General features: G+C 47.6%; 2 protein-coding genes across 5 annotated transcripts; one reads left to right on the forward strand and one right to left on the reverse strand.

The window, feature by feature from the left end:
- Positions 1-16,657: 16,657 nt before the first annotated feature.
- SLC22A15 (solute carrier family 22 member 15) lies at positions 16,658-101,937 on the forward strand. Of its 4 annotated transcripts, none has more exons than XM_075559820.1 (12): positions 16,658-16,925; positions 35,719-35,931; positions 61,658-61,790; positions 62,488-62,683; positions 68,051-68,180; positions 74,870-75,048; positions 81,106-81,246; positions 83,146-83,231; positions 94,435-94,555; positions 95,806-95,878; positions 99,111-99,299; positions 99,598-101,937. In XM_075559820.1, exons 1-12 carry the CDS (start codon positions 16,839-16,841, stop codon positions 99,685-99,687), a joined length of 1,638 nt encoding a protein of 545 aa, XP_075415935.1. In that variant the 5' UTR covers positions 16,658-16,838; the 3' UTR covers positions 99,688-101,937. The 4 variants fall into 4 exon arrangements, with proteins under 4 accessions (XP_075415935.1, XP_075415944.1, XP_075415951.1 ...); XM_075559829.1 differs by having other exon boundaries at positions 62,488-62,652; positions 74,833-75,048; positions 95,806-95,882; XM_075559811.1 differs by having other exon boundaries at positions 16,659-16,925; positions 62,488-62,652; positions 74,833-75,048.
- Positions 38,367-41,244, reverse strand: LOC142458880 (pyruvate dehydrogenase E1 component subunit alpha, somatic form, mitochondrial-like). Its single transcript, XM_075559847.1, has one exon. The coding sequence runs from the start codon at positions 41,142-41,144 to the stop codon at positions 39,981-39,983; it is 1,164 nt and encodes a 387-aa protein (XP_075415962.1). The 5' UTR covers positions 41,145-41,244; the 3' UTR covers positions 38,367-39,980.
- Positions 101,938-129,433: the final 27,496 nt, after the last annotated feature.

Here is a 129,433-nt window from a genome sequence, read left to right on the forward strand (position 1 = left end):
TCCTTTGCTAACACTTCTGAACTCTGTCCTTGAGTAAATGTTTCCCTTGTGATCTCAAATGATTGAGTATACTAAGATGTCTACGCCTCACTGGTATTATTATTCCCTTTACAGACCTGTTTATTATTCGGTGAAAATTGAGTAATGGGGGTGAGTTCAGTTCCATACCTACATGGTAACTAAGGGCCACAAGTGTTGGGGTCTCATCAGTGTCTACTTGAAGAGTAAGCCTGGTCTACCACTCTCTTACACACAATGTCGTGCATTCAATAAAAATCACAAAATATATCAAGAGATGCCAAATATAACATCAAGGCATCAAAAACCAAAGAACTTAATTTAGAAGTAACCCAGATGTTTGAATGATCAGAAATAGGCTTTGAATGCCAATGACTAATGACTAGCTGTGATGAAGAATCTAGTGGTGAGATAGTTTATTATGCCAGCCTGGCCAATAAACACATGTGGGATTAATTGAAGGGTAGAGAGATAAATGGCTCGGTGAGCCTCGCCTTTCTTGTCTCTTGCTCTTTGATCATTGGACCAGTGTGTGGCTGCCTTGCTTGTTCTGTGCCTCAACTTGCAAGCTACACTACCTGTGGAACACCTAACCTGTGAACTATGTCACTGTAATTTGAGGTCCCTTTAAGACTTGCCTCACCAGAGAATTGGAATGTACATCTCTGGACCTGGGGACTGATGGTTGGTGACCTGGCTGACAGTTGGTGACCTACCTTGCTGCTTGCTACCTGTGCTGGGATAGCCTAGCTCTCTCTACAGAGGACCACCTGGCGGCAATCAAGACTTGAAGGACTGCCAGTGTCTCACAACTCTTTCACGGGAGTGAGTCACACTGAGCCATTTGTACTGCTTTATAATTTAACTGTTCATTTCTTGTATTATCTCTATCTATCTGTATATAATTTAACAGTTCATTTCTGTGTTATCTATCTATCTTTATATATATGTATAGATATATAAAATTATCAGCAATCGGGTTTTATCCCTCTAGAGAACCCTGTCTAATACAAGTGGCAGAGGACAAGAAGTGTGGGACATTCCAACAGAGCTAGAAGCCATCAAGAAGAGTCGCATTTAATGGCTCTTTAGTAGAAATCCACACATTCCATTTGTATTCTGATGCTTCCCAGAATTAGTCTTCACTCATGTTTCGCTTTTTCTCTTGGTTTTTGTTTGGTTTAGTAACTGGACAGACTCATCAACCTCTTTTTCATTCTGCGGCTCTTTTTCATTTGTCCATAGGGCTGCAGCTCAGGGGGTGGGCAGACCTTGCCACTTTTCGGGAATGGGAAATTTCCTCCCAGATCTTAGCTGTGATCTGAAGCAGTGAAGGCTTAAGGAAGTGGTCTTCAGTAGAATTGCGAAGAAATTACCACAGGTCCAAGTTCAATGCTGGGTTTCTCTGGTTCTATGAAAATCATTAACAGTTTTTCAAGTAGAATACCTCGTTCTCGGCTAGCGCTATAAAATGAACCATATGGCCAAATTTTACAATGGGGTATTATCTGGCAGTTCGATTTTAAGTTTTGCTGATTGAATGAGTTCATCATTTAATAATTATACTACTTGCCCTACAATGACTGTTTTGATTGTTTGTCATTATTACCAGGGGCAAACGTTACTTATCATCTTGATTGCCACATCCACTGAAGCACCCAGGTTCAGGACCGATTTTAAAATATTTATTAGGTTTGGGTTCAATTGTAATGGTCCCAGGGTTCATATTTCCTCCCATTCATTCACGCATGGTCCAGACATCCTAGTCACAAGACTGAAAGTATTTGAGGCTTTGGAAGAGATGGAAAGGGTAATGAAGGATTCCCTAATCCCCACCCCACCCCCACCCCCACCCCCACCCCCACCCCAAACCTCCCTGCCGCCATCAGTCAGTTCTGGCCCCTCATGTTTTGTGACTGGGTTTATGGAGACCTTACCTTCAGACACTCCTTCCAGAGCTGTTTATCCAGCATGTAAGGGCTTCCAAAAATCTTCCACATCTGAAAAAAATTGTCGCTAAAATATTACACGAGAAGTATGTGTTTGATAGGACTTCATGGAGAGAATATTATTCCAGGGCTCAGAAAGACTTACAAAACCAGGGGATGAAACTATTTTATCTTGCCTTAAGTACACGGGTGTCATCCCACTGGTACCACCTAAGAGACAGGTGTTCCCAGTAAAGAAAGTAAAATCAAAGACTAACACCTTGTGGTAGTTACATAATCGGCTGTCATTTTAGCCTGTCAATCAGGCCACAGCTCGATGTCCTCATTTGCAGGCACAAATAGCTCTCTGGGGGCGGGACACGTGCTCACTCCCTTAGAAACTCTCTACTGACAAGGTGGACTCCCGGCAAGACAGCCCTGTTGAGAAGACACATGGAGAGGCCCCGATGAAGCCAGAGCTCTGGAGCAGGAGAAACCCACGTGGAGAGTCCTGCCAGCGCTGAGATGCTTACAGTGCCACTGGATCCACAAGACTTTCCACCCTCTGGCCTGCGATCTTCCTGCAGTCAGCATCATTTCGTGTGTTTTGTGAGTGTGAAGAGGACTTTATAGACTGGTGTCAGACATATGGACTAATACCAGACTTATGGACTTGATCTGGACTGGGCTGAGATGTCGTCTCAATATTCAACTGACAAGCAAAATAGACAACAAAGGCAGGGCATATATAAAGTATTAAATATATATATATCTATAAGGACAGAATAATCACTATCAAACAAGTACTTCCTCTGGGTAAAAGGGGACTGGGTCAGCAAAATCCAGAACCACATTGAAACATGTTTGTCTCAGCATTTTGCCAAACAGAAAGCTTATCGATGTTTTATTTTCGGATATCTTTAAAATGAAACTTTAATCAGATAAAAATTTAGTTTCACGGGAAAGATCTTTAAAGAGATGCTTGGCATAAAACACAAAGCCTTATTAACTTCCAATAAAATCCCCTCTCTTGTAAACATAGTGCTAACCACAAATTCAGCAGTTCAAAACCATCAGCCACGCCATGGGAGAAAGATGAGGATTTCTACTTCTGTAAAGAGTTACAGTCTTGGAAAACCATAGGGAAGTTCTCCCTTGTATGAAAGGGCCACTATGAATCAGAACTGCCTTGATGGCATTAATGGGTTGGCTATAAAAACCGAATACTTGGAGTATAGGAGAAATGAGGGTTACTAAGTGGTGGTTTGGTTACATGCCAGGCTGCTAACCAGAAGGTTACCAGTTCAAGCCCACTGGCCACACTTTGGGAGAAAAATGCAGCTATCATCCCATAAAGATTTTACAGTCTTGGAAATTCAAAAGGGTAGTTCTTCCCTATCTATAAGGTTGTTACAAGTTGGACTCAATGGCAGTGAGTTATGCAGTACTTGGGAAACTTGACTTACATTGAAAATGGCGACAGCTGTGAAAATGAAATACAAACTTTCAATATTTTTCAGCAGCACCGAAATAATATTGCATCATAGTTCCTGCATCCTTCCTAATTCATTGTCTAACTTTCACATGCTTCTGAGGGGACTGAAAATACCATGACTTGGATCCGGCACACCTCCTTCCTCAAAATAACATCCTAGCTCTCCACCTTTTCTAAAGAGGTACAGCCTAGGAAACCTGGCGGGGCAGTTCTGCCTTGTTCTATAGGGTCATTATGAGTCAGAATCGACTTGATGCCAATGAGATGAGAGATGGCTTGACTTAATTATCTAAGAAGTCAGGGCCTGCAGCTATTATCTTTAAAAACCAAACCAAACCAAACTCACTACCAGCAAGTTAATTCTGACTCATAAAGACCCTGTGGGACACAGTAGAACTGTTCCTGTGGGTTTCCGAGACTGTAACTCTTGATGGGAGTGGAAAGCCTCTTCTTTCTCCCACAAGTGGCTGGTGGTTTTGAACTGCTGACCTCGTAGTTAGCACCAATCACCACACTACCAGGGCTCATCCTGTGTCTGTGACCCTTGGTTCACAGACAGGGTCTACATGAGCACAGTGAAGCATTCGGCAATTCTCATTCTTCGCTAGGCCAGCCATAGTATGTTATACTCCACACGATTGGAAACACACATTTTTTTGGCATTTTGTGCCTTCAGTCGAGCTCTTGTTTGATAAAAGTAGTAAGTTAGAAATGACAATTTTAAATGAAGCCACAGTTGGCCTAATAATAGCCCTTAAAGATATGCTAAGGATCCCCGGTGGCACTGTCAGTTAAGTGTTGGACTGCCATGTTAATCTGGGTAGACTAGAGAAACAAATACATAGACACTCATATGTGTATTAGAAAGGGCTTTCTAGACAAGAGCATTTGAATATTGAGAACACATTCCAGCCCGGTCCAGATCAAGTCCATAAGTCTGATACTAGCCCATATGGCTGATACCAATCTATAAAGTCCTCTTCAGACTCACAAAACACAAGAAATGACACCGAATGCAGGACAATCACAGGCCAGTGGGTGCAAAGTTCTGTGAGTCCAGTGGTGATAGAAGCATCTCAGCACTGGTCTCCCCTGGCTCCTCCAGTTCCCAGGCCACACAGGGTCTGTCAGTGTAGTGCCTTGTGTCTTGTCAGTAGAGTGTCACAAGGGAGTGAGCTGAGAGAGAGAGAAGAGTGTCTCCCACCTCCAAGAAGAAAATACCGGAGTTCCCAGAATTCCATGCCTTCTCCTGAGTCCAGAGGCCTCATTGGCTCTGACCCAGTGGACAGACTAGACTCCACCCCTTCACTCTTAATCCTTTCAAGTCCCACATTGACACCAGATTACGTAACTACCACAACTGCTAACTGAATGGCCAGTGGTTTAAATCCGCAAGTTGCTCTGAGGGAGAAAGTAGAGGCTCTTTGTTCAGGTAAGGTTTACATCCTCAGACACCTACATAGGGTCACTATGGTTCATGAGTGCCATCAAGTAAACGCTGACTCACAGAGGCCTCTGGGAGCACCCCACACAGGGAAGGGATAAATTTTAGATTTTGACGGGTGCTGGCAAGTAGGGAGGTGGGTATGATTGTGATAGATTTTCATAGGTATTTCTGCTGTGAATCTACCTAGTGGGTGGAAAGTATGCGGTTTCTTCCTGGCCTCGAGCACAAAGCGACTGGCTGGCATTGAGGAGATGCACCAGGTTGCATGTTTTCCAGAAGGCTGGACACTCAGGTCCACCTTCCTAATTAGCCCATCTGAACCTGAGGTCTAACCGTCTTGAGACTCATTAGGGAAGAACTCTCCTAGTGGCTGGCCATATTTTCTTTCACTTTTGCTCCTTTTAACCATTCCTTGGGAGCTTTAAGGGAATTTTTCTTAGCTCCCTTTAAAATGAAAATACTCATTACAGAGAGATCATTAAAGTTCAAGAGCCCTTTTGAAATATGTGTGAGTCTTTCTCACAGCCAAGTCAGAAAGTTCAGGATTCAAAGAGAGGGTCAGATCTTTTCACACAGGTCTGGACTCCCATCAGGAAGGTTAAGGGCTTCCCGGGAGGTATTTTCACAAATTGGAGATTTCTCACATTATCAGCTTTTGCACATTTGCTCATGTAGTAGAAAACTCATGGGGTCCATAGGTCACTTTAGTTCTTAAAACATGAAAATTCTTGGTGGTGGTGGTGGTGGTGGAGGTATTATTTGTCCTCAAGTCAACTCCCGCTCACGGTGATTGTGCTAGTTAAGGTTTATTGTGCCAACCTGGCCGATAAACACATGTGGGAATAATTGAAGGGCAGGGAGGTAAATGGCTCGGTAAGGTCGCCTTTCTGGTTTTCTGTTCTCTGATGGTCGGAGCACTGTGTGGCTGCTTCAGCTGGCAAGGCTTACTTCCTGTGAGACATCCCTAAGGAGAAGCCACATGAACCTACCCTGTTGCAGCCCTGGGTGCTGGAACATCCCTGTGGAGACCCCTGCCTGCCAGCGCTGAGATGCTGACACCCTCACTGTTTCGACTTCCCTCCTACACTCAGTGTCATTGCATGTGTTTTGTGAGATTGAGGAGGACTTTGTGGATTGGTGTTGGACATATGGGCTAATGTTGGACTTAGGGACTTGGACAGCACTGGGTTGGGATGCTTTCTTAATGTACACTTACCCTTTATATAAAACTCTCGCTTATATACATATGAGTTTCTGTGGACTTCTTTCTCTAGTCTATACAGACTAACTCAGTGGCCCCACGTGGGCAGACAAGATTGCCGGGCCTCCTCTCTGAGTAGATTTGAACCCCCAGCATTTCTAATAATAAAGTAACGCTTAATCATGTGTGCCAGCCAGGGACTCCACAAGATGCTATTGCCAAACTGAATATTGGATAGATTTCTATTGAGAGTCTTTCACTGAAAACTCAGCTATGTCTACACTGCCTGGTGCCAATGAGAGAATGAGAGCTCTCGTGTTTCTGTATTCCCTGGATGGAGAAAACAGCAACGTGGGCCTCTGTTGAGTGTACCAAGCTGTCGTGCTCAGAGCGGATGCCAGCTGCTCGCTTGTTGGCAGGCTGGTAGAGTGCCCTAGGACCGGATCCATGCCGGCTTTCAATAGCCCCTCTCCCTCAGAACATTTACTCTCAGTGCAAAAGCACTTCATTAAACAGAAAACTTCTCTCCTTAAGTGCCGGCTAGTTACGCGCTTACATTTTAATGTCCCACAAATTAAAAACAAAATCAACTTTGAGGCAATATCTTTCCATTACGGGGTTGTTTTAATGAACACCCATCTCCAGGCTCATTTTAATCTCCCAAACATATGCAGCCGAGAAGGGCGAGGGCGAAGATAAAAAACAAAACAAAAGCCACTCCCTTCACCTATCTTTATTCATTACATTCATATTTAATCATTTTATGCCGCAGGCATTCTGTTCCTAAAGTCTGATCTTGCCACCATTTTCCTTCGCTTACCTTGATTCTTCATTTTGCCTTGAGTGGATAGGGCGAAAGGGGAGAGAGCTGGAGAGGACAGGGGGGCTGGTGGCCAGGATACTATAAGTGGCAAATGGCCCATCACTGGGAACACAGTCATGTAACAGGGAATGCATCACTAATAGCCCAGACAGGAGATCATCTTCCATCAGCGTTTGGAGATAAAAAGTACCTCCGAAGGAACACTTTACTGCTTTGTCAGCAAAAAGTGCTACCGACAGTAAACTAAAGAGACAAGCAGCCTTGGGTGGCTTGCTGGGGCACTTCAGGAGGTGTAAATCGCAATTAGCCATATGCTAGACATTCGCAGCCAGTAAGAAATATGCCTGATGATGCAGGCTCTCAGGGGCCCCGGTTTTCAGGTCAAATCAGAGTGGCCGTGGGGTAAGGAACAACCCACTGAGGAAAGCTACTATGCTGCTCCATCCTCTGGATGCAGATAGAAGAGAGGAAGAGACTTTATGCGTGTGTGGGCAATGGAGGTCACGTGGCTGAGTAGTTCTCTATTCCCAACTCCAGTTTAAGACTTGTGAAGTGGGGATGGCCCCACCTAGCTACAACTCCATTCCTATAACCCTAGAAGATCTGGGGGCACATTCAATCTGTTAAAAAGGCATCATGGGGCCAAATGAAGGCACCCTGGGGCATAGTGGTTACCACGGTGATCTGCGTAGGCCAGCAGTTCGAAACCATCTGTGGCTCCTCCAGAGAGAGACAGGGCTTTCTACGCCTGTAAAGAGTGACAGTCTCGGACACCCACGGGGCCAATTTCTACTCACTTAGGGGGGTGCATCGACTCAATGGCAGTGAGTGAATGAGAGGGGGCAAATGCATCGCACAGACAACGTTGCTTTATATAAAGATCTCCAGAGAAGACATGATGGCCCAGCTGTCCCTGAACGTGGCCTCAGGAAGTAACAAGGACACCGACTTTCAACATGGCCCTGGTAGTAACAGACACACATAAACAAAGGCAACAACTTTTGCATGTACAATTCAGCGACGCTTTGTCCGTTCACCGGGTTTTGCAGCCATCACCATAGCCCTACTCCAAAGGATTCCACCACCGATGACAAGAAGTCAGTGGCCCCTAAGCAACGACACCTCCTCGACCTCACCCCAAAGAAACCTTGCTCTCTAGCTGGTTCTCGCAGTGTGCCATGAAATCTAGTTCAACCCAGAGCAACCCGACAGGGTGGTCGGGTTTCCCAGGTTGTCAGTCTCTACCGGAGATGGTCACATCTTCCTCCAAAGCACTGGCAAGGGTGTTTGCACGGTGCATCTTGTGATAAGCTGCTTGCCACCCTAATGAGTGCCAGGGCTCTGCCAGCCTCCCGTCGCTGTATTGTTTTATTTTTATAGGCTGGAGGTGGGACTCAGTGAAGTCGAAAGATGGTACTAAAACATATCTGTGTGTAGACGCACTCACGTATTCTTATTTTTCTGACAAAAGGGCTAACTTTCATTAGGTTTGTAAAGGCTCCTGAGACTGGCAGCAATGGGAACCGAGGCAGAGTATTTAAAACCTTGTGCAGATAATTTATGGGAGGATTTGGCTGGCTCTGTTTGGTTGAGAATAAGACATTCTTCTCATGCAAATGAAGACAGATAAAGAAGTTGGGGCTGTATTGTTTAAAATGCAATGCGGTCTTTTGGCCCCAGTAGTTGTGTGCCAGTCAATGAGGGATTAGCGTGATTCAGAAATTCATGAAAATTCTGTTTTGTGAATTTGTGCATTAATGTAACTTTCTACTGAGTGACTCTTACCAGAGGGAGAGCAAAGATTCCGCTCCAGTCTTCTCAAGGGAGACAGAGGAACAAGAACTGGTAAACTAAAGAGGACCTGATAAAAACCCTCCTACATTTGAATCTACCTGGGTCACATCGTAACACTTTGATTTTAAGTTGACTTCAGAGTTGATAATAGAGTGCGTGTGCATTCCCACAACCAACAGCTCCCTCTTCCTTCTCAGTGCTTTGTCTCGCCCATCCCATCTAAGATTGTGACCAAAGAGGAACGGCTTCATTGACACGCGAGTGTTTCAGGTTCTGGCAAATGAAGAGCACGCCAATGTCCAAGTCAAATTATGTGAAGTCTTTATTAGATCAGGCTAGCCCGGACTGCAGAGGGAATGTTAAAATGCTACGCCCCCCTCACAACCCAGGCAGTGTGGAACAAGGTCACAGGCAATCCCAGTCATCCAGAGTAGTTCCCGTAGATCCATGTTTGGCTGAGTCTAGTCCAGAGCCCTGCAAAGTGGCTAAAGAAATGTGAGCACCAGTCTGACCTGGCGGTCATGCTGTCTGCTCCTGCAACAACCTCTGGTCAGAAACGGGGGTGGCCTAGACAGGTATCTTTGCTCCCTATTCCTGAGGACACAGAGTTACCCTCTCTCTACAGTGGCCCTCCCAGCCACAATCTGGGAACTCAGACTGAGGCGGAGCCCTACTCTCTCCCTGAGAAACTCAGAGTGGGGCCCCACTTGGGGGTCCTGCTATTTTGCTCTTGACAGGGGCCCAGGTGGCCAGCCCTTTATGCTTTATGCCACTTCTTCTCTAGTGACTTGAATAACTGGAAGAGTCAGCATCCCCTTCTCAGAAAAGCCCCAGGCGATGATCGAGCTGCTCCAGTCTGTCTCCCAGCCTCACATGGGAAGATGGTCCGCAAGTTTGGGTTAGTTTGTTTGGGATGATTGTCCTAAAGTTTGGGTTATTTTGTTTACTGCGGCGGTCCTTCCTCTGTTTTGACTGCCAGTTTTCTGAAAGCAATGGAAAATGCTGGTTTTCACTTAGGAAGAAGCCACTTAGGGTGAGAATCTTGATATGCAAGTTATCGTCCTCTTTGTGCGATCCACCAACTAACGGGATTCCGGCAGTTCTAGCAGCGTCCTGGTGCTCATCAATGATGGGCTCTTAGGAATAAATTTGTTGAATTAAGTGAATGCTCTGTGTTTTTAGCTCAGGGACTCTCTGGACAACATTCGAAACTCTGCTCCCAGCATGTCAAACACCACGCATTTTAAACAAAGTGGTGGTGAGACTCCCTTGTCATAACATTCCATACATCAATTGTATCAAGCATATTTGTACATGTATTGCCACCATCATGCTAAAAACATTTGCTTTCTAATTGAACCCTTGCCTCCTGGATTTTAGACCAAATTTTATTCTGCATCCTTGGCTTGATTCCTACAATTGAGAAATGAAAAATGGGAAACATTCTCTGTGTAACATTTATGTGTAATTTAATAGCTACTTTTCACCCAGTGAGTAGAAGTCCCTGTGTGATGCAAATAGTTAAGAACTTGACACTTAGAGTAAAGGTGGGAGTTTGAACCCACTCAGATAGACGGAGGGGCACGTCCCACTGGCAGTGTAGGTTCTTTACTGGGCTGCTAGTCTCAAGGTTTAAACCCACCCACTGTCTCGAGGGAAAAAGATGAGTCTTTCTGATACCATGACAATTTACAGCCAGGAAACCCACAGGGCCACTTCTGCTCTGCCCTCTAGACTTGTTGTGGGTCAGAATCGACTCCGGTCCAGTAAGAGGTTCCAGGAACTCAAAACGACAGGCCTGGGGATCTGTTTCCAAAAGGCCACCTGGAAAACCGTAGCTTGCCATCGAGTCTGTCTACATGGGATTGCCGTGAGTTGGAAATGGTCTGGGTGGTACTTGACATCACGAAGCTCTGAATGGCAGATGATGGAAACCTGCCCACCTCACTGCTAATTCCACTTCCTCTCTCCTGCTCTCCCTTTGTGTTTGTTTGCTCGTTCCGAGTGGCGGCACCCACCTGCAAACCTCCCTGTTCCAGTATGATCTGCTCATGCCCGTCATGCCTGGGGTATTTGCACCCATCTGACGCCCGTGGGAGCTCTTCCAGTCTCTATTCCAGTACGTCTCTGCGGCATCCTTGTGTGAAAGGGGCACCTCAGCAGGCCGTTCGCCCAGAGAAACAAATATTCTGCAGGTTTATTTCCTAAACTGGTCACTCTCAGGATTTTAGGTTGGTAGTCAACAACACATTCCTAAGATCGGCAGCGCATTCTATAGAGGCAGCCTGTCAATCAACTCACACACTCAGTTCAGTGGCCACCTGGCACAAGCCACAGTACAAGGTCTGGGTGCACATGTTTGGCTGAAAAAGAAGATGATGATGACGACAATGGAGTGCATTCCCTTTGTTTCTGAGAGTCGTGTCATTTACAACAAAAAGTTAGTCGACCCCCCCCAAAGAGTGTGCTTTCTAGACACCCTACAGCAGACATTAATTTTTGATTTTAAAAAATCTCCAGATGGGTGTCATCCATGTGTGTGACAAGAAAGATCGAAGTACTGTAAAACTATAGTAGGAAAGGGCTCATGAGGAAGAACGCTAACAAAAACATGGGGTGCGGGTGGGGGAGGGGATGTTTCCAGAATGGAACACTTTGCTAAGAGTCACAGATGCAGTACCTTGAACCTCAGGAGAGTTTTAATTAGTGAGGCTCTTTCAGAGCATGCTCAGAAGCTCTCAGCTCATACTAAATTAGGGCAAAGAAATCCAGCAGGGGCCTGGCCTCCTGGGTTAAGGGGGAAGGGCGGTATCTTAAAGGGGCAATAGCTCTTTAAAAGAGCAATGCCCGTTGTTTTTCCTCCAGATAGTTCATCCAGCCTGTCCTATTCAGACAGACCTGTGGAGACACTAACATGCACGAAAACAAGACAGAGGAAAACAAAGCAACAGTATACAACCAGACAACAAAACAACAAAAACAAACCACTGACAAAGAACAAAACAAAACACTTCACAAGAGAAAAGCTTGTAGTTAGTTCAGGGATCGTTTGCTGGCCCTTAGGAGCGTTTTCCAGTCCAGTCTGTTGGGGTACCACGCCCTGGTCCCAAAGTCCAGTCCACTTTCTAAAAAAAATATGTATATGTATATATATATATATATATATATATATATATATATATATATATATATATATATACCATATTGAATGAAGGGGGAAGTGCAGAGTGGAGACCCAAGGCCCAAGTGTGGGCCAATGGAGATCCCCTCATAGAGGGGTTTAGGAGAGGAGATGGGTTAATTAGGGTGCGAGGTAGTACCGATGAAGAACACAGCTTTCCCCCAGATCCTGGATGCTTACTCCCCCCAACTACCATGATCCAAACTCTACCTTGCAGGGCTGGATAGGGCAGAGGTTGTACACTGGTACATATGAGGGCTGGAGGCACAGGGAATCCAGGGTGGATGATACCTTCAGGACCAAGGGTGTGAGGGGCGATGCTGGGAGAGTGGAGGGTGAGTGGGTTGGAAAGGGGGAACTGATTACAAGGATCCACATGTGACCTCCTCCCTGGGAGAGGGACGGCAGAGAAGGGGGTGAAGGGAGACTCCGGATAGGGCAAGATATGACAAAATAACGATGTATAAATTACCAAGGGTACATGAGGGAGGGGGGAGCGGGAGGGAGGGGAAAAAAAGAGGACCTGATGCAAAGGGCTTAAATGGAGAGCAAATGCTTTGAGAATGATTGGGGCAGGGAATGTATGGATGTGCTTTATACAATTGATGTATGTATATGTATGGATTGTGATAAGAGTTGTATGAGCCCCTAATAAATTGTTTTAAAAAAAAGAGCAATGCCCATTGGTCCCACAATTCCTCTGCCTACGAACAGAAACCTCCTCCATCTTCCGTGCTCCCAGCACCACTATTTTCCCAGCTACTGAAACCTGGAACTTGGAAGCCTCCCTAATTTTTTTTTCCTTTTCTGTCTCTACAAAACGCAATCTCGATCACATTTGTAGATTTTACTTACTAAATGGTTTTTAAATATTGACTGCACTTTCTTTCCTTAGCCCTATGAGCCTCGTCGCTGGTGCAAATCCTCAAGTTGATTATTGGATCCTGCCTGGTCCATTACAATAATGTAACTGGTGCTGTGCATATCTGCTGCGTCATCTTTTAAAACACACCGGTAGTTTCCCATCACCTGTAGGGAAATGTGGAAGCTCCTTAGCAATGCACGCCAGGCCTCTACTGACCTAGCTACCCTCCATACCCAACTGCTCCCAGCAAAGATGTTCTGACACAAGGAGAGTTAGCACTGAATGCACCAAAGTTTTGGGTTCACTTAGACTGTATAGACATTTAGGAAGTAAGCTGAAACAACCTGATTTCTATGTAACAGTTAATGGATCCATTTAGCTATGTCTCATATCAAAAATTAATTTGTACATATTTTTTCATGTTCATACAGCATGATGTCAAATAAAAACTTCCAAAAATTATAAATGCACATAAAGATCAATGTCCAGGAGTTGAATCCTCACACCATAGTTATTCAATCTATATGTTGAGCAAATCATCAGAAAAGCCTGATTATATGAAGAAGGTGGAATGAAGATTGACAGGATTACAGATAAAAGGGTCCACGGCTTGTAATATGCAGATGACACAACCTTTTTTTTGCTGACAGTGAGGAGGAATTGAAGCACTTGCTGAAGATGTTAAAGGCTTGCAGCCTTCAGGATGGATTATAACTTAATATAAAAGCAAAATCCTCCCAACTTGGCCTATAGGTGACATCATAAGTGGAGAAAAGTTTGAAGTTGTGAAGGATTTCTTCTTCCTTGTATCTACAATTAATACTCATGGAAGCAGCAGTCAAGAGGTCAAAAGACAAGTTGTATCAGATCAGTTTGCTGCACAAGACCTCATTGAAGAGTCGAAAAGTATGGATGTTACTTTGAAGACTGAGGTGGGCCTGAGCCAAGCCATAGACTTTCCCAGTGCTTCCTATGTGTGTGAAAGCTGGCCTTTGAATCAGGAAGACCAAGGAAGGGCGAGTGCATTTGAGTGGCGGTGCGGGAAGACTACTGAAAGGGCCACGGCTTGCCAAGAGAACAAACTGAGAAGCAAGGATGGAACACTTAGCTCCCATCCTCTGGACGTGTTGGGAGAGACCGTCCTGGAAAAGAACACATGCTCCGTAAGGCAGAGGAGCAGTGAAAAGCAGGACGACCCCTCCAAATGGACCGACACGTCTGAGCCACACTGGGCTCTGACTGAGAGGGAGGGGCAAGTCTGAACTGTGTTTCACTCTGTTGTACGTAGGGTCACGATGAGTCAGGACTAGCCCAAAGGCTTCTAACAATAACACGTCTGCAGTTGGTGATCGCACCCCAACTCACTGCTATTGAGCGACCCCACCCCGTAACAATGCTGCAGGACAGAGTAACACTGCCCTTGTGGGTTTCTTAGACTAAAACTTTAAAGAAGTAGAAGACCTCCTATTTTCCCCTCGGACCAACTGGTGCTTTTGAACTGTTGACCTTGTAGTTAGCAGCCCAACATGTAACCCAAGCTACCATCAAGGCTCCTGTGTTCCACCCAAGCATCTATGAATTACAGAAACTTCATAATTAGCAGTGCTTTTGTAGAAGTGCAGTAATGATGAGGAAGAGACAAGGTTGCCCAGTGCCACTGCTTCCATTCAATACTGTGCTGAGTCTCAGGGAGTGGGCAACGGGATACTGTGTAGCTGTTATTACAAAGCACAATGCCCCTCAGAAGGTGGGGAAACAGGAGACTAAGATAGGCAACTGGCATCCCTCCATCTGGCCATGTCTTACTTCACGTTTCCTTCCTGGCAAGCCACCATCCACTCTTTAAATCCCTTGGCAGCATGACCTCCTGCTCCACGGAATTCTCCTTTGCATTTCTTTCCGCTGCATACTTTCATAAGCAAATGTGCTTCTGGTTTTGCAATAATTTGTTTTCCTATCTGTGGACTTAGCACAGCACGAGCCCAGAATGTTGCAGTGGTTAGGTGCCGGCCCTGGCTTCCTAGCACTCCCGTGCAGAACTGAACCAAGCACTACCTGCCCCGGTGCCATTCTCACTATGGTTTCTGTGTCGGCCCCTTGTTATGCCACCGTCAGTCAATCTTGTGGGAGTTCTTCCTCTTTTTCAGTGACCCTGCCCTTTACCAAGCCTGATGTCCTCCTCCAAGGACTGGTCTCTCCTGAGAAAACGTCCTAAGTACATGACACGCTGCAAAGCACGTTAGCCATATCTAAAGGCCACTCTGGCTGTAATTCTTCCCGGCCAGCTTTGGTCATTCTCTGACAGTAGGGGGTATTTGGGAGTGCCCAGCAACACCATAATTCAAAAGTACCGCTACTTTCTCTGGCTACAGTCGTCCTTGGCCAGCTTTCACATGGCCCAGAAGAGGGTTGGGAACAAAATTATTGAGCAAGATTCTTCTCTGCAGGCACCCCTCTGCACTGGACACACCTTACAGATCCACACAAAAAGATAGAAAATGCTGAACAGCGAACAAGTCACTACGTAGTTTCCACTCACCCACCCACACAGAAGCAGGGGCCAAGGATTGCACGTGGGAATTGCCGTTCCCGTGTCTTTCCAGCAGAACAGTACCCCTCAGATCTCAGCGGACCTCTTCTTTCCTCTCACTTCAGGCACTGCCACAAACCACCTCCTTCCTGCCACATTTGTTAATCAATATTAAACAGAGAGAGGGCACAGGGCGTCCAGCCAGTGGTGTCATCAGGGCTGTGTGGAGTGTACCAGGTGATGCTGTCAGAGGCGTGACCCAGAATTGACTATCAATTGTTCTGTGTGTCAGCAGAAATTTGTTATTTTTAATAAAAATATAGCTGTAGTTAATCATAGCAGCAAACACATCTGTCCTAATTTGCATGTATCAACATACCCACAAGGCTAAAGTTTTATGCCAATGTGGTTTCTAACCTTTTAGTTGTTATTATGGAGCCCTGGTGATAGAGTGGGTTACACCTTGGGCTGCTGGCTGCAAGGTCAAAAGTTCGAAACCACCAGCAGCTGGGGAAAGATGAGGCTTTCTATTAACACAGAGTTACAGTCTCAAAAATCCACAGGGGCACTTCTACTCCATCCTATAGGGTCACGGTAAGAATCGAGCAGTTGGCAGTGAGGTTTTCTTTGTTTTGTTTTTGTTTTAAACTTTCCTTCTATCCAGTTACAAGGCGACTTCGAATCGCATTCCCATGCACAACATGCATGTACAGATTTTAGTGATGTTTTGATAGTCACTGCTTTGGTCAAAATTTTTGGTGCTTAACAACAATATTGTGTTAAGTATTATTTGTGAACTTGTGTCACTACGTTTGTTTTTGTTATTGTTGTTGTTGAAATAAAGTAATAATTAAGGGAGAAGACAAAGAACAATCAAAAGAGAGTTTCACCCAGTTACTAATAAAGCAATTCCCTGTAGAAAGATTTCTCATGTTATTGTTAGTATGCAGGTGAAACTAAGGAATGCACATCTACGCAATTTCCAACTGATCAAACCAAACCCAAACCGACTGCCATGAGTTGATACTGATTCATAGTGGCCCTGTGTAGCGTTCAGAGACTGTAAATCATTTCACAGCCTCATCCTTCTCCCGTGAAGCCTCTGATGGGTTTGAACCACCACCCTTACAAGGCCAGCAGTCCAATGCTTATTCATGAGAAAACGGATCATAATCCTTACTATGGATTCTATGCGGCCTCATGAGAGGAAGTCCCTAGGTAGGGTGGGCGTTGACACCAACCCCAGGGACGCCCAGTCAGTGTGCAACCCTGCAGCGCTGGCTCCCGCCGCGCCGGGCCCCGTGTGCGCACGCGCGCCCCTGTCCCCGCCCCCGCCCGCGAAGCGCCCCGCCCCGGGCCCGTCGCCCCGCCCCCGACCGCGGCCGCGCCGCTGCCTCCGCGCCACCTCCCGAGCGCCCATCGCCTCCCGGCCTCCCACCGGTCCCTGGGCGCCGCGGGGCCCGCTCGCCGCTGCAGGCCAGCAGGGCCGGGTCGGAGGGGCCGGCGTCGGGGCCGGGCTGCTGTCCCCGGTAGGGCCGGCACCGCGGAGCGCGGCCATGGAGGTGGAGGAGGCGTTCAAGGCCGTGGGGGAGATGGGCATCTATCAGATGTACTTGTGCTTCCTGCTGGCCGTGCTGCTGCAGGTGAGTCGGCCCTTCTCCCGCGCTGGTCCTCCCGTAGCCCCCGCCGTCCCTCGGCGCGCCCGGCCCGGTGCCGAGGCTCTGCCAACGCCGAGGTGTGGCGAGCCTGCCCTGCGCACACCGCGCGGGCAGGGTGCGGCGCCGAGCTGTGGTTTGGGCCGGCTCCGTGACCAGGTGGCAGGGGACGGGCCCAGCTTTCTGCTGGCCCAGCCCAGCCCGCCTCTCCCCAGGGTCCGGCCGTGCGGGATCCCGCGCCCCCGAGGAGGAGGAAGGACGGTTTCGAGAGGGCACGTCGGTGGATGAGCTGGTTCCCGAGGGGTGCAGAATTGCGTGGTTGGCTGTATTACACCACCAACACGGAAGGGGATCGTTGTTAGCCGCGGTCTGCTGTCACCTTGGAATCTAGAACAGAGGCAGCCCTAACGTCTCACAGACAAAAGGTGGATCTAGTTGGGCCTCCTTCAGGTCCGAGAATCCATTCGCCTTCCTTACTCCAGCTGCTTCCAGTGCATCGGAGTTATTTCTCTTTGCTTTAACTTCCGCTTGGTCATTCTGTCCTGGAGGTGGTGAGTCCAATGGTACCATCTGTAATAGATGGTTTCAAAATGAATGCTTTAAAAGGAATTCTTCCGTGGACAGCCATCGGATTTAAAGATAAGTGCCTAGATTCATAGTGCTGAAGGTCACGGCAGAGCATCTTGGGGTTGCCCCTCCCCTGGTCACCTTAAGTGGCCGGTGCACTTGACAACGCTTCCTTGGCCCGTGTTCTTGCTGCGTTTCATTCACAAATCCCTTTTGCAGTTCCTTTCTGCTGTGAGCTCCCCATGAGTCCGAGTAGACTCCACTGTGGGTGTGGGTGAGGGTGTGGGCGTGGACATTGGCTTGGGTTTGGGTTTAGGGTTGGGGGCATGGACCAGGCCTTTCCTCGTCCTTTAGTTGAGCCTATGTTGAATGAGTGCCTACTATGTGGTGGGTTTCCATAGTGGGCACATGGGATTCCTTACTCTCACGAAGCTTAGTCCAGTAGTGCTGCTAATGTGAAATGATAGTTACCCCGAGGGACGTCCAGGGTACTCACGGATAGAACTCGCAGCTGCTTAAAACTTGCCCAAGTACTGTAAGTGCCGCAACAGGAAGATGGTGGTGGTGGGTGTTAACATAATGATTCTCTTTTCATTCACACGTTGGGCGTTTCAGTTGATTTCATTACCAGGAAGAATAGACGGGCAGATACATGGGATCAGTTCCTTCTCTAGCAGAACAGGTTCTCGGTTCACAAATAGAAAGTCTTGTTAAGTTCATTGAAGCTCGTGGTTTTAGCTTTAACATCACTTTCTCTATGAGGAAGACTCTGTGGGCTAAATAGCCAGAGTCTTTCAACCACCGGGTTTACTTACAATACAGAGAGTAACCATCATGCCTGAGCCTCATTTATAACCTGAAAAGAACTCTTCTCTCCTTGTCTCCACGAATTCCAGGAACACAACCCCCTCTGAGCATTCCCATCTCTTCTTCCCTACCTTCCATCCCCTACCTTCTCATCTTCTCACCAGCTGAGCCAGCTGTACGCTGACTTGGAGTAAGTCTGTCTTGAGTGAAGTGTGGTGTTACAGTGGCATGTGCCCTGGGCTTATGACCTGTTAAGCTCGCTGTACCACCTTTCCCTGCCGGTTGCCCCAGTTGTGTAATGTTTGGTGACGGAGAGACTCAAGCCTTGCTCTTTCCCAAGACCATGGCCTGTTCATCCCTCTCTGACTGTCGTGTGGCCAGTATTTGTCCTGGAAAAGCCAGGTCGGAGTGTTAGGTACGAGCGCCTGTTTATCTTGTAGGTGTGGGCTGGGGAGGTACTCTGTAACCTATATGTCTGGAGGAAACCTGTCCACACCTGAGCAAATCACTCACAACTGCTAGAGACTTATGGAGCTCCACCCAGCCCACTGAGATACCTGGTCCAAGTGCCCTGAGGTGGCTTGGATGCGAGCGTGGAGTTCTTCAAAGAACTGCCACGTCTGTTGTTGGAGGTGGTTTGGGCCAGTAGAGCTGGGTTGGTGAGTAGGAAAATAGGGAAGTTCCATTCATTGCATACTTACATCAAAGCTACTTTCATGAGTCTTCTTGTGAGTTCCTTCCCCAACAAAAAACAAACAAACATGAAGCCATTTTGAAGGATTGAGTAATAAGCTAATGGAAGGAACGCAACGTTTTCTGATGTTCAAACCAAAGCACTTGTCTACTATTGCCAAGAACTGTACAGATCAGTGAGCTCTTGTCCCCAGGGCCTTCTTTGTCTTCCATTTTCAAAGGGCCACCTTAGCTGTGGGGCAGGGACCTGCAGCGGCAGAGATGGACACTTTATAGAACCTTTTGTATTTTCCTCCTTTTCGAACTATCGTGTTTTGCTTAAAATGCCTTTTTCCGTTATTTCAAGCACATCCTGTTCAAACACAGAGAATACAACTCTTCTTTTTCAAATCCAGTTCCAGAGCCTCCCCCTGCCATCAAGTCCATTCTGACGCATAGTGACCCCAACTAGGGTTCCTGAGGCAGCACATCTTCATGGAAGCAGACAGCCTCATCTTTCTCCCACGAGGCAGCTGGTGGGTATGAACTGCTGACTTTTTGGTTTAGCAGCCTAAGTTGATCCCACAGCAGACCTTTAGGTTAACTATTTTCTTTAGCTATTGATTTCATCCTGTAGATCAGTAGTGGAGAACGTCCATCCTGAGGGTCACATAGGGCCCCCTTTAAAAAAAAATCATTTTATAGGGGGCACGTACAATTCTTATCACAATCCATACATACATCCATTGTGTCAAGCACACATGTACATTTGTTGCCATCATCATTCTCAAAATATTTGCCTTCTGCTTGATCCCTTAATATCAGCTCCTCATTTTCTCCCTCCCTCCCCACTCCCCCCTCCCTCATGAACCCTTCATAATTCATAAATTATTTTGTCATATCTTACACTGTCCGATGTCTCCCCGTGCCCACTTCTCTGTTGTCCATCCCCCAGGGAGGACGTTATGCATAGATTCTTGTAATTGGTCCCCTCCCCACATTCCCTCCACCCTCCAGGCATCGCCACTCTTACCACTGGTCCTGAAGGGGTCATGTGCCATGGATTCCCTGTGTTTCCAGTTGCTATCTGTACCAATGCGCATCCTCTGGTCTAGCCAGATTTGTAAGGTAGAACTGGGATCATGATAGTGGAGGGGGAGGAAACATTTAAGAACTAGAACTGACTTGCTCATCTCCTCCACACAATCCTTCAGTAAGGGGGTATCCAGTTGCCTACCGATGGGCTTTGAGTCTCCACTCTGCATTCATCCTCATTTACAAGGATATGATTTTTTGTTCTTTGACACCTCGTGGTCAGACAGGCTGGTGTGTTCTTCCATGTGGGCTTTGTTGCTTCTGAGCTGGATGGCCGCTTGTTTATCTTCAAACCTTTAAGACCCCAGACGCTATATTTTTTGATAACTGGGCACCATCAGCTTTCTTCACCACATTTGCTAGGCAAATATTTGTCTTCAGCTATCGTTTTGGGAGGGTGTGCGTCATGGAATGCCAATTTAATAGAACAGCGTGTTCTTACGTTGAGTAAGTACTTGAGTGGAAGCCCAATGTCCATCTGCTGCCTTAATACAAATATATGCACATAGACCTATTTCCCTATCGCCATATATAAATATATTTACATATGTACATGCCTGTTTTTAGACCTCTCTAAATATATTTACATATGTACATGCCTGTTTTTAGACCTCTATAAAACCCTTTGTCACCTAGTTCTTTCCTCTCTTTCCTTTTACTTTACTCTTGTCTCACTATCATGCTCAGCCTTCATTTGGGTTTCAGTAATTTCTCTCGGTTACCTTGCCCTTGCTGAATCCCTACCAGGCCTCTCACACCCTCCTTGTCACCAATTTTGGATCACTTGTTGCTCCCCTGTCCCTGGGTTGGTCAATACCACCTCCTTACCCCCGCCTCCCCTCTCCCATGTCTCCCTGGAACCATCGATCCCATTATTTTCTCTTCCAGACTGTACATCCAGCCTATCATATTTAGATAGGTCTGTAGAGATAATAATATGCACCAAAAAAATCAAGTCATAGCAAGACAGGCGATGAATGAGAACACAGCAATGACAACAAAAAAGAAAACCAATGACCCATAAAAAAGTAAATTAATTAAAAGAAAAAGAAAAACTCCCTGTTGCTCTGCTGCATGCCTTTAGTGTTTTGCCTCCGTGTCTCGGGATCAGTCCGGGCCGGTCCTGACACTGAGTCTCCAGTGTTGTCCCCCACAGGGCCCTGGGCCAGCAAAGGACGTCGTGTCTCAGTGGGATCAGCCATATGGCCACTCTGTGCATTGGCTGTTCAGAGCAGGGATATCGTCCTCCAGACCTGGTGGGCCAGGATGTGCTCCACTCTCTTCCTCCCCCTTCATTTGCTCCATGTGCTCTGATCAGACATGCCCCTCTCCCCTAGCTGCAGCTTCAGTGCTGTCCTCTCAAGTAAATTCTTCTGGGGGAGGGGCAGTTGTCCACATAGCTGGTATCGGGGTTGAGCCCTCAGACCCCTCCCCTGTCTCCCCACTCCATGGCAGCATGCTGCATTCACATCCCGGAACACTAGATTTAAGTCTGGTCCCTCTTTCCCTGTGGAGACACAAACAATACCCTCCCCTTGGGTGGGTCAGTGCCCTATCCCCCACCACACATCCCTTTTTATTTCCCCCTCCCCCCCTTTTTAGTTAGGGCCCTTTGACATCATCAATACCAGCTAACATCAGATGTTACACCAGAGAGAAGCAGTTTCAGCCATCACATTAGGGATGAGTTCATTCAACTTTGACTGGGGGGCAGAGGAGGGAATAAATGGGGAGCTGATATCAGGGGCTCAAGTGGGAAGAGAATGCTTTGAAAATGATGAGGGCGGCATGTGTGCAAATGTGCTTGACACACTGGATGAATGTATGGATTGAGAAAGAGATGTAAGAGCCCCCAGTAAAAGTAGTCAAACAAACAAACAAACAAACAAACACTTTGACCAATGTGGCCTGTGAGTGATGTTATAAATACTCAAATCGCCCTTGGCAAAAAATAAGCTACCTCGCTCCTGAGGTAGTTCATCAAAGTTACCTTCAGATCTAGTTTCACTTGGCTAGGAAGCAACTTTCTCACTCATTACAAGCACAGTCCTTGCAATGTGCCTTCCCAGTCAACTTTCAGCTTCACGAAGGGCAGATGTGGACGTTTGTAGATCCCAGCATTCACCATGTTGGGATGCAAATGGCTTGGTAACAGTAGTTTGCAGAGTGAAAGAACGGAAGCAAGACACCAAAGGGGAAAGCAAACCACCCTTGCCTATGGAATGGTGATGGTCTTGCGAACACGCAGCGCTAAACAGACGAACAGACTGAAAACAGTTACTGTGGGGCGGATTTCAGTTTTGGTGACTCCATGCATGCCAGGGCAGAGCTGTGCTCTGCGGGGCTTCCAGGGGCCCTGTGGGGTTTCAGAAGCAATTGCCAGACCTTACTTCCAAGGCACCTAGGGGCAGAGTCCTTGGTGGTATTTAAATATGGATGATTCTGCTTATTTAGAACTGTGTCTACTTTCCAGTGAGCTTTTGTGATTGCACGTGTGTGTGTGATTGTTAGGAAGATCAGAACACAATTCTTTTTTTAAAATCATTTTATCAGGGGCCCATACAACTCTTTTTACAATCTGTACATACATCATTTGTGTCCAGCACATTCGTACCTATGTTGCCATCATCATTCTCAAAACACCTGCTTTCTATTTGAACCCTTGGTATCAGCTCCTCATTTTCCCCTCCCTCCCTGTTCGTCCGTCCCCCTGAACCCTTAAGATGGTAATTTATCAATAATTATTATTTTATCATATCTTTCACCATCCGATGTCTCCCTCACCCAGTTCTCCACTGTCCGTCCTCCAGGGAGCAGGTTATATGTAGACCTTGTCATCTCAGAACACAGTTCTGTGTGTTATTAAATGTAAAATGAAAGTGGACCCTGCTTTTTCCTTCGAAGCGTCGAGGCTCCATCTCCTTCATCCTCTTATGTCCAGGAAGCACAGGGTGTAGTATAGTTTGCCCAGGGTTTTCAAAACGCCACTCAACAACAGAAGCACGTAGACGGCACCCAACATTGGCCGCAGCAGTGAAATCGCCAGGCTACTGTGATCCTCAGCCTGGGTGCGGTAGTTTGATATGCTCTGGGGTGTTATTTTTTGGTAAACTCTTAATAACGTCAACATTATTTTTCAGATTTCAGCGTTACCAGTGCATTCTTATCATCCCTGCAACGAATGCCTTTTCACGGTGCTTTAGAAAGTGGGGTTGCTGAGCAGGTATTTCGCAGCAGAGGAAGCTGTTAGAGTCAACACACGAAAAGACGTTGAACTCCAGGAGCCAGCAGGGACAGGCACCTTAAAATGACTATGAACTATCACTTCACACTTTGTAGTTTAGCACCCATCAGAAGCCCTAACAGCCTGTGACTGTGGAAACCGATGAAGCAGTCCCACATAGAGAACAACTTGACACTGTCAGTAAATTAAAGCCCGACGTGTGCTTCTAGGTTTAGGCCTGCAGTGTCTCCACATGTGCCTAGAGCTTCTACAGGGGAAGCGTATTAAGGCATTGTTTATAATTTAGAGAATCTACAAATCACCTAAAACATGTAAGTCACCCCAACAACAAAAAACAAAACTCACTACCATTGAGTCGATGCCAACTCACAGCCACCCCGTAGGATGGGGTCGAACTGCCCCAGTGAGTTTCTGAGACTAACTCATGATGGGATTCAAATGCCCCATCTTTCTCCCTCAGAGTGCCTGGTGGTTTCGAACTGCTGACCCTGCATTTAGCTGCACAACATGTAACCATACGCCACCAGGGCTTCTTGAATCACCAGATGACTCCTTAAAACGGACCAGATCACTGAATTGTATTGTAAATTTAAGAATATATAACAGGGTGAATGAAGTAGACCAATATACACCTACATAGATCTCCAAAAGTACTGTTAAGGGAAAATCATCATCCGTGATACAGACAATGTGACTCAGCACACATAGAATGCAAATGTTAAAACCACATGAAACAGTACATACCTGGTTTATAAATTTGTAAAAAAAAATCCGAACCAAACCTCTCTGTCATCAAGTTGCTTCCAACTCGCATTGACGCTATATTGGGGTTTATGAGGTTGCAGATCTTTACAGGAGCAGACAGGTGCACCTTTTTCCTGTGGCAGTGGCTGGTGGATTTGAACCCCTGATCTTGAGGTTAGTTGTCCAATGCTTCCCTGACAGTGCCTCAGAGTTCCTTTTATGATGGTATAGGAACAAAATGGTCGTTCGCAGAAGTGTAAACACCTGCGTCCACGCCCAGTCTGTGAGATTGGTTGCCTCTTGGGAAGGAAGGGGGTGGGGTGGGCCTGTGTGCAAAGGGGATTAAAAAATATTGAAAGCAAATCAGGCCAATATCGCCATTTATTAGCAGTCACGCTTGCCCAGGGTCACCCTGGACCCTGGATTGCTCCAGGGCTAGCTGGAGGACTGCTGACTGAAGGGAGCGCCACGTGTTCTTGTGGCAGCTGCTCATGTGTTTTGTTCCGTTTTGCTTCTCTGTGTTGAAGTCGGTGCTTGTTGTTTTTTAAGGTCTAAATAATAATGGTCAAGGAAAGTTTGGCACACTTAAGATGACGGTATGGAGGCAGTGGGTCCCCTATTTAAGTGGACATTCAGTCCTCAGTTGTGGCCGTGAGCTTAGTGAGTCAGTACTTAGGCGGGTGGGGCAGCGTGAGTTTTTTGTTCAGGACGCTTTATGTGACTTGGTGCGGACTGTAAGCTGTCACAGGGTAGGATGATTACCTGCCCCCTCGCCTCTTAAGCCCCCCCCCCCCCCGCCTTAGGGAGACCGTCTTCTTATAATCATAAGCACTCTTCTCATTCCTATCCTCAGAAAAAATTGAAGTGCGTTTCACCTCATACACATCGGTGTAGACCAGACTGTGTTCTGGACAGTAATCCCAGCCCTCGGGCGCCAGGTGGGTCTCCCCACGCCCCCACGTGGGGGGCTCAGCCTTGCTGAGGACCTGCCGCAAGTGCCACCGCATCTCCCAAACGTGCCCGCCTACCGTGACGTCCTCTGATGGTGTGAACAAGTGTTGGGGCTGCCTGAACCCTCAACTGACTTCTGTTTCGTAGGGCCACCGAGGGCTCCCGAGAGGATTTGGATGTGGGCGGCAGGGCCAGTGTGGGAGGGTGGCGTGCGGCGGGGTGGGGAGCCACTGCTGGGTGTGGAGCAGCACCACAGGTCGAGGACTGGACCAACACCTGGTTGCCCTTGGAAAGCCGTGTGTGTCCGCAGACGGATGCTGCCCCCTGGTGTGAAGCCGACCAAGGTGCCAATCTTACCAAAATGTCGGTTTCCATAGGGGAAGTTGTGGGTTTAACACGAGGACATAAAAATGTCGGGGGACTCTAGTCTTCCAGTCTGGAGCGTCTCCAGAACTGGGACATGCCCTCTGAAGCCTTAGGCCAGCGCAGCATCCCGAGCCCCAGCTGCATGCCCGGCGAAGGGCTGCCCTGCTGCTGGACCCATACCAGGACAGGGGACGTGACTGCCAAGGCAGCACGAGGGTGTCCTTGGGAACAGGAAGGCAGCAAGGCGAGGTGGCAGGGTGGCAGGGAGAACGCTGCGATGCGGGACGCCTCCCCTGCGGGCTGGCCGAGCACGCCTAGCCTAGCCCATACCCCGCCTTTTGGAAATGACTGGACCACAGAAGCTTCATTCATTTCTCTTGCAAGCCCCAGAATAATTACAGTTGCCAGTGCCCAGCGAGGAATTGGCATTTTGGTAGTGTTGACCCTGAGGATTTCAGAATACCAACTGAGCTCATCACCATAGTTAGCTGGTTGCCTGGTGGGAAGAGGCCATCCAGTCCAAAGATGTACACAGTGCAGGCATCGCCGACTTCTTTGACCAAACTGCTTAACCGAAGCTCACGTCCCCGGTTATGGGACGCCCGTAGTATTCACGAAATAGTACATGACAGTTGTAGACCAAGTGGGAAGTCTGAGAACAAAAGTGAAGGTCTACCGGGCAGAAATAAGGGATGGTCACATTTTGGTGTGGAATCATCCAGGTTTCTTATTATGAAAATATGTACAGGTATTTTTTTGTTGATATGTGAATGGCTTATAAACTGATTTTGCTTGTCCGCAAACTTGTGACGGCCCTCCTGGTCTCACTGGTGAATGAGTACACATTTGTAATGGTCGTGGCGTGTAATCCGTCGTGTAAATAGATCACAGTTTGCTTCTGCGCAATTCTCTTGTTGGAAATGCGGGCATTTTCTAACGCCCATTCAGAGCCAGACCCAGGACCATCAAGTTGATTCTGACTCACAGGCCCTGTGGGACTGAGTGAACTGCCCCCAAGAGCTTCTGAGACCGAATCTCCCCAGGGAGCAAGCGCTGTGTACGGGAGCAAGCAGGCTTTTATGTGCACCGGGCGTGATGGGTTTCTCAGAGGGCTGTAGAGGTGTAAGGTAAGGTTGCTTCCCCCCAGAAAACGACCCATTGTCAGGAAATGAGACGACGTACAGTTGTAGAATGTGACAAAGCAGTAACATTTGTTAGTAACAGCCATAAAATGCCTCTGGAATTCAAGAAAGGGCGAGATCAGCGTGGTCCAGAGCTTGAAGTGAGCTGGCTGTGAACTGAACGCCGAAGCTTAGATTTAGGGGGAACTAGGGGGATTATTTCCAGTAGAGGAACGAAATTGGAGCAAAAACAGTGCAGAAGAGGAACTTGCTATCAAAATATAGCTAGCAGCATTAGCTTCAGCAGGGAGCTTCTTAGAAAGGCCGGATCTCAGGCCTGTCTTACGGAATCAGACGGTTACACATTACCATTTTACTCTGTGTAGGCTACAGGAGCTACCAAACTCCGTGGAGAATTGAATGGAAAGACCATGCCGTTTCCCCACCAGCCCTGTGAAGCCCTCTTGTCTCAGTGTAGCACTTGACAGCTTGCTTGTGGCCATGGACGCCTTCTCATTGGACCCTGAGAACAACCCTGCGAGCTAGATGGGTTCAGATGTACTTCACTAGCGTCCGTCTTTCTGAAAGGGACACCTGGCGTTTAAAGAAGCAACCTGTTTGGCCCACGTTCACTAGAGCTGAGATTCTGAATCTCAGGTGGACACATCCCATATGTGTGCCACGCCCCACATCTTGCCTCCGGAGTTAGTTCATTGTGCCCACCTGGTCGATAAACACTTGTGGGATTCATTGAAGGGCAGAGGGATAACTGGCTCGGTGAGCCTCACCTTTCGAGTCCTCAGGTCTCTTGCTTTGTGATGGTCGGGCCAGGGTGCAGCTGCTTTAGCTAGTTCCCTGCTTCAGCTGGCAAGGCTCACTTCCTGCAAGACATCCCCAAGGAGAAGCCGCATGGACCTACCCCGATTCAGCCCTGGGTGCTGGAGCACCCATGTGGAGACCCCTGCCAGCACTGAGATGCGTACACGCTCACTGACTCGACTTTCTTCCTGCAGTTGGCATCGTTGTGTCTGCTCTGGGCATTACACCCATGTGGTCCCTATGCCCATGATCATGGTCCAGCCCATGTACTAAACGCATGAGAGACTGAACGTATTGTCACAAATTCAGCCATCTTTATCCTCTGACAGCAAGCTCTGACCTCAGACTTCGGTGGCTTCCATTCTCCTGGTTTTGCTGGGAATGGTATACGTCACCCTCAACATCCACCGACTTGCTCTGTGTCCTGTTTCATGAAGTAAACATCCGCCTTCCCATGACTTCATGCCCAAGGTACTGTGATGAGATCATTTATGGACGACCTTCTTGGTTTCCTGAGATGTATTGTAAAAGCTCATAATGGTGTTAATATAAAATTACTTTTAAAACCCTTGCTGCTGGAAACTTGGTGTTTTAATTCCCTAGTGTACTGCCGTCATTTTTCTAATTATAATTACATTGAAAAGGGAGGGGGGAGATCCAGCCATCTGTGGCCCTCGTTCTCCTCCCTGGGGGTCGAGCTGGAGAAGATAATGATTTATTTGAGATGTTGTTAGCCCTACTCCGGAGGAGAATGCATAGTGGTTTCTTATTGTGGCTCTGAGGCCCATCTGCTGATGGGTGTGAATTCATTAGATTAAAATACGTGGGTGAGTGTGTATGTGTGCACTGTAGTCGCCGAGACAGAGAAGAATGAGGGTAAAGGCCCCCCCAGGGGAGAGGGGTAGGATGTGACCTGTATGAAATGGTCATGAAGGCCACTAGAAGAAAGCACTCCACAGCCCGGGGTAGGGGCGGCCATCTGTGCCCTCAGAGGACAGCGCTGTGGTTGAGGGCCATGGAGCGGACTCTGCCCCAGAGAGGAGATGTGCTCCTGAGGGCTCTCCTGGCTGTTTATTTGTTGGGGTCGGGGCGTGCCACCTTCAGGGAAGCAGAGCCCCAGGCATCTAGTGTTTCTCCTGCAGAGCTCCTGGGTGGGTTCAAACAGCAAGCCTCTTGGTTAGCATCGGAGTGCTCAGCTGTCCACTGGCCACTTGTGCGCCTTCCCTGTGACCGGTGGCCTGTGCAAATGTGGCTGTGGTTAGAGCAGGTTACGCACGAACCCTCAAGTAGATTTTAGGCGCATGTATCACACGTAACTGCACCTAAGAACAACATCAGTGTGCCTGCCAACTCCGCTTCCCTTGCTGCTTAGTAAGCTGAGAGTGACAGTGCGTGTCAGAGAAGACCATGTCATTGAACCGCCTTCGCCTAGGAGAGCTACCTTTCTCTGCCCCTTTGGGGGTAAAAACCTGAAGCTGCATTCGTCCAGCACACACATTCGGTTGAGGACCTGGTTGCCCGTGGGTGTGCATGCGCGGGAGGCGTGGTGAGGGATGGCGGAAGGCAGAGACGATTGGCTCATACCAGTTAACCAAGTTGTCCTGTCCCTCACATGATGAGTAGAAGATATACCAATACTAGCCCCTTTGTTTGCAGTTGTTTTCCTCGGAGAAGAGTTTTTTTTCTGAGACGAGTGGCCTGAGATGTTTCTGCTTAGCGCTGTCTGATTGGAGCTATGGCTCAGCTTTCTCGTTTTCTGAGCTTGATGCCTTCCTTAGAACAAGCCAGGTGGCAAACTGTTGTGTCAGTGTGAATGCAGTGAGTAGGCACCTAGACAGTGTACGTGCAGCGGCGGGCACAGAGGCCGCACCATGTAAGTGTTTACGATAATACGACCATTCTGCTCGTGTGTCTGCTCATTTGTTGGGTATGTGATGTCCTATATGAAGGCCCTGGACTCTCTGCTTGGAGAGCCCAAACGTGGAGCACACGTAGAACTGTGAGGATGGAGAGGATATTTCAATAGGAAAGAAATCAGCAAATGGCTCTCTAAGTGCAGGGAGAGGGTGGTAACTGCTTTCAGGAAGTCCAAGGTAGATCCAGCAGGAGCAGGAGAGGATGTCCTGGTGGGTTGAAGCGGAAGGTAAGACGGTAGGTAAGACTTTACTGATTAGGCGACTTCTGAGCTGCGTTTTGGAGCATGAAAATGATTCAGTCCTTCCCAGTAGGAGAAAGTCTTTTCCAAGCGAAATAAATGGTATGAGCGAAAGCATAAAGAGCTCATTTAGGGAGAAAATGTGACTCATTCATTTTGCCTCGATGGAGGACTATCCCCTAGAACATGCCTTTTGAGCCATCTGTTTCTGAGTTCCTTCAACCCACATATCGTTCGGCCCATCAGTTAAATGTCAGTAGATTATAATCAGGAGGGGGCAATTCTACAATAGGTACAAGTGGCTTTGTGATTATGGTGTTGTTGTGGGTGCTGTTGAGGGGACCCTGACTCATAGCTACCTATGCGCAGCAGAGCGAAACACTGCTCGGCCCTGCACGGCCATCCCACAGCCACTGATGTGTCTGCACCCCACAGTTCATCTCGTCGAGAGTCCCCCACTGCCACCCCCTTTCACTCACGCTCTGACTTACCAAGCATGACTTGCTTCTCCAGTGCGGGATCCTTCCTGAGAACATGCCCAGAGTGCGTGCGGTAGGCGGGGTTGACTAGAGAGACAAATGCAGTGCCACTCATCTATCTGTCAAGAAGTCATCATATATGAAGAAGGCGTCCCAGTTCAGTCCAACTGAAGGCCGTAAGTCCCAACTAGTCTCTAAGCCACTCTTCAGCCGCACGTGGTCATAAGCAAGGACGCAGAGTGAACAAAAATCGCAGGCCAGTGGGTGCAGCCGTGTGCATCCAAGGTCAGTGGGAACAAGGCAGGATCTCGGGCTCAGCGCCAGTTCCAGCAAACAGAAAAGCAAAGGGCCAGAGAGACGGGGGGTTCCCAGATTATTAGAGGGCCACACCCCAAAGAAGCCCCAGTCGGGCTGCGCCCTGATCGACAGGTTGGATGCCACCTGTCCACCTTCCTAAAACTTCCAGGTGATATAAAATCATCTACCGCTGTACGGGAGACCAAGTCTCACCAGCCTCACTTCTCGAGACTGAGCAGACGGCCCTGTGTTGCTTCGGGCTGGTCGTCCATGGGAAGCATTCAGAGCTTTGCAGTCTGCGTCCGTCTTTCGCATTCATTAGCCAGCTTTTGCGTGTATTTGAGGTGATTGAAAACACCCTGCCTCGAGTCACTTTAGATTGGTCTTGGGCACCAGATTTTCTCAGTACAATCCTTCCTTTAATTTCTTGAGTCCTGCTCCCCATGGGCCTCGATTAGGGATCCAGACAAAACGAGACCTTGACGATTTCAGTATATTCTTCATTTACCAGGGTGCTGCTTATCAGTCCACTCGGGAGGGTTTTGTCTTCTTTATGCTACCGTGTAATTCATACTTTGAACTTCATCAGTAACGTCAGACGTCTGCCCTTTCAGTGAACAAGATTTGTCAACTGCATATTGTATTTTATTAAAGAATCTTCTAATCCCGAAGCTCGGTTATTTTTTATATAGTCTAATTTCTCAGATTATTCAGATAAGTTTGGTGTAATAATGCAACCCCGATACACACCTTTCATGACTTTAAACCATGCAGTACCCCTGGCTGTGTTCAAACAACTGCCTCTTGGTTTATGGGCAGGTTCGACATGAGCACAATGAAAGGTTCTGGAATTCCCATTCTTCATAATGCTGGCCTTGTTTTTATGATCTGTACTGTCGAGTGCCTTTGCAGTTAGTCAAACACAAGCATCTTTCTGGTCTTCTCTGCTTTTAACCAAGATCCCTGTGACATCACAAGTAATGGTCCTCGTTCTACATCCCTCTCTGAATCCAGTTTGCATTTTTGGCAACATTGCCGCGGCCCCTTTTTAATTATCAGCAGCCTAATTTGACTTGCATGTAGTATTAATGATACTGCTTGATAATTTCTGCAGTCCATTGGACCACCTTTCTGCGGAGTAGGCCCATACATGGATCTCTTCCAATCGATGGACCAGGTAGTTGTGCCTTCCCAATGTCTTGGCATAGACAAATGGATGCGTCCAGGTTTCATCTCCGGGTTGAAACATCCCAGTTGACATCCTACCAATTTCTGGAGTCTTGTTTTTCATCAACGCCTTCAGTACAACTTGCGCTTCTTCCTCCAATGGCGTGGCCCTTCTCGTCTGCCACCTCTTGAATGCTCCCCTTTGGCGCAGGGACTGTGCGCATTTCTTTCGGCTTCCCTTGGTTCTTCTTTCCTTGCTCGACATTTTGCTGTTCCAGTGTGTTGAGCTGGCTCTGACTCACGGTGACCCCATGTCCAAAACACGGCCCTGTCCCGAGCCCTCGTCACCAAGTCTAGGGTCGAGCCCATTTTACCGAGAGAATCCTTTACTATTACAACTCCGTCTGTATCTCTCTTCCATTCTCTCCACGTGAGAAATGCCGAGTATGCTCCTCCCTGTTGGTGTCTGACCTCCAGTCTTGGCACATTTCCTTATAATGGCTTGTATGCTCTAGCTGCCCTTTGAAACCTCCTGTTCAGCTCTCATTAAAAGAGCATGTTTCCCCCTACTTGTTTTAGGTACTCCGTGTTCATGAACACGTTTCAGAGACTTTTCTGGCATCCACTTTAATCTTTTCTCCCCCTCCTCCCCTCCCCTCTTTTTAATGACCGTTTGCTTTCTTCCTACATGGTGCTTTGGAAACGGTCCGTGCTGTCGACCCCATCTTGGTGTCGACTTCTCCAGGCTTGGGCCCTCAGTGTTCCGTGCTTTACATTTATTCAGGAGATGGTCTCTGAATCCAGTAGGATATACCCAAGGTCATTGTTGGGCTCTTATGGACTTGCTTTCATTTCCTTCTGTTAAATCCTGAACTTGTATGTCAAAAATTGGTCATCTGTTCAGCATTCAGCCCTGGCCTGGTTCTGACCAGTGACGCTACAGTTTTCCATTGTCTCTTCACTCAGATGCAGCTGATTCGATTCCTGTGTATGGGCACTATTTATATCGTTGAAAAGGTATTTGCAATGAGATGTTGTTGGCCTTGCAAAATTCTATTATACCAGCTCCATCTTCCTTTCTTTCACCAAGGCCACTTATTTCAACTACTGATCCTTTGTTTCCTACTTTCACATTCCAAACCAAACCAAACCAAACCAAACCAAACCAAACCAAACCAAACCAAACCAAACCAAACCAAACCAAACCAAAACTCATTCCCATGGAGTCAATGCTGACTCATAGCTACCCTATGCTGGGTTTCTGAGGCCTTCTACCTCTTCACAAAGATGTCCGAAGTGAGTAGCCTCATCTCGCTCCTAAAAAGCAGGCGGTAGGTTTGAACCACTTACCTTATGGTTGGCAGTACAACTATCACCTGATAACGCCCCCAGGATTCACAGTCCAGCTACCAGGCATTATCAAGGCGTCTTGATTGCATATTTCATAAATGTCCTTGTATGTCTACGGGCATGATCCCATCGCTGACAGTATTGCACTTCAGGATCTTACGCATTTTTTGTTGATGAATGTGATGACATTCCTCTTCCGTTCGTCATTCCTGGCACAGTAGACCAGATGACTGTCCAATTCAGAATAGCAGCTACTACGTCTTTTGAGCTCACTAATGCCCAAGATATCAGTCTTCAGACACTCCGTTTCATTTGGACAACTTCAAATTTCCCTTGATTCATCTGTTCCACATTCCAGTCACCGGTAGATGTTTGAGCCCGCCCGTACGTATCAGCAAGTGAAGACTTTGCCAGCTGCGCTCCGTCTAGGTCATTGAGATCGCCTCTGCTTTGAGGAGGCGGCTCTTCTTGAGTTGTATTTTGGTGCCTTTCAGCCCGAGGGGCTCGTCTGCCAGCACCCCCTTGCACAGTGCTCCATTGCGATCTGTTCGCTCTCACTGGTCATTTCCCCCCAGAAGTAGTTTTCCACGCCCTTCTTCCGATTTTGTTTGAGGTTCGTCTGGAGGTTTCTGCACTAGCACGTGTCCACCGTGGGTGCCTCGGCTGATGTTTGAAATGCCGGTGGCATAGCTTGTACACCACGACAACCACCTGTCGGCCACCGCAGTGGCACAGACCGATGGAGGAGGGGTGGCCTGAGTCACGTCAGCCATTGCTCAGTGTGTAACCTACTGGTGGTACTGAGGAGTAGTTTTTAACGACTTGTGAGGTGTTTGCCCCTGCTCCAAAATTTCTTTTTTCAGCATGCAAACGGGTCAGGAAGTCATAGACATCTTGGAACAGGTTTGCTTTGTCTTGCAAGCAGATCCCTTGCACGTCTGAATCTCTCGCAACTTGGCACATCTCCAGAGAGACCCACAGCCAGGGGACTCCCGATAGACGTGGGCGCCTGTGTCCTCTCAGCCTGAGACGACAAGTCACTCCATCCTGGGGTCTGTTCAGCTTCTGCTATGACAGACTCAGTGTCGTGTGGCTGCTTTTCTCTTTCCTTGTGACGTCATCATCTGCCAGTGCTAAGGTGGGACCCCTGGTGGTGTGACGGCTCTGTGATGAGCTGCTAACAGCAAAGTCAGCAGTTCGATACTACCAGCCTCTCTGTGGGAGAAAGACAAAGGCTTCCGCTCCTGTAAAGAGCGTCTCAGACACCCCAGGGGCAGTTCTACCCTGTCCTATAGAGTCCATGAATCAGAGTCACTTGATGGACGTGAGTGAGTGAGTGAGTGAGGACAAACTGCTGTAGGTGGAATAGATCTGACAGCAAGGGGTGACGGTCTGTTTTTCTTTCACTTTGCTTCTGGCTCTTTAGTTTGTTGCCCCACATGACAGCGGCATAGGCCCCTCCAGCATGGCCTGGGGCCCTCTGGCTGCCAATTTGGATTTGTTATGACTGGAGAACAAGCAGTGAGCAAGTTCCTCCCCCTCTCTTCGCCCCAGTGGATTCAGTCATGTATGCTGTCAGGAAACCACACATCCTTGTGGTGTTTTGAGGGCAGTTTGTCGCACTGTGGTGGCGTGTGTGTTGCTGTGATACTGGCAGCTATGTCACTGGGATTTTCCACACCAACAGGGTCCCCCAAAGTGAACAGGAATTAGCGGAGCTTCCAGACAGATCAATGAACAATTCTGTCCCCACTTCAGAGGAGGGAGCCCCTGAAAACCGTATGCATGCATAGCTTCGAAACTTGGTCCCACACTGAAGGCCTACTGGATGAAAGCAGAACATTGGTAGCAAGCATGGGACCGATTGTGAGGACAGCGCAGGACCAGGCGGTGTTTTGCTCTGTCGCGCACAGGGTGCTTGGGCCGGGCCCACGCGATGCCACGTAACAACACAGTCACTTACAACTTTCAGATCTCAGCTTCTCAAATAACGTTGTCCCACTAGGGAGCAAGCGAGAGCTGTGTTTCCCAACAAACTTTAGGCGTGAAATAATCATTCAATAATGAGAGCTAATATAATTGGAAATTTGTGTCCAGGAAAGACTGCATAAGGCCTGGCATCTGAGAAACTCGGGGTGAATGGCTGTAAAGCCCAGAACCATTAATGAATAGTTCCTTATTTTCCTTTTTTAAAAATGCATCCATCCGTCCATTGTGTCAAGCACATTTGTACATTTGTTGCCATCATCCTTCTCAAAACATTTTCTTTCTACTTGAGCCCCTGGTATCAGCTCCTCCTTTTTTAACGAATATATCTTGAATCACTGAGTGAAGTACTGTTTCTTTGGGGCTGAGCTCAGAGAATGATGAAGTACATCCTTAAACAATGATGAAGTACAGCTGAAGGGCTGGGTGTGAGGATCATCGGTTCCAGGGATTTTAAGTTTCTTGAAGTCTTATACTGAGTCGTAGATCATATTTTAAAATAATACTTAGTCCAGTCCTATTACGTTTTCCCTGCTTTAATGAGGCATTCTGCTTTTGTGCACATATGCATGTTGTTCTCTGAGATGCTCAACTGTGAATTTACAAGCTGCCTAGAGCAGGGCTTGGAGGCTGAGGTACTTCTGGCCCCCTGGTGATGGCTTACTTAAATTGCAGGTAAAGTGCTGAGGAAGAAATAACTGGAATACGAGGCTCTTAAATCAGGGACCCCGCAAAGTTCTCGGTGTCAGCCTCAACTGAAATGTAGGCGCAGACCTACATAACATTTGAAAAAGTTATCACCTGTTCGGCAAGTGGACTTGCTAATGACCGGCGTCATAACCGTTGTCTCCTTCGTTTGAATGTCCTAGTTTCTGAAACCCAGGAAAACACAGTAACAGGAGAGTCCTCCACTTAGAGAGCGAATGAGTGCCACGCTTCATTCTGTCCTTTGCCCTTGCAGCTCTACGTGGCCACGGAAGCCATCCTCATCGCGCTGGTTGGGGCCACGCCATCGTACCACTGGGACCTGGCCGGGCTCCTGCCAAACCAGAGCCACCGCAACCAGTCAGCGCGAGGAGACGGAGCCTTCGGCACCTGGCTCCTGACGGCCAACGGCAGTGAGATCCACAAGCACGTGCACTTCAGCAACAGCTTTACCTCCATCGCCTCAGAGGTAACGAACGATTGTTGTCGTTGTCAGCTGTCCCAACCCGCAGCAGCTCTGTACACAGCAGGTCCCGGCCGCCCAGCCCTGCGCCATCCTCACGATTGTTCTTGTGTCTGAGCCCATTGGTGCAGCCACTGTTGCCGATCCATACTGTGCTGCCCCCCACTTTACCAAGTGTGACGTCCTTCTCCAGGGACTGCTCTCTCCTGTCGACATGTCCAACATACAGGAGACGAAGCCCCACCGTCCTTGCTTCGAAGGAGCATCCCGGTTGTGCTTCTTCTCAGGTAGATTTGTTTGTTGCCTTGACGGACCTGGGACTTTGAGCCTTCTTTCGGCCAGCACTGTCTTTCAAATGCACGGGTGCTGCTGCCGTCTTCCTTAGGCAACTGACGCTAGGAATGATGAAAAGTGACCACTAGAGAATTTCCCCTGGTCCAGGTGGAACCACTGTTTCATCTTGTCAGTTTAAAGTTCAGCCCCGTCTTCAAAAGCTTTCGAGTAAACTTGAGAGTTGGGTGTAATGTGTTGCAAGAAAATAATCTTAGGAAAACAAATGTTTTTTCCCATCTTGCTACCTAAATGGGAGAAGGGAAAGACAGTTTTTCCAAACTAGTTCTTTGAAATCTCTCCAAGATAGTCCCGTGCGATGAGATGGGGAGTCGGGAGTTGTGCTGTGGCCCTGGTGCTGTTGCTCAGTGCAGTGTCTCCTAGGCCACAAGTGTCCATGTACACGGAATGAGATGGAACCCGATGCGGAGTGGCCCTGTGTAACGGAGCAGAGCTGCCCACCAGCACTTCCGCGACTGAACGCTCGATGGAGATGGCCAAGCCTCTTCTCCTGGTCAAAGCGACTGGTGGGTTAGAACCACGGTGGGTTAACAACCGCGTGCTTAACCACTGTGCCACCAGTATAGCACCCCTTTAAAAGGGGACTCAAACGTTCACCTCTCTTTATTATGCACACCAGCACTAACTCGAGAGGAAGGTAATGACCCATTTATAATACCCCAGCACAGTCCTAGATGTGGACCACAGAGGGAACCTTGACTGTGCGGTTTACCGTACCAGCAGTACCACCTGTGTGCTCAGGAAGCCTTAGGTGGAAGGGCCCTTTTCTGGCGAAGAAGGCCCTGGTAAGGGCAGTGCCATTAGCCAGCCAGACCACACCAGCTGAAGGGTAGCCAGTGTGGAGAGAAGCCGTGAGTGGGAGGGGCAGCACTTGCATGCAAGAAAGCAGCTCCTGTGGTTATTAAAACAGTGCCACGCTTCTATGGCCTCTGTCCACCCAACCCCAGCTCCCATGTGCCCCCATGGCCCTGACTCTGGTGGAGCCTGGGACCTGACCTAGCCAGGTTAATGCCGGTTATAGCATGGGGTTCCCGGGACTCTGTTGCAGTTCTTAGTTCTGATTGTTGCCAGCCAACTTCCTCTAAATCCCTTTGGCTGCATGTCCCCGCCAGATGCCCTGCTTGCAGCATCTTCAGCGTGGGCCAGTAGACCACTCTGCCACGTGTGCGTGCCCCTACATGGGTATCATGGCACCAGTCAGCTTTCTGGTTGTTGAAAACAGAGATTTGCCCGCCTTTCCTTAGGAGGTAGGTAGCTTTCCTGTGACAACGATCTGGTTGTGTGGCCCCATTGCTTTCTGTGATCCTCCCTTTGCACACTGATACAGTAGAAATCCTCCGTGCGCTCGCAGGCTGCTCACGCTTCACAGCTTGGCTACCAGTGTGCTTTTCCAGCCTCCTTCACCATGCTTGCCACATGATCTGCCAGCCACACAGGGCCTGCAGAGGTTGTAGAGGGAAGAAATTTGACTAACTGGGTTGCCACAGACTCAAACCAAACCAAATCCACTGCCCTTGACTCCCAGTGACCCCTCTGTGGGTCTCCAAGACTGTAACTGTTTACAGGAGTAGAAAGCCATCTTTCTCTGGGGGGGCTGGCTCACCATGTGCATCACAGCCCAACGTGAAAATGCTATACCACCAGGGCTCTAGGGTTGCCTCAGGGCCTGGTAAAAAAATGCCTTGCTGGGGAGGAGTGGAGTTCTTAGAAGCTGCTAGTGCTCGCTCATAGGGATCCAATAGGACAGAGTAGAAAGCCTCATCTTTCTCCCACAAATGGCTGACCTTGCTGTTAGGAGTCCAACTCATAACCCTCCACCTCACCAGGGAGCTCCCTTGTATGGTTAGAATTTTTCCCATTTTATTTAATAAAGATTATTCAAATCTGATTCGTCATCAGTACCCCTTCTACAATTTGGCATTAATTTATGGTTCTTGCCAGAACCATTCTAGGCTATGATTGTCCCAAATGATGATTCCTTAACTCCAGCAATTTCTCCACTTACCACGAAGCATTCTGATTCTTACTGTAAACAAGGGCCCATTCAGTCAGTTCATCTGTCCATCAGCATGCACTCATGGTTTCCTATTAATTTCAATCATTATAATTCATGGCAGTCCTTTATTTTTTATTAGCATATACTTCACAAATCACACAATTCAATAGCTCAATCATATTAAGTAGTGTTGTACAATCATCACCAGTCTTTAGAACATTTTCCTCTTTCTTGTACTCATAGTTATCAGCTCATGTCCTCCCCAAACTTTCCTGCCACCCCCTCAAGGAACCATTAATCCAGTTACTGTAGATTTGCCTATCATGGATTCCTTATACAAAAAAATTCAAAAACAAAAAAAAAAACAACTTAAGTAAACAGAGAAAAACCAGAATCAAAAGGAGAAAATATTGAAAAGTACAATTTAAAATGGGTCAAAAGGGAGATCAAGTGATAAGGTGTTAAATTTTAACCTAACATATTTATTATATATTTAACCTAATGCATATATATTAACCTAACTGCATCTGCAACAATCTACTTCCGAAGGCATTCTACTAAATAGCAAGGCTTATTCACATCCCTGGTCTACAGAGGGAATTCACCAGAGGCTTAACCCATATATATTTCCCCTTCACCTTTTTTTCTTTTTTAAACTGAAAACAACTTTAAAACAAAGGAGGGGAGATCAAATGATGAGATCTTACATTTTATGTCTGCCACAATCTACACTGCAATGCTGCCTGATAACAAATCCTTAATTATTTTGGTGCTAAAATTATCCCCCATTTACCAGTGGGAACCTCTTCAAGCTTGCTCCCTTGTCGTTTCTTGTCTTAATTAAAATATTTTGAGCAAATTATCGATTTGTATGTAGCTGCAAGAAGTAGCACAAGGCAATCACGTGTACCCCATAACCAGTGTCTCCCAATGCAACCAGGGCCTTGGCAGGAATGGTAAAGCCAGACTATCCCAGGCCATCACCACAGGCTCCTTCGGCAGCCACCTCCACTCCCCGACCGCTCCCTACTACACTTGGGACCCCAGGTCTCCACTGCTCTCTATGCACTATAATCTCCTGTGGTACCATTTTATCATTTCAAGACTTTCAAAAATCAGAATCATAGTCTGAAGGGATTGGCTTTTCCACTCAGCATAATTGCTTACAGATGCTTGTAGGTTGCTGTATATCAGTAGTATGTATTTTTATTTTCAGGCGTCCAAATATCCCTTTAATGTGGATCGTATGTAGTATTGTGTGTGTGTTATTGTTTGAAGTGAACTTGTTTGTCACAAGACTCCAAGTCCACATCAGTTTCACTTTCCTCCTTTTTTCTTTAAGCCCCTCAGACCACTGTTTAGGTTTGAGGGCTAAGGAATCTGGAGGGATTTTTATTTATTTATTTAGAAAAGAGACTGTTTACATAGCCTATCTTAAGAAATGGAATCAACAGTATCCTAGTCAACCCTTTATATCTGTGGTTCTCCCTCTCCCCTTCCTCAGTAGCCTTTCCCTCCCTGTCCGTTCCCATCCAATCCCTGGTTATCAAAGCCTTATCTTTTATTAATATAAACTACGTTCCTTTTTCTATCGTATGGCGTGTTACTGAAAGCCTTATCTTTAAAACAAACACACAAAATTTCTCTTTGAAAAACACAAAGTTGGTGGTGACAATCTGGTAAGAGATTATTTGCACGTGGTTTCCCGTTAACTGACTGACTTGAATTTAATCCACTGGTTTGCACCACGCACTTCAAAAGGCGGGTCGTTGCTGTAGATGTGGTATCCCAGTTCTTCCAGAGGCGGTTCCGGATCTGCTGTAGCAAACTGGGCTGCATCCTCGATTTCCTTCCTCACTTCCACGTCGATTTCCTTGAGTTCTTCCACGCTGGCGAGGTCGTTGTTCACCATCCTGTCCTTGAGCAGCATAATGGGGTCGCTCTTACTTCTGACTTCCTGGATTTCTTCCCGGGTACGGTAACTGACTCCGGGATCGCTCATGCTGTGTCCGTGGTAGCGGTAGGTCTGCAGCTCCATCAGGATGGGCCCCTTCCCAGCTCTGCAGTGGGCGGCTGCAAACTTTGTAGCCTCGCGGACGCACAGGACATCCATCCCGTCTACCCGGAGCCCCGGAATAAAGTCCCCTCGCTTGTAGTAGTCGGTGCTGGCGGCTGCTCTCTCCACAGACGTTCCCATTCCATAGCGGTTGTTTTCACAGATGAAAATACACGGTAGTTTCCACAAAGCTGCCATATTGTAAGCTTCGAATATCTGGCCCTGGTTGGCAGCACCGTCCCCGTAGAGGGTCAGGCAGACTTCATCTTTGCCGTTGTACTTGCAGGCCAGAGCGATTCCAGCCCCCAAGGGCACCTGAGCGCCCACAATGCCGTTGCCCCCGTAGAAGTTCTTGGCATACATGTGCATCGAGCCCCCTTTCCCCTTCGCACAACCTCCTCTGCGTCCAGTTAGCTCGGCCAGGATCTCTCGGACGGTGAGCCCCCGGGTGAAGGTGAAGCCGTGAGCCCGGTAGGCAGTGATGAGATGATCCGTGGGGTTGATGCCGGCCTCGAGCCCCACACAGCACGCCTCCTGCCCATCGCACAGGTGGCAGAAGCCGCGGATGATCTTCTGCTTGTACAGCTGGTCGGCCTTCAGCTCCAGGCGGCGCACGGTCTGCATCATCTTGTAGTAGCGGAGCCCGTCCTCCCTGGTGAGCACGGCGGTCTCGGGCGGGCCCTCCTCCAGCCGGTGAAGATCGCATTTCTTAATCTCGAAGGTCGCGTCACTGGCAAAGCTGCGGGATGCCACCAGCACTCTGCGAGCTGGCTTCAGGGCGGCGCCCGCCAGCACGCGGGAGACGGCGGCGAGCATCTTCGGGCGGCGGGCGGCGGGCGGCGGCAGCAGTCGAAAAGGCCCAAAGCGCGCAGCCCCGAGTGTTCTCTCCACGTCTCCGTCAGGCCGAGCGTCTAGAGCGCCTGCGCGGCGCGCTGCAGATGACGTCACGCGCTGCGTCGGCCGCCGACCAACCAGCACGGCTTCTCGGTCGGGCCACGCCCCCGTAGTTCCGCTCCAAACACGGAGCCTGTGAGTGGATTGCGACTCCTGGCAAACTGACCCGGCGGGCGTCCGGGGCGTGCCGAGACGGCCTGCCGGAGTACCAGGCCTCATCTTCCCGCCGAGTGGCTGGTGGTTTCGAACTGCGGTTCCTGCGATCCAGACCGACGCTTAACCGCTGCGCTACCAGGGCTCCATGCCGATTTCTAACGACTCGAAGGGCAGGGTAGAACTACCCCTGTGAGTTCCTGATGTAACTCTTAACGGAAGCAGCACGTTCTTTATTCCACCGCGCAGCTGGTGCTTTCGAACTGCTGACCTTGCAGTTAGCAGCCTAACGCCAGAGGCCTGCTAGTGTGTGATTTTTTTTTTTATTGTTAAGACATAGTCGATGGCATGGGAGAAACCCCAGGAGCTGTCTGCTGTTTCTAGAGGTTGGCTATTTTGAGTCCAGCTGCTACCGACACGCATATGCATGTTATTGTGTGCGCCTGGACTTCGTTGCTCGGCCAATTCCCAGGAGTGCAGTGGCTAGGTTGAAGGGGAGTTGCATGTCCAAGTTTTAAAGGAACTTCCCAATTGTTTTCTACACGGGTCGCGTGCTGTTTGCATTTCAGCTATGTGGTCTCCCTGTCTTTCCTAGCATTGATGTCGTCACTATCTACTTTAACTATGAAGAAATTCTGGAGAAATTCCATTTTTACCTGTTTCTCCATGAGCTTTCTGAAGCCCTCTCTTATTACAGCAAAACACCCACCAATTCAACAATTTCTGCATATTCCATACAGTGACGTTGATTAGGTTCTTCAGGTGATCCAGTCATCTCATCCTCCTTTTCTGTTTCTCCTCCATCGACGTAAACTCATTTTCCCCTAAGCTTCCCATCCAAATGCTAAACTTGCTGTCAGCAATTTGACCTCACATAATACACCTTTTTAAAAGAGCACAAAGATTGCAGTGTGTGTAGACTGTTGTCCGGTTTAAAGAAGACTTCAGGGGACATTTTTAGCTAAGGCTTCAGGATTAAAAATTATTTTAAGGCAGTACTTCAGGGGTTTCATCCAGTTCCAATAGATCCAGAAAGTCTGGATTCCATGAAAATTGGAATTTGACATCCCCTTCCCCTCCTTTTGAGCAGGGTTCTTGTACAGACTCTGAGTACTTTTTATTTCCGTTCCTTTGACAGGTGTGTGGTGATACCTCATTGGGGAATTAATTTACATTTCCTATTGGCCAATGACATTTAACCTTCTCCCCGCCCCATGTCCTATTTGCCATCTGTATATCCTTTTTTGTGAAGTGCCTCTTCATGTGCCTTGCCTTCCTTTTATGTGACTATTTCTTCTTGTGATTGTTGAGCTTTGAGAGTTCTTTTTTCATTTTCAGTATTTGTCTATTGTCAGATACGTAGTTTGCAAATATTTTTCACCATTCTGTAGCTTCTCTTTTCATCTGTTAGGATCTTTCACAGAACAAAAGATCTTTGTTTTAATAAAGCCCAGTTTACCTCTAAATATTTTGCTCTTGAGGATTGTGCTTTAGGTGTAAAGTCCAAGAATGCTTTTCTTAACCCCCAACTTCAGAGAGTGTCTCTTATGTTTTCTTAAATATTTTATAGGGTTTCATTTTATGTGTAAGTCTGGGAATTCAGTTCTGATTTGTTTTTCCTTTTGCTCCAGTGTTTGTTGGAAAGGTTGTCCTTCTTTCATTGGATGGCTCTGGAAATTTTGACAAAACTCAGTTGGATTTATCTGTGGGTCTGTTTCCAGATTATAAGAGTGCTGGTAGTATAGTGAGTTATGTGTTACACTACTAACCACCAGGTCTTTGGTTCAATCCCACCAGCCACTCTCTTGGAGAAAGATGAGGCTTTCTGCTCCTGTAAAGAGGAATTATCTCAGAAACCTACAGGGGCAGTCTACTCTGTTCTGTAGGGGGCACTATGAGTCAGAATCAACTCAGTGCCATGGAGTGAATTTCTGGATTAAATGCTGTGATCCACTGATTTAGGGTCTACCCCTCTACCAATAACACAGCCTTGCCTTTTGTAGTTAATAATAGACTGGTTCCTTCCATTGCATTCATCTTCGCAAGCTTGTTTTAGCTATTCTAATTCTTTTGCTTTTCTATATAAATTTTAAGGTAATTTTGTCTGTGGCTATCAGATATTTTTAGGAGTTTGGTAAGAGTTGTGTATATCAATTTGGGGATAATTGATGACTTCATTATATTGAATCTAATACATGAACACTATACGTGTTATTTAGATCTTCTTTATTTCATTATTTTGTGACTTTTGTCATGCATGTCCTGTACATATTTTTAAAATTTACATCTAAGTTTTTCATCTTTTTGGAGCATTTGTAACAGGTATTCATTTTTCATTTCATGATCCGCATGTTGTTCTTTGCTAGTCAGTAGAGGGAAGATAACTTTTTTGCATGTTTTTCTTATGTCATGTGACTTTGCTTAACTCGCTTATTAATTATCGTTGTGGGTTTTTTAAATTTTAAGACTTCTTGAGATTTTTCTGGGGCTCATGTAAAAAATAGGGATATTTTAATTTTTTATTTCATCTTCTGCCTTTTATTCCTTGTGCTCTGACTAGAGCTGCCAGCACTAAGTGGGAGGAATAAAGTAGTAAGAGTCTTTGTCTCCTTCCTAATCGAATAGGAAGAGCATGCAGTCTTTCACCAGTGGAGATGTAGGGGGGCTGTGGATTAGGCGCTGCTAGCTGCAAGGTGGATGGTTCAAACCCAGCAGCTGCCCTCGGGAGAGTGTTCATATTACCTGCTCTGATAAAGATTTATAGTCTCTGAAACCCTGTTTTGGGTCACTGTTAATCAACTCAGTGGCATTAAGTTTGGTTTTGACTTGGGTACGATTTTGTAGATGTTCCTTTGTTTGTTTTTTAATAAGTTCAAATTTTGTTCATTGCATATCTGCATCCATACCTGTAATCATGTGATTTCCTCCCCTTCACCTCTGAACTTGATAACTACAGTTTAATTATCTAATAGTGAACCATCTCTGGAAGAAACCTTATTTGGTCATGGCATTTAAGTCCTTTATAAATTGCTCCATTCTATTTACTAATATTTTTGTTAAGGATTTTCTCTTTCTATAGTCATGAGAGGCATTGGTTTGTAGCTTTCTTTCCTGGTCTGGGTTTGGTGTCAGGGTAATATTAGCTTCCTGTGATGCATTTGTACGTTTTTCCTTCTGTTTTCTAAACCAGCATGGATAGATTCGGTGTTGATTCTTTGAATGTGTGGTGGAATTCTCCTGGGCACTTATCTGGACTTGCATAGTTCTCAGCTCCCCAACAAACCCATTGCCAACTGATAGTGAAAGTGAATTTCAGACCAAATCCTAGCACACGGTTCAACACTCCCTAAATACTTATTACCAAGGAACCACCAAACCAAACCAAACGAACTTGCCTTTCAGACTTCAGAAAACCCACCTCTCTGGTCTTGTGGACAATGTGATCATTGCTCGTGTGAAACCTCCGGTTTTCAGAGGCAGGACACTCCGCAGCCTTTCTCAGGCCGATAGAACCTGCCAGGACCCACAGTTGGCTCAGGACAGGAGGGAAATGTTAGTTATCCCGGCGCACTGTCCGAGTGGGGAAAGAGAACAAGCAGTAGTGGATTTTCTCACAAGTGCACACAAGGGTGCTGAGGGTCTCTCAGATACATTAAACTAAAAATAAAAGAAACGAACCCATGCATTTTGAGTACCTTAAATTTCCCTAACTCGACAAAATAATAAAAACTTATAAATTATCAAGGGTTCATGAGGGAGGGGGAGTGGGGAAGGAGGGAAAAATGAGCTGATACCAAGGGCTCAAGTAGAAAGCATATGTTTTGAGAATGATGACAACAAATGTTCCAATGTGCTTGACACAATGGGTGGATGTATGGATTGTGATAAGAGTTGTACGAGTCCTCAATAAAATGATTTTAAAAAAATTCACTATAGCCATTTCTGATCTGCATCATTGCCAGTCCTCAGGCTGCTTTTAATTAAAATTTAAGTGAGACACCCATTGCTAACACAGACTTGCAATCGCTCTGCCAGCGATGGGCTTTGAAGTGAAGGCCATCTGGCCACGGCGGGCTTGCAGCACCGTGATGAAGGATGACCTAAGTACCATCTAGTGCGTAACGTAAATTAGATGTCACAGCAGCGCTGTGCTTCAGCACTGTGGCCACTCAACAGGGCGTAATGGAATTGCATTAAACGGCTACTGCTGAACACGACAATCGGAGCTCTTTTAGGCATTGCAGTAGGACACCCACTATTGACCGGTGTTCACTGATCAGCTACCTCTTGCCTGATGCTAGAGAAGACGCCGACAGAAGGGAGGACAGCCCTCCGCCCCCCTCCAACTCAGGTCCCTGCAGCACATAGGAACGCTTCACTGCACGCTGAGGGAAAAGCAGGGCCGAGTTGGCCAAAGGGCCAGACCGAAAGCACTTCAAACCTGCTACTATGTACACGCAGGAGAAATGGAATGACACGGCGCCCTGACAAATACAGCACATGTTTGCATCAGTGAGGAGGAGGAGGAGGAGGCCCCCAGGCCGAGCAAGCTCTCCCCTCCCTTCCCTGCCTGTGATCGCGATGGCCACGTTTTCCTTCTTCCTGCGGGCTTCAAGCTCAGTCACGGCCTGGCTTCTCCCCGGTGAGTTTTCAGATATTTTATCATGTTTAAGGGGAAAGTGCACACAACAAATTAGGTTTCCCATTTACCAATTTCCACACAGATTATTCAGTGACGTTGGTTACATTTTCCACAGTGTCCTCATGGACCCCGCTCTGCTTGTTCCATTTCCAGGACTCTAGTTTCCCTGACCCCTGCCTTCTCATCTTTGCAGAAGAGCAGTTTTTGACCACTTGGGCCCCTGTCGTTGATTTTCCTTTTTAGCAAAGCTGGTGGCTCATGGGTGAGACTTTATGAGCCAGTCCGTTGGGGAACTACCAGTGACTCCAAGGGGACATTTGCTTTCAGGAGAATGTGTCTCTCAGGGCGGCAGCCTCTCGTCTGCCCTGCCCAGTAAACGTGGACGTTCCCCTCCATCTGGTGTGGTTTCGCTCCGTCTCCAGAGCTGAGTGTTCCTTTCAGACAGCCGCAGCTCCAGCAGCCACCCCTCCCCAGAGGCTCTGGTGTCGCTCTCTGACTGCACTTAGAGAGACCTGAGAAGGGCTCCTCAGGAGCCCGGGTGGCAGCGTGATTACAAGCTGGGCTGTGAGTCGCAAGGTCGACATTTCGAAATCACCAGCGGCAACTTGGGAGAAAGACGGGGCTTTTCCCTCATTTCAAGAGAGACAGTCTCAGAAGGCCACAGGGGCCGTTCCAGCCTGTCCTGTAGGGTCACAGTGAGTCGCATACAGTCAATGGCAGCAAGTTGGTTAGCTAGGAAGAAGTGTCGAGTTCTGGCTCCCATGGATGGTTTAGAATCTCTTATTTACCCACAGCCCTTTTTTTTTCGAGGGGCAAATAAAGTGTCCACCTCGGGCACTATGGGCTCACCCTTCAGCACACGTGAGCCTGCGATGAGTTCGCACAGTCTGCGTCTGTCTTGAGTACTTGAGTACGGATGTCTGCTTGGACGATGTTTCAAGCTCCGGGGTGGAGTGGGGCAGGTGGAGGTGTGACTGCCAGGTGTCCTGTGGATTGTATGCACTGAGGAACTGCAGCCACAGAGGGGCGACTCCAGCGGCAGCCAGGACCAGCCAATGCCTCTCAGGAGCTGCTGGGCTGCACTCTGCAAACTGAGGGATTCTTTTTTAGTGAGTGGGGTGGTGGTGGTGGGGGTGGTGATGGTGGTGGTGGAGGAGGTGGTGGTGTAGTGGAGGTGGAGGTGGTGGTGGTGGTGGTGGTGGAGGTGGTGGTGTAGTGGAGGTGGAAGTGGTGGTGGTGGTGGTGGAGGTGGTGGTGGTGGTGGTGGTGGTGGTGGTGGTGGAGGTGGTGGTAGTGGTGGTGGTGGTGGTGGAGGAGGTGGTGGTGTAGTGGAGGTGGAGGTGGTGGTGGTGGTGGTGGAGGTGGTGGTGGTGGTGGTGGTGGAGGTGGTGGTGGTGGTGGTGGTGGTGGTGGTGGTGGAGGAGGTGGTGGTGTAGTGGAGGTGGAGGTGGTGGTGGTGGTGGTGGAGGTGGTGGTGGTGGTGGTGGTGGTGGTGGTGGTGGTGGAGGTGGAGGTGGTGGTGGTGGTGGTGGTGGAGGTGGTGGTGGTGGGGGTGGTGGTGGTGGGGGTGGTGGTGGTGGTGGTGGTGGTGGAGGTGGTGGTAGTGGTGGTGGTGGTGGTGGAGGTGGTGGTGGTGGGGGTGGTGGTGGTGGGGATGGTGGTGGTGGTGGTGGTGGTGGAGGTGGTGGTGGTAGGGGTGGTGGTAGGGGTGGTGGTAGGGGTGGTGGGTAGTGGTGTGGAGGTGGTGGTGGTGGTACAGACCCAAAGCAAAACCTCCGTTTCAGTTCTTAGCAGCCGTTCTCTTTTGAAGACCTCTCCAGTCTCTCTGTTGTTCCCCCAGATCCCTCTCGGTGGGCTTATTAAGATGGGAGCCCGAGCTCAGCAGTAGGTGGCGAAGAGCCTCAGTGTACAACCTGCGGGACATGGATAACACTTGTTTGACAGCGACTCTGATTGAAATTAAGTTACTGTAAGAGCAATGCTTAAAACAAATTAAACAAGTGCACAGTTCTTGTTGACCCATCCAGTTACAATCCCCGGAACGAAATATCGAGGCACCCAGTCCCCAGGACTCTCTAGGTCAGGGGTGGGGAGCCGGTTTTCCTGCCAAGGGCCATTTGGATATCTATGACATCATTCATGAGCCATACTGGTCAGACATTTAATTAACTCGCTCCTAAGGTGGTGGCTGAAATTGCTGGTCTTTAGTGAGGCGGTGATATTGGCTGGTATTGATGATTTCTCGGGCCTAATAGGGCCTGCGGGTGGTTGTTCCCACCGCTGCTCTTGGTTAAGGGGATTGTGCTCAAATGCACCTGCAACAAAGAAGCCCCACCCGGTAGGTACCTTACGGCACTTAGGTCAGATCCAAAAGATGTGATTATACAGGATTATCCGTGTGATGAACTTGACATTGAATGCAATCATTAAAGAAAGAAACCCCACCAAACCTTTCATCTTAACTATTCTACATTGAGCTAATAGCCATCGGGGTGAATTTATGTAGCCAATTGCTGTCTGCTCTATTCCGATTATTCCCTGAGCTCTGACTCATTCACAGAGCACAAAATATCACGGAGACACACAATTACCGTGCTTAATTAATGTTTGCCACCAGAAAGTGTAAGGGTGGAATCTTTCATATCATTGTGGAGGTTGAAGAACTGAAATTGACTGATTATTATCCTGAGATTAATATATGTTCCCCAAGTCATACCCTGGGGTCAAAAGACAAGAGTATTAAAACCAGCTGAAAAATTCACCGCAGTAATTGCTTTCGGGGCTTTCTTTTTAAATGCCTCCTGCCTTCGCCTGTGCTGCTGATGGCGATAGCCCACACACTTCACCCAGTAAGTGGTAATTCAGAGTGACAACTACATAGAAATGAAGCAAGTTAGTTAATCACCATGAAACTGTTCCTGAAATGCCCTGTCCAAGTACTCCTTCGTCACAGGAGGGCCTCCAACGATCTTGGTTTCTCCCGAGCGAGATGTTACGGGAGAAAGCCGGTAATGCTTTTATGGGGCCTGCTGGAGGGCGAGCGAGGGAAGGGCTGACGGTTGATAGGGGTCTTTCCTGAAGGACACAGCATTTTGCAAAGCAAAGTAGTCGCCTGCTCACCTCCTGTGCAGGGCCTCCAGGGACGCAGGGGACCTGGGAACTCTTGTGCCCGTCCCAGCCCTGCAACACCGACCGACAAGCTGGGAGTCCAGGCAGGCCCGTGGCACCTGCCGGGCGACACAGGTCCCTTCACAGCAGGACGTTGTGAAGCAGGAGCTCTGGCACAGTGGGCAACGACATGTCTAGCCTGCCCCTGAGCAGCCAGGAGGAGCTGCCCGTTGCCATCTCTTCATGGTTGGGTGGACTGTGAGCTCCATGGGACTCGTGGGCAAGTCCACCTTGTGGAAGAGCCACACACCTGGCTGCCGGGGAACGGGGGTGGGGGGTAGGGGGAGGGAGCCCTGCCAGGCCCACTGCCTGCTCTTGTTGCCATTAGGTGCCATCGAGTCGATTCCACCCCATAGCCACCCTGTGCACAGCAGACCACACCGCTAGCCCGGGGCTGTCTGCACAGCTGCCCCCTGACTTGTGCGCCATTGTTGCAGCCACTGTGTCAGTCCTCCTTGTCGAGGCCCTTCCTCATTTCTCTGCCCCTCCACCTTACAAACCTGGTGCCCTCTCCAGCCCCTCCTGGTGTGTGGGTTCCTCGATGTGCTCTGTACCGCCCACTGCAAATCCCTCAGCACGTCACCCCACGTGCTTCCCTCAGGAGGGGTCATCATGGCCACGCTGCGTCCGCCATGCCGGCCGCGCGCGCGCACAGGGTATGTGCACTGGCACCGCTTGTACGGTCTTCCAGCTTCGCGAGCCGAGATGCCTTCCTTCGGCCACAGTTCTCTCTCTCCTCGGATCTTCTGGCGAATGTGCCAGTTGAGTTCACGCCCATCTATCAGATTGGCGATGGGCACACTCGAAACCCCACAGGTCCCAAATCTTGCACCCACCCACTTTGCCAGAATGCCAACCTACGACTCCAGGGAAAGACTGACCAGTTAGGCAGTGACCCACATGCCCAGAGGCACCGCACGTGCCACGTGTGAAGCTGCAACACTGACAGGTGGCGAGATATCTGCAAACACTTGATTGGCTCTGGCAGGCAACTTGGTCAGGTATTTGATTTTTTCATTACTGTTTTAAAACTCAATCTAATTTTGTGTTCCTCTATTGTTCTTATATAAGTGTTAATAAAAGAGCATTGTCTCTCCATATGGTATATGTATATACAATCTGTATAGTATATAATCTATATATATGTATATACATGTATGTATATACATATATCTATTGAAAGAGAGATACAAATCTTTGGAAGTTGGTTTTCAAATACTTTCTCCTCTTCTCCCTCACCGTGGACCTTCTCCCTGTTAGCTCCCAGGCACATCATCCACGTAACTCTAACATTGGACATTCCTGTCCTCTCCTCCCCCCTCCTTTCCACCAGCCCTTGGATCCATTACGGAGTATTAGGTTTTATCACTCCTTTTAATATTCAGCTTACCTGAGAGGTAAAGAACGCTAATTCTTTAGCCCGCCCCCTTGCAAAACAAACCAACCAAAAACTCTGCCGCTGATTCGATTCCGATCCCTGGTGGCCCTGTGTAGGGCTTCCGAGACCGTCGATCTTGATGGGAGCAGATACCCTCACCTTGCTCCAGAGGTGGGAAGCAAAGACAGTGTGGGGAACAGCCCGGCGACGCTTGCCCAGCCGCTCCACCAGGGCGCTTTCTTCTTTAGCCAGTGTACTGTGACGTCAGTGCTTGTAACTTCACACACTCAGGTAGGACTCCTAAAACACCACTTTGATCCAGAATTGTAAGACTTAACTAATCCCAGCATACAGTGTTCACAGAATGAGATTTGGAGATAGGCAGCTTGTCAGCAGATCCAAGCTCAGTGCTGAGTCTGCTGCGAGTGTGGGCAGGCGTCAGAGCTATGTGAGCTGTGATCTTGACAATGGAATAATGCTAGCAAACACCTTCCCCAAAGATGGTCCTGGGGGCTAGTTAGAAGGAGTTTTCTGCACAAGTTGCTTGCCGCTCCCTGCGTCTTTCATCACTCAGGTGTTGATGGTGTCTTTAGGGATTGTCATACTTGTGCCATGTGAAAAGCAAGTCGCTTGATTTGTGATCTTCCATAATGCTTAAGGTGGGGCCGTTTCAAGCTAACCACCCACCAGCAGGTCCGCTCTGCCTCTGAGCCACCCGACGGCGGGGCGGAACTGCTCTAGAGGGTCTCTGAGCCTGTAAACCTGTACGGGAGGAGGAAGCCTCATTGTTCTCCCGCACAGTGGCTCTTGGATGTCAACTGCTGACCTTGCCGTTAGCATCCCGAAGCACAACCTACGACTTCAACTTGATTGTAAAAACACTGTGCTGTGCCCTTTAAAACTGACCTTCACGTTTCATTCAGTCCGTGGTGGTTCTGTCGACCCCAGTGACAGCAAGTAGCACCTATTCATGATGGCGAGGCCCAGACTTCACCTCTGAACCCCAGATGCAGACTCACGTTGGCCCCTTTCTCTTCTCTGGGGCCCCACCTTGTGCAGTCCCTGCCGGGGTCGCTGGACTGGCCTTTGACAGGCCATCCTCTCTGCACTGCTTGGAGAGCACCTTTGTCTGTGTGTGCTCAGACTCTTAGCAGTGTGAATCCAAATATTCAGCAAAGACTGCAAATAGGTCCGTAATACTCAGTTGCCGTAACTCTGTCTTAGCTCCCTCCACTTCTGTCGTCTGCATCTCCCCTCTTTGAGAGCTCGCAGCCTCTCTGCACTCACCTGGCTCTGCACTCACCATGGTTTTTGCCAGGTGTGTGTTCCATCCATCTTTTATGCTTCAGGCACTTGCTGCTGTTGGTGTCTGCCCTCAGTCGGGCCAAGTTCCCTCTGAGCTCTGTTTCTTAAGGCGAGTGAGCGATTGTACCAGGCCTTTGCACGCTGCGCTCAGTCTCCTGTTGAAAGAACTTATGAAATAGCGCCCACCTCGTGAAGTCACCCTGCTGGTGGCCATGACGCATGGAAACAGAAATGCAGGTGTTGGCTATAAAACAAACTCAGACTTGGGCAGGTCGGCCTGAGAGACTGAACATTTTCTGACTCTAGTTCTTCCTGTTACGTTAATGGATGGGAAAGGAAAAATGGGTTTTCTGCTTTTTACAACATGCAAGTCATTTTCAGTATGAAATGCATTAGTGCAATAAGAATAGTCATTCTGTGTCTTTGGAATTTGGCCTAGCTTAAAAAAAATAATTGGAGATGGATTGCTTTCATAATCCCGAGCCAGTTAAGTGCTTCCGTGATGTAGACTGTTTTCTTTGTTTCTGCCTTTCTTTCTTCCTGTTGCCATCAGGTCGATTCCGATTCATAGCAACCCTGCAGGACCAGAGTCTGACTGCTCCCGAGGGCTCCCCAGGCGGTAAACCGATGTGGAAGCCAACTGCTACTTCTTTTTCCCAGAGAGCAGCTGGCGGGTCTGCACCACTGGCCTCTCGGTGGGCAGCCAGGCGCTTAGCTAGGGCACCACCAGGGATTTTGGAAAGCTGCACGCAGGGCAGTGAATTGGTTCCAGCCAGGGTCCCTATCTTCCACCAAACGACCTCTTCCTGAATGAGTCTGGTCAGGTGGGGGAAGATACTGAGAGGATTCATCTGTGAGAACTTGTGGCCTGCCCTCCCGCTGCATAGAAAATTAGCCCTCTGAGAAGCAGGAAGGGGGTTCTCACTATCAGCCAAAAGCCGTGCGCACCATCTGCACAGTGAACTTCCTGGACCCAGAAGGCAGCGGTGACCTCAGAGGAGCCGCAGCAGCAGAACCAGGAGCCAGAGCATGGAACAGAGTGAACTCCCAGCCCTTGGAGCAAGTACAACTGAGTGCTTATGGGCAGGAGGCTGGCTTGGGGAGTGGGGTAACTCGGGGCACTTAATTGGGGAAGCTGGTTGCTGGCCCACTGAGCTGGAGCTGAGTGCCTCTGGGCTGTGGCTTGTTGGAGTAGGATGCCTCTGGGCACTTGAGTAGAAGCTGACCTGGATATCAGCAGATCCACATAATGTTACCACAGAACTGCATTAAAAATGTGCTGAAAAACATGAATATGTACAGTAAGTTAGGGGGCTGAATTTGCTGGACAAAGATGCTTAAACTGAATGCGTTTGGGCTTAGGTTTACAGAGGAGTGATGTCCTTTGGGGCACTTATTAGCACACCCGTAAGAACTTTGTAACACTTTCTACATAACTCTTACCCCAAGAATTCCTCACTGGCATTATAACCTGTTCACTTCCTTAATAAAGCCTTCCACCGTGAGTGTTGTCTGCGAGTGCCGTGTGGCCACTGCAATGGGCATTAGAACCCAGCGTGAGACAAGACGAGCTACGGTAAGCATGCTGCAGCATCGTTGTTAGGGTTATCCTAGGTCACGTTTCTGATGTCCCGGTGATCTCCTCATTAGGTTCTCCCCTTGTACTGAGTAATGATGTCAGAGTTTAAGAACAACAAAGGAGACAGGAGTGGAGCCTTGCCCGGTGGGTGACCACTTTCCAAACTCTGAAAATAGGTAACCCGGTCGTTTCCCAAGTGCTACAGAGAGCAGGGTTCTGTAACTTGGCAAAGTGAAACTCTTTGGCTCACATAGTAGATAAATATTTTACCCATGCCGGATGCTTTTCAAGTCGAAAACATTTCAACGAAACTCTGCCCTGTCCTGGGGATAGGGTGGTGACGTGGAGCGTGCAAGCTGAGGGGCACCGCGCCCCCATCATGCCCTCGTCACCCACATCTGGCCTCGGGTCTCCCATTCTCTTATTGCTTCTTTAATATTTGGTGATGTCTTTCCTTTCATCCGAAAAATCAGTTCCTACCTGCATTCCGGGAAAAGCAGGGAGGTACATTAGCCCAGTGATCCTCAATCTGAAGACAAACTACTGGGGATTACTCTGACAGTTGGGGCTGGTGGCCTGAGGAGCAGAATTTGGCACTTGCTGGTCCAACGTCCCTTGGGCGACTTCTTAAAAGTGCCCTTGAAGTGAACAGGTGCACAGTTGTCGCAGGCAGGTATCATCGCCTTTCCCGTCAAGTGTGGTCCACGGATCAGTGGGTTATTGAGTAGCTAGGCACAGCCTTCCTTTAGTGATGAAGCATCACACGCGTCAGCGCGCGCCTCAACATCTCAGCCACATGTAGACTGTTAGCAAGCTGGCAGAATTCAAGAGGTCGGAGAGGCAAGGCCAAAGTTGCAGACCAGGTTTCACAAGCACGAAAACACAAACAGTAAGCACACGAAACACATAAATGCCAGTGTTTGAACTTCAGAGTTTTCAAAACAAGCACACCTGGTCCTTGTTTGCTGGTCCTGGTACAGAACGGACCGCTCTGCGGCACATGCAGCCTGTCTTTTCTAGAAAGAACCGGTGCTCCGTTCCTTGGTTTCTTTTTTATACCTGGAACTCTATCTCCATAGACCCCCCGTCATGGATGTGAACTGCTGCGATCCGATTATCCGTGCATTCCAAATAGATTCTCTTTTTTTTACAAAACAAAAATTTCTTTTTTGATTATCAGAGCATTTCATGTCTTTTATGGGAGACTTAAAAATATACTATCTATCCTTTCTTGTGAAGGACTTCTTAGCACGAGCTGATCTTTTGTGATGATGATAAGTCATATTACAGGTCATATTACAGAATCTGCTAATGAGAACCTTGAAGTGGTTGAATCCTGTGTGGAGCAGAGGGAGCTAGAGGACCTGAGGTGGAAGACAAAGAGGATGGTGATCTGAGACGGAGTCAAGTGTTCCAGATGGAGATTTTAGAAGCGATAACAGTTATTGACAAGGGCAAGGTTCACGACAGGGCCTGCCAACCTGGGTGCCCATGGGACTCACTGGCAAGCTGAACAGAATACAATGCTTGGGCCCTACCCAAGCTTTCTCGGTGACGGAAGGTCCTTTCAGCTTCTGCCTTCGGCATCCCTAATGTGTGGTCCAGAATGCAGCCCCAGCATTTGCATTGACCTTCTAACCTGGGCATGGGGAATGTCCAGCCCGTGGGCCTTATGAAGCCTGTACGGCCATCAAAGCCAGCTAGCATCACACATCTCTTCGCAGAGAAGCAGCGCCAGCCCCATGTTAGAAGTGAGTGAATTAAGTGTGTGACTGGTATGGCCCGTGATGGTCTTCTGACTATCCAACTGGCCCCTGGCAGAAGGCGGCTCCCCAGCCCTGTTCTGCATAGTGGGGCGATGCAAGAACACAGGGTGAGTCAGCTGTCTCCCACGGCAAGGTCATAGAAGCTGCCACTCCATGCTTTTGTTGACACCTTTGCCCACAGTCTCGCTGTGAAGCAGATTGGGACAGTTAGTCTTCGTTCCCTATGCCCAGGTGAAACATTCTGTCCTTGTGGAAGAAGGGAAGCCCGGCTGTTTTGCAGTAAGGGAGCTTCTCTGCCGCAGAGGAGAATGGAGGTGGTAAGAGGACCTTTAGGGAGCGGGTGGTTTGAAGTCGGGAAGTGCTAATGGGGGATGGAGTGGGGGCATGGGGGGGGGGATAGTATCCCTTCCATCCCATACTCTTGGGTCAATGGATGTAAAAGAGGGAGAAGCCTTCAGTTAGGTAGATGCTGGTCACTGAGCGATTTCCTTTGGGGACAGCCTGGGATGGGGCAAGAATGGGAGATCAAGCACACGGGATTTTCCTGATGATGATACTCATTTCGCTACCCACCACCCACCTCATGGCTTCGTTTTCCCCCTCACTGGTATACATGCCAACATCATAAGTCACTGCCCTGCAAAGACCCTCAATTCCCTGTTACTTCTCTCCATAGCACTGTAGGCACGCCCAACTCTGTACAAGCTTCCCTGTGCCCACGTCTTCCATATGCAGTGGATGACTAACGGCTCAAGTGGGTTTTCAGCAGGGCCTGGCAGTCGTGCAACGTTTCTCTAGAGTGTGTCCGGCCCACTCCTGAGAGGACCAGTGGGGACTTCACTACTGTCCCAATGAAACTAGCACAAGCAGCCATCAGCCAGGGGTCCTCCTCTGAAAATAGGCAAGCCCTCTGACAGGGGCGGTCTGCCGCTTCTGCGCAAGGCTGAGAGCCCGCCGCTGCCCTGGACGCTCCAGCCCATTCTCTCCTTTTTCAACTACGTCTCTCCTCAGGTCCCGCTCTTTCCCTGCTGGGTTGTTGGCACCGATGTGCACCCAGGCTCTGGGACAGCCATTAAAACAAGCAACAAAACTGCCCGCTTTTCTTTGTCCTCCCATTCCTGTGCACACCATCCCCACTTTGTGGCTTTCTTTCACAGTAGAACTTCGTGAAGCCGTTGTCTACGCCTCCGACGACTTCAGCTCCTCAGCCTCCTCCAACTCTTCAGCCCCCCCCGTTCCCCCAAGCTGGCTTCCATTCTCACTCTGCTGACAACGGTCTGTACGGGCCATTGCTTCCAACCGCGGTGCTCGAGCCCCGCCCTCTTCTTACCTGACCTTGGAAGTAGCTCCTCTCTGTGACTCAGGTGTTCTCCTGTAGCCCCCTGACAACCCGCCCCCACCGCCACCCTGTTTGCCTGTGTGTAAGGGTCCTTGTCCGCTCTGATTGTGAAAATGAATTGCCCTGGGCCCTAGTCCCGAGTCTCTCCCCTACCACGTCCCATCTGTAGTTTCTTGACCCTTCATGATCAGTGGGCCTTTGCCTTGGTTTTCCTGAGCTGGGCTGTGATTTAGGGTTAATCACTGGATGCCTAGCGCTGACTAAGCCTCGCACAGCATGATGGCATCCCTCATGGCCACGTGGTGCCACTGATGAGAGCCCTGAACACAGTGCCCGGAGGAACTGAGTCATTCCAGTGAATTATAGGATCCAAAGGAGCAGTGGGATTAGAGGGACCCCTAAGGGTTCCTGTGGGAGCAGGTGATCCCCGGGATGGAAAAGAAGGCATAAAACCAAATAGGGGGCCGAGTGGTGTGAAGTCATGCGGACTCGGGGGTTTGGGGCTGGCCCCTGCTGACCTTGTCCTGGGCTGCTAGGGGCAGGGTGAAGGCCTGGGCCTGGTCTACATGGGCCACGTGGGTTTCACCAGAAGAGGACGCAGAAGCTAAGATTTCCACAGGACCCAGTGGCTTGGAGAATGGGTTTTGTCACCTACCACGTCACTTGGTGTCAGAAGTGGGCAATCTTAGATGATCTTGGGATGTCCTAGAATCATCTTAACCCGTGTGTGCCCCAAGTGGGACTCTTTCCTCCCATCGGCCTGGCATCCCTGCACTTTCTCCATCTCCAGAAGTGTCACCACCCTCTATGGAGTTGCTGAATTTAACGGCTATGCCCAGACCTTGATTGACTTCTCTCACTTCCTGTCAGTACATCCATTTATCAGCCAACCATTCAGTTCCGCCCCCAACACACACCCCAGGTCCCCATCATTCTTTCCGCCGCCTTCACCCTAGCCCCAAGCCACCTTTCTCTCTCACCTACCCTGGTGTCACACGGGCCTCCCCACTTTCTCTTGTCACGGTCCAATCTCTGGGAGGGGGAGAGCACGCATTAAACACATCCGCCTAGTAACTCGGTACCTCCCTCTGCCCTCGATTAAAATCCCGGCTCTTTACCTTGGTCCATGTGTGTGATCTGATGCCAGCCGTGTCCCTGGCCTCCTCTGTGCCACCACCACTGGGGACAGACTGTGTGTCTTCACCTGGGTCCTTGCGCTTTCGCTCCCGTTTCCCGAGGAGCCACTTCCAGTCCCTCCAGGTTGCAGTGTCACCTCCCCAGAGAAGCCGTCCCTCCCAGCGTCTCCCACGCGCTTACCTGTTCATTGTCTGTCTTACTCAATGAGAAGAGGGGCCTGGTCCACCTTGGCCATGTTAGCGTAGTCGTGAGCTGCTAGTAGAAGCTAACCCGTTGTTGACCACTCGCAATAAGTAGGTTTTTGGTCTGTGTGGGGTCCTATCATTTCCATTGTCATCTCCCATGTACTTATGACTGTCACCAAGAGGAGTGACTTCTTGATTCCCGTTTCTTTCTTTTTAGGCTTTAAATGGTTTTATTGGCATATAACATCACACAATTCAGTAGTTCAGCTACATCAAGAGGAGCAAGAAGAGGTATACGGTCATCACCACCTGCAGTTTTAGAACATTTCCTTCATTCTTTTATTCTTTAAGATCATTTTATTGGGGACTTGTACAACTCTTATCACGATCCATTCATCCATCCATTGTGTCAAGCACATTTGCACATTTGTTGCCATCATCATTCTCAAAACACTCTCTTTCTACTTGAGCCCTTGGTATCAGCTCCTCATTTTTCCCCTCCCTCCTGGCCCCTCCCCCCATGAACCCTTGATAATTTGTAAATTATGATTACTTTGTTATATCTTACACATCCTATTTCTAAGAGCAATAATTCTCTTGTTACCTCTTCCTAATCCATGAGGGGCTGGAGCAGTGGTTCTTAACCTTCCTAATGCTGCGACCTTTTCATACAGTTCCTCATGTTGTGGTGACCCCTAACCATAAAATTATTTTCGTTGCTACTTCATAACTGTCATTTTGCTACTGTTTTGAATCAGGTGACCCCTGTGAATGGGATCATTTGATCTCCAAAAGGGTCGCAAACCACAGGTTGAGAACCGCTGGGCTAGGGAAACCAGCTAATTAGCTCTGGTAAAAATGACATGTGAAGAATGGGAGATGTCAGAAGTCAAACAACATTAATTAGCGAGGGGTCATTTGTGCTTGCTGCCTCCTGACCCTGAGCCTCTTCGTTTGGTTTTGTTTTTGCATAGAGAGATCCAGAAGCTGCCTTGTCCAGGCCTTTTTATCAGTGGAGTCTTGCAAGAGACACAGGGAAGAAGAGGCATTGGGGGCGATTTGAGCCACAGACAGAGATAGGCACCAAGTTCTCTGAGAAGTGGCTCTTGATAAAGCCGTCTTTGCTGGCTGAGGGCAGCTTGGGCATGGGGAGAAGGGCCGATTCTGTGAAATTACCTCTCTCACACAGATGGACGTTTTATCCTGATCACCAGAGATTACTGTAACACGTTTCGAGCCAGTGTTTTAGATCATGGTGTTTTGAACATAGGATAACTGCTTTCCTTTGGAGTTTTCCAGTTGCCCAGATGTGGGGGTCATTGATACTCCAGGGTGTTGAGCCCACCACCTTGACGCAGAAGAGACTCCTCTCCTGGCCTCCACTGGGCCATGTAGTGTGTTACCAGGAAAATGGCGTTGAATGGGCATGCCCCTCCTGTCTCAGGAAACATGACGTTTAGATTAAGGAATACAGTGGACAGATGTGTAGACTATTCACTATGAAATGCTGTGTCCAAAACTGTTACATGTATCAAGTACTAAGGGAACTGTTACATGTGTCAAGTACTAAGGGAACTGTTACATGTATCGAGTACTAAGGGAACTGTTACATGTGTCGAGTACTAAGGGAACTGTTACATGTGTCGAGTACTAAGGGAACTGTTACATGTGTCGAGTACTAAGGGAACTGTTACATGTGTCGAGTACTAAGGGAACTGTTACATGTATCGAGTACTAAGGGAACTGTTACATGTGTCGAGTACTAAGGGAACTGTTACATGTATCGAGTACTAAGGGAACTGTTACATGTGTCGAGTACTAAGGGAACTGTTACATGTATGGAGTACTAAGGGAACTGTTACATGTATGGAGTACTAAGGGAACTGTTACATGTATGGAGTACTAAGGGAACTGTTACATGTATGGAGTACTAAGGGAACTGTTACATGTGTCGAGTACTAAGGGAACTGTTACATGTGTCGAGTACTAAGGGAACTGTTACATGTGTCGAGTACTAAGGGAACTGTTACATGTATGGAGTACTAAGGGAACTGTTACATGTATGGAGTACTAAGGGAACTGTTACATGTATGGAGTACTAAGGGAACTGTTACATGTATGGAGTACTAAGGGAACTGTTACATGTATGGAGTACTAAGGGAACTGTTACATGTGTCGAGTACTAAGGGAACTGTTACATGTGTCGAGTACTAAGGGAACTGTTACATGTATCGAGTACTAAGGGAACTGTTACATGTATGGAGTACTAAGGGAACTGTTACATGTGTCGAGTACTAAGGGAACTGTTACATGTGTCGAGTACTAAGGGAACTGTTACATGTATGGAGTACTAAGGGAACTGTTACATGTGTCGAGTACTAAGGGAACTGTTACATGTATGGAGTACTAAGGGAACTGTTACATGTGTCGAGTACTAAGGGAACTGTTACATGTGTCGAGTACTAAGGGAACTGTTACATGTATGGAGTACTAAGGGAACTGTTACATGTGTCGAGTACTAAGGGAACTGTTACATGTGTCGAGTACTAAGGGAACTGTTACATGTATGGAGTACTAAGGGAACTGTTACATGTGTCGAGTACTAAGGGAACTGTTACATGTGTCGAGTACTAAGGGAACTGTTACATGTGTCGAGTACTAAGGGAACTGTTACATGTGTCGAGTACTAAGGGAACTGTTACATGTATGGAGTACTAAGGGAACTGTTACATGTGTCGAGTACTAAGGGAACTGTTACATGTGTCGAGTACTAAGGGAACTGTTACATGTATCGAGTACTAAGGGAACTGTTACATGTGTCGAGTACTAAGGGAACTGTTACATGTGTCGAGTACTAAGGGAACTGTTACATGTATCGAGTACTAAGGGAACTGTTACATGTGTCGAGTACTAAGGGAACTGTTACATGTATGGAGTACTAAGGGAACTGTTACATGTATCGAGTACTAAGGGAACTGTTACATGTATGGAGTACTAAGGGAACTGTTACATGTATGGAGTACTAAGGGAACTGTTACATGTGTCGAGTACTAAGGGAACTGTTACATGTGTCGAGTACTAAGGGAACTGTTACATGTGTCGAGTACTAAGGGAACTGTTACATGTGTCGAGTACTAAGGGAACTGTTACATGTGTCGAGTACTAAGGGAACTGTTACATGTATGGAGTACTAAGGGAACTGTTACATGTATGGAGTACTAAGGGAACTGTTACATGTATGGAGTACTAAGGGAACTGTTACATGTATGGAGTACTAAGGGAACTGTTACATGTATGGAGTACTAAGGGAACTGTTACATGTATGGAGTACTAAGGGAACTGTTACATGTGTCGAGTACTAAGGGAATGCATCTCTAGAGCCTCTGAAGGAAACTCTCCTTGGATTTTGTCCAAGGTGGGTGTTACAGTGAACCTGGGCCATTAGCAGGTCATGAAGAACCCTGGTGACGCAGTGGATAAAGTGCTTGGCTGTTCACCGAGAGGTGCATGGTTCAAATCTCCCATCTGCTCCACAGGAGAAAGAGGTGGTGAGCTTCCATAAAGACTCACAGCCTTGGGAAGGCAGTTTGACTCTGTAGAGCCACTGTGAATCAGAATGGACCAGACAGCAGTGGACTTAGTTGGCTGCGAGGTGAAGAAATTCCTGGGTGCTAGTTTTTGTTGTATATTTAGTCTTTTATTTTATTTCTATTTGGTATTTTAATAGCCGTGTCAATACATCTGTCTTCGGCGTGACCTAACCGTCTCTCTTTCTTCCTGCAGTGGTTTTTAATTGCCAACCGATCTTACAAAGTCAGTGCAGCGAGCTCCTTTTTCTTCAGTGGTGTGTTTGTGGGAGTTATCTCTTTTGGCCAACTTTCAGATCGCTTCGGAAGGAAAAAAGTCTACCTCGCAGGTAATCTCTGATGGCCAGCATCCATGAGCTGAGCAAGGGGACCGATTTCCTTCAGGCTCCCAGGAACTAAGGGGGACTCTTGGTTCTCCTCTGACAGCCACGGGGTGGCGGTGGGCTGGAACTAACTCAACAGCATCTGCCATGTGCACACAAAACCGATGTTTATCACCTTGGCAGGAGGCCAAGCCTCGGTAGAGTCCTTCTGGCCAAGCATATGTTAGTGGCCAGCACACCTGGTGCAGGTTAGATGTTGGCAGTATTCACATTTCATATATAACAGTGTGCTCTGTAACCTCCACACCCCAAGCGATGCCCTGTTTTTGAGGCGAAAAGTCAGAGATTGAGACAGTCTGCTAGATCCCTGGCCTCCTGTCTCTGCGGGATTCACTGAACATGAGCTCCAAGGGGCTCTGCATCGATTTCTTCACAGACGCAGTGCGAATGAAGAGGTTCACGTCCTGGTGGTGTCGCAAATAACAAAACACTACGTGATGGACAGAAATCAACTTGTAACCAAGAAAAGAAAAAAATTCAATTTTTCTTTATAGTTTCTAAGAAAAACTTGAGGGGGGCGTGTACCAGTTCAGACCATTTAAAGGCACGAGGACTCATGTTTACCAACTAATGGATATTATTTGTAATGCTCATCCAATGCCATTTTGCCTCTGAATAATCGAATGCTGTCTTCTCTTGCTAGGTTTTGCTCTGGACATCTTATTTGCTATTGCAAATGGATTTTCCCCCTCCTATGAGTTCTTTGCAACAACTCGCTTCCTGGTGGGCATGATGAATGGAGGGATGTCGCTGGTGGCCTTTGTCTTGCTAAACGAATGTGTGGGCACCGCCTACTGGGCACTGGCAGGTACTGCGCAAACCCCAGCGATCTGGAGATGGTGAGCAGCTCCAGAGACCCTGCTAGAGAGTCCGTTGAACCAGAAAACCCGGTTCCATTCAAGTGACTCCACCCAGCAGTTAGACTTGCTTTCTCTGACCGGGAATGAATTGTTCTATGAATACTCCCCTGCTAAGTCTCCCCCAGTTCATGCCTCAGTGGGCTAGTCATTGGCCTCAGGGACTGCCAACAGATGATTGTAGAGATAGATGACTTCCAGAAAGCAGTCACTATAGTTACTGTAACTGCCTTTACCTCACACTGAAAAAGAGCGCTGAAGTAGGAAATAGGGGAAACTTCCTTTTTGAAGCTTTCTTATTATATCTTATTAAATCTCTCTTTCAAAAAAAACCCCAAAACCTGTTTTCTTCAAGACAAGTCAGGAGAGAGTTCTAATGTAGAGGTTTTTAAGTAAAAAAAAGTTTTTTTTCCACTGTTTCCTTTTTTTATAAATGGAACCCATATTGTATATGGTTTTTAACTACCCTCTCACCTCAAGCACGGCGTCTGTGTAGTGAAAGAACAGCTTGAGAGGCTTATCGGGCTGGAAATACTGCCCGCGGAGAGTGACGGTGCCAACAAGCCTGCTCTCTGGGTGCTAAGTTTGCAGCAGTGCCGGGTTGTCTTGCGTTCCGTTCTGTGGAGGAGCCCTGAGAGAGAACTCCTGGTGTCTGGTCTCCATGTGGGAAGCCGCTTGATGGGGCAGCTTACAGGCAGGAGTCTAAGGAGTGGCTGCATGTTGGAGAGGTCCGCGCTCTTCGTCCTGAAGTAACGCACGGAGCCGCTGCATTGGTCTCTGTGTCCCCGGTAGAGTGCTCGGCATTGACCTGGGTCTGCTATGCCGAGCACTCCTGCCTTCACGTTACAGGTGAGGAAGCTGAGCCGTCACCCGTGTCCCTGTGCTCAGGGCTCAGGCCCTCGGGACTGCCTCGGGGCCTTCCCGCTGCGGAGGCCTCTCCTTGGGACCCGACAAGGGGGCCTCACACCAGTCCCGGCAAGGCTGACTGTGCTCTTTCACTGGTGGTGTGGGTGCTAGTGGATTGAGCTGGAAGGTAAAGGCCAAGTAAAAGAAACCGTGCTCCATTTCCTCTAAGCTCCATCCACCTTACAAGGTGAATTAAAACAAAGCAAAACAAGTAGATTCTGACTCACAACGACCCTCTAGGACAATAGCTCTTTCCAAGAGTAGAAAGCTTGTCTTTCTCTCGAAGAGCAGCTGGTGGTTTTGAACTGCTGACCTATGATTAGCAGCCCAGCCCGTAATTACCTTGGGGTAATTAGAGCCCATGTCACAGCTGCATAGCAATGCTTGGTGGTTCATTCCTTCTGTAACAAAGCCTTTTTCAACCCGCTGCCTTGTCCCCTGGCCCAATCCGTGGGCTAGGACCAGTGAGACTCTTGAGACACCAATTCCCATTGAGATTCTAGTGCATTTTTTCCAGTAATGGGGTGTCAGACCTGCTGGAATTTTCCAAGAAATTGGCATAAATAGAAGTCACTGCCACCCTGTCTGTACCCAGAAGAGGCCCAGGGGCCTGTGATTTCGGTTGTCCTGAGCTCCCAAACCTTGCTAGTAAGACAGCCTTGGGAGCGCCTGTATTTCATGTAGTCAGCACGTGCCCGCATCCAGCAGGTCTCATCTTAGTCCAGTCGCTCCGCGAAGGTGCTCTTGTGAGAGACAGTGTGCACCCCCGAGCCTGCCTTGTCCTGTTGCATGTGATGGACACAGAGGGACCTCCGGGTCTCCTGCTTCCTCGTCAGTCGCTAAAGCCAGTGACAGTCCTTGAGTTTCGGATTCTTATCCTTGAAGCTGTGTTATGATGAAGCTATTAAAATTTCTACAGCAATGATAAGGGGTGGGGTTGCTAAAGGAGGGGTGGGGTGGAGCATAACAACAGTAGAACCAGATGGTTGCCAAATTCAGTGTGAAATTCAAAGCGACTGAAGAGAATTTCCGGAAGGCCAGAGCTCGGACCTGCACCCAGGACAAAGGTGTGTTAGCTGCTGCAGCAGATGTGTGTGGGCTTACCTGCTCTCCGACGAGCCAAGGGCCCCAAGTCCTGTCCTGGGCTTTTCTTCCCAAGCTGCTTTCTCTCTTGCACAAGCTTTTGTAAATGCCGTGCTTCCTCAGGAGCATGGCCATTAAACGGTGTGCTACAAACTGCAGGTCAGCAGTTCAAAACCACCAGCTGCTCCACTGGGCAAAGGCTTCTTTCTACTCCCGTAAAGAGTCACAGTCTCTGAAACCCACAGGGGCGGCTCTTCCCTGCCCAGTAGGGTCACTCTGAGTCGATGGCAGTGAGTTTGTTTTTAGTTGGGTAGCTTCACGTAAGAAGCCCAGGCAGCGCTATGGGGTAGGCCGTGGACGGCTAACCATAAGGTCAGCAGTTCAAAACCCAGAAGCTATTGCAAGGAAGGAAGGTGAAGCTGTTGGGCCTCATACAAGTTTACAGCCTGGGAAACCCTGTGTGGGGACATTCGAAGTGGAAACTTTCTCAGCAGTGGACTGGGGTTTGGGGGCTTCAAACTTGCTGAGGAATTACAAGAAGTTGGGATACACCTAAATGTAAAGCAGGAAGGGATGTGGAGCCTGCCCTAAAAGGTAGGGTCTTGGCAATAGTCACTCTCCCCAGACAGCATTTTCAGTCAAGTAACCTACTGACATCATGTGTTTGAGCGGCCACGATGTTACAGGGAAGGTGCGGGGATGGCTAAAAATGATACAGAATACAAGTTCGATTTCAGAAAGTAAGAATCAGTAAAGACCTGTTACCGTTGTGGCATCTCCTGACTTGCAGAGAGCTGGGGAAATAAATAGGACCAGGCAATAAGGAATTAATAACCCCTAATCAGGCTCAAAGAAAGGCGCCTCTCCTGTTTCCTATTTGAGCTCTTTTTCAGGTTAAGGTAAATTAGAAGCACTGGCCTAATGATCCAGCAGTGAGAAGTTAGTTTGGCAAATTCTGCCGAGAAAACCTGTGAAAACACAATGCGGTGACATGGAATGGCCCCGCTTAGCAAGTGTTTTGCCTTTAACAGGGCTCTGATTTAGCACCAGTCTTTTTCTCGTTTTAGCAGAAAATATTTGATTTTTCCTTCTCTGACCGATTTCCACTTTACACAGGTCCCACTTTCGCGAGTTTTATGGTTCTTGGCTGCAAAATAATACTTGCACTATCTATAAAACAGAGGGTGAAGCCTGTACACAAAAGCTTAGCTTACTGACCATTTATAGTACATTGCTCAGCCAAACACAAGCTAATGGACTGGTGATTACTGAGACCTGAGAAAACGAAGCCCCAAACTGGGAAAAAAAATAGCTATTTTAATTTATTTACTATTCAATTGTTTATGTAAAGATCTCAGTATGAAAATCATTGATGCTCATTATTAAAAAATTTCAGAAATACATACATGTCAAAAAGAAAGAAAGAAATACATGTCAGACATCAGCAACGCACTTAGAGACTACCGGCTTGCTGATTCCCTGCGAGACGTTCCCCTTCACGCACCCACTGCACTCATTGATGGATGAGACAGGCTTTACAGACAGGACCGGAGTGAGTGGGGAAGGCCCTTCTTGTCATGACGCTTACACGTTAATGTGGAGAGAGACGGGGTGTAATCCATAACGAGATGAGGTCAGTGGAGGAAACGTTAAGTACAGCATATGAAATTAAACAGAGTGTGATGGTCCGGCTAGTAATTGCCGGAGGCCTGCTCCCATTCGATCGGGTCGCTGGAGGAAACCTCGTTGTTGGTGCTCGATCCGAGGAGCCCTGGCGGCCCCTGTGTGTGCATATTTTTGTTTCCGAGTGCTGGCCAACAGGAGTCAAAGAAAACAGGTTTCCCCACACTGTTTATTGTAGGCCATTTTTGTAGCAGGGTGAACAAAGTCCTGTGGCCACAGGCAACCCACAACACAGCCACGGCTCTCTCATAGATGAAAGACATGACAGGTGGCACAGAGGGCTGGCACTCAAGCCACACAGATCTAGGTTCAAGGCCTGGCCCTGCTTTAAGCAGTCCTTGGGCCTTAGCTTCCCTTCACCTCCCTGAGCTATTTCCTCAGTTCACTCTGTGCCTAGCAGTGGCACCTGCTTGATGGGACGACAGCCAACACTGAAGGAAAAAAGAGCTTCAACTTCACACCACCCAGTCATGCTGACTCATAGCGACGTTCAAGGGCAGGGTGGCACTGTCCTGTGGGCTTCCCAAACTAACTGTGCATGGGGGTAGAACGCCAGCCCTGCCTTTCTCCCATGCTGCCACAGGACATCCTGTGAATCGCAGACCAGCGCGCAACCACTCCGCCCCAGGTCTAGTGCACCGTAAATACCAGCTTCTTCCTGGGTGGTGCAAAGAGTTAACACAGGTGGCTGCCAACCAAAAGGCTGGAGGTTCTAGCCCCTCCAGCGGTGATCTGGAGGAAAGGCCTGGCGATTGACATCCATAAAATCAGGCACTGAAAACTGGGGAGCACAGTTCTTCTCCAACCCGCAGGCGGTCACTGAGTCAGACTGGGCATAACAGCAGGTGACTCTGTCATTACTACCAGTCGTGCAGGAAGACCTTCTGACCGAGGGCACGGCATTTACACATACAGAGTGCTTCCAAGCGTTCAAGGGGAGACCCCATTATCTTTTCATTCGGTTTCCCCCACCAGCTTTTCAAAGCCCCCTCGTACGCTGGACAAGGCAGTGGAGTTTAATTCTCAGGCAGATTTTTATTTTTTTAAACACAAGATTTTTTTTTTTTTAAGTTCCAGACCCAACATTGAGTTGATTTCTCCCACCAGCGTGCTGATAAAAACCCACGCTTCACACCACGCATGTGCTGTCTGGGCAGACGGATCAGAAACAAATCCATGTGAAACGGTCAGACACGTGTGGCCCAGGTAGTGACAAACTCAGTAGGACCGCAGCAGGGAGCACCGGGGAGCGCATTTCAGTTTGGGACAGCCGCCCTGTGGCAGCATCAGAGCGAGCCTGGAAAGCGTCCTGTGTCCAGGCAGGGTTCCCGCCTCCATGTTCACCAATGTGCTGAACTGGCCTCAAGTTTGTGCACCGGACCCGTGGTGTTTCTGCAGTTTTTCTTTCCTGCCCTGCCTCTTAGGAGAGAAAGACGGGCTCCCAGAAAGCGTGGCAGTCTGGGAAACTCACAAGCGCAGTTCTGCGCTGCCCTGTATAAAGTCACTAGGATTGGGCATGGACTAGATGGAGGGCGTGTGGTTTGGGTTTCCGCACGTGCACTTGCTCCAGAGCAGGGCTGACGGCTCACGCGGCAGCAGGGGCTCTGTGACCTGGGTTGGAAGTGGGGCGAGCGATGGCACTGTCCCCGGTAACTGCTTTCTCTTTTCCCGACTTAGGATCCATTGGAGGCCTGTTTTTCGCAGTTGGCATCGCCCAGTGCGCACTGCTAGGGTACTTCATCCGCTCCTGGAGGACTCTGGCCGTCCTGGTCAACCTGCAGGGGACGGTGGTCTTCCTCTTGTCGTTGTGAGTAGTTTGCTTGTGGCGCTTTAGTGTATTTTTTTTGCTAACAATGATTTATTTTCTTTAAATCTGTTTGCTTTCTTTTTTTTAAAAAACAATTTATTAGGGGCTCCTACAACTCTTACCACAGTCCATACATATACATACATCAATTGTATAAAGCACATCTGTACATTCTTTGCCCTCATCATTTTCTTTTTTTCTCCTCTTTTCTTTTTTTGCATGTTATTAGGGACTCATACAACTCTTATCACAATCCATACATATACATACATCAATTGTATAAAGCACATCCATACATTCCCTGCCCCAATCATTCTCAAAGCATTTGCTCTCCACTTAAGCCCTTTGCATCAGGTCCTCTTTTTTTTCCCCTCCCTCCCCGCTCCCCTCTCCCTCATGTGCCCTTGGTAATTTATACATCGTTATTTTGTCGTATCTCGCCCTATCCGGGGTCTCCCTTCCCCCCCTTCTCTGCCGTCCCTCTCCCAGGGAGGAGGTCACATGTGGATCCTTGTAATCAGTTCCCCCTTTCCAACCCACTCACCCTCCACTCTCCCATCGTCCCTCACACCCTTGGTCCTGAAGGTATCATCCACCCTGGATTCCCTGTGCCTCCAGCCCTCTTATGTACCAGTGTACAACCTCTGCCCTGTGGCGCTTTAGTGTATTAAGTGGAAGAAGGCCTCGTGAGAGGACGAGGGTCAGTGAGCAGCGTCGTTCCCTTTCAGGAGCATGCCTCAGCTGACTTTGGTGAAGAACTAAATGCTCCAAGCGCTCCCATGCTGGGTAGCTCCCGGGAAGAGGAGATGCTTAATTAAGTCAAAAGGCAGGTACCCCTTGTTTAAAGTAACCTTTCAGTAGATGTGATTTTAACCTTTACATGGGCAATTAAGGACTCCGATTTTTCTCTCAACCTGGAACCTCAAGCTTAAAGACCTTCTGGCTGGATCAGGTCATGTGCTAGGTGGGTGCAGTATGGTATTGTAGAGCAAGGTGTTCATATCAGTGTGTAGTGGCGGTTATTCAACCTACCAAAATTAATTGGGGTGCTGAAGCGTGCTCTGTGACAGATTCTCAGGCATGAGGGCAGTCCTAGGGGTGGGTGGCCTGGACGCAGTAACACACTATTTCATACCCGTTAGATGGATGTTGGCACGGAAACATTGTGGAAGGCCTTTAGGAGGTCAGCGCAGGCTTATACAAGTGGCTCACATGCCAAGTTCCCGAGGAGCCCTGGTGGTTTAGTGGCTACACATTGCCCTGCAATTTACCAGGTCAGCAGTTCAAAACCACCAGCTGCTCTTCGGGAGAAAGATGGGGCTTTCTACTCCAGTCAAGAGTCACAGCCTCGGAAACCCACCGGGGCAGCTCTTCCCTGTCTTACAGGGTGGCTGGCCACGAGTCCGCATCAACTACAAGGCAGTGAATTTTTTATGAAGATGTTCCCCCCAGGGGCCTCTAAAACGCCCATGGCTAAGGGGTGAGCCAACCCTGCATGCCTGTGGGGCTCCAGGCCTTTTTGGGGGGATAGTAGGGGGTGGTGGTGATTGGATTATTATTATTATTTTAAATGTTATTATGTTCACAGGTATAGGAGTTTAGGATTTGGGGGACACACACACAATTCAATACACAACATTCTACCCTTTGGCTCCATGAAGTTTTTGTTTATTTCATGCGCAATGTATTTTTACCCTACCACTCTCCCCAAATTATTTTGGTAAAAAATAGTTTTATTGGCATGTGCTTTATGCATCATGCTCCGTAATTGTCTGGTCATATTAAGATTTGTGCCCTCATCACCACAATCAGTCCAACAACATTTTATTTTTGCCCTCATTGCGGTTAGCTTCTCACCTCCCCCTGGACTCCCCTGCCCTAGGTACTCGTTAATCCAGTTACTGTCTCTCTAGACCAGTGGTTCTCAACCTTCCCCATGCCACGATCCTTTCATACAGTTCCTCATGGTGTGGTGACCCCCCAACCATAACATTATTTTCATTGCTACTCCATAACTGTAATTTTGCTACTGTTATGAATTGGGCAACCCCTGTAAAAGGGTCATTCGACCCCCCAAAGGGATCGCTACCCACAGGTTGGTAACCACTTCCCTATTTTGACCCATCCTGGATTTCAATTACAGATAATCATACAAAACACAAACAGGAAGCAAACAAACAAACAAACAAAAAAAACCTAACAACAATGACTAGACAAAACCTCAATTAAAATGAAATGAAAAATATTAAAACTTGAACCAACTATAAAATGATCAAAAGGGAGTTTAAATGATAAGGTGTTACATTTTAGCTTACTGTTGTTGTTAGGTGCTGTGGTGTCGGTTCTGACCCATAGCAACCCGAAGCACAACAGAATGAGCCACTGCGCTGGCCTGCGCCATCCTCACAATTGTTCCTGTGCAGCTGCTGTGTCCATCCCTCTCCTTGAGAGCCTCTCCTTCACGACCTGTCTACTTTACCAAGCAGGATGATGGCCTTCTCCCGGGACCGGTCTCTCCTCACCAAGTGTGTAGGAGGTAGTCTCGCCGTCTCTGCCTCTCAGGAGCACTCTCATCGTGCTTCGTCCCCGACAGATCCGTTTGTCCCGTTAGCAGGCCGTGGTGCTGTCAGTAGTCCGCTCCAGCACCGTTCAAGTGCATCGACTCGTCTTCACTCTGCTTCATGCCGGGCCAGACGCTCACAAGCAAATGAGGCAATTGAAAACACCACGGCTTAGGCTACCAGCAGAGAAGTCTTCAAAGTGATATGCTTGTTTGTTTTCTAAAACTCTAACAGAGTCTGTGCAGCAGATTTACTTAATGCAACACGCCCTTTGATCTCTTGACCGCTGCTTCCATGAGCATTGATTGTGGATCCAAGCAAGACAACATCCTTGACACCTTCAATTTTGTCAGCTTATCATGATATTACCAGTTGTGCAGATTTGTTCCTCTTTCCATTGGGTCAAACACCTTACTGAAGACTGTAATCCTTGATCTTCCTCAACAAGTGCTCCTCACTCTCAGCAAGCAAGGTTGTGTCATCTGCATATGACAGGTTGTTAGTAAGCCTTCCTCCCATCCTGATGCCACATTCTTCTTCATATAAGCCAGCTTCTCTGATGGTTGGCTCAGTGTATAAAAATGGAACAGGTATGGTGAGAGGATACAACCCTGCTGTATACCTTTCTTAACTCCCCCTAACTCCACTTGCCATAGTCGGCCTTACATTGCTGTCTATCTCGTGACAAGGCTGTTCACATCCCTGCACTGTGAGCAGAGGGGATTCACCTGAGGTTAATCGGTGCATGAACCCTGAAAATGGACTGGGGGCTTCACTGCCATCCATAGCCTTCTGCCGGCGGAGTGTTCACAATTTCCCCAGGACTTTTTAGTGTGGCTGGCGAAGGACTTTCCTCCCCTGAGGTGTCAGACCTCTGATGTCAATCAGTGTAAAGGAATCCATTTTAAGCCATTTAAATAAAATGGTCACCCAGTGGTATGGACTCCCTCCCACCCCCCCCCCCTGCTGTAAAGGTAGGGCGACCTGTAGCACTCTAGCGCACATAGCTCATACATGGAATAGCTTCAATTCAGATTCTACTCATTGAGAAGCCACCCTGGTGGCAGAATGGGTTGTGTGTTGGGTTGCTGACTACAGAGTCAGCAGTTCAGCTCCCCCAGCTGCTGTGTAGGCAAAAGACAGGGCTTTCTGCTTTTAGAAAGATTCACAGCCTCAGAAGCCCCCAGGGGCAGTTCTGCTCTGTCCTGCAGGGTCCCCATGAGAGGAGTCCACTCAGAGGCAGTGAGTTTTACTTAGCAAGATTTGGTCCAGGGCTTTCCGCTGTAGATGCCCCTTATTTGGAAGGCCTAAGCCTGTAGCAGCGCAAGCAGAGCTCACGTGGTTTCAGGGCCTTCAGTACGGATTACAGACCAGTGGAAAGGAGACCCAAATCCTCACAAGTAGACCCAGAAGTAACATTGTGATATGTGGAGACAAGGTTGACGCTGCCAAGGATTTTGTCTCACTTGGATCCACAATCTGTGCTCTTGGAAGCAGCCGTCAAGAGATCAAATGACAAGTTGCATTAGGAAAATCTGCCGCACAAGAAATCTTTAGAGTATTGCTTATTTGCAAGGATATTACTTTAAGGACTAAGGTGCACCTGACCCAAGCCATGGTATCGTCCATTGCCTCGTATGCATGTGAAGGCTGGATACTGAATAAGGAAGGCAAATGAAGAATCTATATGTTTGAACTGTGTTGCTGGAGAAGCAGGTTGAAAGTATCATGGACTGCTAAGAGGACCAGTCAACACATCATGAAACAAGGAAGGCCAGAGTGCTTCTTAGAGGCAAGGATGGCAAGACTTCGCCTTATATACTTTGGATATATTGTCAAGAGAAACCAGTCCCTGGAGAAGGACACCATGTGTGGTAAAGTAGGGCAGGGAAGGAGAGGAAGCGGCCCTCAGGGAGAGAGATTGACACAGTAGCTGCAACCGGGGCCACAGGCACAGGGGCAATTGTGAGGCTGGTACAGGATCGGGCAGTTTTCCCTTTGGTGTCGTGTAAGGTCGCTATGGACTGGCATTCACTTGATGGCACTTCAGCACAACACGATATTTTAAAGTCAAGCCATGTTTATCTCTATCAGCAGCAATCATTATGGAGCTGAAAAGCCCCTCCTCTCCAACAAACTGGATTTAGAGTGGTTTTGTTTACTTCCTGAGAACTGGTACCTCCTTAAGTCCCCAAAGATGTCCCATCAACTACAGATACTCGGTGAGCCTCTCCGGGGCGGCACTGTTCTCTGAGTACTGTGGCTTCTCACGGTGACCTCAGAGCTTCCGGGGTAGCATGTCTCTGAAAGTTCCGAGGCCTGCTGTCTCCTTGAAACTTTTGTCTATACGGCACTTGCAGGGGCTGGGATTTGTAGGACGCAGTCTGCCCATGGGGAGCTGGGGGAGCCTCTATACCTATCGGCTTCCTGGCTTTGTCGAAATGTAGAGAAATAGGAAGGCATTTCAGAAAGTTCCTGGGACGAAAATGGAACTAAAAGACACTGGTATTTTTCAGGGGAGTTTTGAAGCCCCCCTCGGCTGAGATTATAAGCACGTTTGCCTCATCACATGATAAACCCTTCCCCAGGTGTAAGTCCTTTTATTAACTCAACAGAATCACATTTCAAAACCTGGATTTCTCCCAAGTATCAGCTTTGCAAATTCACTTGTAAAATTTTAAGGCCCTTTCTGTCAGTAATAAATAGTTTTGGAAACAGGGAGATTAGGAGGAGGGTCAATGGCTGACATTACCTGAAGACCCAAACCCAGTGCCATCGGCTGTGTTCTGACCGCTAGTCCCCTCAGTACAGGATTTCGGGGACTGTGCCTCGTTACCCAGAGTGCCTGCTGGGTTTGAACCACCAACCTTGCAGTTAGCAGCCCGAGTCATTCTCCCAGAGCACAGCAGGGCTCCCTTGACCCAAAGATGCAGGTGTTACCATTTTGGCAGCTTTCTTTCTGCTCTTTCTACACCCCTCCATCTTCATTTCGGTTGTCATCTACTTCCGAGGACAGGTCTTGCCCTCGCTGTGCCATTGAGAGCGCACCGTTGTTTATTCGCCACCACCCATCTTCTGTTCATTTTTCAGCGAGGATGTAATCAGGGTTACACAGTGCCACACGGGGCCCACAGTGTCCAGTTGACAGCTGGCTTCCAACAGAATGCGGTTTTATTCGACAGTTCCCTCCAGTGGCAGCAGAGTGGTCAGATGGCCACGGGAAGCTCAGTAGAGGGATTTTTCAGGGTGTCGCAGGGGACCTGCCTGCCTTCTCACTTTGGCCATCAAGCCAACCAGCCCTTGAGTTCTCTCCTTGGTATCAAAACTCCGGGAGGAAATCCTGCCTGTTTTTATTGTCTCCCCTGTCCACACTCACTGTGCTCAGTTCAGGAAGTGGTTATTGGACTGGGGGTGCAGGGAGGACCCCCCCTTCTACAGTGTGCGTGTCACTGTTCAATTTTACTGAAGGGTACAGTGGATGCCAAAGGGTGTACTAAATAACCAGCACTTTCTACCTCCTTTCATTTCGTGCAAATGATCTCATGTTTAGCCAGGAGATTGTTGGTGTGTTTAGCAAACAAAGCTTCTTCGCTGTACCTACCTTGGTTTGTCTTTGAAAAGTCTCCCAGACGTGTAGGCTGTGAAGAGGTGAAAGGACACATACCACTGAAATCTTTGAAGATCTCAGTCAAAATCTACATGCTTGACACTTGGTAGTTATAGGAGCAAATACCTTACTTTATCAAGAACTCACGGTACTCAGTATTATGGGCTTCCTGACGTGCCAGGCAACATATTAAGATTTTACAGCTCTAAAGCTCAAAAGCAGTGCATACTGCTTACCCATTTTTTCTCCTGGCTGTTATTGCAAGCCCATTGTCATCTCGTGCAAGCAGTGGAGACTTGTTTCATGTTGACGTACTGCTGAAAGTGGTCCTCTTGCTAGTGCCCGTCACTGACAAAGTCAAGCTTGAGACTTCTAACATGGGACCCGTCATGGTGAGGGGACCCACATAAGAGTAGGCGATGTGTCTCCTTCCTGTCCACACGCACCTAGATGAATATACAGCGTCTAATGACCTCTCTTTCAGATTCATTCCTGAATCACCTCGTTGGTTGTACTCCCAGGGTCGACTGAGGGAGGCCGAGGAGGCACTCTACCTCATTGCCAGGAGGAACCGCAAGGTCAAGTGCACCGTCTCGTTAACCTATCCCGCCAACAGGAGCAACAGGGCGACGGGAAGTTTCCTGGACCTGTTCCGGTACCGGATCCTCTTGGGGCATACGCTGATCCTGATGTTCATCTGGTAATTACACAAAAGGGCATTTTGTTGGTCTTCAAGAACCCTGGCGTTTCCTCCAGAGAGATGGGGAATGCCCCTCTTCTGGGGTCAGGAGCTGGCTTCCCCAGAAGTAGCAGAACGTCCTCCCCTCCCCTCGGACCGGGTGGGCTGCATGCCTCCAGCCGGAGCGGATCCATGGTCCCTGAGGACAGATGCATTAAACTCGAGCTAGTAGCCATCAGAACCACATCTTTGTGCACGAGAGCTGATAAACATATGTGAGCAAAACGGAGACGGAGGAAAAGAAAGGAAGCATACAAGCTACAGAAGCATTTTAAAATGAGCCTTTAAAGACCCCGACCTTTGTTTGGGGTTTCGGCACTAAGCAATGGATAACCCACCCACCTACTGCCATCGAGTTAATTCTGACTTATGACCTATGTTAGTCTGGGTAAACTAGAGAAACAAATTCGTAGAAAAGAGCTTTATATACAAGAGCAATTGAATATTGAGAAAACAACCCAGCCCAGTCCAGATCAAGTCCATAAATCCGATATTAGCCCATATGTCTGATACTTATGTATAAATTCCTCTTCAGACTCACAAAACACGTGCAATGATGCAGAATGCAGGGAGATCACAGGCCAGTGGGTGGGAAGTCTTGTGGATCCAGTGGCATTGTAGGCATCTCAGTACTGGCAGGGGTCTGTATATGGCTTCTCCAGCTCCAAGACTGGTTGCCATCAGCCTGTCTCCATGTGGCTTGTCAATGAGAATGTCTTGCAGACACTGAGCATGTGTCCCATCTCAAGTGAGCAATTTATCTCAATTTATCCAAATGAGGTCATCAAGCTTCCACCTGATTGGCAGGCTAAACTCCATCCCATTCACTCTTAATCCTTTCAAACTGACGACAGATTATGTGACTACCACAGACCACCCCTTGTCGATTTGATACTTTCACACACATAATTTTCAAACAATAATAAAATCATATCTGTAGCTAACAGGATACAACTAAATGCATACAGCTCAATATGTGCCACCTTCACTTGAACATAAATTCTACAAGTCAAACAGCAACAATATCCTATACCTAACAACTGCAGTTGAGTAACACCTACACCTTAATCCTATCAACCTATGAATATATTCCCCCACCTATGAAAGTTTGTAAGCCAGCCACTTCATTCCTTTTTTGGCCCCATTTCGGGTGTCTAATTTCTATCCTGCCCACTTACATCAACCCAGCGCTCTGAGGAGACAATCATATTCTTTGTTTGATGTGAAGAATCTTCATTCCAGTTGGAACCTTGTGAAATCCACATCCATAAGCAAAGTCAAATCAGGACAAATTGGACAGAGTTAGAGTTACCCTTTTGGGTTTCTGAGGCTGTGGATCTTTATGGAAGTGGACAGCCTCATCTTTCTGTCCTTCAGAGGCTGGTGGGCTGTGGCTCGAACTGCTGACCTTGTGGTTAGAAGTCCATTGTGTAAGCCACTACACCACCAGGGCTCCTTAAGCAGTTAGAGGACGTTCAAAAGGTTGTGCTGGGTGATGCATTTTGTGGGGTGTTCCCACTCACGAATTCACTGGGGCCACTGTATGTGATCCTTCGGAACCTCGGGAGTTTGAAGGGGGTGGATTCAAAGCCACATCTGTAAGTCAGCGGGGCACCTGATGAGCATGTGCAGAACCTGACTTCTTTATTGTTAAGCTTATTCCAACCTGCCTCTCCCAATGTCCTGAGCATTAATAGAAGCTGCAATCGGTGACTGAAACTGGTTCTATTTAATGAATGAATTACAAGAAAAGGGGAAGTGGGTGAGCATTGGATATCATTTGAGTATGCTTGTGCCTGAACACTATGCGTTTTGATAACATGCCCCAGGCCACACTCAGGACCATCAAATTGATTCCAATCATAACCACCCTGTAGATGGTTACTAGACTGTCAGGCTTGATGGGAGCAGATAGCTTCCTCTTCCTCCTACGCTGGTGGATTTGAACCACCGACCTTGTGATGACCAGTCCAACACTTATCTGACTGACACCAAAGCCCCTTTCTATTCACATGCAGCCCGTGCTCCTTGGCCCGACACTCGGCATGTGCATCCTGCCTCCTGGCCTAAAAGAGTGTGGTGCTGTGCTTTATCATATGCACGTGCCACTGAGGCTGATGGAAGCCCACACGTCCACGTGGGAGCAAAGGGACGTGGTTGCCCCCGGAAGCAATCTCACGTACAAAGTGAAAAATGACACCCATTGGGAATCCGAAGCTGCGAGGCTTTCTCCGTCGTGATTCGCTTTTCTTACCCAAGCTCTGGCTGTGTGGGAGGAGACACGTCGCACAGCCTCAGCTTTTCTCGCAGAACCAGCACGAGGCTGGGAGTGTCAGAGATGTTGGGTGCTGAATGAAGGGCACCTGTGGGGAAGACACACCTGATAACACAGCAAAAAACCCACCCCCTGCCCCCCAGTCAGTTCCGACTCACATCAACCCTGTAAGATACAATGGAGCCACTCCAGAGAGTTGCAGACCATAAATCTCTAAGGGAACAGACAGCCTCATCTTTCTCCCAGGGGCAGGCAGGGGGGTTTGAACTCCGGACCTTGTGGTTAGCAGCCCAACACTTACTGCCACCACACAGAAGTTACGGATTTCAGGTTCAAGGAATTGAAAAGCAGAAACTTAGCAAATCTGCTCAGAAACCTTTGCTTTGTGGGAAAACCCACTCGTTGAAGATTAACCCTTTTCATTTTTGTTTTTATTTATTTGTTTTGTCCAGGAATAATGCCTCTTGAGTTCCAGCCTTCTGGGGGCTTAAAGAAAAGGCCTAAAAAGTAGATTTAAAGTCAGGGTGATTACGCTGACTTTATATTATATCCTGTACAGCCTAAAGAGGGACTCTCAAATAAACATTTCCCTGGGGGCTCAGAGCAATACTAGAGACAATGTCACCCCCACACAAGGCTGTTCTTTCCGAGATGTTATAAAACTGGATGCTTTTTGGTTGGGTCTGTCATTGAAGCAAGCCTTAAGTGGGGAGTGAAATCACACCTCTGTGTTTCACATCTGTTCCTGCTGTGATTGTGCTGTCTTAAAAAGTTCTTTGGCGCCCTATCTATGCTGTTACATATGATGCAAGGATTTTAAATTTTGTTTGGGGCACATTAAGGTGATTTAAGTGCTTTTAAGAAGTGTGATCTCGGAGCCTGATGCCTAGTGCCTCAAGGAGACTTCCAGAGTGGAGACAGCAGGGATGTAAGAGCCCATGGCCCCTTGTTCTCCCTCTTCTCTCGACTCCACCCCTGCCTGTGCTGGCTTGCCTGGGCCTACTGCGATCACAGCCTGGTTGAAGTGCGATGTGCCTCTCCATGGCCGGAATGAAGCTGCTGGCAATGTGTCCGAAGGCAGCCAGCCTTGTGGCTGTTGCTGTCTGGTTGCTTCCCACTCACAGGGCCCCAGGTGGCCGAGTGGCCGCCTCATTGGCTCTTCCAGGCTGCTCTCACCGAGTTGCCGAGTGCATAACCACTGCACCTCCGACTGCGCCTTCAGCGCAGAGTAGACTCACACGAGACCATGCCACACTCTGCTCCACGCACTGCCATCGAGTGGACCGACTCCCCCCGACCCCGTAGGACAGAGTAGCGCGGCCCCTGTGGGTTCCGAGACCGTAGTTCTCTGTGGGAGCAGACAGCCGCTTCTCTCTCCCAGAAACAGCCCATGGTTTTGATCTGCTTACTGCTTAGCAGCCCAACGTAGAACCCCCGCCCCCCGCCCCCCCTAGGGCGCCTTTCTCACAGTAGGGACTCAGGTGAGGCCACAGGAGGGGTCTCTCAAAACTTTTCAACCCCTGCAGGAAACTGCTTGTATTTGAATTCGTTTCACCTGTTGCTTACGCTGGGCGGTGCCTGGGGGCCAGAGCACCCCCCCCCCCCGCCCCCTGCTCCAGTCCCCATGCAGCTTGCACACGTGTTCTGGCGGCAGCCCCACTCATTGTCCATGCAGACTAGGGATGGCCCCACCCGAGGGGGAAGTCACAGGCAGTGCACACCCCCCACCCACCCCAGACATTTGCTAGATAGAGAAGCCTGGACCACCAGCCAGCCCAGCTCCTGCCTCGGTTGCCTTCTTACCTCCTCCCCATGGCCCTCTCCTGGCACTACCACAACCATCCCACCTGCCATCGAGTCAGTGACCAACGGCGACCCATGTGTGCCAGGAAGAAGCATGCTCCATAGGGGTTGGGGTGGCTGCTTTTCCCAATTCGAAGAACCAGGTCTTTCTGCCAAGGCACCTGGAGTAGACACGCATCCAACCTTTGGAGCAGTGGACCTGCCCTACTGTTTGTCAGAGATAGAAGTAAAGATGTCCCTTCTCTGTTGGATCGCATCATAGCCAGAGCTCATTGGACTTCTTCAAAAGAAAGGTGACAGGAGCTACTCAGAGACCCCACCCCACCCCCAGCCCTTTGTACACACTGGTGTTTGTGAGTTTACATACACACGAAAACTGGCGAGCTCATGCAGCACAGGCAATTTACTCTGTGTGCTTAGGCACGCGTGACGAGTAGAAATATATATCCCCATACTCAAGGAACCCTGGTGGCACCGTGGATTAAGCATTGCTCTATGTGGGAAAGAGGAGGCTGTCTGCTCCCATAAAGACCGGCAGTCTGGTACACCCTGTTGGGGGCTGCTGTGAATGGGAATGGGCCCCGTGACTGTGTTGTGCTCTTGTTTTACTTAATTCATGTACTACGAATGCCCAGCTGCACGCTGCTATTTCTGTTTAGGCCCAGAAGTCCCTTGTCCTCTCTTCACTTTCTCTGTGACAACTCCACCCTGCACCACTGGCTTGGTACTGGGCTTACAGGCAAGAGGCTCAGTGCCCGCCTCCCCCCGAGCCAGGGCCTGCCCCAGCAGCCGGACAGGAGCTTCCCCGCCAGTGCTTGCTTCGTAAATGGCATGCTTTTCCAAGGACACCCCCCCCCCCCAGCTGGCTCCCAGATGTCTCCTCTGCCCCTGCTGACCATCACCTCTCAGGAAGCCGCCTAGTGAACCTGTGAGGTGCCTCTGCCAGGAGCCTTGCTTGTTCTTCCTGTTCTGACATTTCCAGCCCGTGCCCCTGCTGAAGGCTGCATACGTCGGGTTTTGGATGTGGCCTGGAGGCATTCGGACAGCCAGTGGGCTCAGCCATTCCTAGCATGCAGGTTACCCACTGATGGCAGTCCCCACCCACCCATGTCTCAGCACCATTCCTCTCAGCTGCACCCTGAGAGGGACATACTCATCTGATACTATTCCAGCTGCCCGGGCAAGCGCTCCACGCACTGCTGAATCGATAAAGCAAGAAGAGGGCCCTGGTCATCTGTTCCGTGCAGATAAACTTTATTAGAGCAGATGATGCACACACAGGCTTCGCTCTTTCGGGAGCGGCCCCGCCGTGCTGCTTTAGTTAGTGCAGAGGTCCCCAAACCTATTTGGCCTGCCGTCCCAGTTCTGGAAAAAAAAAAAAAAAAAGACCCAGAGTCTGCCGGACAATTAAAAACACTTGTACTCCAGTCCATAATCCAGGATAACATTAGGTATCTGCTTTTGTAACCGCCCCCCACTTCCGCATGATTCCAGCACCCCTGGGGTGGGGTCACCACTTTGGGAAACACTGATGCAGCACAAAGCCTTTTATTTTCAAGGCTTCCTTTATGTTATTCGTCCACCCCGCCTGGTGTAGGAACAGGAGCCCTGTAGCAGTCGGTAGTGGCTCTACACTGGGCTGCTTCCCACAAACCAGCAGTTCAAAATCACCAGCCAATCCTGGGCAGGCTTTCTACTCTCATAAAGATTGAAGTCAGCCTTGGGCACCCACGGGGGCAGTTCTTCCTGTCCGACTCACCGTCACGCTGAGTCACGACTGCGCCATGGCAGGGCGGGGGTGTAGGAAGGCGGACTCGGAAAGAGAGGCCAGTGGGCAGATCTGGCTTGCTGCTCGAGGCGGCTCGCATGGTAGCAAACCAGTATTGGTCTCTTGTCTGGCTCCCCGGTCCTCCTCCTCGTCCTCTGGCTTCCACTTGCAGGTTTGTGTGCAGCTTGGTGTATTACGGTCTGACGCTGAGTGCCGGTGACCTCGGGGGAAGTATTTATGCCAACTTGGCCCTCTCTGGCCTCATAGAGATCCCATCGTACCCTGTCTGCATCTACTTGATTAACCAAAAGTGGTGAGTATATTTGACTGTGCAGTGTACCCTATGGAACCCTCCCCGCTCTCATATCGCACGTACATATGGTACATGCATGCCTGTGTCCGTGATGAATCGAGTTCCTCTAAGGCCAAGTGTAGTTAAAAGTCTCCTTTTGGCTCAGTATTTCTTGGGTTTAGTTTAATCCAATATGGACAGGCCGTTACCTATCCTCTAAAGGGGTTAGACTGCATGTGTATGTGTCTTTAATCTCAATAGATGAGATCACCAGCTCTATGTAGCTGGGAACCCATCAACCCGGTTAATATAAATTAGAACTCTTGCATGAAGATGCGAGAGAGGAATGAAGGCTTTCGCATCTCCCAGGATGCACTGCATTTCTTTGAGGGAGAGCACACGCTCTCCGGCTGCTCCTTGTCACTACACACGGCTGTAAGCACTTTTCAGCCGTCATTTTACGGAGCGCCTGTCCTTCCCTCCCTCAGCTTCTAGGACAGCTAACAACTCCATCCGGTGTGCGCCTCGAGCCCCCATTTCTTACTCTCCAGGAGTCATTTACCCAGCCCGGGCGTGCCCAGCCCTGCCGGTGGTGCTGCCGTCACGGATGTTTAGGTGAAGGCATTTTGCAGGGCCCATGTGTATTGTATGACACCCAAGGCCTTTCTCCCAGGGAAAATTCCCAGTCGCTTCTGCTGGTCCCACCCCTGGGAGCGAGCGCATCTTTCTCTCAGTGTGCTCCAGGAGCTGGCACCGGCACCGTGGAGGAGGGGAATCTTTCCCCAGCACCCCCACTTGTACCAGATGGCCCTTCTTTGTGCACCGTGACCTTGGGTGCATGCTTCAGACAGCCGCCTCAGGAGTCACAGGTGTCGTGCTGTGCATGTGGGCATCCAATGTGTCCTTGCGTTTGCATCGCTAGTGCCTGCCAGGCATGGGGCCTGGCATGGGAGAGGCATTTGGTAATGGTTGCCATGCAGAATGATGCGGTGGCCAGCAAGTCTCAAGACCTGTCATCACTCACTTAGGGCCAGAGGCAGGCTGAAGCAGTCAGGGGTGAGAAGGACGGTGGCTTAGGGATGAGGCCGACCTGAGTGCCTTATGTGGGCGTGCCCGCCTGCTGACTGCATGACTTTGCCCGAGTCTCCCTGCACTCACCGGAAGCTAGGCATTCTAAGTTCTCCCTGGCAAAATGGCTATGCAGTGGGCTCTGTGGAAGTTTCCAGCACACCCTCAGAAAAGGGCAGCCTGGTGATACCTTTTTCTTCCAGGCAGAAGCACTCAATTGAAAATCACTTCTCTCCATAGAGTGTACAATAAATTCCATTTTCTCTTAACCTTATCGGCTAGAGTTTTGCCGCCCCCCCACCGCCCCTCTCTCTACTGCACATGTGCACGCACACTCACCTTTCCGCCTCTGCTGGTACTTTAAAGAGGAGAGGATTGTTTTCGCTGTGTCTGAGACTTTCAGCTATTGAAGCTTCAGGTAGTCAGAAAATGGGTGGAGCTCAAAGACTCCATGTCTCATGCATCCATTGCATGTTCTATGCATGTGGCGATTCCAGCTGCATGGGCCTCACGGGTTTGGTAAGAGACTCAGTAAGGCAGTAGAGGGAAAACGCTTCAAACAGTGCCAGGGAACGAGACCATCGGATTACATGATGTGCTGCCCCCCACGTCCCCGAATCCTTTCCCCAAGCTAGCTTACCTCGGTCTTTGGGGGGTGGGGTGACTTCATTTATGTCCTTATCATTCTCCGGTCAGTCACATTTGACAACCGCTCTCCATAAAAGAAAGAGGAGGGAAAAGGTGATACGCACCTGCAGTGAGACCGTGAGAACCTTCAAAGGGACGCTGGTGAAAGGAGCAGCTGACTTGGTAAGATTCCTAATAGCAAGGTGTCCTTTCCTTTGGATGTAGGTTTGGTCGCAAGAGGACATTAGCAGCATTTCTGTGCCTGGGAGGACTGGCCTGCCTGATTGTGATGTTCCTGCCAGAGAAGAAAGGTACACCTTTCCCCTTCCAACGAGGGCTCTGAGCAGCCGTCCTATGACAATGAATCTCAGTCTAGTAGCGGGATTACCATATGCCATGCTTTGTTTCTATGATTGCATATTACTTAGCAATTGTGTGGGGTATAATGGGCCAGATTCTTTCCATCGCCTGAACTATTCTCTGGGTGAAGCAAGTGCTTAGAGGCGCACTATTAATTCTTTCAGGCTGTTAAGCTACCATCTGGGTGGCTGGGATGCAGTGTAGTGGGTGAGGGTCGAGTTGTTTATGTGACGGCGATGTGGACTGCAAAAAGCAGTGCAGCCTTAGACTGCAGATTGCCCTCCGCATGCCCATCGGTCTCAGGAGCAGAGAGCGCTGGCCCCTCCTGGTGGCCTTGGCACCCCCACTGCATATCTCCTGTAAGCCACACCAACAGCATGCCGTGTGCCTCGGGGACGGTCGCCTCGCTCCCAGTCCTGTTTAAAGCGCAGATAAGCGTCGTCCGAAGACCTTGGTGCTTGAATGGACAAGGGGGCTTTGAAAGTTCCTGGGCAAAGTGGAACTAAAAGAATGGAATCTCTATGCCCTTTTTAAAAAACATCATTTTATTGGGGGCTCCTATCACTCTTATAGCATTCCATACAATTGTATCAAGCATATTTGTTGTAACTATGTTACCATTGTCATTTCCAAAACATTTTCTACTTGAGCCCTTGGTATAAGCTCCTTTTTTCCTCCCCGACAACCCTCTCACCCATGTGAATCCTTGATCAATTAATTATATATTGTTGTTATTATTTCATATCTCACATTGTCTGTTGTTTCCCTTCACCCACATTTCTGTTATTCGTCCCCTTCAGGGGGTGGGGGGCTCTATAGCCAACCTGGTGATGGGGTCCCCCTTTCTCCCCCTTCCGCACTTTTTGGAGCCCCCTTGAATTTATAGCTTTGCTATGCAAACCAAGCTTCGGGAAAAGCTTCCTTTGGCATTTTACTAAACTGACCACAGCCCTTCTCTGGACATTCTGTAGATCCTGCGAGCTGCCCACTGCACTGGCTGCTGTGGGGGCTTGTCCACGGCAGGGAGGGGGTGGTCCAACAGCAGCTTCGGGGCAGGCCTTGACGGGGCTCCATTCGGGTGAGAGACTAGTCGAAGGCAGAGCATCAAGTCTTGATTAATCCTGGAGATGCAGTTGAAAGAGCCCTTCTCTGCCACAGCCCATCCTTCATCATACACTCCTCTGGTAACCGGCTTTTCCTTTGGGCAAAAGTTATACCCTCTTCTCATTGCCAACGCCGAGGCGGTCCGTGCTGCCTGTTTGAGAACTAACGCTCCGGGACCCCTCACGTGCGGCCGGGTGCAGGCTGGAGCCCGGGCCCTGAATTCAGCATGCAAGTCGGCCCACCGCTGAGGGTGCTGCTCTGAACAGCTTGTGATGGGATCGTGGAGACTGAGAGTTTATTAAGTTTGCCTACTTCCTATCCTCTACTAAATATGGGGCTTCTGCTTAGTGCCAGCGAGGGGAGAGATCGCTCAGATCGGTGCCTGTCGAGGACCTGCAGAAAGAACAGAGTGCCCAGTTCCCGCCTGGGACATGACACCCTTGGCTGCAGACCACTGTGGCTTGATGTTCAGCAACTTTTGTAATTCGGAGGTCACTTGGGAATTCAGTTATATCGCCAGCCTAGCTGTGTGTGGCTGCCGATTGGTAGGGAACGTGTTTTCATTGCTCCTGGAGCCCCCGTAACCTAGCACACCTCGGTCAGCCGGTTCATGCCTGTCTTCTTCCCCGATATTCGGACTTGTCAGTTAACTCACCTCTAAGACTTCACCTGGCCCTTTCCTGAAGTCATTTTATACTAGAAATGGCCAAGCAAAAGCCCAAAGGGAATGTGGTGGTGTGTGATGGATCATTTGGACCAGGCCCACCTCTCTCTTCACTTGCAGTCAGTATGGAGGTTGGCCAGGCCTTCGAGCCAGTTCAGTCACGGCTGCTGCAGTGGTATCAGAACAGACCCGGATTTGTCAGCTGTGGTTGAAGGGAACAGGGAAAATTATGGAGAGGAGCCATGGAATGAAAGACGGGGAAAGGTGTAGTGAACCCTTGCAGGAGCCTGATTCAGGAGGACGGGCTGTTGCCAGGCCTCTGGAGTCTGCCCCACAAAGCAGACACTCAGCCCCCGTTTCGAGCTGAGTGCCATTGTCTCTGACTCTATTCGTCGAGAGGTTCAGTTGCTATGTGGCACACGCACTTCCCTTGCTTTCTAAGAGGGAGGACGCACTTCCAGCCACTCGTGGTCTTTCCCATTCGGTTTTCATTTCAGTGCACCCTCATGTTCCAAAAGTGCATCCATTCTAGTGTGGCTTGGTTGCTTGATTGAATCAGAAAGAACCAATTCAGAGCCCTGCTTGCATCCTGATTGTGCTCCTGGGTGGACACCGGGTCTTCTGCATGTTCTACAAATACTCCTTGGGGAGGAGGAGCCTCTGCTCTGACACACAGGGGCTGAGTGGTTAAAGCACTCGGCTGCTCAGTAAAAGGTTGGCAGTGGGAACCCCCAGCCACTGTGCACGAGAAAGGCGTGGCGGTCTGCTTACATCGAGAGATGCCACCTGGGGAGCCTTAGGGGGCAGTTCGACTCTGTCCTGTGGGTTTGCTCTCAGTAGGAATTGGACAGCAATGGGCTTGGTTTTGTTATTAGAGGAGTGGACGTCTAGTCTGTAAAGGTTTCTAGGGAAAGGCATTTCCTCATGACCTATCGTCAGTGGCTCCGGTCCTCTACGTCCCCAGGGCAGTGCTCCTCCTTGCCCTGTATCCCTTACTGGGGAAGAGAACAGACGGCCCTCCTGCTCTGCAGCCTCCTCTCTACACGAGCAGAGAGTCAACTCTCGGGCCTTGGATCTTCCTTTGAATCATGGCAATTTAAACGTCCCCAAACGTTAGTATTTTCTCCTTAAGTGTATTTTGATGACATTCTTTCAAATCCCCGAGGGTTTTCTTTCTCTCAAAATTCTGAGCTTTAAATGACGTATTAAAAAACTGGCTCAGAGTGTAGAGAAAAACACCCAGAATTTATAAGTAAGCATCCATGCATCTTGGGGGTGTTTGGAGCACATGAGCTCTGCGTGCTCCCACACTTTCCCACCAGATGGGAGTTCATCCCCTCCTTTCTGACCATCCCTGTGCCCTTCTGTACCCCAACTTGGTGTCAGCAGCGAGAGGTATGGAACAGTTGTCTATATATGAGTCACTGCTATTGTAGCCATTAGGAAAGAGCATGCTGGAAAGCAGGTTGCTTGCCACTCATGATTAGCCTGAGGTTTGTAATTCCTAGGCAGACATGCCCTGCCCAGGATATCTTTGCACGCTGACTAGCCTCCAAGTGAATACTCTTCCCAATGGGGCCAGTGTTCCCGAGTGGCCACTACGGGTAATCCCAGCTTATGAGGTGTTTCAATTATGCCACGCCACACCTACAACCGTCCAGTTTCTCTCTTACGCCCTGTCATCATCAGTAACATGGACTGCTGACAGGATTGTGTCAGGTAACTTGCCAACGTTGTCATTCTTGTGCCAACCCTCAGAGACAAAGGTTGGGTTTAAAGATACTGATAATAAAGGCAATCATGAAAACGTTAAAAGGGGGGCATTTGACTTAGGTCAGAACCGGCTTCCCTGGAGTCCTCAGTGTGGAGCCCCACCGTAAGTCAGGGGCCACCTTTAGTTGATTCCAAAGTCTGCTTGTCTGTTGCCAATGTCAGCTGCTCTCTGTTCTTCCTTACAGAAGGGTCATGGTGAGGCTGACAATACTGGTAACCGTGCTGTTTCCCTTTCATTTGAAAAAATATATATATATCAATTACTGTCCCCAGGTTGCACAGGTGGCTACTTAGTGGCACATCTGGAATTCAGATCTCAGGCCTTTCTGACTCTAAAGTCAATGGAGCTTTTGAAAATGAAGTTTTTCTCACGTAGAGTTACAGACCCTGAGTGTGTAGTTCTTAGGTGGCAGTTGACTTCAGCTCACAGAGACCCATCTGTGGCTGGTGGGTGGATTCAAACTGCCAACCTTCGGGTTAGTGGTGGCACACTTAATCGTGTGCACCACTATGTCTCCCTAGAACCAAAGCCTTCTTTGCAAATGGTGAAGAAGTGCTTTTAAAAGAGGCAAGCTGCATCGTGAGGCCAAGTTCTGTCTTTTCAGTGGGCAGGCCTGATGGGCATTAGCCAGGATCCAGGAACCTGGGTTGTCAGAGTAGCTCTGGGCACTGTGGACAAGTGTTGTGTTCCTGCTAGAGAATTGGAATACTTGGACGTCAGGGCACAGGGCACCTATGTCGTTTCATAGCCGAAGGACGTGTCCCCAGTCTCAGCTGCAGAGAAACATTTCTTTGCTCAACCCCAGCTTGAGTGTCCCTCATTTGACTGCTCTCCAACCTGCGATATATACAAGAACTATTCATAAACAAGGCCCAGTTCCTGGCCTTAAAGAATTTTTCAATCCAGTGGGACATGAGTGATTCAACAAGAACAATACAAGACGATACCTTGTGTGCATTGGCAACGGAGTATCCTGTGGGGTTTCCCTTCTGGCCATGATGGCAATGAGACCGGCTATCCTCAGGCTTTACCACTGGGTTTTCAGGCCACAGTGCAGGAAGGGAGCTCAGTACAGTCCCGTGCCCCTGTTGCATTCAGAAGACAGAACTAGAACCCTGAGGCCGTCGAGATGACCAGAACGTTCTGGGTAGAATGCCAGAGAAGTGAGCTGCCAGAGAAGAGCTCCTAAGTCATCTTTGACTACTTGCTAGTCTGCATGCACCAGACCTGGAGAAAGGATGGCCAGAAAGGAGCAGGTAGAGCCATTCTTAGGACACCCTAACCCACCCCACTGCTGGTGAATGGATGCCGACATAATAGAATGGTTCCCTAGAATTTCAGAGAGAGCAAATTTGTGTAGAAGCAGACTCCCACCTTTCCCCTACAGAGAGGCTAGTGGGCCCAAACCACCAGTATTTCAGTCAGCACCCCAGCACCTAACCTACTGCACCGAGGGCTCCTTTCTGGGAACACAGAACCCTCAGCACTTGAAGTTCTCATTGGCTAGACACTAGACTTTGAGAAGAGGACTTCTGGGTCAGATTTCCCCTAGAGGGCAGGCTACTGTGAAATTCAAGAAAGAGAAACAAATGAACAATCCCCTCAGGCAGCTCACATGAAGCCAACTAAGCTAACTTCTATCCCAGTACAAAAACGAGTGAGATTTAAGGATTACTAAAATCCAGAAGGCAGTCAGGTGCAGAAGGCACACACTATGTAGCATCCGCTCAAAACTTTACAAAGCATGTATATAAACAGGAGAGCGTATCACCCACAACCAGAAGAACGATCCATCCACAGAGGCAAAACCAGAAATGGCACAGGTGACAGAATTAGGAAAGAAGAATGTTTAAACACCGTCAAAAATAGACTCCAGCACATGTTCTGGAAAATAGAAGGAAGCATGATGAATAGAAAGTGGGAAGTATGTCAGAGACGCAAATGCAACATCCAGAGACGAAACGTGCACCGTATTTTGGGAGGAAATTACACAGTTAACAGCACGCTAGACTGTTGCAGAAGAAAAAAATTGTGAAATTTTAAGACACACCAAAAGAAGCCATTCAAAATGAAACAGGAAAAAAAGATTAAATAAAGAATTAATAAAGAAGTAGATAGACTTTCTACTCCTGTAAAGAGTTAGCGTCTCAGAAACGCACAGGGCCAGTTCTGCCCTGTTCTAGAGGGTCACTGTAGGTTGGCCTCGTCTGGATGGCGGTGAGTTTGTTTGGAGTGAGTCAGTTGTCGGTGGTGAGTTTGTTTATTTGGAGTGAGTCAGTTGTCAGATAATATCAAGTGGCCTAATATGTAATTAGCACATCACAAGGTGTGGGTAAAGATGAGTATATCTTCCGAAATAATAACCACATGTTTTCCAAATTTCATGACAATTATAAACATGTAATTAGAAAGGGAGCGATTCAGTAAGAGACAACCATCTTAAATGTGTATGCATTGAGTACAGAACTTCAGACTTGGTCAGACTGAAGGGAGAGGTCAAAAGATCCCAAACTGTAGTTAGATGTTAGCTATCCCCGAGCCTTGGATCCTGTGGTGGAAGTTGAGATCACAGGCTCCCTGTGAAGCAGCGTTTTGAGTTTCAGGACCCCAGTCCCCTCCCTAACATGCAGTCAGTCTGCTGGAGGACACTTCCACACTGATGCTTCTGAAGGATGCCATCCTGCTTGGGATGGAAACAGCACTGCACTGGACAGAGATCATTTTGTGGTCAAGCAAATGTGCACCTTTCTCTTTGCTTTGAGATTTTCAAATCTCAAGCGTCAAGACACAAGCCAATGCAGACTCACCATGGCCCTCTAGGACAGGGCGGAACTTGCCCCTGTGTTTCTGAGACCGTCACTCTTTAGAGGAGTAGAAAGCCCCCTTTTTCTCCCAAGGAATGGCTGATGGTTCGACACAAAAGACAGGGTGAATTCATGAAGTCTTCTCCACCAAGAAGTGCCTCGTGCAAAAGACACCCAGAACTTAAGAGCTAGCAGCCTCCAACTAGCTTAGCACAAGAGGCGAGAGCATCCCCAGGTGGTGGAATTTGGCATTGCCGGGGAGACCATCTTTAAAATCGGTGGAGATTTATTTCACAGCCCACCTGGGAAGTGGGCGTTTGTCTTTTGGAACTCTGAGGTGCATTGTGGGCTTCCCTCCTTAGGGGTTGAGAGAGCACTACATTAATTTCTATCACCGTCCACCCAACTGTTTAGGGAACTCCGATGCCCACAGTACTATGGGGCATGCCATGAGACACAAGATTATACCTTTGGCCGAGGGCAGTCAAAATGTATTTGGGGCAAATGGAAAAGTAAGTAACGACAAAGGAGAGTCTGAAACTAGCTGAATGTGGAAACTGTGGCCCAAGCCCACTGCCATCAACCTGGGCTGGCTCATAGGGAGCCTCCACAGGGTCTCCGAGGCGCTGTGCATCCTGACCGGCGCAGAAGGCCTCATCTTGTCTTCAGGGAGCGCCTGGCTGGTTTGAACGTTGCTTCGGTACCACCTGAACTTTGTGTTCGGTACATTTTCCTGACTCCATTTTCTGGGAAATGAGTGATGAGTTAATTGGCCTTCATTTTCGTGTACACGAAGAAATCCTCAAATCTCTAAAGTGAAGGCAAAAACCATGGCCGACTCATCCCGGCACCCTTGCAGTTAGCAGCCCACAGAACCCCCGGGGTCCTTGCGGGCCGAAGAAGGAAGGAGGTTTTTCATTTGAATTAGCCAAGAGCTGTGAGCACTGTAACCCCAAGAAAGAGCACAGGAGTTTTGTACTTGACATACAAGTCAAGGAGAATGAGCGGCAAGGACATTTGGTGATGAGGGCATCGCTGGTCAGCTTTAAGAGCAGGGGTTTCTGGAGAGGATGGTTTTGGAAGTTGGGTGTAGGCGTTGCCGGGCAAATGCATCGGAGGATAGGAAGTGATGGTTACCCACTGGGGATATTCCCTAACAGGGCGACAATACAGCAGAGTCGATGGGTATTTATCTTTCCTTGAGAGGGCAACATTGAGTTACACTGAAGGTAGAGGTGGATAAATTACTGAAGGGAGAAGTTCAACGCATTTAAAAGACACTAATTAAATCTGAGGGTCCTAGAGAAGATCATGTTATTTTAAAAAAATTTATATGTATTTATTTATACACACAAAGTCACAAAGTACATTAAAATTGATATCCCATTACACAACAACTATCAACATAGTACACATATCAATGATAGGACGTAGAGCAACCTTTTATCGAATTATTGTGCTGTAAATGTTCAATTGTGTCAGTTATTCACAATTACATTATTTCCTCTGCTAAGGATGATCCTTTTTTTTTTTTTTTGGTGGGTTGGTTGTTTTTTTTTTAAAACATTTTATTAGGGGCTCATACAACTCTTATCACAATCCATACATATACATACATCAATTGTGTAAAGCACATTCATACATTCCCTGCCCCAATCATTCTCAAAGCATTTGCTCTCCACTTAAGCCCTTTGCATCAGGTCCTCTTTTTTCCCCCCTCCCTTCCCGCTTTCCCCTCCCTCATGAGCCCTTGATAATTAATAGATTATTATTTTGTCATATCTTGCCCTATCCGGCATCTCCCTTCACCCCCTTTTCTGTTGTCCATCCCCCAGGGAGGAGTTCACATGTGGATCCTTGTAATCAGTTCCCCCTTTCCAACCCACTCACCCTCTACTCTCCCAGTATCGCCCCTCACACCCCTGGTCTTGAAGGTATCATCCATCCTGAATTCCCTGTGCCTCCAGTTCCTATATGCACCAGTATACAACCTCTGCTCTATCCAGACCTGCAAGGTAGAATTCGGATCATGGTAGTTGGGGGAGGAAGCATTTAGGATCTGGGAGAAAGCTGTATTCTCTATCGGTCCTACATTACAACCTGACTGACTCATCTCCTCCCCTAGACCCCTCTGTGAGGGGATCTCCAGTGGCCAACAAATAGGCTTTGGGTCTCCACTCTGCACTTCCCCCTTCATTCACTATGGTAAGATTTTTATTTTTTTTATGATGCCTTATACCTGATCCCTTTGGCACCTCGTGATCGCACAGGCTGGTGTGCTTCTTCCATGTGGGCTTTGTTGCTTCTGAGCTAGATGGCCGCTTGTTTATCTTCAAGCCTTTAAGACCCCAGACACTATTTCTTTTGATAGCTGGGCACCATCAGCTTTCTTCACCACATTTACTTGTTCACCCGCTTTGGCTTCAGCAGTTGTGTCGGGAGGGTGAGCATCATAGAATGCCAATTTAATAGAAGAAAGTATTCATGCATTGAGAGAGTGCTTGAGTAGAGGTCCAAGGTCCTTCCGCCACCTTAATACTAAACCTACAAATATCGACACATAGATCTATTTCCCCATCCTCATATATATATTTACATGTACATGTCTTTGTCTAGACTTCTATAAATGCCCTTTGCCTCCCAGCTCTTTCCTCTATTTCCCTTGACTTTCCTCCTGCCCCACTATCATGCTCCATCCCCACCTGGGTTACAGCTATACCTCTTCTTTACATAACCTTGCCCTTGATCATTCCCTACCAGGCCTGCCACTCCCCCCTCACCACCAATTTGGGTCCCATGTTGTTCCCTTGTCCCTGGGTTTGTTAACACCACTTCCTTACCCCCCCCCACCTCCCCCTATCCCAAGTCCCCCCAGAACTGTCGGTCCCATTGTTTTTCCTCCAGATAGTTCATCCAGCCTGTCTTATTTAGACAGATCTGTGGAGATAATAACATGCACAAAATCAAGACAGAGCAAAACAAAGCAACAGTATACAACCAGACAACAAAACAACACCAACAAACCACTGACAAAGAACAAAACAAAACACATCAAGATAGAAAAGCTTGTAGTTAGTTCAAGGATCGTTTGTTGGCTTTTAGGAGTGTTTTCCAGTCCAGTCTGTTGGGGCACCCCGCCCTGGCCCCAAAGTTCACTTTCAGCATTCCCTGGGGACCTTGACTCTCCATTCCCTTGCTGTTCTGCTGCACTCCCCCAGTGATTTGCCTCGGTGTGGTGGGATCAGGTCAGGTGCAATTCCCACACTGTGTCTCCGGTGCTGTCCCCTGTATCGCCCTTAGTCACTGAGGGGCATCTTGTCTCATAGTGGGGCCAGCCATGTTGTTCTCTCTGTGGACTGGCTGCTCTACTCAGGAACATCATCCTCACGGCCTGGTGGGCCCGGCTGTGTTTCAGTCTCTCCTCCTGCCCCTTCATCTGCTCCCATGTGCTCTGATCAGATATGTCCATCTCCCGGAGCTGCAGAATCAATGTCGTCCTTTGAAACAAATTCTTCTCGGGGGAGGGGCAGGCATCCACTTCATGTTTGGAGCTGGGCCGGCCTCCCGGAGGAGCATGTTAATAAAGGAGAAGAATCCCCGAAGAATCCATCGTATTTCGGCTAAGGAAATGAACTGACCATTTTTTAATTTTACATAAAGTTGTTACGCTAAGAAACGCAAATGTGGTTCTCGTTAGTCATTCAAGTGAGAAGTTGGAGAGGAAGAAGAATTGAAGCCCCTTCCAAGTGTAGAGCCCTGTTGTGTAGAGCTCCAATGTCCTCTCTCTGCTGGAGGTCCCTGAAAGGGACATACAAGGTGCTTAGCAAAGCGGAAGGTCAGTGACAAAGAGGCTTCATACAGTGTCTGCAGCCAGGGGCTCCAGCACAGCAGGGACGGGGAGGTGGCACAGGTGGGCAGTCTTCCCTTCTGTCCTACGGAGGGCCGATAACGAAGTGGGAACAGCCTCGCTGGCTGGCGGCCAGCCACATCCCCTGTCTCGGAATCCCTGAGTGGCCCACGTGGTGAAGTGAAAAGTCGGAGGCTCGAGCCCACCCAGGGTCATTTGGGAAGACAAGCCTGGCAGTCTGGCCAGGCACAGCCTTGAAATGCTGCAGCTGTTGCAGCTGGTTGCCGGGGTCAGATGGGCCCAGTGGCGCCCGACAGCAACATGGATGGTGGTGCCCAGGTGGCACAAGCACTTTCGACTTGACCGCTAACCTCAGGTGTGTCAGCAGTGCCACGGAAGAAAGACCTGACAATCGGCTTCCATAAAATGTCAGGGTCCCCGTCCCATTCTGGAATGCATGGGGTCATTGTGGGTCGGAATGGACGCCACAGCCACTGGCTCTTTGGGGCTGTGCTCCTGTGTGTCTTCTAGACAGAGCACCAAGGAACGTGGAGGAAACGTGTGCACATCCCGGACCTGCCTCTGGCTCACCCATTCCTCGGGCTATTTCTCCTCAACCCACCCTGCCGTCAGTGTACACAGATTGCTCCGCACGGTTGGGAAGGAAGGGAGGTGGGTGTCCCCTCGGTAGATACAACTCAAGCTCGCCGTTTGGCTTCCTCTGCTGTGGTGTGGATGCTTCCAGGGTGTTCTATCCCCCAAGAAGGAGCACAGCTCTAGTCACAGGTGTGGCGAACTTAGCTGCGTGCCAGGCGGTGTGGAATGGGTAGCACCCTCGTGGCTGTTGGCGCTCGGTGGGAATGGCGCCCAGCCTTTCGCACCGAGTGTGTGGTTGAAAGCAGATCCTCTCAGCCCTGAATCTCCCTCCCTCCCTCACGGGTGTCCCCCTTTCCCTCCTCAGGCACGGGGGTGTTTGCCGTGGTCAACAGCCGCACCTTGTCCCTGCTGGGGAAGCTGACCATCAGCGCTGCCTTCAACATTGTGTATATCTACACCTCGGAGCTGTACCCCACCGTTATCAGGTAGGGACCACACGAGCGCATGGGGTGTTCTCTCGTAGGTGCTTCTGGGCCCAGTTAGAATAGCATCCACAGTGACTCGGCCAGCAGCAGCTTTTATCAGCATGCCCTGCTGTGCCCTCTCCTCTGCTCTCGAACCCCCCAGTGCCCGCAGAGAGCTCTGGTCGTCCCACCGCCAAAGGTCATGGCCCCCATCCCCGACCCGTTGCAGGCCAAGGGCACGAGGCAAAATTGTTACAAGATCCTCTCATGTGGTAATATGTGAACATTAGGCTTTGACATTCAGTGTTAAGCATGTTTGGGGGTGGTTTTTGTTTTTAGTGAGTAGAACACACTTAGAAAGGACATACTCCATCCTAACTTTCCCCTCAGAGCCAGTCTTGGTGACGGTGGGGAGTGACCCCAAATGGAAGGGTCAGGGAGCAGCAAACGTTACCAGCCGCTTCTCTGGGCCACCCATCCGTTTCTATCTGACTCCCGGGTTTCTCTTCGCTGTGCAAGAAGCCCCGTGGTTCTTTCTGCCTGCTGATCGAAGATCTTTTTTTTTTTTTTTAAATAAGAGATCAGATTGTTCACGACTAGCTAATCATTTTCTAGTTGTTCTTCGACCCAACTTCACTGGCTGTAAAGCTACATGACCGCTTTGTCCAAGCGCGATGGTTTTGTCCAGGACAGAGGTTGCGTAGGTGGGATAACGGTCGCCTTACCTTTGAGTGGTGTCCTTCTCCCTCCCGCCTCTTTCAACGCCACACTCCCCAGAAAGGGCATGTTCTTGGTTTCCTGAGACTCCATGCGCAGTCAACTCCTTTTCACATTCTTGACCACTCAATAGTTACGATGAGTTTAATGAACTGGACGGAATTTTTACTTCATACAGCTCTGGCTTCCTATGGCTGTATTAACGCCCAAGAGTCTTAAGAAGCAGCTGAGAACGGAAAGCTGCTGGGCCTAAGGGCTCTCATATGTCGTTCTCAACAGCCTCCGGGGTCACCCTGCCCAATAGCGTAGAGCTACTAGCCCATATGGGGACTGAAACTGAAACTGGATTAAGTTTGAAATTCCGTTCCTCGGTGCCATGCCACATTGCCAGTGTGCGGAGCCACACGCCCCATTGGACAGTACCACCATGCAGCATTTCTGTCGTCCGAGGCGTGGCTGCTGGGCAGCACTGCCCTGTAGGGTCCTGCGCTTCCACGGTGGGGGATGTGTGACTTCAGATTCTGCAAACTGACCTTTTTCTCTCTGCCTTTCAGGAATGTTGGACTGGGAACTTGTTCCATGTTCTCCCGAGTTGGTGGGATTATTGCTCCCTTCATCCCCTCCCTGGTTGGTTTGTACCTCCTTGTTTTGTCTTTCTTGATTCTCTGCTCCAGGAATGCTTGTGTTTTGAGGTGGAGGAGGCAACAGCAGATGCAATGTCAGATCCCACCACCAGGGAGGACATGGCTGGGGCCGTTTAGAGTGGCTAAGAATTCGGTGGCCAACAGACTCTTATTGAAGAGGCCTGTCCCCCACAATGGGTCTGATGCTCAGCTTAAACCGACAGCCAGTGGAGAGTCTGTGAATGGCAGCTTGCACCCTCATACCGCAGCCAATATAAGCCAGTGGGCACATGTGCCTGGCTCGGTGCCAAGCGCTTTATAGATACTATCTCATGTCTCTGACACAGTTTTTATTTGAGGTCAACCTTGTTGCTTCCTCTGCATTAGAGAAGAGACATGCAGCTGAAAGAGGGGGGCAACTACATTCACCAAAGACGTACCACTTAGAAAAGAACAGAGATGGACACTTAGTTAAATACACAGACACACTATATGCATATATATAATTATATTTAGTAGTTATCTATTACCAAGTATGTATGTACAACATATATCCGTACATGTATGCACTCCCATGCCACCCACACATACGCAGAGAGAGAAATGTGTTCCAGGAGATGAGAGATCCGCTGCCTCTCTCTCCTCTTTCTTTCTCTCTCCTCTCCTCTCCTCTCCTCTCCTCTCCTCTCCCCTCCCCTCCCCTCCCCTCCCCTCCCCCCCTCCCCTCCCCTCCCCTCTTTTCTCTCTCTCTCTCTCTCTCTCTCTCTCTCTCTCTCTCTCTCTCTCTCTCTCTCTCTCTCTCTCTCTGCCTTTCTCTGCTGGTGCTTCTTTCTTCCCCCTTCTCCATCTTTTGTTCGGATTTGGGGGTGGGGGCACACATACAGGAAGAAGTCATCTGAAGGGAGATCCTAAACTGACAGCAACCCCACTCATAGACTGCCTGTCCCACCAGTGTGGGCACTGAGTACCTAGACCAGATCCTAGGAAGCATCTGCGCTGGGGTCAAGGCTGTTAACCCGTTCTCAGAGAGGCCCCCAAGCAACATCCAACAAGGGCTGTCTGCTGTGTTATTATCTCTCAGCCCATTTGTCTTTAAGAAAAATATTTAAATTTCCCTGAGATTATCCTGCAGGATCTCTGAAGCAATTGCTTACACTGTAGCTCCTTATAATGTTCATTTCATGCTGTTTACAACATCCCCCTGGCGGGGGGGGGGGGGGGGGGGGGAAGGGGGGGGCGTGGTGTAGGTTTCTTTCAATTTTATCTTCTCTCCAGAGTTTTGGTTTTTTCAAAATGATATTTTATTGTATATTTTCTATAAAGCCTTACACCAAAAAGTAGGTTGCCGTTCGGTGATTTCTATACAGACGGTTCAAGCTGCTCACTATGTTTTTCACAGTGTGTCCGCATGCTCTTCAGTTGCTTCCAGGCTGTCCCCTTTCCAGGACTCTAGTCCCCTGTCTCTGCTCTGTAAGCTCTGTGCCTATCAGCGATGGTGTGACCTGGCTTAATGCAGGGGTGGTGATTGGATTTTGGATTGCGCCCAGGTTAAGAACTCCAAAGTTGGTCATTGGCAAATGCTTTGTCCTCCCTGCTAAGTGATGCATGTCACGGTGTTAGCTGCTGGGGGCCCTGGTGGTGGAGTGGCTCTGTGTCGTAAGGTCAGCGGTTTGAAACCAGCACTCCTCCTTGGAGACGGAGGAGGCTTTCTGCTGCTCCTGTAAAGGATGACAATTTCGACACTGGGAGGGTGGGTTGGAAAGGGGGAACTGATTACAAGGATCTACATGTGACCTCCTCCCTGGGGGACGGGCAACAGAAAAGTGGGTGAAGGGAGCCGTCGGACAGGGCAAGATATGACAAAATAATGATTTATAAATTATCAAGGGTTCATGCGGAAGGGGGGAAGGAGGGGAAAAATGAGGAGCTGATGCCAGGGGCTTATGTGGAGAGCAAATGTTTTGAGAATGCTGAGGGTGATGAATGTACAAATGTGCTTTCCACAATTTACGTAATGAGTTGTATGAGTCCCTAATAAAATGATTTAAAACAAGAGTAACGGTTTCACTGTTCAGGGGCCGTGCTTCCCTGCCCTGTAGGGTTGCAATCCACTCGTTGGCAGGAGAGTTTGAGTGTTGTATGTTAATACTAAGGGATACCCCCCAAAAGAACCAATTTTCCCCCCAAAGCTATGTGTTTACATTTTTTTACAAAACAACTTTATCACCTTCAAAGTACTGTCCATTACACGGTATACGTTTGTCAAATCTCTGATTCCATTCTTGGAAACATTTCTCAAACTCTTCCACTTGGATGCCTGATAGCAGCTCCCTTGTTTTTCCTTGACCTCTTTTACATCATCAACTCGCTGTCCTTTCCTGTCCCTTTCATTTGAGGAAGCAGAAAGTCACATGGAGGGAGGTCAGATGAGTAAGGAGCGTGGGGCAAGGGAGTCTTGCTCTTTTTTGCCCCAAACTGGTGCAACTGAGATGACTGTGTGAACAGGTGCGTTGTCGTGGTGGCAAAAACAGTCCCCCGTCTGCCACAAATCAGGCCTATTTGTCGCACACTGTTAACGCAATCTTCTCAGAACCGCTAAACAGAAAGCTTGATTAATAGTCTGACCTGGTGGAACAAACTCCAAATGCACGTGAGCATCGGAGTTTTAGGGTATCCCCTCGTGCATGAGGTGGAAGCTGAACACAGATTCCCTTCAGTCTTAGGCCCTGCTCTGCTCAGGGTCGGCATGTGTCCCCTTCTTCTGTAGCACACCTCCTCCTCCCAGCATGAAAGGGTCCCCTGCCTCCAAGCCTCACCCCAGAGCTGCTTTTTATTTCTGGCTCACATTCCCAGGAGTCACTGGTGGCTTCCCAGGGCAGCTCTCCACGAAGAAAGCCAATTGCTCTGGAGTGGATTCTGATGGGATGATTACCACAGCCAGCACACATTATCAGTCCGTTCCAGACCAGCGATACTGCGGGACCCAGTAGAACTGCCATAGGGTTTCCAGTGCTGCCGGTTGTATGCAAGCAGCCCGCTGGCCTTCTCTTCCCGCCCCCAGCAGCCTTAGAGTTTGAATCGACAACCATTTGGTCAGCGCCTAAGCACTTACCCGCTGCGCTGCCGGGGCGCCCCGTGGGAAGCGTAAATGGGGAGTCCACAATGATGGTTCTTCTGGTGTTCTCTGCTGCGAAAGCAACACTGACATTTTGCTTGTTCTCCACCGCCCCCTCCAGAAATATGTGCAGTGGTCTTTACCCTTCCTTGTCTTTGGAACCACGGGCCTGGCCTCGGGCCTCCTGAGTTTGTTACTGCCCGAGACCCTGCACACCCCGTTGCTGGAGACCTGCTCCGACCTCCAGGTGTATTCCTACCGCAGGCTGGGGGAGGAAGCGCTGGCTTTGCAGGCCCTGGACCCCCCACAGGTATGGCGCCTTTGGTTTTGTACCCCATTGGGATTTCAAACAACAGTGAACCGTGTTTGAACGTGAACGTGGCATCCCGCCCCCCGCCCGGTCCTTAGATGCAATAGAGCTGGACCAGACTGCTGGAAAGCAGGCGGTTCCTAATTAATAGCAGCTAATTAATAGCTGAATGCGGCGCTCAGGGAGTAAGCCACCCCATCTGAACTCTGTGCGGAGAGACCTACGGGTCCCCTGAATAGGCCGATCCCCATTTCCGCCTCAGACGTGTCCTGACTGGCCTTTTCTCTCTTCCCGACAGGCTGCGGACGAGGCGAGCGTGGCGGGGAGCGAGAGTGAGGAAGAGGAGGAGTTTTACGACGCGGACGAGGAGACTCAGATGATCACGTGACGGCCGCGGACGCTCCGCGGAAACTCTGGGTCTCTGGTGTGTCTGCTGGGGCATTCTTCCAGGGGTGTCAGGAGGCCAGGCTTGCTGCGCCTGCGTGGGTGCCACTCCGCCCGGGATGACCCTCTGAGGCACAGGAGAAGCTGGAGAAGGACCCTCAAGTGAGAGCGGACTTGAATACATTGAAGGCACAATGGTTATTTTGTCCGGAATTCAGATTCGGCTCTCAATCGTCACCTCTGACCCAGTGGCCCCAACCCACATTGCCGCGTGGCCGACGGGCTGGTTTCCAGAAGTTTGAGCATGCCTCTTTCCCTTCACCATGGTCCCAAAGCAGATCTGTAACGTGCGCCAGCATTTCCGGGGATCCGTCAGGCTTAAGGTAGAATCTTTAGACCCCTTCGAGCCCTTCCCGGTGCGTCTCACCAGGAATCCGGAGAGGCCCGTTGGTGTTAAGATTCCCATTCTGTGTCAGAGGACAAGCAGTGAGAGGGGCTTTGTGGGACTCAGCTTTATCTTAGTGGGTGCGGTTTGTTCTCAGCTGGCTTCCCAGCCTACGGGCTGGCTTGAGTCCTTGTGCCTTCAGTCCCACAGATGACGGACTAGTAAAAGCCAAATGTACCAAAGCGCTTCTCCTCGCAGTCGGAGCCCCGTGCACCCGCCCCCAAATCCTCAGACTGGGCCGCCTGTTTAGTCCCCACATCTACATGCCTGCAGGTGAAGCGTCCATGCAAGATCTAGTACCAGCAGTCACCTCAAAATCATGCTCGGTGCATGACAAAGCTTTAGACAGATGTGACATGTTGAGCGCCCACCTGTCAACGGTTTAATAAGGAAGAGGAAAATCGCCTCCCCTGTCTTTGGGGGGTGGTTCTGCTTTCAATGTTGTGCAATGTTGGCTACCATTAAAGGATCCCAGAGCTGCTGGTCCAGGATCAGCCCCGCCTGTCTGGACAGAAGAGGAGATCTAGATATTTTGTTTTGTTTTGTTGTCAGTAAGTACTGCCAATTTTCAGGAAAATGCCGGTGTCCTTAGGAAATGTGAATGTTCTTGCAAATGGGAGTATTCGCCTGGTGGAAGCATCCCTTTAGTCACTTCCCCATCTAGGAAAATGTCCCTGTGTTCCGAATTTGTCATCTCTACAAATGCCTTGGAGGGGAAAAAGTATTAGAGGTCAAGAGAAGATGCCATTGTGACTATGGCTGGGTTTCTGGGTGGTGCCGCCCCACTCGACTCCAGGCATGCGCCTTGTCCTCGTCCACATTGCTTTTCAGTTTGCACTATGTCAGTCTGTACGTCTGTATTTATTAAGGTATTCTGTCTGTGTGCTCTGCTTTATGTATTGGTACTGGGTTTCTCGTCGCCATGACCCAGCTCTGCTATTATGGTAAGGCAAATAATGACTGCAGAAATATCAAAACCTTTTCAACAAAAATACCAACCCGGGAAGCTTTGGTTTCCCCACATTGCCTCCTTGTGGGCCCAGACCCTTCTGAAGGCGATGTGTCCGTCGCTCTAACTTCCCTGGAGAGTTAGGTGCCCTCTCCGATTTACACGCCGAGCGAGCGTGTGGCAGTGACGGCATCCTCGGGGGCCTGAGTGTGTGCTCCTTCTGTGTTGTTTGAGTTTAGGGGAACAAAGGGGAGTCTACAGGGCAATGCCAGGCCTGTGGGGCCGATGGGTAAGGTTTCCCCGTGAAATTCTCAGAAGGCAGCCCTTGCTCCCCTCAAAGAATGCATTGTTGGGGGAAACCACTTGACCCACCTTTGCTGGTCTCTTCCTCACCATTGCAGTTTTCTTTAAACTTCTTCTTAGTGACCTCCCATCATCACCCTTTGCCTTAAAGAAAATCTGCCAAGATTAACCCCTTGGAAACCCAATAAACAGCCACTATAACCTTCTGAGTTGGCTTCTCGTCCTTGAATTTCACTGACCCAGTAGTCCCCTTCAGAAGAGACCGTTGCGATGAGATCTCTTTTGAAGGAATGATTTTAAGGCTAAGACAAGTGCATTACTAGAACCACTCGTCTGCAGCCATGGAGTGACCACAGAGACATTTTCAAACACGTTTTTCTGGACTAATTTAATCCCATGCATGTATGAAATGGAATCCTAGGAGCAATATGTTTCACTTACCTTCATATTTCTCATCGTCCAAAAGCACTGCCCGTGGCCCAGTAAGCCCCATTGCCTTCGAGCCGACCCTGACCCCTGGTTGCCCTATGTGTTGCAGGATAGGACTGTGCTCCAAAGAGTTTTCATGACCGTGACCTTCACCAGGTATGGTTTTTGGCTGTTGTTTTTGTTTTTCTCATTGCCTTTGTGAGTGGGTTCAAACTTCCAACCCTTTGGTTGATAGTTGAGTATGGCCATTTGTGCCACCCAGGGACTCTAGCCACAGTACCAAACCAAAAAATTTCACTGCCATCAAGTTGATTTCAACTCCGAGTGATCCTGTGGGACAGAAAGCGCTGCTCCGTAGGGTTCCTGAAACAATATTGTCAGGAGCAGACGGCCACATCTTGCTCCTGAGGAGCAGCGGGTGGGCTGGAAAGGCTCACCACCCGATTAGCACCCCGACAGTAAGCCCTCTGGGCCACCGGGCTCCTCAGGCACACGAACCCTAAACCAAACCCATGACCATTGAGGCAGTTCCACTCACAGCAACCCTATGAAATAGGGTAGAGCTGCCCCTAGAGCAACGGTTCTCAATGTGTGGGTCACGACCCCTTTCACAGAGTTCGCCCGATTCACAGCAGTAGCAAAATGACAGTGATGAAGTAGTAAGGAAAATAACTTTATGATTGGGGTCACCACACATAAGGAACTGTCTGAAAGGGTCACGGCAGTAGGGAGGTTGAGAACCACTGCTCTAGAGGGTTTCTGAGGCTTTACATGTTGACGGAAGCAGAAAGCCTCATCATTCTCCCTTAGTACCTCAGGGACCTGATCAAGGTTCCTGTTTAGAACGCTTCAGAATCCCGCTTGTGGAATCCCACTCCCCCCGCCTCCCACTACTATTCTTCTGACTGACCTAAATTCCCAAACTGTGGCATCTTGCTGGGCTTTCTCTGGAAATGGTGACTCATCAGCCACCATTAGGAGAGGAAGCCAAGGAGAACAGGCAGAGAGACTTAAGCTTGTTATCAACTCATTTTCCATGGCTAGATAGTAGTATTCACACATCCATGGACCTCTTCACATCTATTTGGGCAATCCATGACCGCAAGTACACCTGTCTCCAGTCCCGATACAATGACCTGTGCGGTAAAGCAACGGGCCAGACTGTTGGCGGTGCTACCATGGATGAAATGGAAGATGGCAGTCCACAAGTGGGAGAAGAGAAATTGAGGAGCAAGTAAATGGTAAACTATTGAGGGGGGTGATTAGTACTTCCAACTGTTGAATACGCAATTGGTGATTTGAAATGTAACCCCCCCCCCCATATAACTTACAATAAAAAAATTGCTAAAAATTTCAAGTTACGTATCGTGGTTTGTAATAACAAATGAGCACTACTTTTGACCCGGGTCAGAACACTGTTATTACTACTGTATTATGTTGACGATGTCTTAGTGTAGCAGCAAGTGTTTCTTTAACGCTCTGTAGATTGAAAAATACACTATATCCTACTAAGAAAAACATTTCATTAATGTTCTGTACGAACTATACTTAATTGTCCTGACCTCTATACAAGTTTGGCTTAAGACAGACATTAGGACCAGAACTCAGTAGTGATCTGGGGGCTGCATATTTATAAGATGGTGCCAACATGGGAGCAGATGAAGGGGCAGGAGGAGAGAGTGGAGCACAGCCTGGCCCACCAGGCCGTGAGGATGATGTTCCTGATTAGAGCAGCCAGGCCACAGAGAGGACAACATGGCTGGCCCCACTATGAGACAAGATGCCCCTCAGTGACTAAGGGCAATACCAGGGACTGCACCGGAGACACAGTGTGGGAATTGCACCTAACCTGATCCCACCACACCGAGGCAAATCACTGGGGGAGTGCAGCGGAACAGCAAGGGAATGGAGTGACAAGGTCCCCAGGGAATGCTGAAAGTGGACTTTGGGGCTAGGGCGTGGTGCCCCAACATACTGGACTGGAAAACGCTCCTAAGGGCCAGCAAACAATCCCTGAACTAACTATAAGCTTTTCTCTTGTGAACTGTTTTGTTCTGTTCTTTGTCAGTGGTTTGTTTTTGTTGTTTTGTTGTCTGGTTGTATACTGTTGCTTTGTTTTCCTCTGTCTTGTTTTTGTGCATGTTAGTGTCTCCACAGGTCTGTCTGAATAGGACAGGCTGGATGAACTATCTGGAGGAAAAACAACGGGACCGACAGTTCCGGGGGGACTTGGGGTAGGGGGAGGTAGGGGGGGTAAGGAAGTGGTGTTAACAAACCCAGGGACAAGGGAAAAACATGGGACCCCAAATGGTAGAGAGGGGGGAGTGGCAGGCCTGGTGGGAAATGATCAAGGGTAAGGTTGCTTAGAGAAGAGGTATACTCTAGCCCAGGTGGCGACAAAGCATGGTAGTAGGGCAGGAGGAAAGTCAAGGGAGATGGAGGAAAGAGCTAGGAGTCAAAGGGCATTTATGGAGGTCTAGACAAAGACATGTACATGCAAATATATATAGGAGGATGGGGAAATAGATCTATGTGTCTATATTTATAGGTTAAGTATTAAGGTGGCGGAAGGACCTTGGGCCTCTACTCAAACACTCCCTCAATGCATGAATAACTTCTTTTATTATATTGGAACTCTATGATGCTCACTCTCCCGACACAACGGCTGGAGCCAAACTGGGTGAACAAGTAAATGTGGTGAAGAAAGCTGATGGTGCCCGGCTATCAAAAGAGATAGTGACTGGGGTCTTAAAGGCTTGAAGATAAACAAGCGGCCATCTAACTCAGAAGCAACAAAGTCCACATGGAAGAACACATCAGCCTGTGTGATCGAGTGGTCCCAAAGGGATCAGTTACGAGGCATCAAAGAACAAAAAATCATATCATTGACTGCACACCTCCATGATAGGATCGCTGAAGACAAATGGGTGCATAAGCAAATGTGGTGAAGAAAGCTGATGATGCCCGGCTATCAAAAGAGATAGTGTCTGGGGTCTTAAAGGCTTGAAGGTGAACAAGCGGCCATCTAGCTCAGAAGCAAAAAAGCCCACATGGAAGAAGCACACCGGCCAGTGCGATCACGAGGTGCCAAGGTACCAGGTATAAGGCATCATGCAAAAAAAAAAAAAGATATGTGTGTGTGTGTATGTATGTGTATATGTGTGTATATGTATATATGTATATATATACCATATTAAATGAAGGGGGAAGTGCAGACCCAAGGCCCAAGTGTCGGCCAATGGAGATCCCCTCATAGAGGGGTTTAGGACAGTAGATGGGTTAATTAGGGTGCGAGGTAGTATCGATGAAGAACACAGCTTTCCCCCAGATCCTGGATGCTTCCTCCCCCCAACTACCATGATCCGAATTCTACCTTGCAGGGTTGGATAGGGCAGAGGCTGTACACTGGTACATATGAGGGCTGGAGGTACAGTGAATCCAGGGTGGATGATAACTTCAGGACCAAGGGTGTGAGGGACGATGCTGGGAGAGTGGAGGGTGAGTGGGTTGGAAAGGGGGAACTGATTACAAGGATCCACATGTGATCTCTTCCCTGGGAGAGGGACAGCAGAGAAGGGGGGGAAGGGAGACTCTGGATAGGGCAAGATATGACAAAATAACGATGTATAAATTACCAAGGGCACATGAGGGAGGGAGGAAAGGGGAGGGAGGGGGAAAAAAAGAGGACCTGATGCAAGGGGCTTAAGTGGAGAGCAAGTGCTTTGAGAATGATTGGGGCAGGGAATGTATGGATGTGCTTTACACAATTGATGTATGTATATGTGTGGATTGTGATACGAGTTGTATGGGTCCCTAATAAAATGTAAAAAAAGAAAAGAGGAGAAAAAAATGATTAGGGCAAAGACTGTACAGATGTGCTTTATACAATTGATGTATGTATATGTATGAACTGTGATAAGAATTGTATGAGCCCCAATAAATTGTTAAAAAAAAAAAGATGGTGCCAATACACTGTCTTGATCACATAATGTCCTATTTCACAGATCTTATCATGGATGGTAAGTGGCACTTAACCAAGTGTGAGTCCGGAAGAATGGCTCCTTGGGTTCCAGTTGGTTTATTGGAACATTGTTCTTATTATAAGAGTGATACATTCCATTATGGAAAATAGGGGAAAAATCACCATCCATTGGCCCATGTAATGATGCTTACACTCTTCTTGCGAGACACCGTGATAACATATCTGACTTTAAAAGTGCTGTTTGAGACATACCAGATTGATCTCATGACCAGCTCTTTGGTTTACATGGGTAATCGGGTGCTGTATTTATCTCCAGAGGCGCCGGCGTGCACAGTGCTTACGTGCCCAGCTGCTAGTTGAAAGGTGAGTCGTTTGGACCCAACAGCTGCTCTGCAGGAGAAATCTGTGGCATTCTGCTTTTGTAAGGACTACAGGCTTCAAAACTCAGTGGGATAGTTTCACATCGCCCTGTAGCATTCCTGGGAGAGGGAATCCACTGGACTGCAACAGCATTGGTTTCCAATTGCTGCTGTAACAAATTATTACAAATTATAGAGTGGTTTGGGACAATACAGATATATTTTCAGAGTTCTGGAGGTCAGACCCCAAATGAGTCTTTTTAAAAATCATTTTATTGGGGGCTCATACAACTCATCACAATCCATACATACATCAATTGTGTAAAGCACATTTATACATTCATTGCCCTCATCATTCTCAAAATTGCTTTCCACTTGGGCTCTTAGAATCAGCTCCTTGTTTTTCTTTTTTTTCCCCTCCCTGCTGCTCCCCCCGCCCTCATGAACCCTTGATAATTTATAAATTATTTTATCATATCTTGCACTCCCCAACGTCTCCCTTCACCCACTTTTCTGTTGTCCATCTCCCAGGGAGGAGGTTATATGTAGATCCTTGTAATCAGTTCCCCCTTTCTATCCCCCACTTCCCTCCAGCCTCCCAGTATCGCTACTCTCAACACTGGCCCTGAGGGGTTCATCTGTCCTGGATTCCCTGTGTTTCCAGTTACTATCTGCACCACTGTACAACCTCTGGTCTAACCAGGTTTGTAAGTTTGAATTGGGATCATGATTGTGGAAGGGGAGGAATCATTTAAGAACTAGAGGAAATTTTGTGTTTCATTGATGCTACACTGAACCCTGAGTGACTAATCTCCCCGCTACCCCTCTGCAAGGTATGTCCAGTTGTCTATAGATGGGCATTGAGTCCCCATCCTGCACTCCCCCTCATTCACAATGATATGATTTTTTGTTCTTTGGTGCCTGATACCTGGTCCCTGCGACACCTCGTGATCACATAGGCTGCTGTGCTTCTTCCGTGTGGACTTTGTTGCTTCTGGGCTAGATGGCCACTTGTTTACCTTCAAGCCTTTAAGACCCCAGATGCTATATCTCTCGATAGCCGGACACCATTAGCCTTCTTCACCACACTTACTTATGCACACATTTGTCTTCAGCGTTTATATGGGGAAGGTGATCACACAATGATGATTTTTGTTCTTTGGTGTCTGCTACCTGGTCCATTCAACACCTCGTGATCGCACAGGCAGGTGTGCTTCTTCTCTGTGGGCTTTATTGCTTCCAAGCTAGATGGCTGCTTGTTTACCTTCAAGCCTTTACAACCCCAGACACTATATCTTTTGATAGCCAGGCACCATCAACTTTCTTCACCACATTTGCTTATGCACACATTTGGCTTCAGTGATCGTGTTGGGAAGGTCGGTATTATGGAATGACCGTTTAGTTAAGCAAAGTGTTCTTGTATTGAGGTAGTACATGAGTGGATGCCCAATGTCCATCTGCTACCCTACTACTAAACTTATAAATATGAGCACATAGATCTATTTCCCCCATCATCATGAATATATGTACATATATACATGCCTGCATTTAGGCTTCTATGTATGCCCTTTGCCTCCTTCTTTCCTCCTTTTCTCTATAAATGAAGGCTGAGCATGGTAGTGGGACGAGAGTAAAGCAAAAGGAAATAGAGTAAAATGAGTCTTACAGGGCTAAAATCAAACTGTCAATAGGACTGGATACTTCTGTCAGCCCCATGTGAGACTCCATTCCTTGCCTCTTCCAGGCTACAGCATTCCTTGCCTCCTGGCCACATGACTCCATCATTTGCTTTTTTTTTTGGTCACATAGATACCTATCACAAATACCTTAAAGTGTGTGTGTCTTTAAAGGATCCTAAGTGCACTGGATCTGGTGGCAGCATTGCAATACAAATTAAATTGGATAACCCAGTCATCACTTGGAGAAGCCAGGCCATGGATAAGGCCCCAAATCTGCATTTGTTGTGGATTCTATTGACCCAGTTGGCTGAGCCTTTAGTCTCCCATGGAGACATCTTGCGCTTATTGTTTGAAAAAATAAATTGCTTACAAATGAATGTGAGTCTAATAAGTTTCTGTTGAATTTTGTTACCACATCTTAATGAATCACTATTTTTCCCATGTTCCAACAGTCTCTTCAGATTAAATTGTCCATTTTGATTCTTTCCTATAGTGTTATCTTCCATTTCTCTCTTTGTTATATGTTCTCAAACTATTTTGTACGTTCTCATTATAGTACTTATTGTATAATTTAATAAAAATATGTCCCCTTCAAGGCCAAAGATCTGGGAAAAAATGTTTGCTTGTGTTTAGTTGACTATGAAAAAGCATTCAATTGTGTGGATCATAACAAACTCTGAATAACTTTGAGAGGAATGGGAATTGCAGAACACATCGTTGTGCTCATGCAGAACCCGTACATAGACCAAGAGGCAGTTGTTTAAATAGAAAAAGAGAATATTGGTTGACCTACAGTTGAAACGTGTACATTAGAATTTACTTTCACCATACTTGTTCAGTCTGTCTGCTGAGCAATAATCTGAGCAACTGGACCCTGTGAAGAAGAACTCAACACTAGGTTTGGAAGAAGATTCATTAAGAGCCTGTGGTATGCAGGTGATGTAACTTTGCTTGCTGAAGAGAGGAAGAGTTGCAACACAGGCTGATGAAAATCAAAGTCTTCAATCGGTGCCCCCCTTTCTCCTGCCACTTTACCCTTACCCTCCTGGTATGGCTACTCTCAATATTGGTCACGAGGGATTTATCTGTCCTGGATTCCCTGTGTTTCCAGCTCTGATCTGTACTTGTGTACATGCTCTGGTCTAGCCAGAATTGGAGTCATGATAGTGATGGGGAGGAAGCATTAAAGAACTAGAGGAAAGTTTCATTGGTGCTATACTGCACATTGGCTCATCTCCTCCCTGCAACCCTTCTGTAAGGGGATGTCCAGTTGTCTGCAGATGTGCTTCGGGTCTCCACTCCACACTCTCCCCTAATTCACAATGATAGATTATTTTGTTCTGGGTCTTTGATGCCTGATACCTGGTCCTATCATCACCTCATGATCACACAGGCTGGTGTGCTTCCATGTGGACTTTGTTGCTTCTCAGCTGGTGGCCACTTGTTTATCTTCAAGACTTTAAGACCCCAGATGCTATATCTTTTGATAGCCTGGAACCATCATCTTTCTTTGCCACATTTGCTTATGCAACCACTTTGTCTGATCTACATTTAACTCCCTCCCAGGGTGATGGACAACAGAAAAGTGGGTGAAGGGAGACATGATGTCAATGTAAGACATGAAAAAAAATTTATAAATTATCAAGGGTTCATGATGGAGGGAGGAGAAAATGAGAAGCTGATACCAAGGGCTCAAGTAGAAAATGTTTTGAGAATGATGATGGCAACAAATGTACAAATGTGCTTGACACGATGGATGTGAGCCCCCAATAAAATGATTTTTTTTTTAAGCTGTAAGAAAAAACAGAAAATCCAAGCCTGAAGCCTTCAGTATGGCTTGGAACTCAAAACCCAAATCCTCACAACTGAGCCAATAGGTCACATTATGATAACTGAAGAAAAGACTGAAGTTGTCAAGAATTGCATTTTACTTGGATCCACAGTCAATGCTCATGGAAGCAACCGTCAAATGAAATGATGTTGGGTCAGACTGCTGCACAAGACACTCTTTAAAGTGTTAAAGAGTACGGATGTCACTGAGGACTAATGTGAGCCGGACCCAAACGATGTTATTTTCAATAGCCTCATATGCATGTGAAAGTTGGACATTGAGCAAATTACAAAAGAATGGATGTATTTGAGTTACGGTGTTGGAGAAGAATATTGCAGTTACGGAAGAACAAACTTGTGTTGGAAGAAGTCCAGCCAGAATGCTCCAGTTTAAGCAAGGATGGAAAGACTTCATCTCGTGTACTTTGGACAAATTATTAGGAGAGACCAGTCCTTGGAAAAAGGCCTCATGCTCGGTAGAGAGTCACTGATAAAGAGGAAGCGCCTCAACACGATGGGTTGACACTTCAACTGCAATGATGGCCTCAAATAAATTCGTGGGGATGGCACAAGTTCAGTCATTGTTTCATTCTGTCTTATGTTGGGTCACCATGCATTAGAAACAACTAGCACCTAACAACAACAATGCCTTAACTCTTATTTCTACTACATTTCAGACTACAGCACTGTACCCCATGTTTTGTAATCTATTGCCACTATTCCATAATGGTACTATTGCTACATTGAATAAATGATGTCTTACTCACTTGAGTAATCTCAAGGACTAGCAAAGAATCCGAGACACAGAGACACCCATTATATTTCTGGGTGAATGAATGTCTAGACACCGGGCAGTGAAGATTGGTTCTGTGGTCTATCTGAAATAACGCACTCAAAAGGAATGCGTCTCCCCCAAACCAGACCGAGAACAGGTCAACGGAACAAAAGTAGCTAGAAGGCTACTTCTAAATAAAAGAGAGATCTTCGTTTACCTTCACCTCCTTATTTAATCTTACCATTTTGTTTGAGGCTAGTTTTAGGATTAGACTATATTCAAGAGAGGTCTAAGATTTTTACCTTGAGATTAGAAGAAAATAAGTATGTGATTAAACTTGTCAATGGGCTTAATGGATGTATTGACAAAGTTCTGTTCAGCCCACTAAATTGTAGATTACATTAATTTTGTGCTTGAAAAATAAGATCTTGCCTGCATAGAGAAGCAACCTACCATAAATGAAGACCTTGGCATAACCATCAATATAGTAACACTCGGGTCTCTTAATTTTTATCTATGCATAACCTCAGTCTTACACCCACCCTAACACCATAACCATAACCATAACCCTATCTGAACTCTAACCTGAGCCCTAACACCAAACCTGACACCAACCTAAGCCTTAACCTAACTCTACCTAAATGAATCTCATGATTACTCGTATTGCTGTAAACTCAGTAACACAGAGGCATTTCTACACTGAAAGAATTTATCATCTGCCCAGCTAGCCCCTCAAGAGGTGCCTTCAAGAGAAACAAAGGCGTGGTCTGGCGTGGTCAGATTCAGCTGATAAAGGAGGTAGTAAGCATTGCTCACAGGTTAGGCCTGGAGCAGCAGCAGAGAATTTTGTGGGAAGCGGGGATCTCAATGTCTTAGTTGCTTCGTGCTGCTGTAACACAAATACCACAAATGGGTGAGTTAACAGAAAGTTCTCACCATTATGGAGGGTCAGAGTTCAAATCAGGGTCTCGGCCATGTGATTCCTGGGTGGGTTTCTAGTTTCTGCTGTCTGTTTAGTGACCCATGCTGTTCCTGTGCTTGTAGACAGGTCTTGACCTGCGGTTTCTCACCTGTGTTTGTGTGTGTTTCTGTATTTTTGTAACTCAGAAATGATGAGATTTGGGGTCTTAGAATGGCCTCATTAATATAACAAAGAAAACCCTGTTTCCAGCCCAGATTCTGTCCACAGAGACAAGGACCAGGAGTTCAACACGTAGTTTTGTTTTGGTATTTTCTTTGGGGTGGTGATGGGGGGTGGGGGTGGTGCAGAGATGTAGGGACACAATTGAATGCATAACATCAAAGAACAAAGTTGGCATTATTTTGATTAAGTAGAACAATGTATTAGAGTGAACTAAATAGAGAAATAGAATCATTAATCAGCTGAGTGACATCCAAATGAGAAACGGGTTGACAATGTAGGATATATACGTAGATCATCTTTCATTTTCCTCTCTTGCCTTTTAAACCCCCCCAAATAGCTTCAAGTTTGTCATTTGGGGAGTGTGTATAAAAGATAGAAAGATGTATTCAACTAGTTTGTAATATTCGAGAGATTATTTCATGCTAGGTTAAGTAACTATGTCAGATCTTATTTAGGCACTGAATTAAAAGAGCTAATATGTATTGAGCATTGTTCTAAAATTTTAATACGGCTTGGAATATCTAATCCTCAAAAGAAAACTGAAATTTTTGTTCTTGTTTTTTTTTTCATTTTATGGATGAGAAAACAGACTCAGAATAAATAATTTCCCTAAGGTGCACTAGGAACGCTTGGCAAAGCCTGTTTTCAAGTCACGGCGGAAGTGGCTAGCCTGTGCCGGCCTGGTTCTTGAGTTGCTCCTGAATTTGGTGGTTGTAAGGCGCCTTTAAGTCACACACCCACAATGGAACCAAAGGCTGCCTGGCGCCGTGCCGTCACCACGGTTGGTTGTGGCTCAGACTCCAGGGTTTATAATCCACAGGATTTCCACTGATTTGGGGGTTTTCTTTTCAGCCTGTCAGAGACAGGAAGCTCCTCTGGACCCAGTGAGCCTTCACTGATAGACCCAGGTGGGTGCACTCGAGATGCGAGGTCTGGGGACGGAAACACCCGTTTCCTGCGTGGAAGGCGAGCCTGCTACCCTCATGGCCATCGCTCCCTTGAAGTTCAGCCAGACCTTATTTTCCCACGACTCTGAATGACAAGAGTGGTGATTACTAGGTATCATGTTGAGTATGTTTTGTCATATGATTCTCACGACAGCGCTGTTAAGGTGATGCTAATCCCTGCTTGGCTGGTGTAAAAATGAAACCTAGAGATTAGAAGTGACTTCCTCAAGATCAAGTACGTGGCAGCACTAGTCTAGATCTCATTTTGTCTTCGGCCCATGGGCCAGGGACCTAACTGCCTCTCTGAGTGGCCTCCTGTGAGGGATACAGAAGACAAGAATGGATGCTTCTGTTGCAAAGAATTGGCTCCAATCTGCCATGATTTTCAGGAAAAGAGAAGCAAATTAAGAAGATGAGATGCTCGTGAAATCCTTAGGAAGCCAAGGCTCAGATACTTTGGTTAGATGCCTTCTGGATACAGAGCATTATAGAAAATAATTCTAATTCATTAGGACTCCAACTGTTGTTTTTGTTGTTGCTGCTGTTTTGTATAACTGAGAGAAGTCAATCAGTGGGAGGGGATACATTTGTCAGTAACATAAATTGATTGGGGCGGAAGGAAAATCCAACCCCACATCTGCCAACATGGTTCCTGTAAGGACGAAGTCAGGCATGCCTTCATCCCCCACTCATTATTCGGACACCAACCTTCCCTCCCACTGCATTCTTCAGTCTCTGCTTGAGCAGGGCAGAGACCCAGGGACCAAGTGGCTGAGAGGCCAGGGACCAGAAAGCGACATGCCAGTTGGTTATGAAGAGATGAGCAATTACCCTTAATATTTTCTGAACCTGATTTGTGGTAACTTGTTATCTTCTTTCGTAATGCCCCATAATCATGAACACTGTGAGCTCTGTGCAGTCATTGCCATGGATTATGGAACCCAGCAGAGAAAGGGACTCCTCTCTGTGCCTGAAGGCACTCAGCTTTACTCATTCAGGCCAGTCCTTCACTCTGCCTCATGGTCTCAGTGTGACTCCTCTGCGCCGTGTCATGGTCATGCTGCAGCCTCTGGTTCCTCTGCCATTTCAAGCGGAATCTCATGGGCACTCCACTGGTGGCTCTTTTTCCTTGATGGGTTCAGGATTCCTCGTCCTGCCTGCTTCTGCGACTGCTCACGTGTATACCTGGTGGAATGCCCAAACAGAACAATCCCTGAATTGCGCTGCGTCCTCTACCACTTATCCACGTGCTCCCAAGCAGTCACTTGCTGCAGTTACAAAGGCTACGGCTAGAAGGGTCACATCAAGTCTCTCTATGTCACTGAAATTAGGAAGTTGGCTGAGATGCAGACAACTCTTTTAATGGGCCGAATCTGGTTATGATTTCATAGAAGGTAGCAGAGTTCTTCCCCATGTTTCTGGGGGTGCCCTTGGAGAACACACCCACTCCTCATTTGCTGACACAGGTTCCAAAGACCAGGTGGTTATGCAAAAAGGAGGATGACCATATCAGATCACAAAGCAAGGGTGACTATACCAAATTTCATCATGATCTAACTGCTAAACCGTTGAGGATCATGGCCCAGATAAAGTGACACATAGCCCTAACCGTCACAGTCAGTGTTAACTCTCGCCTTGTACTTCAGCATCCATGACCTCCAGACATACAATGTTCATGCACAAAATGGGTCGATGTTCGATTATTTGCTGTTGCCATAAAGGTGAAATACTGGATACTGAGATAGTTGATAAGTGAGGAGTAGAGTACTCTTATTATTCACGAGGGGGGAACAGGTTATGAAGCTGCCATTGCACCAAGTTCACGCAAAAGAAACCCGCCAAGGGCTCACCGACCGTGCACCGTAGTCAAGAAGCGGTGAGATGGCTTTGTCGAACTGTGCGCCTTCCTGTCGTCTGTGACGTGGTGAAAGGCTTTGGTGACATTGGAAAGACACTTCACCATGTTTGGGAAGCTGGCAAACAATAGAGATGGATTCTTTTTTCCCCCTCCAAGGAAGAAAATATTTCTTTTTTTCTTAATCATTTTAGTTGGGGGGAGGTTCTTACAAATCTTAGAACAACCCGTCCTTCAGTTGTATTAAGCATACATTCATGGAAGAATTCCTTGAGAATTGAGGTTTTAGGCTAAGATTTCTGCCAGTAGCCTCCGGGAACTCTTGAGTCATATAACATCTCAGCTTCGCCACAGAAGCCTTTTCTTTGTACCCAGTACCATTTGCTGTCCCACAGATTCGAATGTCATTGCCCCCATGTGTCCGAGTAGAGCTAGGTCTCAGAGGGATTTCAAGAGCTAATGTTTCCCAAGTAGACTACCTGGTACCTCTGGATGGACTCGAACTCCCAACCTTTCAGTTAACAGTCAAGTGCCTTTGCTCTTTGCATCACCCAGGGACTGTCCCCCCCCCTTTTTTTTTTAATGTCACTGACTAAAACTTTCTTTTCTTTGAGGCAAGGGAGCTTCTTGCTATCAGCAAGACCATTTCTCTGGCCCTCTCTAACCAGCTGCATGTCCCAGAACCGCGTCTTCTTCCCAGCTGCCACTGTCTGTATCTCTTCTCCATCCTCGTGGCACTTTGTCACTTGAAGCTGGTTAGAAATATCTCTGAAAGATCTTTTACATCCACTCTGAAATCCTCCTGATCAATGTAGCATGCATATATTTTGAGACCCCCGTCTACAAACTGTCTTAGAGGCAATGATGACTCAAGGTCACCTTCATAGGCCAGGGCAGAATGCCCTCTCGGTTTCCAAGACAGCACTTCTTTACAGGAGTAGAAAGCCTCATCTTGTCCCTATGGAGCAACCAGCGGTTTCGAGCAACTAAACTTGAGGTTAGTAACCTCACTTGTAACCATTATATTACCAGGGCTCTCCAGGGAGACTTAGTTCTCATTCTCCCAGTCTGTGAAATGTTCTAAGTTCATTGTGATGATTATGTGGTGGTGCAGTGGTTAAGTCCGAGGCTACTAACTGAATGGTCTGTGGTTCAAACCCACCAGCCATGCTGAGAAAAACAGTGGCAGTCAGCTTCCATAATAGTTTATCTAGCTCTGAAAATTCCCTGACACAATTCTACACTGTCCTGTCGAGTTAATATCTAGGGGCCACAATTGACCTAAAGGCAAAGAGTTGGATTATTTGGAGTCTATCATAATTAACAAGTGATATGTATATTATGTTCCAACCACCATGTAGCAGAACTTCAATAAAGTAGTAACACGCAAAGATTTTAAAGCAAAGATTAAATTTATGTATAAGAAATGTGACCTGTTGTGCGTGGTGCTATGCATTTTCAAAAGTGAAATGGATATGAAATGTTTAAGAAAAGCATGTTCACCTGATCTGCCACCTAATAACTCAAGAAGCACGGCTGTCTTAGCCATGTTCCTCTTCCCTAGCCCTTGTGGTGTAGTGGTTTACACTGGGTTGCGATCCGAAGGTCAGCTGTTGGAAACCACCCTCAGCTGCATGGGAGAAAGGCAGCGCTTTCTACTCCTGTGAACAGTGACAGTCTTGGGAACTCTCAGGGGCAGCTCTACCCTGTCCTACAGAGTCACAGTACGTCAGCAGTAACCACATAGCAAAGAGCGAGTTTGTCGACTTTCCCAGAAGTTCTCTCTTTAATGCCAGTTTCTCCTACAGGAAGGTCTTTCTGTGATCTTCTCCCTCGGGAGTGGGGTGGGGGTGGGAGGAGCCAACTTCCACTCCCCCCACCTTTTTGTTGAGGAATCCTGGGGACAAAGAGGCTGGAGGAGACTGCAGCTTCCTGGAGGCAGGAATGGAAGGAATGCAGAAGACTGCTTCTTCTAGCCCTGGATACCAGATCTCTCCTCTTTTTCTTTTTGTTTTGTGTTTTCCCCTCTTTTTCTTTTGGAACCAGGTTGGAGGGGTAAGTTTGGGAGTAAGATGACTGTGTGTGTGTGGGTGGGTGGAGGGGAGTGGGGGGCTTAAAGGAGACAGAGGGATCCTTAAGGTTCCTTTTGACTCTCATCGATTCTCAAGGGAAAAGTCAGCAAGCTGAGTGTTGTCTAGGTTTAAATTGTGAAAACTCAAGGGAGACTTTGGTGTATTAATAGGAAGCACATTTAGTTACAGGTTCTACTAGAAGGCCAAGGAGAGAATCCACATGAACACCTAGGTTCAATGAAGTCTGCACATTATCTATCTATCTATCTATCTATCTATCTATCTATCTATCTATCTATCTATCTATCTATCTGCATCCTTATGGGATGTTTGTGTATGTATGTAGGTATACACACATAGAAACATTCAGACTCAGTTATAGCTACTGAATCACAAGGGTTCCAGCCTTAGCCCGCTTCCTTTTGTACTTTATTTACTGTCTCTGAGCAATTTTGGCACCAAGTTTTCTTGTTTGCATAGCATTCGTGTCTACTGATGGTCAAAGTTATAGCATTTCCATTGTGGAAAGGATGGACGATGCAAAGTATGCTACAACGGAATAAGCAACAGGCGCCATCCTGCCACCTGCGCCAGTCACGAGGTCCATTTTCTCCCCATCTGAGTAATGGTGTGTGACAGTTCTCTGCTATTAATTAGCCTGCCATGCCTCAAAAAAATAATTGAGAGTATTTAATAAAATTTAAATATTGTTCTACCCTTTAAATATATGATACTTATATCAGAGGATCAGATAGCATGCTATCATTTGTTTAGCCAATGCCCAGTTGTTAGATATTTATTTTAGGTCCAATATTTCCTGTTAAAAATAAGATGTATAGGAAGTTGACGAAGTTCCTTTTTATAAAGCTTCCAGGGAAGTTTTCCGACCCCTTGGGTGAAAGGGCCTGACTTAGAAAAGAGTGAGCATCCTCACTTCACTTTTCACTGCCATCATCAGGACAGAAGGACCAGATTTCCCAGGCTTCCAGGCACTGGTGTCCTTTTCTATCTTTGCCAAATTATCCAGTTATGGGACTGGGGTGAGTATCTCAGTATTGGGACTTAATTGCATGTCTTTGGTAACATGCAATCATTTGCATTTCCTTTTGTGGATTGACTATGTTGTGAATTTATGGTTTCTCATTATGAGGTTAAAATGTTTAATTTAGTTAAAAGTCTTCAGTATCTTTGGTGTATGTGTTTGTTTCTTTTAAGTGTATGCTTCTAATACACTCAAGATCTGGTAAATACCCATCCCCTTCTCCCCGTGGTCCTGTTTAGGGTGTATTTGCATAAGCATCTCTCTAGTGGATGCGGACTGTAGCTTGGTGTATAGAAGGACAGAGGATCACTTTTCTTTGTTTCCCCTCGGTTTTTTGACACTGCTGACCATTTTCCCTTCCACTGTTAGCTCAGTCATCCATGCTGCCTGCTCTGCTTGAAACACTGCCTTTAGCACGTTCAGAGTTCATATGGGGCCATGGTTGTGCAGAGATTGGATGGGAGGGAATGGAGCTTGGGAAAGGTACTCAGGAGGCTTTGCATTTGAGTGAAACCTTATCTCTTGAAAACAAATGGTCTGTGACAGAAATGACCATGTTCTCAATGGTAAAATCTGGGACACAGGAGTTGTTTCCTGGCTCTCTCTAAGGAATGCAGGTTCCCCCCATTATCTGAAAATGGCTTATTCCTATGAAACCCACCGTAAACTCAAAATATCATGCAATAAAAAAGCCACCACCATTCATTTATATGGGGGGAATGTTTGAACATTCTCAGATCCCCAAAGGGATCCACCAAATCATACTAAGTTATGAATAGTTTAACACAACACTAAAATATACCATGTTCACAAATGCGGTTCGATGCCACGTTGGCTTTGCTCTGAGAGGCTGAGCATTATTACCAGGGCAGGAACGTGGTGATACCACCATCACTTCTAGAGGGTGGGGGTGTGTGCTGCCTTGGTAACAAATGCTGGCTGCGAAACAAACACTGAAAGCTAGTCCTAAGTTCATCTTTTTCCCATAAAATTGAAAATCCTCTCTGAGTTTATTTTAGTTATGGAAACAGGTACTGATGTAAATCTTTTGTAAACGTGAACTGCCATAAAGCAAACATTTGGAAAGAAGAGGGTATCTGTGTATGGAAACTGCTGCTTGAAAATTCATAGGAATTGGGCTGTAAACTGTCTGAGCCCAGCAGACAGTTTAAAGAGGTGCTGTTTTTAGATACAGCTGACTCAGGCCTGACCCATAGTGACCTTGTGCACAATAGAATGAATCACTTCCAGGTCATGCCCTATGCTGACAATGTTCTCATGCTTCAACCCATTGTTGCAGCCATGGTATCAATCCATCTCCTAAAAGGTCTTCCTCTTTTTGGATGCCCATCTACTTTACCAAACATAATGTTCTTTTCCAAGGACTGGTATTTCAAATGCCATCAGGGTCGCTGAAAGTTAACTGGTTTCAGTGGAGCTTCCAGACTAAGAACGGACAACAAAGGATTTAGCTCCCCACTTTGTAGGAAGGAGCCACCCAAACCTTATGCGTAGTTTGAAACATAAACTGAAGATGGTGTTTTTTAATAATTCAGCCTTTCTTAATAATTCATCATTTCTATAATGTTTTGGTAGCTTTTAACACCCTAGTGACTTCTGATCACAGTAAAGTGCAGAACATTGGCTTGTGAACTATGTTGTGCAATTGAGTTAGCTGACCCTCAGGACTGTCATACTAAGCAATGATTCCTTCCCACAAGGTGTTTAGGTATAGCTAAGAAGTTTACATAACTGCCCCTCGTTTGCTCTATTACATATATGGATATACCAGTATTTACAACACATACAAATACATATGTAGAACTATCCTTTGTCAAGCCCATAAATGACCATGAATGTGGTCCTGTTTGTCTTCCCAAACTAGTTCAGCTTGTATGTCTCTGTATTCACTTAGATTCTTGTTTGTTATGACTGATATTGCAGGATCATGTATGTAAGAGCATTTACCTTTGGTGCCTGTAATCATGTGTACCTCTCAGGGTCTTCCTTTGCCTTAATGGTGTTAGGCTTATCTCCACCTTACTGTATGCTGCTCCCCTTTTACCCAAATTAATATGTGCATATTATCTAATTAGTGATTTGTCCTTCTCTCCGCTCCAACTCCTGGCAATCATCAAGAAGCAAAAAGAATGCTTTTTTTGAGAAACCTGTTCTTTGACTTTTAAAAATAGTGGTCTCATACGATATTTGTACTTTTGTGATTGTCCTCTGGGTTTATCCACACTATGAAGTGTTTTACAGATTTTTCTTTAATTCGTTGTGTTTTTGCTGTAATTTCTTTAAAAAACAGATTTATTGACACTTCATCAACGTATCATACAATTCAATAGTTCAATCATATAAAAAGCATTGTAAAATCATTCACGCAATAGAATTTTAGAACATTTCTCTCTTGTACCCATTGTTATTTGTGTATGCACCATCATATCTTTATCCTTTTATTCATTGATAGTCGATATCCTGTTTTTATTTCTATTAGTAGTTACTGAGAAAGATGAGCCTGCCTGCTCCTTAAAGATTTATAACTTTGGAACCCATTGACTCAAAGACGGTGTATTTGAAAATTTTCATTTGTACTATGAGTTGGCATGGACTCGATTTGATGGTGCCCAACACCACAATAATCGATATGACAGTACTACACAGTCCAAATTACCAAATTATTTGTAGTAAAATTTTAAAATGGAAAATGTGAGTCTTCCTATTTTTCGGTTTCAAGATTGGTTCTACTTTCCTCACTCTTGTGAAATTCCATATGACTCTTAGGATCCGGTTGGCAACTTTGCCAAAGGAGAAAAGTTGCTGGATTTAAAGAAAGATTGTATGCTCCAGGGAACAGTAGACAAAGAATCACTGAGCATTTTAAACATATGTTCCCCAAAAGAGAAACCCGCTGAATACATCAACCAAATGCTCCAAACGATGAAAAAAGAAATCACAGGCTCAACAATAATAATAGGTGACTTCAATATACCGCTATCTGAGAAAGATGGATCACAGAAAAGAAACTCAACAAGGAGGCTAGAGATCTAAACACCACAATTAGACAACCTGACCTGATAGATATTTACAGAGCTCTTCATCCAAATATAAAAGTAATTCACATTCTTTTCAAGTCCACAAGGCACACACTCAATTCAAGTCCACAAGGCACATACTCAAAGACAGACTGCATGCTGGGGCATAAGTGGAATCTGCATAAACATCAGCACATTGATATCATACAGACTTCTCTCTCTGACCACTGTGCCATAAGGCTAGAAATCAACAAAAGGAAGATGAAGAAAGGAGTAAACAATTGGAGGATGAATAACTCTCTATTGCAAAAGGAGTGTGTACTGGCCCAGATCAGAGATGAAATAAGGAAACATCTAGAAACCAATGAGAATGAGAACACAACATACCAAAACTTATGGGACACAGCAAAAGCTGTCATCAGAGGAAGTTTCATAGAAATACATGCATACATGAAAAAAGAAGACAGACTTATAATTGATATGCTGGCACAAAATTTACAGCCACTAGAGTGGAGTCAACAGGACAATTCTAATAGCAAAAGAAAAGAAACAATAAAAATGAGAGCTGAAATTCAGGAGAGAAAAAATAAGAAAACTATGAAAAACAATGCTGCTAAAAGTTCTTTGAATGGATAAACAGAATCGACAAACCACTGACAAATCTAACCAAAGAAAGGAAGGAACAAATTTCAATGGCAATGATGAAGAATGAAAGAGGGGGCATTAAAACAGACCCCAATGAAATTAAAAGGACAATTACATAATATTACAAAGGACTGTACTCCAATGAGTTTAACAACTTAGAAGGCATAGACAAATTCTTGGAAAAGCAATCCCTCCCTAGACTATCCCTGAGGGACGTCAAGAATCTCAACAGACCCATCCATAGCAATAGAAGAAATAGACAAGGTTATCAAGGGATTACCAACAAAAAAATCCCCTGGACCAGATGGCTTCACAGGAGAATTCTACCAAGCATTCAGGGAAGAACTGACATCAACCCTATAGAAACTCTTCGGGGATGTATCCTACACAAACTCTTCCAGAACATAGAAAAAGACGGCAAACTCCCGAACGCCTTCTATGAAGCTAGTATAACTGATACCAAAACTGGGAAAGGATCCCCCAAGAATCGAGAACAACAGACCAATAAAATGAACATCAATGCAAAAGTCTTTAACAAAATACTAGCCAAGAGAATATAAAAGTATATAAAACAAACAATTCACCATGACCAAGTGGGACTCATACCAGGGATTCCAGGATGGTTCAACATACGAAAGTCCATTAGTATCATTCACCACATTGACATGAAAAAGTATAAGAACCAATGATAATATCGATAGATGCGGGAAAAAGCATTCGACAACATCCAACACCAATCCCGTTTAAGACACTCAAGAAGAAAGGAATGGAAGGAAAGTTCCTCAAGACAATACAAGCTACACATGAAAAACCAACAGCCAAAGTGGTAGTCAATGGAGAAAAGACTAACAGAATCCCATTAGAAAAGGGGACCAGACCAGGATGCCCCTTGTCCTCACTCTTATTTAACATTGTACTGCAAGTTTTAGCTAACAGCATAAGACAAAGAACAGACATCAAAGCTATTCGCCTGGGGAAGGAAGAGGAGAAACTATCGTTATTCGCAGATGATATGATTTTATATATGGAAAATCTCAAAAGCTCCACATGGGGCATACTGGGAGCTGTAGAGAATATGGCAGAGTGACAGGATACAAGATCAACAAACAGGAGTTAATCGGACTGTTATATACATTGGATACGACCACAGAAGAAGAGATCAAAAGGGCGGTACCCTTCACAATAGCCAAACACAAATTGAAATATCTAGGGATACACCCTGACTAAAAGAACAAAAGATTTGTATGAGGAAAACTACAGAACACCATTACAAGAAACCAAGAGTGACCTCAACAAATGGAAGAATATCCTATGCATATGGATTAGAAGACAATATAGTCAAGATGTCAGTTCTGCCCAAGGCACTCTGTAAGGTTAATGCCATCCCAATACAATTACCCTCATCTTTCTTGAAATGGAAAAACTGATTACCAACTTCATATGGAAAGGGAAGAAGCCCTGAATTAGCAGAGAACTCCTCAAGAAGAAAGGACACAGTGGGAGACCTTGGTTTTACCTGACTTTAGCACATATTATACAGCCACAGTGGTCAAAACCATATGGTATTGGTATAATGACAGATACTCAGACCAATGGAAAAGAACTGAAACCCCAGAAATAAAACATCAGCACACAGACAACTGATCTTTGATAAGGGCCCCAAAAATATCAAATGGGAAACAGATGCCCTCTTTAAGAAGTGGTGCTGGAAAAAATGGATATCTCCCTGCAGAAAAATAAAGCAAGACCCTTATCTCACTCCATTCACAAGAATAAACTCAAGGTGGATCCAGACCTTGAAGTTAAACCCCAAACTATTAGGGCATCAGTGAGGGAATTGGGACAAACCTGAGAAGTTTGACACAGGGAATACATAGGCTATGAGAAATAGGGAAGGACACAAACACAGAGGAGGCACAAATTGACAAGTGGGATATACAGAAAATAAAACTCTTGTGTACTTTGAAAGAATTCACCAAGAGAGTAATAAGAGAGTCCACTGACTGGGAAAACATCTTTAACAATGACACATCAGAAAAAGGCCTTATTAATAAAATCTATAATACTCTGCTAGCTTCCAAAAAGAAAAAAATCTAATTCCCCACTGAGGAGGTGGGCAAAGGACCTGAACAGAAGTTTCACAGGGGCAGAAATCTGAATAGCCAATAAACATGAGAAAATGTTTCTGATCATTAGCCATTCGAGAAATGCAAATTAGAACAATGAGATACTACCTAACACCCTCAAAGATAGCCCATTTCAAAAAGTCAGAAAGTAACAAGTGGTGAAGGGGCTGTGGGGAGACAGGAACTCTCATCTACTGCTGGTGGACCTGTAGGTATGTACAGCCACTATGGAAATCAATCTGGTGATATCTAAAACAGATGGAAATTGAGCTACTCTACGACCCAGCAACCCCCTACTGGGCATATACCCAGAAGAGGCAAGAAACAAACCAAGGCCAGACATTTGTGCTCTATGTTCATGGTGGCACAGTTCACAAATGCAAACAGTTGGAAATAACCCAAATTTCCATCAACAGATGAATGTATTAAAAAACTGTGATACATACAAACAATGGAGTACTACGCATCCCCTAAAAACAGTGATCAACGTATGAAGCACATCACCACATGAAAAGAACTGGAGGAAATCATGCTAAGCGAAGTAAGCCAAGCACAACATGGCAAGTACAAAATGAATCCACTGAGGTAAGCTTTAAAAAAAATGCAAAAGGGGCGTACGGAAAAAGCTACTATATACAAACATTCCTGGGGTGAGGACCAGGTAGTATGGCAGGGACCAGACAAAATCCAGGGATATATCTGGTAGCCAACCAAAAAGTAGGGTGAGGCGGGGGAAGACATGGTTAGCGGGGGAACAGGCCACTAACCCACCCAAGGGAAGAGTATTGTTTATATTCCCAAAGGGAAAGAGGGAGCAGACTTCAACCTGATGCTCCAAGATGTGAATGCAACATACCAGCACAAAGCAGGAACCCAATAGAGAGGTCTGAGAGGCCGGCCCCAATCCCAATTATGTGGACAGCACTTCCCCCCCCAGAAGAATTTACTTCAGAGGTCAGGACCGAAGCTACAGCTCAGGGAGAGGGGCATGTCTGATCAGAGCACACAGGAGAAAATAAACGGGGAGGGAGAGAGAGTGGAGCATATCCTGGCCCACCAAGCCTTAAGGACGATATTCCTGCTCAGAGAAGCCAATGCACAGAGAGGATCATATGGCTGGCCCCACTATGAGACACAACATCCTTCACAATAGCCCTACTGGGGACAACACTGGAGACACAGTTCAGGAATTGAGCCCAATCTGACCCCACCACACTGAGGCAAAACACTAAAGGCGTGCAACAGAACAGCAAAGGAAGCCTAGTAAGGAAGTCCTGAGGGAATGCCAAAAATAGACTTTGGGACCAGGGTGTGTCACCCCATCAGACTCAACCTGAAAACACTCCTAAAGGTCAACAAACAGACCTTGAACTATTTAAAGGCTTTTTTTGGGTCATTGGTTTTTGTTGTTGCTGTTTTCTTTTCTTTTGTTGCTTTGTTTTGCTCTTTCTTGTTTTTGTGCATATTATTATCTCTGCAGGTCTATCTAGATAAGATAGGCAGGATAAAAAATCTGGAGGAGAAAACAACTGGATGGAAGTTTCCTGGTGGACATGGGGGAGGGGGAGGTGGGGTAAAGGAAGGGGGTGCTAACAAATCCAGGGACAAGGGAACAAGTGGTCCAAAATTGGTGGCAAGGAGGGTATGTATAGGGGACACCATAGGGCTTGAACAAGGGCAATGTAATGGAGAGAAATTACTGAAACCCAAATGAAGGCTGACCATGATAGTGGAACAAGAGGAAAATAAAAGGAAATAGAGGAAAGAACTAGGAGGCAAGGGGCATTTATAGTGGTCTAAATACAGGCGTGTACATATGTAAATATATATATGACCACAGGGAAATATATCTATGTGCATGTATTTATGGGTTGAGTATTAAGGTAGCAGATGGACAGTGAGCTTCTACTCAAGTACTCCCTCAATGCAAGAACACTTTGTTCTATTAAACTGCCATTCCATGATGCTCATCTTCCTCGACATGATTGCTGAAGACAAATGGGTGCATAAGCAAATGTGGTGAAGAAAGCTGATGGTGCCCGGCTATCAAAAGATAGAGCATCTGGGATCTTAAAGGCTTGAAGATAAACAAGCAGCCATCTAGCTCAGAAGCAACAAAGCCCACAAGGAAGAAGCACATCAGTCTGTGTGATCACGAGGTGTCGGTGGGATCAGGTATCAGGCATCAAAGAACAAAAAATCATATTGTGAATGAGGGGAGGGCAGGGTGGAGACTCAAAGCCCATCTGTAGGTAACTGGACATCCCCTTATAGAAAGGTGAGTCTCAGGGAGGAGATGAGCCAGTCACAGTGCAACTTTCCTCTAGTTCTTTAATGTTTCCTCTTCCCCCACTATCATGATCCCAATTCTACCTTACAACTCTGGCTAGACCAGAGGATGTACACTCATACAGATAGGAACTGGAAACACAGGGAATCCAGGACAGATGAACCCCTCAGGACCAATAATGAGAGTAGGAATACCAGGGGGGAAAGGGGAAACTGATCACAAGGATCTACATATAACCCCCTCCCTGCGGGATGGACAACAGAAAAGTGGGTGAAGGGAGACATCGGACAGTGTAAGACATGACAAAATATTAATAATTTATAAATTATCAAGAACTCGTGAGGGAGGGCTGTAGGGAGGGAGGGGAAAACGAGGAGCTGATACCAAGGGCTCAAGTAGAAAGAAAATATCTTGAGAATGATGATGGCAACAAAAGCACAAATGTGCTTGACACAATGGATGGATGTATGGATTGTGATAAGAGTTGCAGGAGCCGACGAGGTCCCTAGGGAATGATGAAGGTGGACTTTGGGGCCAGGGCATGGTGACCCAACAGACTGGACTAGAAAACACTCCTAAAGGCCAACAAACGATCCTTGAACTAACTACAAGCTTTTCTTTCTTGTTGTGTTTTGTGTTTTTTGGTCATTGGTTTGTTGATGTTTTATTGTATATTGTTGCTTGGTTTTGCTCTGTCTTGTTTTTGTGCATGTTATTATCTCCGCAGGTCTGTCTAAATAAGATAGGCTGGATGAATAATCTGGAGGAGAAAACAACGGGACCAACAATTCCGGGGGGACACGGGAGAGGGAGAAGTGGGTGGAAAGGAAGTGGTGTTAACAAACCCAGGGACAAGGGAACAACAAGTGATTCAAATTGGTGGTGAGGAGGGTGTAGGAGGCCTGGTAGGGCATGATCAAGGGCAATGTAACAAAGAGGAATTGCTGAAACCGTGGTGGGGACTGAGCATGATAGTGGGACCGGAGAAAAGTCAAGGGAAATAGAGGAAAGAGCTGGGAGGCAAAGGGCATTTATAGAGGTCTAGATAAAGACATGTACATATGCAAATATATTTATATATGAGGATGAGGAAATAGATCTATGTGCATATATTTATAGGTTTAGTAATAAGGTAGAAGAAGGACATTGGGCCTCCACTCAAGTACTCCCTCAATGTAAGAATACTTTTGTCTATTAAATTGGCATCCTATGATGCTCACCTTCCTGACACAACCACTGAAGACAAAGTGGGTGAATAAGCAAATGTGGTGAAGAAAGCTGATGGTGCCCGGCTATCAAAAGATATAGCATCTGGGGTCTTAAAGGCTTGAAGGTAAACAAGCGGCCATCTAGCTCAGAAGCAACAAAGCCCACAAGGAAGAAGCACACCAGCCTGTGCGATCACGAGGTGTCAAGGGATCAGGTATCAGGCATCATCAGAACAAAAAATCTTACCATAGTGAATGAGGGGGTGAGTGCGGAGTGGAGACCCAAAGCCCATTTGTAGGCCACTGAAGATCCCCTTGCAGAGGGGTCTCGGGGAGATGAGCCAGTCAGGGTGTGATGTAGCAACGATGAAAAATACAACTTTCCTCTAGTTCCTAAATGCTTCCTCCCCCCGCCCACTATCATGATCCCAATTCTACCTTGCAAGTCTGACTTGACCAGAGGATGGCCACTGGTATGAATAGGAACCAGAAACACAGGAAATCCAGGGCAGATGATCCCTTCAGGACCAGTGGTGTGAGTGGCGATACTGGGAATGTCGAGGGAGGGTGGGTTGGAAAGGGGGAACCGATAACAAGGATCTACATGTGACCTCCTCCCTGGGGGATGGGCAACAGAAAAGTGGGTGAAGGGAGACGTCGGACAGGGCAAGATATGACAAAATAATAATTTATAAATTATCGAGAGTTCATGAGGAAGTGGGGAGTGGGGAGGGAGGGGAAAATGAGGACCTGATGCCAGGGGCTTAAGTGGAGAGCAAATGTTTTAAGAATGATGAGGGCAATGAATGTATAAATGTGCTTTACACAATTGATGTATGTATGAATTGTGATGAGTTGTATGGCCCCCTAATAAAACGATTAAAAAAAGAGTTGTAAGAGCCCCTAATAAAATGATTTTTCAAAAAATAAGGATTATATTGAACTGTAGATCAATTTGGAGGGGGGGGCGGTTTGCTATCCTAAAAGGAGTACATGTTCGCATTCCATGAACACAGAATATCTTTTCTTTTATTTATGTCTTCTTTAATTGTTGTACATGATGTTTTGTGGTTTCGAGTGAATAAGTTTTGCACTCCTTCTCTTAAAATGCTCCCTATGGTTTTTTTATTCTCTCGACTGCTACGAAAAATGGAATTTCTTTTTGTATTTCATTTTTGAACTATTTACTGCTAGTCTGTGGAAATGTAGCTGATGTTTTCAATACTGATCTTGTATTCAGCAAACTAGCTGTACTCATTTATCAGGTCCCCCAGTTTTTGTCAGTGGGTGTGTAGATTCCTGAGGGATTTCTATACACAAGATATGTAATAGAACCACTGGAAGGCTTTGTTTCGAAGGGGAATGTGTTTCCGTTCTTTTTCTCGCCTAATTGCCTGGGCTAAACCCCTCAGTGCCATGATAAATAGAAGTGATGGGAGCCGGCATCTTGTTAAACATGATGTGGCCTATAGATTTTTCCCATAGGCTTACTCTATCAGGTTGCAGAAATTCATCGCCATTCTTAGTTTTTTCAGTGCTCTGGACCATAAGAGGATCCAAATTTAGATTTTCTAAACTGCTTTAGCTGTATCTATGGAGATGATCATCTGGATTGTGCCCATTTTAAAAATTAGCAAGTTGTTGTGTAGGTTGACTTTCAGATGTTAATCAACTCTGCCATCCTGGAATAAGTGTGATGTTAACATCCATGGTGCATGATGTTTTTAATACTCCGTTTACTGGTACTTGTTGAGAATTTTTGTGATTTTATTCATAAAGGATGTCGTTATGTGGTTTTCTCTAGTTGTGATGTATATCACCTTTGGGTATCAGGCCTCTACTAGCCTCAGTGAATGAGTTGGAAAGCCTTCCTTCCTCTTCTATGTGCGTGAAGAGTTTGTGAAGGGTTGGTGGTAATTTCCTAAACATTTCTTAGAATTCACTCATGAAACCATGTGGTTCCTGCCTTTTCGGGTGGGACCTATTTTGAGTACCAGTTCAATTTCCTTTATTTGTTTGCTCAGATTTTCAATTTTTTCTTGAGTCATGTTTATTAGTTTCTGTCTTTCTAGGCATTTTCCTGTTTAATATAGGTTATTTATTCTGATGGTGTGTGATTGCTTTTAATACTACCATATAATTTACGTATATAAGGTTAGTCATGTACCACTTGTACTTGTACTTCTTAACATGACTCTTCTACCCAAGGCTCTCGAATTTCCTGATTGAGTGGCACTCTGGAAAGAAGGCATGTGTAGCCCTAAGAGAAGGGATTGGCCAGTTTTCATTACCACCCCCGTGGCTCTACGGTTGTGCCATCTTTGAAGCTGCAGCCGAGAGAGAAACCTTGAGGACCGTGGAGGATCACGTCTGAAAGCTCGGCAGAGGGGCAGGCTGCTGAGTGCAGATCCATCACAGATGGTGACTTGGACACTCAGAGGAGCAGCACGGAGACTATGCCATACCCACCCTTCCTCATCTGGCCCGAGAGTATTGAAATGTGCGACAGAGCAACAGGTGGGCTGTCTTTCTGTCCCATGGAAGCAAAGGCCAAGGGACCATGTGGCTGAGAGATTATGGACGAGAGAGCGATTTGGTTGATATCTCAGGAGACCAATGACCATATCCTTAC

This window comes from Tenrec ecaudatus, chromosome 1 (assembly GCF_050624435.1).
Source record: "Tenrec ecaudatus isolate mTenEca1 chromosome 1, mTenEca1.hap1, whole genome shotgun sequence".
NCBI lineage: Eukaryota > Metazoa > Chordata > Mammalia > Afrosoricida > Tenrecidae > Tenrec > Tenrec ecaudatus.

Coding starts and splice junctions, on each gene's coding strand:
- SLC22A15 (XM_075559811.1), top strand. CDS start 16,839: ATGGAGGTGGAGGAGGCGTTCAAGGCCGTGGGGGAGATGGGCATCTAT. Junction 16,926..35,718: donor TGCTGGCCGTGCTGCTGCAG/GTGAGTCGGCCC, acceptor TTGCCCTTGCAG/CTCTACGTGGCCACGGAAGC. Junction 68,181..74,832: donor GTGGTCTTCCTCTTGTCGTT/GTGAGTAGTTTG, acceptor CCTCTCTTTCAG/ATTCATTCCTGAATCACCTC.
- LOC142458880 (XM_075559847.1), bottom strand. CDS start 41,144: ATGCTCGCCGCCGTCTCCCGCGTGCTGGCGGGCGCCGCCCTGAAGCCA.